We start from the raw sequence: 144,179 nt of genomic DNA on the forward strand, positions 1-144,179 counted from the left end.
CTTCACACATCTGGAGGTGAACTTCAAGGGTCATGCTCTTGAATTTTGTTATTCTATATCCATATGAATCATACACAAAATGCTGAAACACTTTTGTGTTTAAAAATATAAACTATTTCTACAATTAACAAAAGAAAACTGTGGAAAGTAAGAGAATCAAAACTGGATTTACTGACTTGTGATCAAGCAACCTAAATCCCAAAGTATATTACTTACAAAATCTCTATTTTGGGTTTTGCTCAGATCTTAGTCCATCCAGCAATGCTAACTGTCTATTGATTATTTATTTTGGATGAACAAAAAGGTTTCATTGATTTGTTCATGTGCTAGTGCTAAATCACTGAACGATTGTTTGGCTAACATCCAGACTTTGTATCTGGGTAGCCTTTATAAAATGCTTTGTAGATTATAAATGCTTAGGAGCCCTCATTACCAAGAGGTCAGGCTATATTTCACATTCTTTTCACATTTGATATCTTGACTTTTAATTCACATACGTTTTTTTTTTTTTTTTTTTTTTTTTTTTTGTCTCCCTCTTCTTGTATTCTTTACAGATTAATTCCTGTAGGAAGAAAACCACTAGAAAATAACACCTGCAGCACACAGTACTCTAATTTTACAAAAGTATCACCAGACTATATACTTTTAAGAGTAATGTCTTTCTCTAAAAGACTGCTTGCATGATCAGCAACAACATGATCTTCAGGCAATACTAACTATACGCTATACCACTCTGAGCCAGGGCAAGCTCTGCTCTTTCAAATTTTGCAGATTTTCCTGCACTGTTTTGTCTGACCTCCAGTTAAGGCTCAGAACCACTGCTCACTACAACTGTCTGTCATAGTCTTGAACTCTTCAGCAGAATCTCTTTTTTTCCAGTGTATTTGTTTATGTCTCCTTTTATATCTCTTGGGCCATCCATGTTTCAGGAATGGGAACTCCTTGCTATGCTCTGGTAGATCAACAGGCCCACTTAAAGAGTGAATAAATTATTTAGTACCAATTTGCAATAATAACACAGCTCTTCCACTCTGAGTTTGTATTTCTAAGGTCCCATGACCACACTGATAATTTGGCTGTTTTCTTGTACTGTTTTCTCTTAAGAAGAGATTGAAAGACTATTGAAGACCACCAGTAATGTTTTAAAGGAATTTGCTCTTTCTTGTTCTCTCACCAAATCAAGAAAGATTGTAGAATCTTTCCTTGCAAACAGTGATTGGAAATTACTCAGTAATCAATTACTGTAGGTAGGAATTATTTTAGATGTAATTGGTCATGCCTTGAAATATGGGGATGGAAGAAGAAGCTTCCTCCCTACTTTGTAAGATTTAATTGCATTTCTCTTGACATGGTATTCACAGTTTCAGGGAATGGTTTTAAGATACATGGATGGTTCCATGAGTCACTGCAGGGCACCAGTGACTCCTGTGCTACACACAGTCTATGTTCCGGCAGAGCTGCATTACTGCTAATTGTGATGACTTGACTGCATATTGGTACAGGCCTAAAGGTGGACTTGGTTAAGCCATTAAATGTGTGCTTTCTTCCCATTTGGCATAAAGAAACACAGGGAGCAGCTTGTGTTTCAACAGTGTGTTTCCTGGAATAGCAGTATTCATGCTGGTAGGAACAGCAGCTCTGTAACTGGTGTGGCTAATGCAGCACAAGTTAGGCACCTGCGTAAAGCCTATCAGTTGCAACTAAGCACTGTAGTAGCAGTCCAATGACATGATCATACTTAACATCACTTGCCAAAAATGATGTCTGCGTATGGTAACCATTCAAAGACTGGTAGATAAAACCTATCATTCAATTCATATGCCACTGGTTTGGTTGGAGGACCCTTTGTGAATAAATTCTAAAGATTTTTTTATTTGCTAGTCCCACTTGTGAATAAAACCCTATGCAAACCTTTGCAGGTACGCAGAAAAGCTTTCTAATCTAAACAGTTGTTTTACGGTGAAGAATATACTACAGGATCATTGTCTCCTCTAGGGGAAAAAAAATGATGCCTGTATCCTAGTGCTTTTTAAAATTATTATTATTTTTAATTTTAGGTTTATGTCTTTTTTTTTCTGACTTTTTTTGGCCTTCTTTTGCAGACTGATCTGGTCAACACCATTGGTGAAAGTGCAGCTTTGGGAGCAGCTGGAGTTGTTCTCTGGGGCAGTATGCAATATGCCAGCTCAAAGGTAGCTCCTATTGGTTTATTAGCATTTAGGAATCACATCAATACCTTTTCTCTGCCACCACACCCTTCATTGTACCTATCTATCATTATCATTGTCACCAGCTTACAGTTGAGGATGAAGGCTCAGGAATACTTTAAGGTTTTGTTCGTTCTGTGCTTTAGTTAGGTGGAGAGGTCCCATTGCTTCAGAGCACATTGATTCAAGCAGGCCATTTTTGCCAGCTTGCAATAATGAGTCCAGATTAGAAAATAGACATGTTTTGAAGCAATAGCATACAAATGTAAACACAGCTTGTTACGGCGTTCTTTTTCATAGCTATGGCAGTTTGTACAGACCCAGGGAAGGAATGGGGTCTAGAGGGGGAGTTTTCTCTGGTCACTAGTGGAATTTGTGTTGAAATGACAGATAGAAAAGAATGCTGCTAGAAAAGAAATGGCTTACTTAGTCCTCCCAGGTTCCTCGAGCATTCACAAATCCTTCCTGAAGTGATGGAGGGGGAAGGATGCTGCACTGGGGTTTTGTAGGGGGCATGGCAGGATAGACCCCTCCCCCCCCCCTTCCATCCTGAACCCAGGCTGGGCTTTGGTTCTCTTCCCTCTCTCTTTTCATGCAATCTGCTGTCCTGCTCCTGAAGTCTCTGTGAAAGCACCACTGACTTCAGCAGAGGTGTAGGGAAACCATCTAGAGCTTTCTAGCTGCAACTTCTGTGCTTATTTCTGAGAATGATGTAGCTCCCAGTAAGCTGAAGGAGTTGGAGAAAACAGGACCAAAGCAGTGACTCAATATGTTCTTTAAAACCTATTAATCACACACCCTGCTCCTTGTCAGCAGTTACCAGAAATCTCCACTTAAGGAACAAGTTAGTCTCCGATCAGAGAGATCAGTGTCATATCGATACATCTCCAGTCAAACACGGTACGTTGCTACCAAGCACCCTAACAGTGAAAATAGTAAAGGTTAATATTTTGCTAATCTTACCCATGGAAGCAATCTCACTTAAAACAATCATTTGCTCCAGTATGTAAATCCAACTTATTTATCTCAAGAAGTTACTGCAGCCAAGAACAGTTGTGTAGTAGTATCTAAAATGTACGAAATTTGGACGTAATGCTAGCTATTGATTAACGTGTCATGATCTTTTATTTCCTATAGGAGAGCTGTTCAACTGTGAAACGATATATTGATGGACCCTTGGGACATTATGTCATTAATGTGACCTCAGCAGCCAAACTCTGTAGCAAAGTTCTGTGCAAGAAGAATGGAAGATGCATCCGCAAAAACAGCGCCTCTTCTGCTTACCTCCACTTGCCACCCACTAACTTTAAGATTCAAGTCCGTCACTCAGGGAGGGGCCCAAGATTGCAGGCAACTGGTAAACCAAGCCTGGAGAACATAGAAACCATGAGGCAGAGGTTCATGTGCCAATGTTACCAAGGATGGACAGGAATATTTTGTGAGTTGCCTGACCAAAGGCTAAAGGATCACTGGGCTCACATTGTGTTGAGCAGATCAAGAAAACAAAAGCTTCATGTCTTCCTCCTAGGAGCCATGCAGCTTCTTCTGCTTTATACTGCATACTAAACTCTTCTGAGGCAGTGCAAGGAAATAAGAAATGGTGCCACTAGGAATTCCATTTTCTTTCAGCAAGTTTTTATTACAAAGGGGAGAGACATTGTTGATTAAATAGGTTTATGCTGTTTTGTTTGTGTCCCAGGCCCTCTGCAATATCTTCAGACATTAAACATTTTTCAGGTAGCTCCTTTTTGACCAGCTCCTTTACTCATGTTTTAAGCAGATAAGACTTTTGCTGCTACAGTGGAAAATTTATCTGTGTAAAATGGATGATTAAACCTGTATAAAGATTCATCCACGTAGAAGCTGAAAAAAGGACCCAGAGTCTCTATTCCAGGGTTGGATGATTTAACATATGTTGATGAGGAAAAGTATTCCTGTAGACCAGGGATCCCAAACCATTTGCTGCAGGTCTTGCTGAAGTCAAATGGCATTTTGCATGAGCAGCAGCACAGTCCCCAGATCCACATCCAATTATGTATCAGTGTTATGTGCATACATTTAAAAAATGTGTATTTCAGTACTTCAGGGCCTAATCTGTGTCTTGTTACTTATAGTGTTATCAGTATTTCCAGTGGTAGTTTTGTGCCATCAGTTTCAAAGGTAGTTTGACTGAAAATCTCAGCATTTACCAGTAATTGGGTCAAATATTCATTTTGCTACAAGCACCAGTCAACCAGCAGAATGTATACGTGTTTAGGTTGGGGGCTCCTGAGCTTGGAGATTTCTGCTGGCACTTTGCAGCATTCCTGTGAAGGCAAAATACTTCTCCAGTAGGTAGCAGGGAAAATACTTCTCCAGTAGATAGCAGGTAATTTCATGCTTTCTCTGCCTCGCTGCTTCGTGTCACTGGTCCCTTTGGGGCTGCTTTCTGCTCTGCTAGCAAAATGGGTCTGGTAGATCTGCTCTTGTACAGCTCTTGTTCATTCACCCAACAAAGCTGGTCAGTGGCTGGGAAACAAAGGTAGGCTGACAGATCCCACCATCAGCATGTGTCTCCCTTGTGCAAGAGAGGGAGAAATTGAAGGACTTTACTGACAACATTTTGGCTTGCAACTTTCATTCAGATTTAGATGGGGGCCCCTTCAGAGGTGCTGTAGCTTAAAGAGCCCCTGATTATGATGTTAATGTAGCATATATAAAATGTCATCCTGTCACAGTCAGGTTGTAGCATGTTAATTTTTTATTAGATATTCATTGGTCCATGCTCATGTGTGAACAAATATATTTCATCAAAAACATATCTACCTTCTACACAGACTTTCTGTGTAACAAACAATGAATGCCCTCATTGAATTGATGTCAAAACCAAGAAATTCCCTACATCTCTCTGTAACAGGCAAGATATTGAAATTTGTTTTGAGGCTGTCATATGGTGGGTTCAACTGAGTGCTGATAGGGTCTGATTTTGAGGTGACCCTGTGTGGAGCCAGGACTTGGACTCAGTGATCCTTGGGGGTTCCTTGCAACTCAAGATATTCTATGCTTCTGTGATGTCTCTATGGATTACAATTTGCCATGCTGTTTCATGTTCTTTGTAATCTCCTGTTGTCTCTAAATATTTCTTCATGGTAACCCCTCAAAAAAAAAAAAAAATCAAAAAACATAACAATAAAAAAAAAAAAACTTTATTTGGTTTGCCAAGACCAGTTTCACAGCTGGTGTGAACTGATAGTCTGATTCACTCCAGCCTCATAACAGATGCTCAGACTCACCCAGCTCATAACAGACCTGCAGTAGATATTTTAAGGCCACAATGATCCCTTTAAATCCAGACACTGAAATGGGACTGACTTCAGTTAAATAGAGACTTGTTAGCTATAGTGTTTGAGTAATGACTGTAATGACTTGTGCTGAGAAACTACAGGAGAGATTTGCCACTGATCTTTTACTTTGCAGCATGCCACAGCAGTAGATGACAGAAAAAATGAAGCTAAAAAACTTCCCTGTTTTGCTGTGAGAGAAGAGGGATTAAAATTAAAGTTTAGGAAAACTGAAAGTTGTTAACTGTGGCTTCAGACTGAAGCTAGGGTGTTTATACAAACAGTAAAAATGCTGTGGGTGAATTGGAAATAATCCCAGGTCAGTCTGAGATGTATATATGCTATCAGAGTTGACTGACTTACTGAGTCCATAGGGTTCTGTCAGTTTATGTCAGCTGTAAATTTGCCCAGTGGCTCTTCCTCAGTCTAGGTTATCATTTCACATGGAGGAGTGTATGAGGTCTGTGGTAATAGATACAAAGAATCCCAGATACAAAGATCTTTGGATTTGGCTCATATATTTCCATGTAGAACTGCAGGCCCAATTTTTCATCCTCATCACCATGGTGTCTTCAGCAGAGTTCCCTGAGTATAATCAAAACCAGAACTTGGCCCGGGCTCAATGGTATTTTTTAATGGAACCATGCATTTAAGTGAATGTAATTATACAGACTTTTTGTATTTCAACTAGTTAAAGCCCTCCCCCTCCCCCCCCTTTTTTTTTTATTTTCTCTCTCCTTTTTTTTTTTTTTTTTAAAACAAAACATTTACCATTACGTAGTGTCCTTGGAAGCTCTGTACAATGGCAGCTGTCAATGGTGGGGTAGGAGGCAGCTGAGCTGTGCTGCTGACTGGGGCAGGCAGAGGTTGTGCAACTGCAAGGGCTCCCAGAGCTTGTGTGCTCCTATGTGGGACCACCAGTTACACAAGCAGTATCAAAACTGGGATGCATTTCATCCCTTTAGCCCTGGTGAATATGCTGTAGGACACATATAAAAACACACAGTCCTGTGACTGTGCCCTATACTGGGGCAGGTGCAGGATGGGATTGTGCAAGGTTGGCTGGAGCCTGATGCCTGGCAGGACCACAGAGGATGTATCACCCTGCAGTGCCTTTGGCTGGCTGCTATAAAAGCAAGGGGGTCCATAGACCCCTCTGCTCCCATCCCTTCTTTCATGGGTACTTTGTGCTCATCAGAGGCCTCAGCACCCATCCAGTGAAGTGTTAACTGGTATGCTGTTTTTCTACTATTTCCTTTTACGTGAAGAAATGTGAAATATGGTAATAACCTTGGTAATGTGATTTTTTTATTTTCCATTACCACTAAATTAAAAATAGTCTTCAAAATAAGGGGTGGACTAATTGACAATATGGGTCAGAACACCGAAATCAAATCCAAATGAATAGACATTCTTGCAAATCCCAGCTACCTGGAGGGTATGGGAGCTGTATCTTTTTATTATTATTATTATTTATTTATTTATTTATTTTTAATTTCATTGATGTTCCCACACAGTATTATGTAGTTACAATCTTACCAATTTATTTCTTAATAAGGCTTTTCTCTCTTTGGTGGTACTTGTGATCAAATCAAACTCCAGATGCTACCGCAGAACAAATAACGAATTGCAAGTAGAGAAATACTTTCAAGTGCGTTTTTGATTACACCTATTTGCAATTGTGGTAGGTCTTGCCTGATCATTCTGGTACATATGGGTACATATGCTTTTACAAAGATTTATTTTCTGGCCCAATTGTATAGTCTAGTCTTTGGAAACACACAATCTGATGTCTCTGTGTTAGAATTATTTGGAGGAGGGAGAGTTTGAAGCAGGAGAGAATTGTGCTCTAAGCTACATGATGATCTCCTTAGTTAAAACCAGCTCATAAAGAATAATTGGGAGGTGGGATTTGATTCTCTGAGATCATAGAAACAATCATTTTCTGCATATGATCTAGAGCTTCAAGATTAATGTAGAGCTTCAAGGTGCTGTGTACTCAGACCCCATATGTTTCTGTAACTCTTCCCAAATGTACCTGTAGAGTTCTCTAATCTTCTGCCACTTGTCAGGGAATAAACAATACCGACAGAAGCACAACTGTCAGATCTCCAGCTTTTCTTAAATTTGCCAATTTAATATTCCAAAATGTTGAAAGTTGGGGAAATGTCTTCCTTTTTATCTCACACTACTGTGTAAATGCGCATGCAAAGCAATGGAAACATTTGTTTTCGAAGTCATTTCATTAATACTAGGTCACTGTTTGTTCTGGTGATAAAAACACTTGCTTTGTGCACCCAGAAGTCTTAATAATCAGCAAAAAAATAAAAAAAAATAAAAAAATTGAATACATAGACAAATTATTTTTCAGATGGGAGGGCAGTGATCTCCTATACTCAATTCATCCTGTGCTCACATTGAAGTTGAATGAATGCCATTGTGCATACATCTGTTCCATGCTGGGCTTTCTATTTCTGTATGCTATCTCTTTTCCATGTCTGGAAATGCAACTAACACCAACCTTTGAATTACAAAGCTTGAATGATCAGTAGCAAAGCCATGTGACAAGCAAGAAGTAGGTAGAGTTACTTCAGTAGGGTATTGTACTCCGTAAAATGTAGTTGTATGTTCTGGGCAACTAATGGAAAGTTAATTAAAATTGCACATCATGCATAATAGAAAGACGTATGAAAGATTTTGCCAAAGAAACTTTGATACGCTTAAGACACTGTGGCAGCACAACTGCTTTTGTGTTTACGTTTTGGGAAAAGTAATTTCCTGTCAATCTGTGCTGGGCTCAGAGAGGGGGAGTATTTGCAAACACAGGTTACTCTAAAAATAAGTTGGAAACGATATAGTTTTGTACACTTCAGTATACTTCGAAGAACAATACAGGTTGGGAACAGTACAGCTTCTCAAAGATGAAAATGCAGTCCTTCAAAAAAAAAAAAATCACAAAGAAAAACAATGTCACACACTGTTTAATGAGATTAAAGCCACTAGCTTGTTCTCACTCAGCAACGCACTGCACATTTTCCACATACCATTGCAGGCAACAATAAGGAGCATTTGGAGGTCAGATTAGAAAAGAGGGGGGAACTTTTTGGTAGCTTCAGAAAGTTTGGGATTTAATTCTGCTGCATTTAACAGCTGTAGCATACCAGTGTATTCCTTGTTTAATGTCACCAGAATAATTCCGATGTATTATTTTTTTTCTGATTCAGGAAATACCTCATTTAGCATGCAATAAGAAAGAGAACATGCATACATATGTACACATAACTGAACATACGCACATGCATATTGGGGTATATGTGTCTTTATGCGTCTATATGTCTGACTTTGCCCCAGAAGAAGCAGAACAGCGAAGACGGGTGCGAGGCTTTGTTGTCTGTCTTGTGGGAACAAGCTGGGAGGCGGTTGCATAACCTTATAGCTTGGCACGTATGGTCCCTGCTGAGGTGCAGATTATGTCCATTATGTAACTGAGTTTATACAGGAAGCTGACAGCATCTAACAAGCTAAAAATAAGCAGACTTCTGTAATTTCAAAGGACAATATTTTAGACCTCTCGTACGCTTCTTCTCTTTCAGCAATAAAAGTGGTCTTTCTAGACGTTTTATTTATTTTTTGTCTAGGATGATATTTTATCACACTGGCAGCCTGTTTTCTCAGAGAGAGGCAGAGCTCCTTTCTCATTTTTCCATTACAGCACAAACTCTTCTGTTTTTTATTTAAGATACCCTGTATCTGTGAGAAGCAAAGCAGCCCAGGGTATTGCTTCTGCTTTTTCTCTTCAGATAGCCATGCAGTCTGACATTTGTGGGCAGCTTTTGGAAAAATGATGTTTGTTTGCACACCAGTAATAAACTTCTCAGACAATTAGACTGTAGATTATTAAGAGTGTTTTTTTATATTGCTCTTTCAAATGCTGGGTTTTCAGGACAGAACAAAAAGTATTCATTTTATCCCTTACTGAATTTGCTCCTTATTTTGGGGACAGTTCTATTTCCCTCTGGTAGGAGGGTGTTAAACTATGGAAACCCTACAGGACCTACAAGTCAGCCCTTGACTGCAGTAAGGACAACGATGTGTGGGTTTTCCTAAGCTGACATTTGCCTTCAACTCAAATTATTACTGCTGTCCCACCCATGTGTGGCTGCTTATGCAGCTCACCATGTACATTGGAAGTGATCTTCAATACATGTATTAATGCTGGGGGAATCAGCCTGTCATTTCTGCCCAGGGTTCCTGATGGACATGCAGACACGCAGGCTCATGCCAGGCATCTCCATCACCACGCTGGGCTGCCTTGTCTCAGTGGCCACAGGGAGGACATTTGCCATTTCACGTGCTGGGAGAAGGCCCAAGGCCTGCTGACTGTTTGCTGTGGGACTCTCCTATGTGGGAATCCAGCAGCACCTCTGATCTTCCTCCTGCCCCTTCATCACCCTCACCGGGCTGCAGTCAGATGCACCGCACCCAGGCTAGGTACCAGCTGGCTGAGGTGGGGATGGGATGGAGGTAGTGATTGCATGGGGTTAATTTGCACAAGCATGATCTGAAGCCCTTTGGAAAATTTGGACTTCTCCATAGACAAGTGTTATTTTCTTAAATATTTGCATTGAACTTTGTTTTGTAGAATTTGGACTAGTAACATTTCTATTTATGCTAGAAGTAGGGAGGAACAAAATAAATTCTTCCTGGGCCTCTATAGCAGTTCAAGTACAGATGTATCTTGATTTTGAAGGAATAGCACTCTGTGAGTACCATTGCTGCATTTGTACCTCAGCAGCAATACTCAGCTTCAAGTACACTTGAATCAAATCCTGGTAATAAACTGACCTGATTGCAGTGAAAATGCTAACTTGAGTGGTCATTACCCTGCTTTTGATAGCAAGTACTTGATTTGTGATTTTCCAGCATGCAATCTCTTATTTTTGTTGTGATTTCCCCACTCTTACAGGGACAGAGCCCCATCTGATTTAAGACAGTATATGATTATTCATTTGCAGCAGGTGAAAACCAGACGTGAAATATTCACATTTGCCTTCCTCATCCTCAGATTTTTCCTTTTAGGCTGGCACTGGTCCATTAGTTCTTAGCAGTCGCCAGCTGCTGCAAGGATAGTCTGCAGCAATTCCTTAAAATCCCTTCTCTGTGCTCCCTTGGAAGCAGCGGGTCATACGGCTGCAGATGAGAGCTAGATCAAGAGGCTGCGCCAGCACTCCTCTGGTCAGGCTCATTAGATTTGTTCAAAGTCTCCTGTTCAAAACCAATCCATACACAAGGCTTACCAGGGGTTTACACAATTCCTGTCTTAAAATAATTGCAATAATCCCTTGGATTGACAACACTGAATTGTTGTATTCCCTCCAAAAATAACATTTAGTTCTAATGTAATACTCAGCGGCGCGGGGGGTTGGGGAAAGAATCGAATGCCTGTTTTATTTTTGCTGCTGCGTTACAGTTATTCTGTAGGAGTGGGAAGAAAGGAATGTCACCCGAATGTGCTGGTGCTGGGTGCAAGCTGTAATCACTGCTGCGAGCGTGTGGGTGTTTGTTCTGCACGGTCCAGGGGGCTGTTCTTATCCCGGTGCAAACGCAAAGCAACTCTGCTGGGCTTGCGGGAAAGTTGGTGGGAGGAAAGTCAACTCCCTGCTGTTGTGCTGGGCTACCCTTTTGTTTAATTTCTGTGAGAAAGATATGCTCAGAACAGCCAAAACGTTGTATTTTATTTATTTATTTATTTTATTTTCTATTTTTATTTTTGTGGTTAGGGTTTACCATACAACTGAATCAAGAAAATTGAAAGAACTAAATTCTTATAGAAATAAATCCTTAATTTTTTTTAAGGGAATCAGTTCAAAACAATTTAAAATACTATGAGTAATAATAGTAAATCAGCAATGAACTGTTGCTATTTGCTCTTTTCTCTCAGTAGCCTCAGAAATGCAGGAAAAAGGATGGCAATAACATGCCATAAAGACCATTTCTGGTCGAAAAATGTTTTCCATCCACACTGTGTGGATACAAGATATGCTCTGGCAAGTGAGGGAGCTCCCTGAAGAGGGAAAGCCCAAGCAGTTTTGATGTCTTAAAATGGTCTTCCACTGTGTTTTTACCGCATCCTTAAGTCAGGGGCTGCCCATGCTGTGCTGTGTCCTCCAAGCACATCTGCTAAACCGCAGTGTGGGTATTTTGAAGTACAGATACATGAGCAGCATGGCAGGAAAGATGGGCATCCTGGGAGTCAGAGATTGACCTAACTCCTGACCACAGGCTTCATGTCTTGTGGCTGATGTACCCTCAAAGAATGTAGACCTCCTTTGCTTTGCACATGGTGTAATCATTACAGTTTTCCAAGACACTCTCACATGAAGGCAGCATGATAGGACTGCAGATCAGTTGGGCTGTTTCAGGATTCAGGCCATTATGTTTATTCTGTAACATAAGTGTCCAAACTCTAGCTCCCAGTGCAAGGGCTACCCTCTTTGAAAAAGAGAGTTACTGGAAAACCTTTGGGCTTAAAATGGGGAAAAATGTGGTATGGAGCACTGGGAGCCTTGCCAGGCTGGACCTAGGCTAAAGAAGCTCTTTGATTATTTAAGTGTATATCAGAAATCAACCATCACTGGTATCCAGAACACAAAGCCAAGCATTAAGACTGATTTTATGGATGTTTCAGTGGGACATTAAATCAATCCATCAAACCAGCTGCCTCTTTGCTAGGGCTAAGCATGAGCCTAATCTCCCAGGCTGGACTACTCTCAGGTGTAATGTCTACAGGTGAGAGACATCTGTGCAGCATGAACCAGAGGAAAAGTAAATGACATAAGGGCACTTGATCAATTTTCTTCATTTTCCATATTCAGGACTCTAGCTACCTAGTAGACCACCAGACTACAAGTACTCTCACATAGATAATGACAAAACTCCACTATGGTGGCAAAAGGAGCTGAGATAACAGGCCAGGTGACTCCTGATGAGCCCCACACAGACTTGGGGCCTGTTTTGTTAAACTCTGCTCTCCTCTGTCCAGTAGTCTCAATATTTCCTCATAACAGGTTAAAATTTACTGCAAAATTGCTATCAGTATCTGTATACCAACATGCCATTAGCATGCTAAAATGCTGAATCACAGCTTTTGATGCATTAATTAGCTTATTCCTCACAGGTGCTATGGAAAATACCTTTTCTGCTACAGATTTATACTTTCATTTGTAGCATTGTCAGGGTGCCCTGCCCAGGGTTTGAAACACTGTAAAATGTCCCATGACAGTTCATGCTGCTCTGGATTCAGCACCTTTGTCAGGATCAGTGAAACATTATACTATAAGGGCTTGAGTCTCGGCTACAATCAGTCATGAGCATCACTGAGTTAGTCAGGCAGCAGTGAGGTGAGATCCTGCTCCATTTTTATTATTCATTATGCTGCATAGTCCCCTGCATTTACTAACATAACAGAGAGACTCTGCAAAATCTCATCCAGGCAAATGGTTAATGGATGCACTGGTCTAATGAGCTCTCATCCCTATGAGGGAACGTAGAGGATAACAGTAATGAATCCTCCCTTTCTGTCCTCCCTGAAGCTGTCGGAGTCTCTGGAGCTTTCAGTGTCATCTCTTCCGTCACCAGCCTCCGGGCATCTGTGCAGCCTCCAAGCATATTGCCTCCAAATGCAGATCTGGCACAGGAAGCAAGATTCACTTCTAGCAGCATGCCTTAAGCTGGACAAAACTTGTTCCAGTTCATCAGACTTCTGAGTGCATCAGCTTTAGCTTTGCTGTTAAAAAGTCAACAAAAGGATTATTCTGTAAAAATCCAAGGATTTTATTGGATCTCTGTGGGTGTGAAAATTCTTGTTTTATAAACCATGCACATCTTTGATAAGGGTATTTAGTGACTGGCTGGCCTGTTGAGACAGCGTGTTTTAAGACCATCAGGGTTGTGCTGAGTCAATGTCATCTTGTGTAACAATGTTAGCCAGAAAGGAGAAAAGACCATTGTCTTTATTTATCATCTGTGATTTTTCTAATCCCTCAATAAGAATAGTGTAACATCTCTGAAGTAGGATTTTTGTTACAAGATAAATACCAAAGCTTGAAAGTACATTCCTCAGCTCTAACTGGACTGGGGCAGAAGGATACGGGCTTTGCATAATCTGATGAATGCCTAGTTGTTTCTTTACCATTTAGTCAGTATGTTATTATTATTATTTTTTTTCAGCAGTATTCTGTGGTTTAAATATCTGGTTTAAGTAATACCCTGTATATCCGCTCAGATCTGAACCATCTGTTTTGAGCTGGTTTTGCTTGGTCCCAGCTAGAGCTGCATGCTGTCTAATAAAGACATATGGTTTCCACTTTCTTCTCTTCGCTGGGAATTGCTGCCCACTGTGCATTCTCAGGGTCAGCTGGACACCAGCACGGACTGCCTCTGCATTGACTTGGTTTACAGAAAATATAATTAGCAGAAGGGGTAGAACAGGATATGCTGCTCATCCTGTTTGTTTTTTTGTTTGTTTGTTTGTTTGTTTGTTTTTTTTGCCACTTCTGACAGATACATTTGAAAGACATACTTAGCAAAAACAGGAGTAGAACATTTTAGCGTGTGCTGTCATCCTGGGGTACTAAAAGCAGATTTGAAAAACCTGGCTAAAGGGAAAAATCCTGAGCAGAGCCTGGGCACAGGAATTCCTTTCGGCAAGCTGCAAACAAGTGACTTCAGAGTGCTCCCAGCTGGAGCATGTGTGTGCTTGTGTGATGGCTCAACGCATCGAGTGGAATGAAGTCAGAACTCAGCAATTTGCCCTTGCACAGGAATATAAAGTGGTAAATGTTTCCTCTTTAACAATAGAGCAGCTAGAAATATCTTTCCGTGAGAGTCCCCCATGGCGTTTTTTTCCTACTGCTTGCTGTGCCTTTGCATGTAAAAATCAAGGCAGACAGGCCCTGTGTGGGAAGCCCTCCCTGAATCCTGGGGCAAATCACTCCAGGAACAACCCTGCTGTTGGCACCTCCCTGATCCAGCCTGTGACAGATGCGGGAGCAGGGGGGCAGGACAGTGGCACAGATCTCAAAGGGGCAACTTAACACACTGCAATTTAAAAGTGTGTGCTGCAATTCAAGAAAAAAATAATTGTAGGGATGTGCTGCCCTCTGGCAGGATTTTTTACAGCTCTGATTCTCTGAGAGCTGCAGGAACGCTGCTCAGCGACGATGCTCTGGCACAGGGAGGTCTCTGCTGACAGAGGGGAGCACGCAGGGCACACTTTGAGTTCTTGGTATGGTGTAGGCTTTCAGAGAAGATACTCAGCAAATAAGGCTAATTTTCACTAAAGCTATATTCAAAAAGGCCCATTAATGTCACCATGCTACTTGTGGATATACGGATAGTGGTTTTGAAAACCTGGGCTTCCTCTGCACTAAATGCACTGCAAGCCTCCAGAGGTGAGACTTCTCTGATGAAATGTTGAGTTCTGCAATGCCTACACTGCACTTCTGTGTCCTGGGAACTGCCTGCATGGTCAGCAGGAGGAAAAGGAGCACCTAGGACATTTCTGATCTCTCTGATGTCACAGTGTCTATCTCCTAAAAGTATCTATTAAAATATCTAGGTTGGCCGTTTGGATGTTAATCTGCTTTATTTACTTTATTTATTTATTTATTTATTTATTTATTTATTTGCAGGTACCTGGGATAAGGTCTTTCTAGTCCTAGCAAATAGCAAATAAATAGGAGTGTGGGGAGGCCCATAAAGCTATCCCATGTGCATAGATATATCTGGTTGCTTTTGTGGTTTGAGATAAGGGAAGGATAATACAAATGACTGGTAGGAATACACTTGTAATTCCCCTTAGTATATGTAGCAGTCTGGCTGCCCACATAAAACCTGTGGTTCTAACCTCCAGTGAGTCATGGTCCCAGGAGAAATGAACAGGTAGGCAAGGACTGACAACAAGTAGGACTCACATACAAATCCATGATCATCCCCCAGAGTTGGTTATAAGGCTACATGGGATTTCTGCAGGGTTTTGAAGGCAAGGGAAGCCTGGGGTTGGAAGGTTCATAAGACCAAGTGGGTGATTTCTGTACTGGTGAGAGAGCAAAGCAGAGGAAGCTGTGGCAGTGCTATCCTCACAGAGAGACACACACCCTTGTTGTACACGGGAACGTCTTTATAAGAAGTCACTTGCTACGTGAGCAAAGGAGAACACAGCTGAAGACTCTATAACTGTTTACCAATCTGGTATTGTACAGATATAACAAATGCTTTAAGCTCTTAGTGGTTTCTATGCCCTTGTGTATAAAACTCAGGCTCACTGATTCAACCAAGTTCAGGTACGCCACTGGTCAGAAGCTGATTTTTTTTTGTGGTGGGCAGGTTGATGACCATCTTCATGGTCATCTCTCTCTCTCTCTCTCTCTTTCTCACTCTTTCCCTTCTTCCTTCTTACATATAAATATATATATATTTGATCTTTTTCTGGTTTCTTGTTCTGCTTAACACACACATAATCAGCAGGGACCTTGTGACTAATGATTCTGCTCATAGCAGTGGTCACAGGCTTTGGCATCAAAGTCCACATTGCACAATGAGTTGCTGTGCAGAGCTACCAGAGCTGGTCTGGAAGGCACTAGCTCAATGTGAGAGTGCAGCCAGGCTAATAAATAGCTCAGAGCAGGCTTTCATGGATCTGCTTTATTGTTGTCAGGGGTCTGAACTTGTATCCCTTTATGTTACTGTACTATGGGAGTGAAATATGTGTGCTTGTTTAGAGCTATTTGGACTATCTCTGGCTGACACTGTACTAGGCAGGTCAGGGATGTTCACAAAGTATGAAGACAGTGATAAAAGCTAAGGTTTTATTTTATAGTTGCTTTTATTATTACTAAGAGAGCTTGAAGAATAGGGAAACTGCTTCTTTATCAACCTTTTCATCTACAGCAGCCACAGCCATTAAGGCACCCTGGGGCCCACTGCAGTGATGGCAGCATCCTCCATGATTTCAGTAAGACCTGAACTGATGAGACAAGCTACTGTGGGCTGATACACAGATCTTACTCTGAAAATCTACCACTTTGTTTGGTATAGATTGTGCCCACTTTGTTTCTTCAGTGTTAGCATGGCAGATACCTTAGATATGGCTGATGCCAGTTCATATAGATGTATATGGAATAAGTATTAATGCCTCTTCTGTTATGTTTTACAGACAAACTGAAAGATCCGTGTCATGTTGTTTCAGAGGTTGGACTCGACGATCTTCAGATCTCTTCCAACCTAGAAATTCTGTGATTCTGTGATGTTGTCCTCTAAGTCTTGAAAACAGTCCCTGGAAATGGGGTACTATTATTCATCGTTCACATTTCAGCCCCTGGCCTGACTGTGCATCTCACTCCTCCAGGCTTCTGCTGCCGTGAAACCAGTCTGACCACCAGTTTTGGAGAGGAAATGTTTTATAGCTGCCTGGAATGCACCGAGAGACCTGTGTTCCCTTCAGCGTAGTGCTGAACCTGAAAATGTTCCGTGTAACTGGGAGCCCATTAGCTAAAGCAAGAGGGCAGAACGTGACCATATTTTATTTTAATAAGCTTGGCTATTATCCTCAGTACACATCACAGGAAATCCCTGTTAGTGGCGGCTGATCACAGAACTTCAGTTTGCAAACTCATCTGGAGAAAGGCAGCTGTGACATTAACTATTCCACCCCAGCTAAGGACTTCCGTGGATTAGCAGCCATAGACTGGGAGTACTGGAGCCCTCAGTGGGACTGCGACTGGGATGCAAAAGATGTTTACAGGAAAAAGGCCAGGAAACTCATTTCTCAAATGGAAGGGATTTTTTTCAGCAGCTGCTGTTGAACATTAAGTCAGATTTTCCTTTAAAAAAAGTGCAAAAGCTTTTATGAAGGAAACAATTGCATTAGGAATGAAAAGAAGAACAAGGGGCCTGCAGGGATGCTGTTTAACCCTGACTGCCACAATTACAATTTCTGTGTTCAGAAGTGCTCTGGTTCCTGCCTAAAGAGTGAAGTTTTGGGGAACAATGAACTTCCCTGGCTCTGGGATGGTGGTGCAGCCCTGTATCCTTCCATCAGCATTAAGAAATTGCTTGGAAGCAGTGAAAACATTTTGCACTTTTCTGAATTTATGGTGAATGAATCCATAAGGATTTTCTCCATGATATCCAAAGGTTGTGTTTTGCCTGTATTTGTGTATAGTTGACTAGGTTATGGAGATGAACCTTTATTTTTTTTCTCTCTGTCGTAAGCTCTTGCTGGAACAATGTGGGTTGCGTTTATGCTTTAACCATTCTTGCAGATGGTACATTGGGATGGAAAACCTCCAACCAGCTCCAGCTCTGCTGGTTCATGTTAATTGTCCACATGCTTGAAGAGCTCAATGTTCTGAAGAAAAAATGCAGTCTCAAATACCCTTTTTTTAAACAAACAAACAAACAAACAAACACACACACACAAACAAAAAAAAGCTTTATTTCAGCACTGTGCTATACTCAAACATGCATTTGAATGGATTAAAAGGATTTCAGCAATCTGATGTAGTATGTAGGATGCAGTTAATACATTAATCCCCCCGATGTACTTTCTTCTTCTCAGGTATGCAATCACTAACTAATCCCCAGATAGTTGCCCCTTTTATAGAAAGGAAACTGAGGCGGGGATGTTAGCAACTTGCTCAGTGTTACAACTAAGCAACTTACTCAGCTTAGGTATTGAAACCAGGAGTCATGGACACATGGCTCCATCTCAAAAACATGTAATTTATTTCCATGCCTACCTCAGAATAGACAAACAGTGCACCAGAAGCAAGGAGTACTTGTCACAGCAGCTGCAAACACACAAACACACAACTGTTTTTAAAACAAATGTCTTAACCTAGCCCTTCTTTACTTGGTTCTGGACATCCTCCTAGAAATTGGATGAAGACAGCAGGTTTCCTGTGATAAAGCAGCATAATCTCTCTCTTCTTGTTAGACACCGGCTGCTCTACCAGCAGGTCTCAAATTCTGTATTTCAGAGTTTAGCAAGTGAGCTGTATTCACTTCTTAAAGGCTGAGTTCGTTCTTTCAGCCCAGGTACAGAATCTGAAGCTGGTAGCTTGTCTGGGAGGGAGAATTAACTCACCCTCCTAGTAGGTCCCACTACTCCCCTAGCATTATCATCACCCACTTACTCCAGGTGGAAAGCATACGCCTGTTCTTGTCTGAAGACCTGGCTTTGGGCCTCTTTGTGTCTTGTGGGACAAAGTCCATATCATATGCTGGGGATGGGGGAAGTGGGAAAGGGTCCCACAGCATGGGCAGGCCATTGCATATCTGAGTGGGCTTGCGGAAGAGGAGTAAAACACGCTATTTATATAAATTCTGTGGTCATGCACAGTCCGTATTATCAATTTACCATGCGTGACAGCTTAATCAAGTGGCAGACTAGAAACAATGCAGTTCACATATGGACAAAATACAGTGATGACAGAAAATGCTATTTTGTACCTCTGGCTGTCCATGCTGTGTTTTGTTTGGGTTTTGCTTTTGAGCTAGGGAGCTTCCTTTCCTATACCTGACCACTGTTTTGACCTAACTCTGAAAGATGTGGATCGATGACGGTGAGGATAACTGAATCTTTCAGCAGGGAGCCTGCTGCAAAGCGGAAGAGTTATTTGCTCATCTCATTCCTAGACAGACTTGAAGGAAGCATAGGCATCTGCTTTGCTGGTTTTATCCAGCTTGCCCTTCCTTAGCTTTGCAAGAAGATAGATGGGCATCAAGAACTGCTGCAGACTGCTGTGTAACCCCCTTGCCATTTTATGCCCAGTTTCCACCTCTTTTCCCCCTTAGGAAGCCAATTCCAGTGAAGATTTTCTACTTTGATTCTTCATGTGATGTGGCCCTCAATCTCCCTTAAATCTACCATGGTATCTAGGGAGTCACTTGCATATCAATGGTCTTTCATCTTCAGTGCTTGTGGCATCGTAATTTACTTGTTGCTGATTCTTAATCACTGGTCAAATTAGGGATAAACATCCATGCAGCTAATACCCTTCTCTTAGAGCCTGCAATTTGAGGGAAAAGCGTAGTGAAAGACATCTTTCTGAAACAAACATAGAGCATGAAAACAAACTGAAATTCTTAAGAGTTATCAAGAGCCACATTTTCTCTTTCATTTAATGTTGCACAATACCAGCATTCACCCTCCTATAGTGTGTGTCTATTTATGGTAACCTTTTCTAGGGTTTTTATAAGAAACTGTGAGTTCCTAGGGAAAGCAGTATGAACAATGCACGCCTTTGGAATCACAGCTTTCAAATTGGAGTGGGACTGGAAAATAGCTGATTGACATGGGAGAATGTCTCTCTTCTTCTCTTATCAGCAAAACCAGAACCAATTAAATGCTTTTGGGAATTCTCATGTTAAAAATTCCACTTTAATTAAAAGATTTTAGTTGTTTTTAGTAATAATGAGATACCAAATAATTGCAATTGCTTTTTTCATCAAAGTGAATTAAAATGCACTCTTTTCCCAGTGTTTGCTCACTTGTTTATTCTCGGGTATCTCAGGTAATAGCTAAGTCTGCAAAGATTGGCTTATGTTTAATAATCTTTGTACTCTAGACAACAAGCCTTGAAACACAATAAAAACTGGTTTATAGGAACCAGTATGAAAAGAAAATGCACTCCAAAGGAGTGCCACATAAATAACCATTGGATTGCTTTAGAAAGGCTGTGAAATGCCGAATTACCCTGACAGTGATGTCTTTACTCTTTTCGCTGTAGCGAGATCTTATTAACACTATTGGAGAGAGTGCTGCTTTGGGAGCTGCAGGCATTGTTATTTGGAAAGAGATGAGTTTAACTTCGTCAGAAGTAAGCCTGTGCCTGATTTAAATGCAGTGTGCGAGATCTTCATTTTACCCTATTAATAGACCTTAACTGCACCAGTTCTGAGGAGTCAGCAGAGCAGAGCTGACTGCTTAATCACTCTGCTGTCCCCCAGCCAGGATGACCACACAACACGCCATTCTTCCTGGTTCAACCAGGCCTTGTGAGGCTTACGGGCAACCCCGCGGTAGGGAAGGAAGTCCATGGCTAATACCAGGCATTCTGGGAGACAGTTCCTCAGGATTTGTCACCCTCATCAGATTCCTTTCCAGTTGGATAAAACACCAGGAAATCTGCTAGGGCCTGACCTGCACATCAGTCAGCCCAGACTAGGTATAGCAGTGCTGCCCAGCAATTTGTCTGGTTACAAGACCTCTATCTGTGTCTGTGCATGGGCAAGTAAAGTGAAGCAGGCTGTTTAGATCAAGTACAGAGGCTTTGTATCATGTGATATCAGACTTAGCCACATTAAACTCAAAGATTTATGTCTGAAGCCCCAACGTGTCCTGAAGCCTTCAGACAACCACATTTTTTGTCAGGAGAAAAGACTTTGTCCTCAGAGCTGTGTGAAGTGGGTGTTCTGGGCCACTTTTCTCCTGGCAGATAGTAAAGAAAACCCAGCCATTTTGAGAATAAATGGCTGAAGGTAAGTGTTCAGTGTTCCTCAGCAAATTCAATTACTTCAGCCAATTTCTGTGAATATTCAGCCATGACTTCTGTCAGAGTCCATGTGAATAGGAGGGCTGAACTTCCTCCCAGCTGGGTCAAATGACAAAAGCAAGCCCCTGGAGCATCTCCATCAGCTCCAGACCCCCATGCTCTTGCCACACAGCCATGCTGTCAGCACCTGCATTTCTAGCATACATCGTAGATACTTTCTACATCTACAGGCTGCAATGTTTTCTGGGGAGTGCAGATTGATAAGGCCATTTGCAAAATTCTGCACTTCCACAAGGTTTGCATTTTCTGTATAAAATCTCCTGACAATCCTTTACATTAGTTACACGTAACTCATCCCGAATTCATTCATTAATGTGGGCTGCTTACATATTGCATATTTTTCAGACTGAAAAAAAAAACAAAACATAGAGTGGTTAGTTTCAAGGGGTTAAGTATTTCTGAAAGAGAATTTACTTGTGTGAAGCAATTACAAACTGGTTACTGGTATATGAATATATAAATATTCATATGCACACATAAAGTATATGTGACATAATTGTCTTTATATTAGAATCTCTATAGCTGAAAAAATAACAGACAAATAGCTGCAAAACCAATAAGGGACCTATGAGAACTAAGATGAGTTCCCTTCTTTTTCTTTTTTCTTTTCTTTTTCTTTTTTCTCTTTCTCTTTCTTTTTCTTTTTTCTCTTTCTTTTTCTTTTTCTTTTTCTTTTTCTTTTTCTTTTTCTTTTTCTTTTTCTTTTTCTTTTTCTTTTTCTTTTTCTTTTTCTTTTTCTTCTTTTTTTTTTTTTCTCTTTCTTTCTCTTTCTCTTTTTCTTTCTCTTTTTCTCTTTTTCTTTTTCCTTTTCTTTTTTTCTTTTTCTTTTTGACCCAGGCAAAGAAGCAGTAATTCCCACTGGCTTTCATTATCCATTTTGTTCCAGAACTTTAAGGATCGTCAGGCTTAGAGCTTTGTGGTTTTGCACCTCTTAGCAGCTTTTAATTCTTCAAACATATGCTATTATCCTCATATCTAACCTCGGTGAGTTATTGTCATAATAGCTGTGTTAAACAAATTATTGTAAAACAAACACTATCTTAAAAGAGCTCTTGAAGACATGTAAGAAAAACTTTTTTTTTTTTTGACAGAACTCCTTGAACTCCTTTGCAGAAATATTTTAAATTCCTTTTAAATTAAGGGAGACGGGGACTAGACCTCAGCCAATGAATAAGAAATAAATTGAGTTTAGAATGATCCTTCTTTAAAAGAAAAAAATATATAAATGAAATTCAGACTGTATCTTTCAAAAAAATTATTATTATTTTTTTTTTTTTAAGCACACTCTTGATAGGAAAAGTAGAAATCTTCTGATTGATTTTTTTTTTAGCATTCTGCTTCTGATGTAGGACTGAGAGACATGCTAACAGGATAAAAAATGGCATGGAGCTGGGACAGGGGAGGGTCAGGCTGGGTGTTAGGGAAAGGTTCTGCACCCAGAGGGTGGTCGGGCACTGGGACAGGCTCCTCAGGGCAGTGGTCACAGCACCAAGCCTGCCAGAACTCAAGAAGTGTTTGGACAGTGCTCTCAGACACAGGGTATGATTTTTGGGTGGTCCTGTGTGGAGCCAGGAGTTGGACTTGATGATCCCTATCAGTCCCTTCCAACTCAGGATATTCTATGATTCTATTATTCTATATGATAAAGTTGTACCTGCCTACACTACATTAATGCATCTTATGTAAATGTTATTATATTCTGTAGTATTCTGGCATGGATCCAGCTCTCCAGGCCCAGGTTTCTCTCACCCAATATATCAATTGAACTGGGACAACTAAATTAGAAGCAAACATATTTGGTGGGGATAGGGGCACTTCCTGAGGATGACTTTAGGGTTTATCAGTAGGGTTTAGCTGTTTTTGAAGTCACACTTGAGCAGTAGCTGTTAAAGATGGCAGTTTGGTCAGAGGTGCCTATATCCCACCTCAGTTTTAAGCCAGGCATGTAAGTCCTGGTTTGGATCTGGGCCGTGTTTCCTCTTTAGTCAGAGGTACGATACCTTTCTAAGGAAGTACAAAACAGCTCTGCTGTACTGCTTCCTTCCATTGAGAGATACAAGTTTTCTTTACTTGTTTGCCTGTTTTTCCCCTCAACAACATAAATAATTTTTCAAGTGCTCTCCTGTTATTATATATTCAGAGGAAGACCTCAAAATCCAAGTTTCATTGGGAATTATAATTCTTGATTATTACAGCCCAGGAAGGCAACCAGCAAAGCACAGACCAATGGAACAAAACCTGATTTTCAGCTATTTCAGAAGTATCTAACAAGTTTCAATTTCTCTTTTTAAATGGTATGGGCAGCCCAGATGATTTTGTGAGGACAAATTAGCACACATTTTTGGTGTGCTAGTGACCAACTGCTGAGTGATGTGGTACTTCCCAAACCACAGCAGGTTACCCCATGTACATGCTAACTGTTCTCAATGGAAAAGCTGAACCAGCTTATGGCTTTTCTGCTAGCGTCCCTCTCCTTTTCAGGCCAGAGATTCAGGCTGTGTGAGAGCTGGCATCAACTCCTATCAGCTGCACCACTGTGATCAGACCACCCTCTCTTCTATGCTCCTGTAAGGAGTGTTTCTGGTTTCAGTTTTATAACTTTTTGGATTTCTGTTTTCGTCTCTTTGTGTTTCCTATTGCCTATGTTTCCTATTGGCTATATTTCACAATTATCAGGTGATGTGCTGGTATTTGAAAACATCTTGGGATTTAACTGTCATAGAACAACCAAAAAAAAATGAAAATGCCTAGACTTCAGACTGTGGATTCTTTTTTGGTGTCAACACCCTTAAGATTTAGGCATGTCAGAACTGTTATGATGGCCAAATTATTTTATGGATTGCAGTAGGAGTTAGGCACCTAAATAGGCCTGAAAACCTGTGCCTTTGCTCTCAGCAGCTGCCTGGTTAAAACCATCACACATGGCATGTAGAACATAATGCAGCATCTCATAATAAGTGAATAGAGTGAAACTCAGAGTGAAACAAATTGTTCTAGCTGTAGGCTTTTTCGCTGCAGAGGATTAGAGACCAGTTTATGTTATTTTACTCACTAAATGATAGTGACAAAGTTTACTAATCTCTATACATAAATGAGAATGAATGTTTTTAAGTATAACTAATACTTTCTTTTATTATAGTACAGTTCATGATTATTTCATGTCTTTTGAGCTTAAACATTTCTTAGTAATTGCACATGAAAATAATAATATATGGAATTAAACATCAGAGGATAGCTGATAATCATGGAAATATTTTAGTCAATGGTCTTTTGATGGTCTAAGCCAAAGCCATATGGAGTCAATATTAAGCTTCCCTTGGTTTCCATAGACCTTGTATTGAACTGGGTGTCTCCTAGGGAATTATAAGACCCTGCAAGGGTCTTGAGACTTTGATGGGTGCCTCTTCTGTGCTAGAACATTCCTACAATAAATCAGATGGATGAAGGCATACATTGCAAGGAAAAAAAGTTTTGAAAATACCTGTATGGGTATCTAAATACAAAAAATACCTAAAAATATGTAAATATCTAAAAAGCATCTAAAACAAAATCTTAATTATCTAAGTTGTTAAAGGTTTTGATAGGTTACTAAGCATTTAGATAATTATAATAATAGTAATACTCTCTGTGATTTGGTATTTAACAATATTTGTTGGTATAAGATATGAGGATAACATTGTGTTCTTTCACATAAACAAAAGATTAACAACCATCAGCTAAATATCTGCATGTGTCTCACTAATACTGGAAACAGGGTACAGTTTTCAGTACATCTAGTCTTTTAGCAGAGGCAACCTTATTGAAAAGCTGCGAATGAGAACAGGACATACAGGAAAACTGCTTTGACATTACCGGCTGCTGATGACCCTCCTAGGCTGTTCCATGAATCACTCTGAAATGGGAAATCTCATACTGATTCTGAATTTCAGGTAATTCAGAAGTTCCATTTGTGGTAATGTCTAGTATTAAAACCCTGTACTGTATTTCTCACTGGCTTTATGTCGATAAAGATATCTTCTCTTTTTGCTCCCATTTACTGTCATCTTGGAAAAGGACAGATGTTTGAAGCTGGCACCTGATTACAGTCATACGGTGAAGAGGCTGTAAAATTCATGGTCTCATTCCTTCATCTAGATCCAATCAGGCAAACCCCATCTGCATGTGTAGCCAGTTACGAGGAACAGATCCAAGTAACAGCAAGGTTAAGTAGGCATTTCAAATTAAATCAGAAATTCTGATCTGAACGAACAGATCCAAACAACAGCAAGGTTAAGTTAGTGTTTCAAATTAAATCAGAAATTCTGATCTCATGTAGGCAGCCGTTGTCTCAACCATCCTAATTTATTCAGAACTAAACCATTTTCCTCACATTAGCCTGGAGGCAGCTGAAGGGTAATGCTGTACCTTCTTGCCCATTTCTGCTGCTTGATCTTGCAGACAAGGATTTTTCTTTATCACTCAGCCAGTTCCAGATGTCTGGATGTTGATCTTAATCCCAGGCTGGGGCCTTGCTGTGTATCAGATTGACAGTCAAGTGCAAAATAGGTTTGCCTTAGCATAATTCAGGTGCTTAACTTGCTGAAATGATGGTTAAACTTACAGAAAAAAAAAAAACTATTAGATACAGCATATAAACTCTGTACAGATGCATGACACACTCATTGTAATTGTATATTGTTTTGAAATCGAAGGGAATAGGACATCTAATCAGTTAGATGTTTGTTTCTGTTATTCTTATTTTCATGTAGAGGGGATTAAAGCTAAAGTACCTATCTGAGCCTTAGTACTCTGTTATGACAGATTATTTTATGCTGACCTTGAATAATTTAATCACCATAGTTATTGTCTTGACAATAACGCAGCAAATTACAGACTTGTATATTTTTGTGTATACTTCCACCTTGTTCTTCACTGCTGGAAGTTTGAGGAGTACCATTTCAAGAAAATTACAGAATTACATTTAAATCTTAATTTATCTTTTATCTTTTTCTACAAGACTCCTGCTTGGGGAGGATGCAGTATTTTCTGAAAACAGGCCCAGTTAAAATAAAAAAAAAAAAAAAGAAAAAGAAAAAAAGAAAAGGATTCAAACCTGTAGCAAATTCAGAAATATTGTGGCTTGTCTCTGCTATGTGAACTGGTGAAATTAATCAATGGGGATGATTACTCAGTACTCAGATGAGTTTTCACTGATGGACTTTCTATGGGAAACAAAGTGTCAACTACATGTGTATGTGACTTCCTCAGTGTTTTGAAGTGAGATGTTGACTGTTGTTATAGACTTTTGTTCTTCTGATTCTTCAGGATTTTTTGTAGCTGTTTTGAGAGGGTGGAAAAGGTGAAATGTGGCATGAACTGGAACATCTAATTATCACTTAGTAACACGCATTGCAGGAGGTTAAGATTCAAGTTCTTTCCTAAAGTAATATTGGACAGAAGTGTTGCAGCACCATCTTATCAAAACATCATGCTTGAGATCCTTATTCAGACAAGTTCTGACATTCAGTAAAGGCGAGCCTCCTGGAAAGAAAGTCAAGGTTCTGCTATTCCAAGGATATTATAACTGTATGTGCTAATAATGACATCAAATCTAGTTTCTGCTAGGATTTGGGGTAAATATCAGTTCTAGAAAACAGGAGCTTATTAGTTCTTCCTGAGATATGTGTTTTTGTAAGGATTTTCTCTCAGCAGATAAGAAAGATTATCTTGAAATCTGCCAGGACTGGCTGCAGTTGCACCTTAGGTGTGACTGTAGAAAATGTAGTTCTTTCTTTAACCCTCACTGGATGTGGCTGATGAAGGCTTGAGCACTGGTTCTCTTTAGATGTGTTTAGGGCTGGAGCAGTTCTGCATTTTCCTGCCACATGGGGAACATGGAATAAGTCTCATGGAGCTCTTCAGCAAAGAAATGCCTAACCTATTCCCAGACCTTCGGACACAGGTTGTTAAAATTATCCCATCTTTTCTGGTCATCTCTGCATCTATCAGAGCGATCTGTGTTAAGCAAATGGGACATATGCGTGTTTCTCCCAGAGAGTGGGAGCAGAAATGGCTGCTCAGCATTGAGGGAAATATCCTTAGTTTAAAAGACTGGATTTCTGAAGTAAAGACTACTACATGTCTCTGCTACCAAGGAAATCACTCTTTATTAGAAAACAACCTAGACTTAACTAGCATTCAGTTAAGGCAACAGGAATACTGAAGATTTAATTGTAACTCCTGGGTCTAAGAAGGAAGTGGTGTTTCTATAGGTAGTAAAATGCTTTTCTAGAGTTTCCTGAGTATATTGCTTTTATAAAAATAACACACTTTTTATATATATATTTTTTATATTCTGCGTCATGATCTCTTGTATTCTAAATATAAAAAAAAAGAATCTGAGTCTATTAAAATAAAAAAAAAATCTTTTGTTATATTTTCAATCCATGTAAAATAAAAGAAAACATGCAATTTCCAGCCTGGTCTTGTCTTTATCTACATGAGTTTCTGGCTGGTAGAATGAAATATTTCTTCTCTACATCACATATATCATGTTCTTCTCTTGTTACAATATAGACTTCAGTAGCAGTGACTCACTTCCACAACAAGGTGGAGCAGATGGAGGAAACTTAGCATGTCTGTACCGATGTCCAGAAATAGGATACGGACTCTGAAGTGCAGCCCCAGACCAGTTCTGCTTAGTTGGCAACTGAAGGAAGCACAGGAAAAACTGCAGTTGGAATTAGATGACTTACAACAGTTTCCTAAAACATGTAGATCTTAGAGGCAGGCCTGATACTAGATTTCCCAGAACTTATGAAATAAGTGCTGGCAATGTTTGTTTATCTCCTCAGACTATACCTTTGAAACAAGAGAAAACACAGAATATGGAGCTTCTCTTGCCTTCCTTTACCACCCAATTTCCCCCAAGGGCACTCAGCTCCTGGGCCTTTAGTTTCATTAGAACTTTCATCTGGGATGGCAACATGCTGCATATTTTGACAAGCAAAACTGAAAAGAGAAGTGGAACAGAAATGCAGGAACTGTGTCATGAGAATTGCACATAGACGATACCCACACCTGCTGGGGAACTGGGCTTCACAAGGGATGAAGTTCACTACCACTGAAAGCTGGCAAAATCCTTCCAGTCACCATGACAACAGTGTCAAACTTCCATTCAAGAAATGTGCAGGACTCCTAAAACTGAAATTTGATTCATTATGGTAATTGACACACATCTATAAAAGACAGAAAGGGCACAAAATGTAAAATTTGTATCCACATTTGACTCATCCTTAAAACATGTTAATAAAATCTTTCACTTTTTTTTTTTTTTTTTTGAAAAGACTTCACAATACTCTCTCTAGTACCTGTATTTATTCTATCTAGTCCATAAGGAATACTTAATGTCAAAGAGCATTATAGAAAATATGCTAAATTTGTGAGTTTTAGCCAGCTGTTTGATGTATAACATTGGCATTTTAAAGCTCCTGCTGAATTTTTAAACCATTTGGAAAATAAATCAGAGACGTCAGTGGGACTTCTCTGACTTACGCCAGCTGGGAATTTGACCCTGAGTGTTTTAGAACAGGCTAATTGCCAATCAATAGGAAAAAAAATCAGTTGGTATGTGAAAAATAGCATTCAGCTGCCAATTCAGTCCTCGGCTTTTCCGGTGGATTTTTTTCCAAGAAAATTGTCTCGATGATTTTAGTGGTGCCCAGGTAGAGGTTGCAGGTTCTGCTTGATGCTGCCATGGCCTCACAGGCATTTCAGGGCAGGGGAGAAGGAACCAGGAAGAACATGAAATGGGGATACAGCCATGTGGGACTTGTGTGCTGGGACCATTTCTCTCAGCAGATAGATAGAGAAAAACAAAGGATTGACTATCAACACAGAGCCAAAGGAAGGAGCCTGGGTGACTGTGTCAAACTGGTCATTATCCTGGGAGCTACTATGGGTTGAGATAGGTATTACATAGCAAAACAGAGTGTCTAAAACTAGCACAAACTCTCTAATCCTAACCAGATTCCTAAACACACAGAGGAAGAAGCATGGTGCCAGTGAAAGATGATCTGTGTAGGACGTAGGGACATTGATGCTCAGTGTGTGGACCAAGCACATAGCAAATAGAAAGAAGACAAATGCTGAACTTGAACCAAGTGCTCAGCACAAAACTGGCCAACATCTGCCCCAGATGGGAGTCCACAGCATCACTGGAGTATGGGTTCCTGTTAGAGGTGCTGAAGACCCTCTTTTGAGCAGCAGCCTTGTAGTTATAGCATTTGCCAGGAGCTGACCTCACCAGAAAGCTATAGAATTTGGTTTTGCTCTTCATTCTGATGTCGACAGTCCTAAAGTTTTATCTTGCCAACTTGATAGATAAGGCCTATGATTACATGATATTTTGGGTAAAACAGAAGATTCAAGGCCAAATAGAAGACCTAAAACAATATTTGGCCTAGTTTCTTACTTTTTCCCTGTACTTGAATATATGAGACTGCTAGCAAGCTGCTCATTAGACACTCCAGAACTGATATAGTGACCCAGTAATACCGGTCATTTCATCTGTTCTTGCTAATAACTTTTCCAGTCATATGCAGAATGGATAAAACAACACAATCTGAGAGATGGCACACTGGCATCTCCCCATCTTGGATTCCTACCTCTTGGCAGCTTGGCTTGTGCAGCAGGTCTGCTGTTCTTGGCTGAGTAGCCGGCACAGCAATAGCCCAAGTGGAATTATCTATTTTTAAGCTGCTTTCTGCATCAGCAGAATCTGGAAGCAGTTATGTAAGTCCAAAAGAGCATCAAATCTCTCTCCTACCCATCCCAAACTCACAGTTCTTTTCCCTGAGGTTAAAGCCCTACTCTGAGAAGTCAGCTCCAGGCAGATGATTTTCCTAGGATGTGCATTCATCAGTTACTGCTGGCATAGTACAGTGAAGATGGATGTTACAAAAGCAAATAATAATGCCACTAATATGTGCTATTATTAAGGCTATTAAAATACCAACTGGCATTGCAGAAAATTTGTTGTCATTAACTACATATTAGAGCTTTATAATGAACTATAAGTGTGACCACTCCTGGGCAATCTTGGCAGATACTAGAGCTTTGGAGGAACCCATTTACATCACAAGTTGGTAGAGGTGGCATTGTGTACTGTGGTGGGATTTGAAGGCAGAGCAGCAAGGGCAATGGTGGGCAGCACTGATGAGGCAAGCTTTGGGTGTAGTGCTGCAAATAGGGTGTGCTCCTCAGGACTGCCAGCACCCTGGTCTACCTGCACTCTGGTTCACCACGCTGCCACCCTTCACGTGCTGGTGAGCTCCAAGCAGAAAAAGGAATGACCACGACATGTACCCAAGCTACATCCAGGTGGTTTGTCTGAGCATTGCAAAGCTCTGGAGGAAAGGGGAGGGTGAGGGTGAGATGTGACTGCTGGAATCTGGGGCCCTGTCTACTCTTTGGAGGGGTGAAGCACTGACAGTTGAGCTGCAGGGCTACTTGGTGGTGGCCATCAGAAAATTCCTTGGCTGGTGTATTTGCTAACTCCTGCAAATCTACCATTGCTTTTCTCTATGTGGAACATTTCCTACAGTACTGGCTGGCAAAATAAAGAGTATAGAAGACGTGATAGCATTTATGAAGGTGAGCATTTGCTTGGTGCTAGCTTTCTTGGTATGCAGAAATCAGCATAAAGGAACCAGAGTCTATGAAAAGAAAGTTCTTTATAGTGCCACCAAACCTCCAAAAGAGAAATCCGCTTTTTCTGTAGCAGACAAGCTTTATTTACATGGTCTGCCTACTTGTTGAATATAATGCAGTACCTGAATTTTACATTAAAATCTTTACATTTTTATGTGCTGTCCTTTTCAGGATAGGTTAATGAATAATATACACAGTTTTATTAGGTTTTCTGTGTGACTTGATATATCTGACCAGATCAATCAAATTCTTTCAACCAAGCTCCAAGGCAACTGTTAATCGAAAAAGAAATATAAAATTTACTTTTAAGAGATTTTCTCTCCATTCAAATAAAATTTGCTGTTTCCTCAAGAGGATCTTCAAAGAAAATTTGCTCATTAAAATATTAATTGGAAATAGAGAGAAAAGGGTCATGGATGGAGTCACATATTTATTGAAACCTGCCTAGAGGAATTTGATCGCCTAGTTTCTCAAATAGGCTTTGTAGCATTGATCAATTCATTGCATTGAGAAACATGGCCAGATAACCTTTCTGATCTTTTCTTTGCTCAGCAGAAGCTTTGATAATGTAGAAATGATCAAAGATAGTGGGAGTTACGACTTTTTTTATAGTATCTCCCAGGAAAGGATCGCTTCCAAAATAAGGTAAACCTGTCTGGTGATTGAAAAGAGAAAGGCGACATCACCTTTCCTTATTCAAGACTTTTAAACATATTTTTAAACAATGCCATTCAACTCCTGACCCCAGAAAGGGCAACCTAATAGTTAAATCATCTAAGAGCATTGTCCAAATGTGCTTGAATTCCAGCAGGCTCGGTGTTGTGACCACTGCCCTGGGGAGCCTGTCCCCGTGCCCAACCACCTCTGGGTGCAGAACCTTTCCCCAGCCTGACCCTTCCCTGTCCCAGCTCCATGCCGTTCCCTCGGGTCCTGTCGCTGTCCCCAGAGAGCAGAGCTCAGTGCCTGCCCCTCCGCTCCCCTCGTGAGGGAGCTGCAGGCCGCCATGAGGCCTCCCTCAGCCTGCTCTGCTCTGGGCTGAACAAACCAAATGGCTTCAGCCAGTCCTAATAAGTCATCAGAAATAAAATATTTCTATACTAGGGCTGCCCAGATATCCCCATTGCCTTTATCTAATATTGCTTTTCAGTGAGTGATGTCTAACTTGAATATGGAGGCCTAGTGCACTGGTTCAAGAAGACTCCAGTAAAAAGTACAAACACACTCAAATCAAGCCTTAGACTGTCCCTTGGGCTGCATATTCATGCCTACACTTCAGAAGCTTCCAGAGTTTTTCAGTTTTCATTATCTTTACATCTCTGATTAGGGACTTGTGGTTCTACAAAGCACGGAGTGCTTCTGTCTGCATACCAAGAGCCCTCAGCTCCTCCTGATTTCAAACACTCGGGGGAGGTTAGGATTGCTTTGTTTGCCCTGCCAAAGAGTACATGCTGTAACAAGTGAATGTGGGCATAAGTGGTGTGCCACAAACTTCACTCCGTGCCACTTAAGGAAGGACGGGGAGAACTGGATATCCGCCAGCCAGTATAAAGGTAAGGTAACTTGGGAACAGGTAGTTCTGGTAGCTTTCTCCTGCAGAGCCCTGTAAGCAGCAGATCTCATCAGAACCAGGTAAAATCTCTGCATGAATTTGCTTATCTTAGTTTAAGCCTGCTACTGTTTGAACTGGGTCATTTCTAAGCTAAGGGTGGGATTCGGGTGTATCCCATCTAACTTCCAGTTGCTGCCCCAGAGTGACATAGGACTCTTGTACATCCTGTGTCATAGCTGCCAACCCCATGGAGATATCTGGGATAGAACAGGGCAGTTCCTAGATGCTTGTAAGTAGACACGTGGGTCATCACCAAGTGTTTTTACAACCGTTTGCACTGTTTTTGGGGGGAACTTAGCAGGCATAAATTTATGTTTAGTCAAGAAATTTCTGTGTCCTAATCCATTGGGACACTCAGAAAGATGGTTTGTAGTGTACTGGTAGCAATCATAATGAGATAACGATGCTTATGTCTAGTATGCAGACGTTACCGAACTCCTAAAATCCTCTGCTCAGATATTTCCTAGCTCTCTAGACCACTGTGTTCCTTCAGCACATCAAGCTTTCCTAGTAATGTCTCATCACCAGCTGACTCCTCTTGACATGTGGCTACTGGGACACTCATTTCACACTCACGCCTAGGTAGGATTCTCTAGGATTCTCAGCTATCTGACCTGCAGATGATGACTCGCTAAGTGTCTATAGAGCATATTTCCTGGACATTTGAGGGAGAGCCAGCTAATCTTGATAAACACCAACTGTATCCCATTTTATTCAACAGCCTAGTATTGTAGGCAATTCATCCAAAAGACTTGTTTGTTGATCTTGTTTGGGAGCAGAGACCTAAACCGAGGCCTACTGTACATTTAAGCTTGGTGAATCTTCACATAGACATGCAAAGAATAAGAGTTTATTTAGCTGAATCATTACAGTGATGGGAAAAATAGAGAGCTTTTGTTCTTTGTACTTATTATGTGATGCTATTTGTAGTTGCTCAGAGCAGAAAGCCAAAGATGAGAGTATCATGGGACTGTGAGAGCCAGCAACTCTATGACAGATGGACAGCTGAAAGCTGAGGTGACCCCAGCACAGGTTATGCCCTCACCAAAGAGTGCAGTCCCATGGAGGCTGGACATGGAAGGCAGGCCTAGATGCTGGTAACAGGGATCCATCAACAGCCCCATCAGAAGCCAAGTGATGTGCCAGGTTCAGGGGTTGTTCAGGGAGCCCAGTCAGAAGCAGCAGGAGATGGCGCCAGAGATGAGATGGTGGTGTGGGTCCAAGAGATCCACAAAAGAGACAGGGACAGGGATGGAGAAGTTGGCTCCTCTGTAAAATTGCTGGGGTAAGAAATGACAACCTTGACCTTAGCTGAAATGGGGTACAGGGCCATGGGCAGGAGTGGAAGGATGCCCCAGGGGAGGGTAGGCAGGGGCAGAAAGTCCATTAGTACCCTCAGGGCTATGACAGAGAATTGTTTCAGCTCCTTTTGTGGAACGCTCACCAAGATATGGAAAATAAGGGCTGCAGATATGAGATGAGCAATGCCATGAGAAACTTTGCAAGCAATAGCAATAAAGCTGTGGCATATGTATCTTTCCTAAAACCTTGGTGTAGTAGGAAGGAGGCTTAGGTTCTCTAAATTCCCACTAATGTTTGCTAGCTGGATGTTTATTTTGAGAAAGGCAGGTCAAGAGAGTTTTTTGAAACCTACAGATAACACATTTACAAACATGGATGAAGTGCTGTATTAAGATCTTTTCAAACTGCTCTTGCTTATATCCTTAGCATATTTTGTGGTCACAGAAAAGTCTGTGATTACTTTTTCACTTTCAAAGAATTGCTTAATTCATCATCTTCATGAGATTTGCTGTAGAAATACAATCACCAATTGCTCCTAACACAATTTCTTTGTCTGACTGGAATTTACATATTTACTAAAGCAATGTCTGTCTCATTTAATTTTGAATTGAATAGAGAAAGGTCAGTAATGTAGAGAAAGAAAAATACAAGGAAAATTAAAACAGATTTGAGGGAACCTCCTTTAGTAATGAGATAAATAAAGCAAATGAGTAGTTACCACACAGAATCTCCACTGACAGGCTTAGAAAACCCTCCAAGTCACTTAGCACTTAAAAGCCATTAAATTCTATTTGTTTATTCACAGTTCCCTCCGTTTTTGCACATTTTAGCACAAAGCTTCAAGTATGCTAAGTAGACAGAAAAAAAAATAAAATCAGGATCTTTATGCACAGAAATAGCAAGTAACTCAAAATATACATTGCTCCCTTTGGGAAAAAACAGCTGAACTCTGTGAATAGTGCTTACTAAAAATTGTTCTGGAGGATACTGAGCATCATTTCACAAATATAGCTCTATTTGTCAAATTTATTCAAATTTATTTACATGTACACAGACAGGCCTTCTATAAACATTGTAGCATTGGTTCCTGCTCTTAACAGTGTTAATGTTGATAACAAGACTAGGTGTCTGAATTTTATTGTGTACATTAATTCCCACTGGTTTGGCAGTGTACACAGTAAAATAACTACTTAACAGACATAAGTATGTGATACAATATAGAAAATAACTCTCAGAATTGACACATAGTCAAGATGATATCTTCCATCTAAATCAATGACTATAGTAATGGTAGGAATATTCCAAAAAGTCATGTTCTTCTCTCAGAAACAAAGTTAGGGAAAGAATGTGATGCTGGCAAGAAGACAAACTCAGTTAGTACAACATGGTAGAGCCTGTTAATCTTTGGCAGCTCACTGTTTTTGCACATGCAATAAAGACAGTGCTTTCACTTGAAAATATTCATATGAAGGTAATAAAATCATCTTTTATGCAGTTGAGCAATATATGAAATAGAATAGTTTTTCTGCTGTATTTACATCTTTTTCTAAAATAAGAAAACATAATGTCAGAACAAGGCCTGTCATACCCCTGTTTATCAGTATGCTGGGGAAGCATATTTTCTGGTAAACTTGTTACTATTAGTTCAACATGTAAGCAGTATAAAGAGCCCGTAAGCAGGCCCTTTTTATTAGTGCTTGTAGTAATAGGACAAGGGGTAATGATATTATCTAAAAGAGGGTAGATTTAGATTAGATACTAGGTAGAAATTCTTTGTTGTGAGTGTTATGATACACTGGAACAGGTTGCCCAGAGAAGCTGTGGATGCCCCATCCCTGGAAGTGTTCAAGGCTAGGTTGGATGGGGCTTTGAGCAACCTGGTCTGGTGCAAGTGTCCCTATCCATGGCAGGGGGGTTGGACTAGATGATGTTTAAGGTCCCTTCCAACCCAACCCAATCCAACCCAACCCCACCCAACCCAACCCAACCCATTCTATGATGCGTAGAATTATAGATTCTAGAATTACAACTCTGTAATTCTATGATAACTTCCAATCAACAAAGAAAGATTCTAGAAGTGAGAATGCAAGTTGTTTTTTTTTTTCTTGTATTAAATCATAAATAAATTTTCACTAATTGAAATGTAACTCCTCCTTTTCCTAACAAGATGAGGAGGAAGAAAAGTGCAACAGGCAGTGTAAGAACCTATGGGTTCAGAATTCAGTCACTTTTCCCCTAGATTAAGATCCTGAAGGGAGATGCTCTGGCCATGATGTGACAGCCACCAGTTGCAGAGGAGCACACCAGTGGAGGATCCAGATCTGTTCCTGCTCAGGATCATGTCAGTGCTGCTGGCCAGGTTTCACCCTCAGAGCCAGGGCAGACCCAGGGCTTCTGCCTGTGGGTTTCTCAGAGGCAATAGGCAAGGCCTGGGAGAAAAAAAGAAAAAAGGAAAAAAAAAAAGATTAGGAACAACGGTGTGAGAGCCTAATTTTCAACTGCGTTTTCCAGCAGTTATGCCCTCTTATTTCCAAGGGATTCAGATAATGTAACCCAGATGCTTCGCTGGCTATCACTTTAGAGATTCAAAAGTGGTTCATTATTTTCTTTCTTTCTTTTTTTTTTTTTTTTTTCTTTTTTCTTTTTTTCCTTCAGTCAGGAAATGAAAAAATCCTTTTATAGCTGTTTCATTTCAACAGATGATTTTGCCATCAGCTTTTTAACTACTAACTAAATACAAAATCAAAATGAAAATGAAAAGTCATTTCAACTGACAAACTTTGTTCCAGACTCTTTCAATATCGTTGCAACCTTCTCCCCTCTTGTTACTGAAATTTTATGATGGGCAAAAATTAAATCATTTTATACATCTTCAAAATATATTTTATTAAAAGTAGTAGCACTTTTTTAATGCAAAGCAACTTTTCTAGCAGCTCTACCTCCCACACTTAAATTCAACCTTCCACGGTAAATTCAAACTACTCTTTAAAACATTTATTAGACATGTTCTGCAGAATGCTACACATCCTCTGCTCATTTCCATGTGTGCAGAGGGTGTTTGACATCTTAAAGCCGGAGATGTTTAGAATGCAAATAAACGAGCAAGGGTGCTATTTTTTTCTAATACTTACACCGTGGACATGTTTAAGAATGTATTTTACCAACAAGCTCCAGCTGATTTAAATAGAATTCAGTGTTTGAAATGCTTTTCAGCCTAGATGCTTAAGTAGTTAATAGGACCTAAACCTTGCTCCCTCTACTCTAATGTATATTGATAATGATATTTCAGGGATTACAGCACTGAAAATAGGAATGGGAAATAAAATCCAAATTAAAGTAAGAACTATGGCTTGAGAAGTGGGTTCAGTAACTGACCTGCATCTTTCTGTGATCCTTGCCCAAACACTAAAAAATGCTAAGCTTGAATTCTTGGAAAAAGAGTAGAGAATTTTCTTTTTATTTTTCCTGTCACAGTCAATGCACCTTGCAACAATTTCGCTTTTTAAATTGGAAATAGAAATAGCAACAAATACCACAAGAAATCCTTCATTTGATAATCCTACTAAACTCAAGAACAGAGAAATTACTAGAAATTGAATCAGAAAACCTCACCTGGGAAAGCTGCCTGGTTCAGGAAACTTTGATGAGTTTCAGTTACTGTTGGATAGCTTTTTGCAAGCTGATCAAAGCTTCTGAACATTTAGGACTCTGAATATCCTTTTATTAATGAAAAGTTGTTTTTTTTTTTTTGCAATATTAGTAGTTATGTATATAGCTTCAGATTTTATACTTTAAGCAACAATTTAGGCAACATAGAAAGTTTGTCATGTTAAAAAGTCAGGGAAGCAGATAGCAAGTTTACTGGCTTTGGGCAGAATTGAAGGTTTTTCCTTTTGGGGCTTGAATGCTGTTTTCTGTACTGCAAAAGAGCAAATACCTCAAAGAACTTCTACTCGAAGGTTCACAAGCCAGCTGTTCCTTTCTACCACATATAAGCTGCAAGACTCAACAAAACATTGCTATCCCCCACTGCTTCAGCAAAACTCTTCTTCTCCCTCAATCATCTGCTTTAATTCTGCCAGAATTCTCCATATTCCCTAGCCAGAGGTTTTATCCAGCTGAGTTCAGTGATAGACATTCACCCATCGGCAAACACAGCTGCTTCTGAAATCGTGCTTGACTGGAATATATCCCTGAGAGGTGAGTGGTATAATAAGGTTTTCTTTCTCGTAGTGAAAACTTTGTGTGAGTCTGTTCTTCAGGACTAATCTAATTAAGAATACCAACAAGAGTCACAATAGCTAATGGGTTTGTAAGCTGATTAACATAATGAGAAATATATATTAATGTTAACTAATTAAATTGGGAAAATGATGATTGAAAGAAAATATATTCTTCCCTTTAGAAAATTTAAAAATACTTGGAAATTCATATAATTGCATTTTTGCCAAAAAAATAAAAATAAAAATGATTGCCAGGCTACAAGCTGGGGAAAACAATATGTATGTTTGTGTTATGGAATATGGTGATCCAAAATAAAAATTTAGGCCAAGTGTTAGGAACCTGTTTCAAAGGGTCCAGTAACACTGTGAATTCTTTGTGCAGCAATCTTTGCACGACAGATTTGCCTTCAGACCCATCATGGTTATCACAGCTGTGCAGAGAACTCGGCTTACCCAGGAGCTCAAGCTGGCAGGGCCTGTTTTCTGAAGATGGAAAAAGCACAGAGCGCTGGTGGTAGGCAGGACAGGACAACTCACAGAATCACAGAATCACAGAATTTCTAGGTTGGAAGAGACCTTAAGATCATCGAGTCCAACCTCTGACCTAACGCTAGCAGTCCCCACTAAACCATATCCCTAAGCTCTACATCTAAACGTCTTTTGAAGACTTCCAGGGATGGTGACTCTACCACTTCCCTGGGCAGCCTGTTCCAATGCCTCGCAACCCTTTCAGTAAAGAAGTTCTTTCTAACATCTAACCTAAAACTCCCCTGGCGCAACTTAAGCCCATTCCCCCTTGTCCTGTCACCAGGCATGTGGAAACTTGTTTAATGCTGTGTACCAGGACACCTGCCAGCCACTCAATACCACTGTTTTGAGGGCTTTTGCACACCAGTGTCCTACCACTTCCCTCCATAAACGTAAATCACACACTGTTGACCAGTGGAGTTCCTATTAGACTTGTCCATAAGGACAAAGATGTGATAATGACAATATTAGAGGAGTCAGAAAGGGCAGAACCAGAAAGAAGGAGTTCAAGCAGAATTGGACCCTTTCAAAATATCTTAATCTTTGGAAAGAACAGGGATTTTGTCTGTGACCCTTTTGTATGCGAACATGGTGAGGGTGTGTGTGTACCCCTTCTGATTGCAAGTTCCTCTGAAGGGACACAGATGTAATTGCAGGTTGGGTGTCACAAAATACCCTGGATACATGATCTGAGCACCTGGGACAAGACAGGGCAGCCAACAAAGAGAGCGAGGAGCTCGTTGCCTGCTGCCCACATTAGTTGTGCCTGGAAGTGGAGGTCATGGATCCTGGGTAACTACTTGTTGTGGCTGTGAAAGAAGCTTCAAAGAGCACCCCCACCCAGGGGCAGCGACCAATGCAGGCTGTGAGAGTTGTTTGAATGTTTGTGGCTTCAGGCATTTTGCTGCCTGACACGTCTCATCATCTATTGACCTAAATTCCATTTTTTCAGTTGCTGCAGGGCATTCACAGAAGGCTGACTCCACTTTGAAGATAGAAATGGTATAAATGTCAAACACCCCCGTGATTATTTACATGCAAATTTATATTGTATCAGTCATTTACATTATAGCAATCAAAATGCTATAGGTCAGCAAAAGGTCAAAAGTCAACATTTTCTGCCCGAAAATAATGTGCCACTGAAAACTCTCGGACCAACTCTTAAGTTGAGCTCAGGTAGAAGATCTGATAAATGCCACCCATCCTTTCCTCAGATGGCCTACATGAAGCTTTCAAAACCACAATCAAGTTGTTACACACTGCCTTCCTGTGGCTCCTGAAAATACTTTCACTCCAAGTCTCACCACAGAAATGCATCACTGCAGAGTGATTGCTCCTGTGATCCATTCACAAAGTGATCCTCTTGCTCAGCTCATGGCAACCTCAACAGCCCCATCCCACTACATTCTTTAGATCCTAAATCTTTGTTTAGATCTACAGCCTGGCCCTACTCATATTAAAGTCAGTGAAAAAGAGTGCATTTATTTTATTGGCACAGGATCAGTTCCTCAGGCAAGGCATTTTATCAGTTCTTTTTTTTGTTGTTGTTGTTTTTGTTTTAGAAACTAGTAAATGGACTAAATAAACATATTTACTTAAAGTTACTCTCTCTTCTTTGTTCCTTTCCATTAGCAACCTATAATTTTTACCATTTGTCTGCCTCTTTTTTCCCTCCCATCCTATTTCTGAACTGTTCATTGAATTTTCCCACATAAATCCAAGTTCTCTTCTTTCCACTTTATTAAGAAAAAACTGTGGCATCAGAGGATCAGAGGGTGCTGTGTTTTCTTTTTTTTCTTTCTTTCTTTTTTTTTTTTTTTTCAAACTTTGCTTCTATTCTGCAATATTTTAGTTTCCCTTGCATGAACAAATTCAGAGTTATTCACAAACTAAAGCAAGAAAAAACCTACCTCTGCTTGATTTTCCCTCAGAGACAGTAAGAGCCACTGAATATGTAAATCGTATTTGCTGGGCACTGGAGCACATTTTCTGAGTTGGTAACTGTTCTCAGGGGATTTGTTGTAGTAAATTCCTCAGGTTTCATAGGCCAGTGGGCATAATAGGGTAAACTTAGTGGTAACAATCAGAGAAGGAAAAATCTTTCTCCTTCAAGGAAAGAAAGATAGCTGGAGAAAAATAACATAAAGCACTGGCTCAGTGAAAGAGAAGTATTTAGGAAAAGAAATGCTAAGAGGGAATAACAAATATCAGTGGCTGGCAAGTCATCTACCTGAAAAAAAAAAAAATAATCTAAATTTTATGTAGCAGTGTGACCTCATGAAGCAATATCCCAGTATTTGCAATATTGCGCACTGGTCTAAACATGGCCCTTTCTCAAAAATATATTAAGCATTATAAGCAAGTTAGAGAAAAAAGAACATGAAAAGGAATTGAAGAAATCACCATATACATAAGAAAATAAGATAAATGACTGATTACACAATGACTCATGGTAAAAGGGGACAAAATCTTCGACTATTAAAAAATCTCTGTAGATATCAAAGGTTATATATAAAAAAAGATCAACCTAGGAAAGGAGGGAATGTCTGGTGAATAGCAGGGTAAAATGAAAGTTGTAAGATGTGTTTTGCTTTGAGAAATATTTGAAAAGAATATGTGAAGTAAGGGAAACATACATTGCTAAGGAAAAGACCAAGTGACCTATTAAACTTCATCTCACTGTAAGATTCTGACAGCTATATTCAGAGAGAGAAAAGTCATGAACCTCAATACCTTCGACAATTTCAGTAAAAGAAGTTGATCAGTTGCCTTGTTTCTGAATAAGAAAAATGCAAAATATTTTCTTTACTGTGTAAATTATCATTGCCTGAATTATTTTGGGTGCGAATGAAAAGAACTGATGCATTTTAGGCCATCACAACTCATTCTGCAATTTTCTAATCCCTGCAGTGTGACGCAGAGACATTCCCTTGCAACTGTAGTGCTATTAACTGCAAAAAGATGCCAGGTTGTTTCATATCATCCCCCTGAATCCTCTCCGCCTCCCTCTGCAGAACCGATGAGAATGATGCTCATTGTCAAACATGCTTCCGTGCACTGGGCCAAAGTTAATTACACACGACTTAGGCTGGCTGAGACGTACTTAACATCCAGCACGTGACAGCGCTCACCGTGTTGGGAAATGAATGACCGGCACCATCCTACTAACGCATGATGTAACCATTAACTCAAGGGCAGTCACAGAGAAAGCCATAAAGGAGGTAAAATCAGTAGAGCATACACACTATTTGCTAAGTGCCAGCTGTTAACCCAGGGTAGCAAGTTAATTTTTAAAGGCAGAATTTGCTGTCAGGGAGCCACGCATGCTCCCACGGTTCCCAGACGGATTGCACCTTGCTGGGATATGGCACCCAGTCTGGGGGCAGCGAGGATGGTGCAGACAATTTTTCTTCCTGGGCTTGTCTGTTGTCATTACCTCTTTTGCTACATTTTACGAGTCCGGCTTCCAGATGGCAATTTATAGCTTAGCTGAATAATAAAAAAGGGTAATTTTTCTTCCTGTTTTGTAGATGCATTCTTTCATTGCGATATACAATGTATATGACAGCAAATGTATGTCATGTTTTCAAACACGCTGAAAAGACATAGGCAGCAGACTAGGATGAATTTTCCCTTGAATGCTTTTACCTACGGTGGTGTGGAGAAGGGACAGAGGAATTGCTGGCTCCTCTCCCCTGCCTCCTGTGTGCTGAACAGCTGACATCATGTGCACTGACCCCACACCTCACGGTCAGCCATGTGGAAGGGCAGCCGCCCATATAGATAAGGACAATATCTGCTACTGGGTTTCCAACAGGAAGTTCCTTTACTTTGGTTTGCTTTGGTATTTGTTTTTGAAAATAAATTAATTTAAAAGGGTGGTTCCTTTGCTTGCAAAGTATTTTAGGTCTGTCTTTGGGTAATCAATCTCTGATGTAAACTAGTTCTGAGCTTTTCCATTATTCTGTGGTACTGGGCGATGAACAAGTGCTTGGGGATGGTGCTTGTGAGCTCTCAGGACCTGTTAGCATTCCTGAATTTCTGAAACTACATTTCCGGCCCCACTGCTGTAATTAATAAAGCTGAGGGGTTTGTATGTGTGTATGTTTGTATGCATGAACTCCTGAAGCGAGTGGTATCTGTGTTCATTTTCTCTGGGTCACTCATTGCTGAATTTGCCCTCGTTGCTGCTCCGAGCCTATTGATGAGCATGCTTACGTCCTATACCTGTTCTTTATAAAAATAACTTGTACAGTCTATTATTGCAGCAAGATGATAATAATTGTTTATATAGTGGGCATCTTTAGAGCTAACTTGCTACAGGTAGTGCTTTCATTAAGCTGTCTAATGCTGTATGTTTTTTGGAAAAGTCATTAATATCCATGTTATCATTTTACTCTTTTGTAACTTCTCCCCTTTCAAGTGTGTAATTATTAGAATTTATCTGTATACAATTTTATTGATATTTGGGCTACACATCAAGTATTCAGTTATGCAGCATCTTGGAGAAAATGTTGGTGAGCCTCTAAAATATACAGTTCTGCCACAGTGGGTCCCTAGCACACCTTCAGACCAGGCACTGATTCTCAAGCCGAGTAATTTGTTATGATGATAATCACGTTGTCCTTTATCACATCCTGAATAGTGCAATATAGTGCAGAAAGTGTTTCCATCTCCGAGGGAGAGAAATTACTTTTCATTTTCTGTGTGATAAGTGACTATTTAGGCCTGAATCCATCTACATACCTTACCTCTCCTGCACTAATTAGAGGCCTGCTCTCATTAGGTACCATCTGCAGCCAATGGAGAGAGACAGACACTTCTGCAGGGTGATTCCTCCCCCCTCACCTGCGTTCAGGATTGGAGATGAGGCTGAGAGGTTCCTGCAGGGCGAGTCTGGGATGACTGCATTCCTCAAGTAGGCACCTCAGCCAAAAATGCCTGAAGTTACCTGGGTGATCTGCATTGTAGCATTTAATTCTTACAATTTTAACCATTTATATGTTAGGTCTGTGGGCCCAGCTATGCATCCATGATTTACTCAGTCATCAGAGGGAGAAGGGATATCCTGGCAAAGATAAATCTACTAGATGGTAACAGATACATAGATACAACAAAACACTCTCTAAAAGTTTCTTAGTTTTTTATCAACCACAATTTGGAGTAACTGTCTTGGAGTAGGCACCTAACTTTAAGACAGATGAGAGAAATCCCTTCCTAAGTGATAAAGGAAAGTATCAATTTAGCAGCTCAATAGACTGTAGTGATCTTTTAGCTTATCCAGTAGGATAAAACATGCAGCAGGATGCAAGCTTCCCTGTAATGTTCAGTGAGCATCATTCAAAGTTACTAGGCTCTGACTTGCCAGAAGAGTGGGGAAATAGCTCAGTCTTCATTGACATTAACTCAATTACTTCCAACTGTACTGTAACTTTTATGTCAGAGAGCTAAACAGTCAGTATGCTAATATTATGTAATGTAGCAGGTAGTTAAGATTGAGCGGTTACGATATTAGCAGAGCAGAATGGAACTAAGCTTTCAACTTAATTGTGATGCTGCGATAGAGAAAAAAGTTGATTTCACTGTAGATATTTTGAATCCTTAAAGAGAAGGGATGGAGAAAGGACCAGTATTGCTTGAACATGGAATAAAGATTACAGGTTTCAGAAAGATTCCAAATTTCTTAAGGCTTGATCACGTATTTTTTATAACAATACTTGCAATTGATTTTTAGTGCTATTTTTTGTCATGTTTAAGCATTTAAAGTCTCTTAAAAGTCCTAGTAATCTGTAATCATAGTTCGTGCAAGTGTGGACAACTGGCTGCTACGCCAAGAAATTCCTCACGAAGCTACACAAACCAGCCTAGGAGAAGTGGCTTGGTGTTGGCTCGTGGGGTCTGAGATGTGGCAGAATGAAGATCAAGTATGTACTTACAGCTTATTCTAGTGTTACTGGTTGCCGTGTGCAGAAATTCAAAGTTTGGTTTTGCTCAAGGAGGAAATAAATGACCTTGAAGCAGATGTTTTCATCTGGGCAATTGAAAAAAAAAATAAAAAAATCATGGGCCTGTATTTTTAAAACTACTTATTAATTCTGGCTGGTGCAGTGTCTAAATAACTATCTTGAGACTACTGATTAAAATTTATGAATGAGTAAGGAAGGTGTGAGAAACACTCCGTAGCCAATAACTTAGGCTCAGGCGAGGATCTCAGTGAAGTAGTAATTTATTCGCGATTGCAATGGCGGGCGCCCCACAAGCAGGAGAGAGCGCATCTACTAGTTCCAAAACACAGTTTATATACCTTTTGATGGCAGGACCCTCCCCTGTTTCCCCACTGAGTGGGTAATCCAGATTCACAATCTATCTGATGCTTCACAAACAATGCATGGCCTTCAGTCGCCGGCCTGTTAAATTTCAAATTTCTTTTGACATTTTTACTGCTTGAAGTGGTAATGTTTCTTCACTTATCTGACTTGACTTGACACCGTGATTTTCACCTAATTGTCCTAAGGAGTCTGATTGTCTGCATTTTACAAGGTCGCCTGCTAAACTTTCTTATCACTGTAAGCATATCTCAGTACCACATTCCCTCCTTCTAAACAATGTAACTCTGCAAAAACAACATTTCTATTCCCACAATTCCCCCCTTTTCTTTTTTTTTATAAACTGTTGATTTTTGCAAAAACTCTTTTTATTTTTATTTATTTATTTATTGTAAGTGTAATTTGGTAAATATCTTCCTCTTCTTCACTTTCTTTGCTCTCCATTTCCTCTAATATCATTTTATCTGAGTAGGGTGGTGGATCTATGGTCATTTGTTTCAATAATGTGGTTTCAATTAACCGCTGGACAAGTCCCCTTACACAGGGGATAACGCAACAGCCAATAGCTGTCAAAACTCCTGCTACTATAATCAAGGATGTAAATATGGACATTACCATCCCTTTCCATTTACCAAACCAAGATTTCAACCATCCTGTGATGGAAGTGTCTGCTCCCGAATTTTCTGCTAATTCATTGGCAAGGGTGGTAAGCCCTTGCAATGCTCTTGTTACTGTGCCATCCGGGGCAGTATTGTTACGGATAAAAGTACAATGGTTGCCCAGCATCACGCATACACCACCCTTCTCCACAAGCATCATATCTAATGCTATCCTGTTTTCCCAAGCCATTTTGCTGATGGCATCTAGTTGTTCAGCGATTCCTCTCATCGCATCCTTGGTATAATTGATGAATCTCTGCTGATTATAATAGAAATAATTAATCCAATCCACATTTTTATTGATTGTTACCCACCAGAACAGTAACTCAAACCCTGCAGCAATTTAATTTCTGGCTTTATATTCATCCCGAACTCCTCTAGGTACCCCAACAGAATCTATGTATACTCTATCATCAAATGATATTCCTAAGTCTCCTTTACTTCTTCTGGGTATTTGTGATGTTTCTCTTTCAAATGCCAGGGTGAAGGGTATAGCTGATTGAACAAGTGCACAAGTGCCTTCCCAATTAGATGGTAGGGTGGACCGTAAGATCTTCCCTCCACCGTACCACCAGAGATCTGCCCTGGGGATCTCTAGTCTTGAGCAGTTTCCCATCAAGTCCTTGGTAGCACAAGGCAAATTCTCCCAGATGCCAGGTAGCACTCACACCCTGCCGTGAGAGGCAAGCTGTATGGTTACCTATAGCTGTAGAGAATGCAGGGGGAACTGTGATATTGTTATCATGCAAGAAACAGCAAAGAGAGACTTACAGGCCTCATTTCCCCAGGCAGTCTTTTCTTGGTACAATGCAATCATACATCGCATCCCTTGGGAGTCTTTGGTCCACCCCCATGGGAAGGGCACTATCTGGGCAATCGGTCATCCCGAGGCACAAGCATAGCAGTAGCTACAGTTGAGACTCTGGACAGTATATTTGACCCATTCTATCCAGGCATTCACATCCCCATACCCTGTTTGAATCTCAAATGTTTGAACTGCCACATTTCAGAGGGCCTCCTGTTTACTCTCCTGTTTTCTCCTTGAGTTTCTCCCTTTCTCTGATGGCAATAGAGGATTGTTTCCATACAGCTATTCTCAATCTGGCTGTTGTGTCTCTCCCAGTTATTTGTTCTTTCTGCTCAATTGTCATTGGGCATTTAAATCTCCACAAGCTAACACCTCACAAGCATCAAATGTGACGGCTTGTGGTACATAACCCTCTGTCACAGTCACCCATATTTTGATGGGGTATCCCGTTTTTGCTATTATCTGGTCATGCCTTTTCCAAGTTGCCAATGGAACGAGGCCTTCTCTGAGGCCTAGGATCACTAAAAACAAAATTAGTAATCGATTTTTCCCTGTCATTATTTTTAAACCTTAGGTTTCCAAATAATTATCGATACAAAAAAAAAAATAAGATGTACACTACTACTATAACAACCCCCCCCCTTGGGAGCACTGCAGTTCGCTATAGGTCTGTCCTTTCTCTCAATCACAAGTCACACTTGTTAGTTACCTGTGAAAATAAAAGGTTAGTTTACAATTGTAAGCTCTTATCCTGCTCAGAGTCCACTACGAGATTTTTCTCTTCAATTTCAACTTCCAACAAGTCTTTTGTAGGAACAGCTTCCCAGGTACTAGCGTCGACAGATGCCTTCACTCGAGTATAGTGAGTCCAACCTTTTTCCGCAGTTCTTATGGCTGTTTCAGTGGTCAGTAATTGTCCTTCCCATTCAGGCCGGAGTTGACTCTTTCCAGGTCCGAATCAGGACCCAGTTTCCTGGATGATGGTGGTGAATGGGGAATTCCAAAGGTGGGGTTTGAGCCAACAACCCACAGGTCCTGAGAGATGACAAAGAAGAGGACAACCCCAGAATGCAGTTCTTAAGGAAACTCTCTTATTTTGAATTGTGGTATCTCATCCCTTCTGCCCAGATAGGGCAATCTGAACAGCATCTCATATGGTGAAATTCCTATATCCTTTCTTGGTGCTGTTTAAACCTGTAGGAGTAAGCATTTTACCAAAGGAAGTTGGGTTTCTAACACTAGTTTAGTTAATTGCTTCTTTAATGTCTGATTCATTCGCTCCACCTTCCCAGAAGAGGAGGGGTGCCAGGGGCTGTGAAAATCCCACTCAATCTCTAAGGCCTGCTTTAACCCTTGCAGTAAAGCTTACACCCATCTAGTCACGTGGTCAATTAGGACAAACAAATAACTCAGTAAAGTTTACCTGTATACTTTGGAAAGGTCAAACCCCTGGCTCCCGTCCCCCTCTAGATGGGTTATAGAACACCTTTTTATTTACCTTTTGACATATGGTACATCCTCTACATATGTGCTTCCCTAAAGTGTATATTCCTACACAGACATACTTTCTTAGCACAACATCACACATTGCTTGCACCTCCTAATGACTCTTCTGATGTAAAACAGTTAATATTTGCCTCATTATCACTTTATTCAGCATTTCTCTCCCATCAGGGAGTATCGATTTTCCTTCAGACTTCATGGCTCCTGATTCCTTAAAAAAATCTTTCTTTTAAAACTTTTTAGTTCTTTCTTAATTTTCAACAATTCCCTGAATCCTCTCTGCATTTATTCTGTTTTCCTTCAGACATTAGATGCCTTAAATACCTGACTTCTCCTTCTCCATATTGTAATTTATTTATTTATTTATTTATTAATACTCCCAAGCCCTGCTTTCCCAGAAAGTTGAATAGCTTGTTAGTAGCTTTCTTCACAACTCTTTTCTCCTGTCCTGACAATAGAAAACGATCCACATATTTGTTAACATTAATACCTCCTTGGGAGGTTGTAATTGCTCCAAAATCTTTTGTTATTTAAACTGACCCAAATAGATAGGTGGCCCTGTAAACCCCTGAGGTAAAATTGTCCACCTATATTGTTGCTTCCGCCCCCATTTAAGGGTCTTTCCAGTCAGAGGTGAATATACATGTATGTTTGCTCTCAGGGCCAGAGAGCACTCCATTAATAACACTGTTATTCCAGTCTAACAATTTACTATTTGAATGCCCAATTTAATCATCAAATCCCTTCCCAACAAGTTAGTCTCTGCCTTGGATACATACAATAATTGCCCAGTGATCATTTTATCCCCTAGTCTCAGCTTGGTATCCCCCCCAAAGTGGCACTGTTATCCCAGCCCCACTTTTTAGGGTTTCATTAGTTAATTTAATCCCTGATACTTTACAGGTCAGTAATGACCTAGCTGTTCCCCAGTGTATTGGGTTTGATGGCAAGGTTCGGGGGCTGTGAGTAGGGGGGTGGGAAACTGCAGTGGCAGCCCCCGTGAGAAAAAAACCCGGAAGCCTCCCCGTGGCAGATAAGGGACAATTTCATCTGGCCCTAAGGGGCCCACTGCTGCCCAGAGCCAAGCCATGAGGAATACAGTCCGTGCCTCTGTGAGAGCACATCCACGAAAACAAACAAACAAAGAAACAAACAAAAACCTGCTTCTCAACAGCAGTTGAGAGAGCGAGAAACCCCCCCGCAGACACCAAAGTCAGTGCAGAAGGAGGGGGAGGAGGCGCTCCAGGCGCTGGAGCCGAAGCCCCCCTGCGGCCGCTGGAGAGGCCCCTGGTGGAGCAGGCTGTTCCCCCCCACCGTCCCCCTCCCCGATGCTTGGGAAACTGACCAAACACCACAGCAAATATGCAAATATACCAAAACTTCTAGACTGTTACTTAGATAATGCCTACATCCTCTTTCCCTGCTCATTCAACTTCAGACAGCTCTGTTAAATATTACATGCCACACCTTTAACACCTTCAGCAACCCTTTTAACACTTCCTTCATCTTTCTCCAGACTGTACTTTTCTAATACCAGCACCAAAGGCTCAGTCAGGGTCCAACTTAATTCCATACCTTTTCCCTCCAAGATACTGAAACAACATATCAATATAGCATATTTCATCCCATTTTCCTTCTTTCCTCCTTCTTCCACTCCAGATATTCCTATTCGAAGTGGCCAGCCTGGCCACACTTAAAACATCTTATCAAAGCCTGTCTCTGCTAGGACTCGGGCCACAACACAGGCAGCCTTCTTTGCCTGCCATTCCTTCATCTCTCTTCCTCTCCTTTCCATCCTGGCCCTGACTCCCCCTGAAGATTTTCTTCATCTTTCTCCAACCCTCTGCCTCACTACCCGCTGCACTGTCAATACCATTAGTTTCGCTCTCTGCTTTTCCTTCTCATCTCCCCTCCGGACACACACCTCCAGGGCCTCCCGCAGGAGGGTCCCCCAGTGACTGTTCACTACATCCCCCCACCTTCTGAAGCATTTTCTGCATATTTTTCCAGGCTTTAATCACACAATGAACTTTCAAGAGCCCTTGGGATACTGGGTCATCAGGTCTCATCCCCAAGTACTTTCTCATTCTGACCCCAAGTCTCTCATATGATTTCTGTGTTGCACACTATTATTATTCCAGCCAGGATTGGCAAGTGGGTATTTCTGCCCTGCCGGTATTACCCCTGGTCCTGGAGGATGAGCTCTTTCCCATTCTTGTATAGCAGCTCTCCTCCTGATCATTCCCATTTCTTTCCCTGTAAACAACATACTTATAGACATAATTCCCTCCCCCAAGAGTATAAATCAGGTCGTAGGAACTGGTCTAATTGTTCAGCTAGGCTGTTGGGGTCCTTGAATAAAGACTTCCTCTCCTTCTTAAAAAGTCCTAACCTCTCTGCTGGTAAGGAGGAGGGGGTAGTTCACCTAAGAGGATACACAGTTAGTGTTAGTACTGTTAGTATCAGGGAAGGCAAAATTCTCAACATATCTTCTACCTTGTTCTAATTCTTGCCAGAGCCTAGAGTACAATCCTTCTTTAGGGACAGTGTTAATTACAGTCCCTGTCTCCCTTCCCGGAGTGACTGCTGCTGCCACCAGTTCAATATTAAGATTATAGGGAGCATAACTTGGCTCCTTCTCTGAAAAAGGAATCTTATTGTTTACACATAAATTTAAAGCCTGAATTTTCATCAGACCCGTATTTTGGCCAAAATACTGCTGTTTCCTTAATTGATTCTTTTGTCCAGACTGATACACAATGTTTAACCTGTGTTTTTTTTTTTTTTTTTTTTTTTTTTAATTACTTTTCTTTTACAATCCCTCTAATTTTGGGATTATGTTTCCAATTTCTTATCATTTTTCAGGAAGAACTATTAGTAGGCACTCCCCCAGGGATATATCCCTGTCCCCTGGAACTCATATTTTCCCATTTTTCCTAACCCTCGCCAGTATGTGCTACAGAAATTTCCCTTCTGCAGTGTACCACACACCAACGTACTGAAAAATGGGGGTGTACCGCCAAGCACTTCCCCGTGCCAGCGTTACCGCACACCTATGAGTTTACCAGATTCCCTGGAACTCGTACTTCCCATCTTTCCTAACCCTCGCCAGTATGTGCTACAGAATTTTCCCTTCTGCAGTGTACCACACACCAACGTACTGAAAGATGGGGGTGTACCGCCAAGCACTTCCCCGTGCCAGCGTTACCGCACACCTGAGTTTACCAGATTCCCTGGTGTACTTCCAAGCACTTCCCCGTGCAAGGATTACCGTACACCAGATTCCCCTGGTGTAGTGCCAGCACTTCCCCGTGCAAGGGCTTACCATACACCAGATCACCCGACCCCCAAGGCAATACTTAATATTTCTTACCTTGGTCTGTGCACAGAGTTACCGGATCGATTCTTAAAAACCCGGAGTGCCTACCTTCTTCCTTTCCCCACTACTTCACGGATCCTGCCTCTTTAACCAGTCTTGGGCCCTCTGTCAGCTTTCCGCAGAACCGCCACCGTCGATGCACAGGACCGCTGAAATCAGCGGGGCATGCCTTCCTGCTGCTGCGGCGGTGGGGCTCCCCAGTAGGTGACTGGATCCCGGACGAGCCCCCAAATTGTGAGAAACACTCCGTAGCCAATAACTTAGGCTCAGGCGAGGATCTCAGTGAAGTAGTAATTTATTCGCGATTGCAATGGCGGGCGCCCCACAAGCAGGAGAGAGCGCATCTACTAGTTCCAAAACACAGTTTATATACCTTTTGATGGCAGGACCCTCCCCTGTTTCCCCACTGAGTGGGTAATCCAGATTCACAATCTATCTGATGCTTCACAAACAATGCATGGCCTTCAGTCGCCGGCCTGTTAAATTTCAAATTTCTTTTGACATTTTTACTGCTTGAAGTGGTAATGTTTCTTCACTTATCTGACTTGACTTGACACCGTGATTTTCACCTAATTGTCCTAAGGAGTCTGATTGTCTGCATTTTACAAGGTCGCCTGCTAAACTTTCTTATCACTGTAAGCATATCTCAGTACCACATTCCCTCCTTCTAAACAATGTAACTCTGCAAAAACAACATTTCTATTCCCACAAAGGGTAAAGAGATTTCAATTATTATGAAAAAAATATGTGTCACCAGAAACTGGTAGACAGCTTGCGAAATGGGGACTTTGGTCCCCATATCTCTACACTGCCATTCAGTGAGAAAGTGCACAGCCTTTAAAGGCTTTGTCTAGCAGCCAGTCCTGTGGTATATCTCATCTCTTGAATTATTATGTTGTCTGACATACCTGTAGCTAAAAGGCATAATGTATCAGTCAATCTAAAGAAAATAATTTGAAGTCAGACATGTTTAAATACTGCAGAATTCAAAGAATACGCTCCTTAGAAGGTTCTTTGGAGATCATCTGATTATCCCCTGCTTTCCAAAGTTATGATTTCTTAAAACTATAGCTTCTTTGAAAGATTTCCAAACTCTCCATTCCTTCCTCTGTTTTTAGTCTTTCCCCCCTTTCACACCTATTAAAACTGCCACATTTTCCTTTTCTCATTTAAAGACTAAATAAGTGTCCTTTGATGTCCTTTGTTACCCCAGTTTGGGGGCTTTTTTATTTTATTTTTTTTTTTTTTTTCTTTTTACATCTTTCTGATACTATTGTGTTTTCCTGATCATTTTCCTTTTTTTCTTTTCTTTTCTTTTTTTTTTTTTTGTCAACAAATTACTTCAGCATAATCTTTCTGCTCATATCTAACCAGTATTGAAATATTTGCAAGCAAAAAGAAGCTGTTCTAGGCCAAAAGAAAGCTGTAAATTAATAATCTCATACTCCAAATGAGTGCCATGTTTTGGTTTCATGACAGTTACTCTGGCCCAAAGAAGTTGATGCAGACAGCCTACAGAAAATGGATCTGGACAAGTTCTTACAGAGTGACTATGAGGCAAGACTCACCTTTCTCTCCCACCTGGTACTGCATATAAAGTGCTGCATGCTTTAACATCCGTCATGTAAACACCTCCTACTATGCAAAGCTGCAGCAGGTATTTAAGGCAGTGAAGCAGGACCAGAGCAAGATGTATATTAATTAACTGTAAACCTATTCCTGAGATATCCAGCACTGGGTCATAGATCATTAAATGCTGTAGTGAAATGGTTGTGTATCCTATGGAACTATGAAGTGATTGACTTTGTGGTGCTTCTAGTGGAGGGTCCAGTGGAACAATGCAGATCAGGGAGGCAAGTATTCCACTTACACAGAACGTGTACTATAGCAGCCTTCATTGTATGAAGGGGCTCAGATGTGTTTGTGAAATATCTTGAAAATGAATGATTTCCCTAATCTTTCCTTAATAAAGTCCTACTACTATAATAAAGTCCTACAGTAAGGGTTTAAGAAACAGGGGACTCTAATGACCTTCTAATCCATTACCAATTCCTTCTTTTCTCTGGGAGTGCATGAATTTAAGAGTAATGTGACAGGAAAGAGATGCCACTTTCACATGCATGTACTGCTGATATATTTCACTCGTGGTGAAATTCCTGCAGAATTTCCCCAGCTTGCAAAATCTTCCCTCTTTCTCAGTAAACTGATCGTTTCCTTTATGTTCAGAGAAGCATCTGTCACAGATGATTTACTCCATGGATTTTTGGGGATTTTTGGATTTTTCTTCCTTCTCTGTTGACGAAACATGATCTACAACAATCCTCCATAAAGCTTTTGTACTTCTAAGTCTCTGTCCTGCTCTCATGTTCTGTGTGTTTCATAATGATCAAATTACAGATGGTTTTGCTGGCAAGTTCAAATCCACATGTAGGGGTCTGAAAGACAGAACTGGAAATAAATGTTTCACTCTGTTTTATACAAGTATTCCAGACATTCATATATCATCTTTACATAGACGATTGTAGAGCAGAGTCAAGCATAGAAGAAACTGTAATGGTTCTCAAATGCCTAGTTGAAGAGTATCAAAAATACCCTCCAGTAATTCTATTTTATATTGTAAAGAATTAAACCATTGGAAATCAAATACAGTCTAGATATGAAAGTCTCACAGAAATAACTATTTCTTAAAGCTATTCCTTCAGGGCCTTAAAATATCGGGCAATGCCACGTTGAAGTGTAGAGTGATTTTTATAACATACAACAGTGTTTTGGGACTCTGTATGATAAATAACCTCTGAACGCTGACATTGCTGCCCAGAACCACCATTTCACTTGCCATGGGTCTCCCTGAATTTGTTTTGGCACTGGTCTTTATGACTCCAAGTAGTTCTTTTTATACCTTTAATATGTAGATGGGTAGCCTGGGAAGACACTTACCGCTCCTATACTGCTTTGCAATCCAAATGAACTGCTACCTCTGCAGCTTTCAGAAGTCATTTAAATTCGTTTCACAAGCAGGTGAAACACTTCTGAGGCAGTTTATAATGCAGATTTTCTTTAAGGCCACATTCCAACTGTGTTAGAAGGTGTGGAAACTCGCTGGTGGTGGAGCTGGGTGGTAAGCAACCTTCTGTCCCAGCCTCCCTGAAAAGCCTTGTGTTGGTTTATTTATTTACTTATTTTTAAAATCCAAATTTAGGTAGTCATTCTGACAAAGAACATTTATGACCTGCTTTAATTAGCACTTTTCTCAGCAGGCATAGTAAATTGGACTTTTTTTTTTTCCTTTTATTTTTGAAGGTAACAGACAGGTGGATCTGTTTCTTCAAGACTTCTAGTGAACAGAGGTTCCTATTAATTTAAATAATTCCTTTTTTTTAATTTTATTTTATGAAAGTTATTTTACAAGTGCATAAAGACCTTGTCAGACTGGGTTTATAATTGCTTGTGATGTTGTTCTTGATACAGAAATCACAAGGAAAAATCCCTGGGTCTGATTCCTCTCCTCTTCTTGTAGAAACAAATCGGGAATATCCTCTGGTGAAGTCTAAGCCAGACAGAATTATTCTGTACAGATGTTATAACTGGATAGTAATCTATTTCTGATTTCTGCAGAAGTGATGTGTTAGACAGCAGCAGGAAAATAAACTCAAAATGTTAATAGAGAGAAGCCTCTGGAGCCCCTGAACTTCTCTTAAAACAGGGCAAAGATTAATTAGGATCTCTTAGTACCTACATCTCAAAACACCCTTCCAGTGCATGAATAGTTATGGCAAAGCTTTAATGAGTTTTTACTCTCCTCGACTTCACAGGCAGGGTGGGAAAAAAAAAGCAGACTCAGCAGGGAAGTTTTGAATGCTCAGGAAAAAGAGCTAATTTAACTGCAGGAAGGTCTCAGAAGAAAATCCTTGAGATCAAACTCCAAATCAAGTTCAATATATGATTACGTGAAGAGAACAAAAACCTATCAATCAAACACACTGTACAGTACTGCTGAATGGGAATTTTTTGATGTTTTTTTTTTTTTTTTAAAGAATATTCCAGTCTGTTTTTTTTAAAAAAAAAAAAAGCAGAAGACCAAACTGCAACTGTAGGCTTCTCTATTAAATTTATGCATGTACACATTGACTAGTTAAATACTGTTTCTCACAGATTGAAATGTGTAGTGGCAGTGCTGGTATGCCTTGTTCTGGCTACCACAGTCCAGGACCTGCTGTGTTAAGGTGAGATAGAGCTAGAGATGATTTTGGCTAAGCAACTCTGTCCACATCTGTACTGCCCATCTCTGCTGCACATGTAGAGAGCTTCCAGATGAGAGATGGAAGGGCGGTGGGCAACTGTAACACCTGTGGTCACCCCAGCCAGAGCTGTTTGAGAATATTTCCAGGTATGCTCCTTCCTCGTCTCCTGCTGTCGTTCTGCCTGTCTATACACACAGACACAACCTGTTGCAAAACAGTCAGGAAAACAGGTCTTGCCTCTCATGAGCCTTGCATGTATCTTTGCTTGGGGCAGTGATACGTCTCTGTGTTTGTGGTGGAGGTCAGTATTATTCAATACAGATGGTTTATTGGTGGTCAGTATCTTAAGTGAAATGTTGTACCCCACATTGTTCTCAGTGACTATGAGGATTGAGAATATTAGCTTGGATTTTGTATGTCTTCCACACAAATAATTTCAAGGCAGCTTATATTTCCAGAATACGAGAAATGTTTTGGCCTGCAAGATGCATTTTGGTACCAAAAAGTAAAGCCTGGCAAGTGAGAGTGAGAAGCAGGATATACTGCTGTCCAGTATCCTAAACAGCAAGGATTTGTGAGTTTAGGGAAGACTATGATGTGCTCTTTAAACTCCCTAGTTACAATTGAAAGGATCCATGGTGGTTTATCTCCTTTTCTACACCAGGTTGATTGAGGACATCTGCTTTTCCCTCTTTGCAGACATGCCAGTCCATGGGGAAGGGATCACTTTCTAGATATTCATGTCAGTGGGCACGAATAGGGCAGTGGGCTTATTCTTGCTAAAGACACAATCCCAAGCACCCATTGTATTAATGAACGTGGGGTCACTGGTCTAAGTCCACATAGATGTACCAGAGCTACACACAGTGCAGTGACTTTCAGCAGTGAGAACGTGGGACTGGGTGAGCTTCAGAAGCATCTTGTGCTATTGCTGTTGGTTTAAGCCAGAGCTCCCAAACCTTTTTGCAGTTGAGCGGGGTGAGAGGAGGGTGTCTCTTTGTCTACTACTCCTTATTAAAGCTGCCGCTTTCAATATGTACACAGGAATATATCTTTCTCGACATAAATCCATTTCACTCGGATTGCTTTTAGCTTCCACATCTGAAGTTATAACTTGAAAGTGCCTTGGCATAGATTGACATGAAAGACAATGAGACATGAAAGGCAATCAGGTAAATAAGAAAATTCTTATTTACAAATTTATATAGTGCCTATTGTCATGGAAGCTTGGCAATGGCTTAGAAAGATTGAAATGTAAATTAACTATGTCATTCTCAAAACTAAAATTAGTTAGTTATGCAAAAATGAAAAAAGAAGAAAAAGAGCCTTCTATAATTTCTTTAAAAGCTTAGATCTGAGTCCTGGAAGGCACAGAGTGCAAACCACATTATGGGAAGCCTGCCAGAGGAGAGCTGTGCTGCCCATCAAAGGACTTCTTCAGCTTGTACAGAGAAGCACGAATGTCAGAGGTAGCCTTGCATATGCAAACATGTCAGCCCCAGAGCAGGGAAAATGGTAACTGCAGAAGTGTGGTGCTGTGCCCAAATGAAAAGCTCCACAGAGGCAGCAACAGCATAGCTGCTCTGCAGAACTGTGTGTGGGACAGAATCCTGCCCGTTTGATCCAGGGGGGCTTTTAGTCTCAGAAGATGCAGTGCTGACCTGTCCCATAAAGAGACTGGCTCAGGTCCTAAAAGTAGCCAACATGTTAAAAATGAGCTGTGCCAAATTAGAACAATGGTACGCATGGAAAGGTTAAATTATTAGTCTGTTCTAGTGCTTTCAGGACCCAGGCTGCTGCCTCTGCATTGTGTTGTGCTACACACGTAAACTGGCTCATTTGGAAATCACAAAGGAAAACCTTCAGGCTCCATTACATGACACAGATATAGTCAAATGCCACACTACACAGTGGAAGTTTTCAAAATGACTTGAACTGCTGCAATACAATAGAGGGCTCTGATGTTTAGACAACCTGACTTGCCGTCATTTAGGAGATACTTCCACCCAGAAAGTTTATGCACATGTAGGAAGGGTCTCAACTTAAAACATGATATGCTCCCAAACTCCCTGATTTTGTTGTATGTGTCACCTCCATCCTGGTGCAAGATAGGGAAGTGCTCTGCTTTCTGTGGCTCTTCCCCAGTGCCCTGGTTTCTCATACAGCCTCAGATCAGTAGGTCCTAGAAAATGGAAGATCTACAGCTTCACCAGCACCTAACGTGGCTCTGTCAAGCAGAACAGAATGCAGGTGACAGTTGCTGTGATGGCCCACCTCTGTGAGTAGCTAAACCCTGTGGGGTGCCTGGGTGGAGATTTGGCACAGATCTCCAAAAAGCAGTCTGAATTCTTTAGGCAGGAACTAACAAGGTACTGTATAATGTACAAAGGAGAATATCTAGAAAATCATGACCAAAGGAAAGGTATGGTAAATAATGACAAAGGCATGTGACAAAGATCTATCTGCAATAAGCTGGGAAAGCAAAATTCATGACAAGCCAAACATATGTGCTGCCAAGCCAAACTGCTGGAGTGATCAGAGCTCCCGTATCTTATCTGCAAGGGCTACAACACTGCCCAGGTCTGGCTTCAGGTGAGGGCAGTGCACAGGAACACGTAGAGTACTGCCACAGTGGTGGCCTTGCTGCTGGTAGCTGTGTCCTGCTTGTGTGGTGTCTACTGCAGCTCCTGCCAGTGCTGAGGTCATGGGCAACCCATTAGAGAAAAGAGAGAAAGGAGACCTTAGCCTGTTTGAAGCATTTCTTCTGCTCCACTTCTGGGTTGAAGAAACAGGGTCCATAATATTTCAGTTTGGACATGGTGGCCTCCACAAAGGGAGTAAGTTATGGGATTGAGCCCTATATTGTGAAGTGCTGATGGAAAAAGCATCCTGATGTAAACTGGAGCACGGGCTCTATGGCAGAGCTGGCAGGTAAAGATATTATGGAGCCAGTCCTTCTCCCTAGGGGAGTTGAGGGTTATGGTGGGCACTTTGGAGAAAGTAAGGTTGGAGGTGGTGGTTTTGAACTGTGCTGGAACAGAGAGAGAGAAAGACACCTCAGTGAAGGGTGAGCTTAGGAAAAGGTGACATGGTATGTGAAAGGGAGGATGTGACCTGTGACTAGGTGTAATGGGACAGCTACTGAGAAATGTGTACATGTGCCTTCATGCCTTCCTCTGCTGAGAGATTGTACTGGGTATGTGTGGCAAGGGTTTGGTAACAGGGAGGGTGCAGGAGTGGCCTCTGAGCAGAGCCCAGCAGCTGCCCCATGTCAGATAAGAGTCAGTTCCAGCCAGCTCCAAAAGGGACCCGCTGCTGGCCAGTGCCAAGCCAATAAGCAACATTGTTTGCACCTCTGTAAGAGCAGATTTAAGAACGGGGAAAAAAGCTGCTGCACCACAGCAGCTGGGAGAGCAAGGAGGAGAACCAGCCCTGTAGACCCCAAGGTCAGTGCAGAAGGAGGGCAGGAGGTTCTCCAGGCATGCAGCAGCAGTTCTGCTGTGGCCTGTGGAGAGGCCCCTGGTGGAGCAGGCTGTCCCCCTGCAGCCCATGGGTCCCACATGGAGCAGATCTCCATGCTGCAGCCCATGGAGGAGCCCCTGGTGGAGCAGGTGGCTGTGGCCTGGAGGAGGCTGCGGCCCATGGAGAGCCCCGGCAGGAGCAGGCCCCGGGCAGGAGCTGCAGCCCATGGAGAGGAGCCCACACAGGAGCAGGGGGTCTGGGGGGAGCTGCTGCCCGTGGGGGACCCGTGCTGGAGCAGTTTGTTCCTGGGGAATGGAGCCTGTGGTACGGAGCCATGTGGGAGCAGTTCTTGAAGAGCTTCTGCCTGTGGGCAGCCCCTGCAGGCTCAGTTCGGGAAGGACGGCATCCCGTGGGAGGGACCCCATGGGGAGCAGGGGCAGGGAGAAGGAATGGCAGAGATGAAGCATCAGGGACTGACTGCAGCCCCCATTCCCTGTTCCCCTGTGCCACTAGTGGGGAGGAGGTAGTAGAGGGTAGATTGGGTGAAGGTGGTTTTAGTTTATTATTTTGTTTTGTTTTCTCAGTGTTCTAGTCCTCTAGTTATAGGCAATAACTTTCTCTAATCTCTCTATGCTGAGTCTGTTTTGCCCATGACAATAATTGTTGAGTGATATCTCTGTCCTTATCTCAACCCTTGAGCCCTTTTCATTCTATTTTCTCCCCCTTTCCCTGTCAGGAGTGGGGGGGGGGGGAGAGAGTGGTTGTGGTGGAGCTTGGCTGCCCAGCTGGGTAAAACCACCACAGAGATGAAGTACCAGGGAAGAAGGATACATCTCAGTGGGATCACACTGGCTGGAGAGCAGGGGATGTGTGGAAAGAAAGGGGGAAGGAAAGGGAGATAGCACATCCCCTGCCTCCCATCAGTCCACAAAGTGTAGTTAACATTGCAAACCACTCTGCCAAAGTCACGATGTGGAATTTTGCCACTGATTAATAATGGGAGAAAACTCAATTCCTCTGTTCTTTGTTCTTGAGGCAGCAGAGGTCAGTTTTGCCTACATTGCTGAAAAGCTTTGGGCCACTTCTGCCTTTGCACATTACATACCTGACTTTTTATCTGTCGCATTCAGTGACTAATATAAACTGTGCAGTATTTGCATATCTTTACCAGCTTCTCTTCCCATCTGGCTTCAGACATCTCCTCTTTTATTAGCTGCCAGCTGTGGCTTTCCTATTTCTTTTTATTATTATTATTATTGTTATTTTTATTTCTTTTTTATCTTCTCCTGATGCCCCACAACCAGCAGGAACACCTTCCAGTTTGTGCCTTATCAGAGTGAAATCAAGAGCCACCTAACAGCCACACTCTTACAATTTGGAGGAGCACAGAGACATTTAGCATCAGGTTATTGGGTTGAATCCAGCTCATTCAGTAGCAACTGGAAATTGTTAGTGTCTGCTGATGAGCCGGCAGCTGTGGGGCGTGACACTGGGGACTCTTCTCCAGTCGCTAATGGACAGATGTCCACATCATAAACACACAAACAAAACTAACACTTTTGCTGGCAGCTTCAGCAGGGGACTGACACATTCAGCGGGCAGTGAGGCTGTTTGTAATGCTGGGCAGTGACCACAGAGAAGTCCCAGACTACCGGAGTGAATAATTTGCTGACCCCTGTTGGGCTTGCTGTGGGGATGGGAACCTTATGTACCAGCAACTACAAGTCTTGCTTTGAAAGAAATAGTTTAATGAGAGAAGCCAGAGGGGATGTTGCTGAATGTCTGAGACAAACTAGTAGGTTAATGAGGTGTGAAGAATGGTTTGGTCATAGTTCCTCTTCCCTTCCTTTTGTTTCCCATACCCCTGCAGAGCCATTTCCACATCTCCTCAGGCTTCTCAACTTTCATTCTGTTCTACAACATCATTTCCACCAAGCACAGCAATGTTTCCTTCCTGTTTTGAGAATTATTTCACTCATTTACTTAATACTGAAGCCACCAAAAGTCTTATTCTGGGAGGAAATTCTTATTTGACAATGATAATGGATGCTAGACCACAAGATAGGTGGTAAAGTTGCAAGGTAGGATTCTGTCCAGTACCAAAAAGATGCGATGTTACAGGAGAGAAAAACGGTGCTACAGGTGAAGTGGCAGAGCCTTGAAGTCTATAGCTTGGGCTGAAACAACAAAGGCTTTTTGAAAACAGCTACCATGCATCTCAACAGCAATTTGACCTAAAAGGTCTCATTATTGTGTATAATGCAATTTCACAGAGAAAACTGGCTTAACAGTTTCCATGAAGGAAAATATTGTCTTTTACAAGCACATCAAGTGAAAAAAATCAATCCAGACAAGAACAAATTTTAGAATTTCAAGACTTCTACCAATTAATATTGTGTTAAAATGTTTGTGTAATGTGCAGTAGCATGTTACTGTGGAACAATGACATTATATTATATATATAATATTATATATATGATATATATATCATGAATATATGCTAATATTAAAAAAATCTTCATCCTTCATCGTAGGAAACTCTTTGCTTTAGAGTATTTTTTATCATAATTTTAGAATGATTTTATAAACTATTATTTTCTAAACCATTATTTCTAAATTATTATTCTAAATAATTACTTAAAGTCAACGTAAAACATGAATTCTAAATGGCAGCTGACTTTAATGATTGTAAAATAACTGTATTTTGGCTATTTTGTCATCTGTGAATTTATCATTGGATCCATTATATACATTTATGAAGGATATGTCATGTAGTACTGAAAACAGTAAAAATACAAAACAAAAAAAATACAAAGAATACTACATGTGACATTTGAAATGACAAAATTGTTTCCACAGTGAAACAAAAGTCTTGAGACCGACATCAACTCCAAAGCTGATGAGCTCCAAAGCTGCCGAGGGAGAAATGGATCAGGTTCTAAGCTGCCTTATTACAAGCAAAATGGAAGGCCTACAGCTGAAAAAGGCACCTCCTGCCATCCCATCGTTGTGGGAAGCCCTCATCCCACAGGGATGTGTGAGTGTGATTAGAACGAGGAGTTTGATGACAGAGAGCAGAAGGTTGTTCCGTCACCTTTACATGGATGGTAACATGCCCTACGTCAGCGTCCACTAGGGATGCTCCAGTGTTCCTGCCTGGATCTCTCTGAGAGCAATCAGAGGGCACTGTGGTGCTCAGTTCAGTGATCCCCATCCTTAGCAACCTCAGGATCCGCTCCCCAGTGGGTAATTTTCCCTGCTACCTTGTTTGCTGCACAGCATGCATGCATTTCCAATTGATACCTGTGCTTGGGCACCATGGAAGGCAGTCTTGCTCCCCCCACCCCATTTCTGCATAGCAAAACCATGAAAATACTTTTGCCTCCATTGGTCAAAACACTGGTGCATCAAAAAGCAACAGTAAGTTGAAATGTAAGGTATTTCTTACTTTAGACAAAAAAAAACCAAAAACAACAACAACAACAACAAAACACAACACACAGAAAAGCACCCTCTTTTAAAACTTTTGGCATTTATTAGGTGTACTATAAAACTAGTTGTAAGATCTTCGACAGGTAATGTTTTGTCACAGTGCTCACTGCAATCAGCTATGACAGGAGACACCCTTAATCAACTTCCCTATAATTATGCTAAGGTTTTCACTAAATGACAAATCCCAATTGGCTGGGCCAGAGCCCTGCCTTTCCAGACAAGGCTAATTATATTGTCCACTCACCCGTTCATTCATTCCAGCAAGTCCTGACCTGTGGTATCATGTAGGTGAGTATTTACTATTTATTTTTATTTTGCTTGGATTTTTACTATTTTGACATTTAAAGTGAAGGTTAATCTTAGTCGGACTTTTCGGGAGGATTGTCAGGAATCATGACGTGTAACAACCTAACCACCTTGATGAATCATGTATTGAACTTCTGCCGAGTGTGATACTATCAGCTATTTTTCTCTCAGCAAGTTTTAATATTTTTTTTCATTCCAAGTGATTCATTGAACTATTACACATACAAAAGATTACTTGTAAGCAGTAAATATGCAGCTAACATAGCTATTGAGTAAAATCTGTGTGTACGTATCAACAAAATCGCGAAAACCATCGTAGTCAAAATGACACTTTTCAAACTTAGGTTTGACAGGAATCAGTTTCATTTACAGGCAGGAGTACGCTACCGTGGGATTTTGTTTCTTTAGGAGTCTATTGGAATAAACTTTTGGGGAAGCTGAGTAAGAACCTATTTGTCCCTAGTGAATGTTTGTAGTGGGGGTGAAAAAGGATGAGACCTTAATGTTTTCAACATTTCAACTCAGGTAAATGATACGTTGCAGGTTAATAGTTATTTTTTATAAGAAGCCACAAATGGGCGAGGCAATCCACAAAATATCAAAGGCAACAGGTTTGAGTCAGAGTTACTTGTAAACAATAGAGCGAATGCCGGGCAGATCCTGCCTAGGTACAGGTTGGTGTGGGTTTCTGCTGAAGCCACCGGAGAGGAGAAACCTCAGAGAAGGTGTGGAGGTGGGTGACATCTCCAGGTTGAGAGAGCAAAACCCAAACAGTATGCGCTGTCCAGGTCACAGCTCCTGGCAAGTGGTCCAAATTCAAGACATTAGGCCTTTTATCCTTAAAAACAGTGGAGTTCATTAGGTATCTTGGCTTTGCTGTTTAGCCAGGATTTTTAAGGCTTTGCAGGTTATTTCAATTAGAAGAAAAACTGATGATGAGGTCATGTATCCTCGTTTGGCACTAAGAACCATACAAGCTATCGCCTCTGTAGCAGTGGCAGATCCAAAGAAACAGAAATTGTTGCTTCCTGAGAGCTGCAAGCCTCTGCTTTCCAGCTCCCTTACTGTAAATCCTTTTCTTTAGGCTTTCTCTAAGGGTTATGCTAATGTGCTTGCTCAGGCAGGTCCAACTGCGCTCCTTTTTCTTTTCATCTGAAACTGTTAATTCTTTGCATAACCATTTCCCCAAACAGTGCTCGATAATGCTAATGTCTCCTTTATAAATCACCAGTCTTCTGCATAGCTTTGTACTCACCTTTGTTTTGAGACTTTGACATCTGCTTACCCATCTCTCTCACTTATCTCCAGGGATGGGTGGCAATTACACTGGCTCCTTGGTATTAGGAGGTTTATCAAAATAACAAAAGACTAGGGAGATTGTGAAGAAACAGAGGGTGAAGGGGGATGCAGTAGGAAACAGTAGGAAAGAGAAATTATTTTTTGGAAAGGTTCATTTTTTACTCTGGTTTCATACTTTCCTCTGATTATTTATATACAATCATATGGGAGAAAGGAATATAGAATGAATTACAGTCCCAGGGCAGGAAGTTTAAAAAGAGAGAGCATTCAGGTATAATACAAGAGAACTTGAAATCACACACTGTGAAGGCAGACGTTAATATATAAACTGGTACTGAGGTTAATAATACGTATTTTTTCAAAGGCTAATTCTAATTTGAGGGCCTCCTGTACCTCTCTCTCCTCTTGTTATAGTTATAAAGCCTTTTTTTTTTTTTTTTTTTTTTTCAGAAAAAAAGGCATAATTTTGTGACTGAAACTGTTTCACATTCTGAATTGTCTGCCGTGTTAATTGTAATACTGCATTACTAAAATAGGATTAAACAAAGGTCTATTCTGTCTCTTCCAGAGATGTCTAGAACAGTCCCACCTCTTTCAAAGACACAGCTACCTTTATACAGTGTAGATCATTTTTTCATATTAATTACCAGAACAAGGTCATGATTTGCTGGGGGGGAAATATTCTTAACCCAGCTATGAATTGCCATCTTTGACCAAAAATGTAGTGTAGATATTTCTGTGCTGCATGGAAAGCTTACAAGGAAAGAATATCATATGTTTATCTGTTCAGTTCAGATGTCTGGCTTTCAAAATAACACTCCTATGAGAGGTGATGAACATACTCATTTCTTAATGGAGTATTGTAATCCTCCAGGTTATTGACTCCCCTTGAGACCATCCACACACCTGTAGGCATAACACTGCCTTGTTTGGAAGAGCTCACTTGCAAGATCTAGTAAGCTGCCTAGGAAGCCTGTTTTTGTACTGCAGCTCCAAGCACATGGCCATCTGCACTACAGCAGATGCAAAAACTCTCTTGCAAAAACTGCTGTCCAAAAGAGTTTTAAATGGTATCAGAACACAAGGTCTGGCAGCAAAGCAAAAGACATTGAGCATTTTAGGAACGGAATTACAAAGCATTATTTTGATGAAACTATTCAAAGCTTATTTAATTTACTGAGTTGTGTCCCCCTGGGATAGGGGAACTGATGAAAATTACACCTACAACCTTGTCAGGCAGTTAGAGGGAAAGTCAGGTTGAAAGCACGGGCTAAAACAGAAAGCAGGTGTTGAGGTTTTTTTGTTTTTTGTTTTTTGTTTTTTTTCCTGAAAGCTTCTGATTAGAATTATTCAATACGGTTTGGTGTGATACGGTAAAGAATATTTAACTAAAAACAGGCCAAAGGAAAACACTGGTTGCCTTTAAAAATGCGGCTGTGATTTTCCCAATATTCTACATTAGGGCAGTAGTAATGTAGTACAGAAATGTGATTCAAATCTACCCCCAACGTGATGTGTGCTTTAATTAGCTGTTTACTAATTGATATTAATGGTAGATATATGTTTTCACATGACATTGACTAGTAGTGCATATTTTTAATAATTTCAAAGCCTGCTACGGAGTTCTTCACAAAGTGACAAGTGATGGACTCTTATCTTGTCCTTGATTCCTCTGCAATGGAAACTGTCATTACAGAAATTGAGTTCTGCCAAGCCTAATTATACACAATACAGCAACAGAAATTTTCCAAATACTTTTGGAAATGTGTTCAGACAGTTTATTTGGCTAACTCACAACAAAATCAAATCAGAACATCAATAAACAGGCTGCTAGGATATTACAGAACTTTACAGAATTCAGAATTAGGACTTGCAAGAGAAAAAAATGAGAAATTAAGAGGAGTACAGAAAAATAATTGTAAATATTAACAAAAACATATAGCTAAATCACATGTAAATAATCAAACAGTAGTTTGACGAAATCTTTCATATATACATTTTTATAGGAAGGCTATTTACAACCTGGATGCTCAGCTGCTGACCTTTACAACATCCACATATTTTGATTTCTTCCACGGGCAACTTAAAATCCTCTCAAGCTGGGAATACCAGCACAGAAATTTGTTTGGAGGTTTTCTCAGGCTTCAGGTCCTCACACAGCCATTGCCTTGTACTCAAAAGCAGAACTAAAGAATGGGAGTAAGCAATCATGAAAGCACTGTTTTGGCAGTCATTGATGATAAGGACAGCTACAGCACTGGGGTGTAGTTTGGCAAGCATTTCTTAAATCATCTGTGCTGGCTAAACTAGCCAGTTTTGCTGGTTTGTGTAGTTAGTCAGAAAAAAAACCTTCCTCTCTTCCCTTTTGGCTGAGGTGCTTTTAACTTGAGCGACTCATCGTGTGACCCCACAGACAGCTGTAGTAGTTCAAGTGAGAAGATTATGCTGAAGTGAGGATGGAGTTTTAGAAACCTGTCAAAATAAATGCATACCAAATTCTGACTTTACAGACAAGTGCATCTCAGTCCATTTCTAACAATGAGGTTAAATCCCACTATGTGAAGGCCATCCTTCATGTTTAATGTTTGATAAGGTTAAATTTGCCATCAGCTGTGCAGCACATATGGTTCATGCTTAGAGAGCTGCACCTTCTTCCCAAGGAGCTTCTTACCCCTCACAAGCGTTAATGTTATTATCACAATGTCTGAGTGTGTTTGTGTTAATTGAATATCATTCAATTGCCTTCTATTTTAGAAATTCCCAAATGACCCCAGTGGGGAGTGCATTGCAGTTGCAGGATTATTCTTCCATTCCTTCTATGGCTCTGCTGATGACTATTTATGACTCTAATACCTGCCTGTAATGAAAAAACAGCCTCTCGCCCAGGATATGCACCTCTAAAAGGAGCACAATGGTTTAAATCCTCTCTAGGTTGTAGTTCCAGCAGCACTAGTGGTTTCACACACAGTTTTTTCTACTGATCCCTTAAAAATACAGATACTGACAGCATGAACTGCTAACAGTGTGAACTGCTTTGATCCTCTTTGAGGGAACCATGAGCCTATGAACTGTATTGGTATTGATGGTACCTTTTGGTTTAAAAAACAAACAAACTTCGGATTCTACTTCAGGTTCCAAAGTTAAATACACTTGACTTGACTAAGTTATGTCTATTTATTTCAAGGCTAAACTTGGAGTCTCCCATTTATTTTTCATTAAAAAAAAAAAAAAAGCTAAGAAAAAAATAAAAAAGCTAAATTCTTCTAACACATCAGGAATATAAGCCAAAGAGCATATCCAATAATTTTTGATAGGACATATAATCAGGTTATGGTGCATAATATTTGTGTGAAGTTCAAGTGTACATAAAGTACTCTTCTCCCTTTTATTTTCTAACTTTTTTTTTGGCCAAGTGGGTCATTTTTTTTTTCAGGGTCACATAATGTGGCCCAGTTCTATGACAGCATAGCTTCCAAAATATGGGAGCACACTTGTATTTTCAATCATGTGTGTTTCTGCAGTCAGTTTATGCTGTGAAAAATGATAAAATAATTAAACCAAGAAAATTCCTGTGATTTCTTCTAATACAACCTTTACAAATGCCAAATTCAGGAAAATCTAAAGCAGTAGCTGCTTCTTTAGATGAAGGGCATTTAGATCCATCAGTATGTACTTCTAGTTAGATAGCCCCAGAGCAATTAGTGTTAATATATTGTAAAGATATTGACTTTTTGACAAAGACAAGAGCAGCTTTATTACTCAGCTTGCTTAGATTGGCATTCAAGGAGACTGAAAAGAGTAGCATTTATTAGAGCTGTCATCGTTAGGTTGGGCTAAAGGCAAACCTTTTAAGTGGAAGCTATCACATAAAGTAATCTATTAGCTTATACCCAGCAGAGTATATTACAGCAAGATTTGGAGAACTATTTCCCAACAATGTTAAACTAAACTTTGCAAGATTAACCAATAATAAATAACTGAGTTCTAGCTAAATCAGTAAATACAGTATTCAAAGCAATGCTTTCCTCTTAATCTCTGTAACAATGTCCCGTTAATGAAATCCACTTATGAAAAAGATTATAGGAACAAAGAAAAAAAAATTTCCTGTAGTTTTCTGACCTCAGTGGAGGCAAGAAATCATTCATAGCCAGAGCCAGAGGCACAATAAGGGCTGAACTACTCCTACAACTCCTTTTTTGAAGTGATTCCACTTCAATATGACAAAAATTACATGAAGGATCACTATCTTGGCAAATGCCAGTGTATATCAGCTCTTTATGTGTGATAATTTAATTTCATTTTATTAAGTTGCATTTGCATAAGTGCAAAATATTTTTGTCCAAAATTTCTCTATGGAATGTTTTTATTTTGTCCTGGAAGTCTGTCCGTATCATGTCAGTATGAAGTCCGTATCACTTCGTTTGGTTATTGTAGGATCCAGCAAGGAGAGACACTGTCGGACCTCAGAGTTACAAATACAGAAGGTGAAGGTTGGGGTCAGTCTTAGCTGCAGTGCCTATGAGATGGTAGAGTTTAGGATCCTGAAAAGTAGGAACAAGGCAAAACAAGACAAGACCACAACCTTGAGAGCAGACTTAGGCCTTCTCAGAGATTGACTTGGAAACATCCTCTGAGATAGCCCTGGTGAGAAGAGGGGTCCAGGACAGTTGTTTAATCTTCTCTGGGCTCAAGAATGGTCCTTCCTCGTGCAGAAGAGCTATCTAAGAGGAGGCCTGTATGAATGAAGAAGGAGCTCTGACAAAGCTCAAACATAAAGGGAAGCACACATGAGATGGGAGCAGGGATACTGTCTGAGTGTGTAAGGATGGTGTTAACAAAGGCAAAACCCACCTGGAGTTGAATCTGGCAAGACATGTGAAAGGCAACATGAAGAGCTTCTACAGGTCTATCAGAAGCTGAAGGAAGACAAGGAAAAATGTGTGTTCACAGCTGAATGAGGCAGGAGATCTGGTAGTAATGGACATGGAGAAGGCCAAGATACCCAGTGCTGCCTTCACCTCAGTCCTTACTGGAAAGACTGGCCTTCTGGGACCCCAGGCTCCTTAGACCCATATAGACTGAAGCAAGGAAGACTCACCCTCAGTGGAGGAAAATCAGGTTAGGGAACATTTAAACAAACTGGCCATATACAAGCCTATGGGATGTAATGGTACATGCACATGAGTGCTGAAGGAGATGGTTGATGTCATTGCAAGTACTATTAACTCTTAATAATCTTTAAAAGGTCATGGTGACTGGGGGAGGGTTCTGAGACCTGAGAAAGAAAATGTCACCCCTATCTTCAAGAAGGGCAAAACCAAAGATCCAGAGAACTACAAGCTGGTCAACCCAACCTCACCTTGATCCCTGAGAAGTTAATGAAGCAAATAATCCTGGAAAATTCTTCCAAACACTAAGGACAAGAAGGTGATTGGAAGTAGTCACCATAGATTTACAAAGAGGAAATCATTCCTCATCAACCTGATCGCCTTTCATAATGAGATGACTGCCTTGGTGGACAAGGGGAGAGCAGTGGATATTGTTGATCTTGATTATAGTGAGACTTTCAACACTCTCTCCCATAGCATTCTCACTGATGAAGTACAGGCTAGGTATATGGATGGTGAACCTGAAAACGGCCTGAACTGGCAGGCTCTAAGGGCTGTGATCAGTGCCAGGAAGTCCACCAGAGGCCTGTTTCTGGTAATATACACTACGGGTTCAATGTGGGCCCAACACTCTTTAACATCTTCATTAATTATCTGGGTGATGGGCATTCCCAGACACACTATGGCCCATTTCATGGTGTCTCCCATATTTTCCTCCATGCTCTCACCTGCCTTTGATACTCTGTGGCCTAACCATGAGGCTGCCAGGGGAAGTGACAGATCCAGATATGAACTGTCTCAAAATCAGGAGGGAAGTGGATTCAGGTAAGCTTCTGCACAGAGGAATGCTTTAGCTGTCTGTCTGCTATGTAAAAGTTGACCACACCATGACTACCACCACTGCTATTATGTTCTTGAATAAAAGTAAGCGTGACTGCTCATTGTGTATGTATGGACAACCTCAGCTTTCTTAATGAATTACATTCCTAGGTAGACTTGGCCTTCTTGTCACTAAATCTGTAAATCTCAAATGGTCTCAAGCTACAGATAGATGGCCATATGCCAAGATTATATGCAGTTTTTGAACCTGTTTTAAAACTTCTGGACAGAAGACAGAGTGTCTATCATATCATGGATACTTCACTTAAATGAGTTTATATAGATTGTTTTCTTGGATGTAAGCCATAGTTTGGGTTCCAATTTTGTGTTATCTTGGATCTTCCCCTAAGTGCTCTGTACAATTAATCAATTAAGACCTCAAACTTTTATATTTTAAGATAAGTGAGAATTATTACTGATAGATTACTGTTGACTAACAGAAGACATTGTGAGACTGCTCATGTTTACAGGCATCATTCACAGCCACAATCAAGACTACCAAACATGCTCATTCTGATTCACAACTCACTGTATACTATTTCACTGACAATTTTCACTGTTCTTACATACTTATGTCCTCTAAGATTGTACATTGTGCTTTTCCTTCAAGAGTTCAAGAGGGAATTTTACTCAAAGATGACAATATATTCAAAACCATAAATGGTATTTGTTTCACAGTTAGAAAAGAAGGTTTTATCCCCACTTACTTTATCTTTTTTTTTTTTTTTTTTTTTTTCTGCATTAGGTTTTAAAAATTGTTCAGACTTTTGCTCCAGTCTGAAATTGTAGAGAGCCTTGCATAAAGGACATGCCGATTTTACACCTCAAGAACATTGCTTAATAGCTTTAATCTGAAGAAATATATTATATGGTAAAGCTTCCAACAGACTACCAAACTTGTCAACACCCAGAGAGCATTTAATTTTTGTTGGATCAGAAGCACTTAATACCATTGCAATTGTTACAATGGAAACTCTAAGACAAATACAAAGTTTTGGAATTTGTGTTACCTGTATGTATCCTATAGCATCCGGTATGGTGTTCGCCACTGTTCTAGTTTCTTGCTGCTCATCTCTGAACATAAGAGCTCGTCCACTTATTTCTAATTCGCCATTCCTTTCTATCTGGAATGCTCCTACTGAACTTTGTTCTGAAAGGACTGGAGTGCATCTGGATATGACATTTTTTTCTCTCATTGGAAGTACATTGAAGACATCCATTGGGCAAAACATTACTCTATTCTACCCAGACAGACTTGGTTACTATCCTTACATAAACGAAATCACAGGAGAGGCATTCAATGGAGGACTCCCCCAACTCTTGCAGCTGGAGAATCATTTAAAAAAAGCCAAAGAGGACATCCAGTTCTATATTCCTTCAGATGAACAATCTGGATTGGCTGTCATTGACTGGGAAAACTGGAGACCTCTGTGGATAAGGAATTGGGGATCAAAAGACATTTATAGACAGGAATCCATTGATCTCGTTCAGCAGAGAGACATAAGTCTATCAGAAGCTGAAGCCAGGACTATAGCTAAAATGAAATTTGAAGCTGCAGCAAAATCTATTATGTTGGAGTCTTTGAAGCTGGGCATAGCAATGAAACCAAAACGTCTATGGGGATACTACCTTTACCCAGACTGTTATAACTATGATTACAAACAAAACCCACATAATTATACGGGAACCTGTTTGGATATTGAAATAGCAAGAAATAATGAGCTTAATTGGTTGTGGGAGAAAAGCACAGCACTTTATCCATCTGTCTATCTAGAGACAGCCTTAAGATCTTCCAGAAATGCCCAACTCTTTGTTCGCAACAGAGTTCAAGAAGCCATTAGAGTTTCGTATGTCTCCAATTCTACTTACCCCCTTCCAGTTTTTGTGTATACACGACCAGTATTCACCGATGTCTATGAGGAATATCTCTCTCAGGTGAGTGGAGCTACACTTTAAATATTTCAAAATGAAGTGGAAAGAAATTACTAGGTGACACTTGTTTAGCAAAGATACTAATTTGTTTCAGGAAAAAAAGTATGTAGATTTTGCATAAAAATAAATTAATCTATCAACTAAGTATGTGCAAACCGAACAGTAAGAGGTTTATTTTCAAGCCTTCCTAATGAAATTACTAATTATTTACTAAATAATAATTTGCACTCTGAACAGTCCTCACATGTTGCAAAATGTTAGAAAGCTAAAAAGCATAATTTAGTATGTTTACTCAGAGGAAAGAATAACCTTTCCAAGAGAATTAGTAAAACTGGGCTGGCCAAATGTCTGCTTTTAAAAGTTATAAGGAAAAACAATAAAAGTGATTTAAAAAAATTATTTTTATTTTTTATTATAGAAGTGCTTCTTACTCTTTGCTCTTCACTTTGATAAGTAGGAGATATATCTCTCCTGCTTTTGTAAGAGGACTGTAGAAGGACATTAAAGATGATTGGTGTAAGATCTTCTCATACTTTCATGCCTCTCCCACTCCTCGGTGTACATTTGGAGAATGAGAGGTCACTCAGCAATCACTTCCGTGTCCAGAAAGTTAACCTTTTTCTTCTTTTGAAATTATGAGGTGCATATTAAGACAACTTTTATTGCAGGAGTTCTTAAACAGTAAATTACCCTTCTTCCACCCCAATTCATCTGATTTTTCTGATGATAATTTAATTAGTTCTCTAAAGTCAAAGAACTTCCTTGCCTGTCTAGGACTTGAAGTACTGATGCAAAATTCAATTTTTAAAAATCAAAGCAAGGACATTAAGTTTGCTGATTCTTTGGTAAATGGGTTTTAAAGCTGGTGAGGAAATTCTGTCCTTAGGTGTACTGGGGTAGCCTCCTAAATGGCATATCAGTATCTCACGGGTTTGTCAAGGTTAGCCTCTGTTTAAGGTCTAACCAACTTATTACACTCCTGGCTACACCTTTTAATATTTTTTTATATATAAGCTATCATTGATACCACCACTTTGGAAAACCTTTTCCTGGTCATCCAGGTCACAAAGAAGGGGAAGTCAGGGGAAGTGGTCCTGGTGACTGCCTTGTGTCCTCCAGCATCCTAGTTGGAGCATCACTGAGCATTTCCCCCTGCTCTGTGCATATCTTTGAGGAAGAGGGTGTGCTGTTACAGTCCCTGATGGGTTTCTTGTTACTCACTGAAACCCTCCCTTCCTTCCTTTTCATGTTGTTCTCCACAGAAAGTTTTTTCCTTGTTCTTTTTCTATCCATAGTTCTCTCCCATCCCACATGGGTTTTCATGTTTTGTTAGTGCTGGGCTAATAGCTGACTCTAGAAAGAGAGCTGAACAGAAACAAATTTCCCAGATCAATCTCTGTAAAAGGCCAGAGGCATCCTCCTGAGAAAATAGATTGCTGTTGGTGAAAGCTATTTTCTTGCTACTTTTCAGCTTCAGCACTTTCTGGTAACTGAAATTAAGTACAAACCAAACCAACCAACCAAAAATAATAAGAAGAAGAACCAGACGCCTCCCTCCTCCCACCCACCCACCTGTGCTTTCCAGCCTCTGTTTCAGGCAGCATTAGTGAAATTGGTTACTACCAGTTGAGCAGTCAGGAAGCAATGCAGCAAAATAAATCTTAAAATGGTTGGTGGAGTGTATGGGCCAAACCACTGGCTCAGTTTTACAGTCATGTTTTCCTAACCAGATGACATATATACACTGGAGATAGTTGGCAGTATTTTCTAGTATCACCTGCTCAACTCCATCCCATAATAACGTAGTGTAATTGTGAGCAGAATGTTTGCATTGTGCATAATTGCTTGCTGTTTTCAGAGTGGTAATTTTGGCTATGTAATTTACTATATGTATTATACCTTTTGCCCATATGTTATAGCTTACTTACATCAGTAGGATTCTTTCCACATTCACTCTCAGGATGACCTGGTAAATACCATTGGAGAGTCTGCTGCACTGGGTGCTTCTGGAGTCGTGATCTGGGGCGATATGAATTTAACACAAAGTAAGGTATGCCAGATTAATGATTAATATGACATTTTTAAAGAAAAAATAAAGTGAAAAAGATATAAAACATTATAATTATTTACATCATATTTTCTACTTTAAAAATGAATCCATATTGTCAGCAGACTTACTGTCTTCACTAATTATAAAAACAAACAAACAAACAAACAAAAAGGCAAAAAAAATATAATCAGGATTTGAAGATTGCCATTGACTACACAGAATAAGAGTTCAATTTTTTGAAATTTCATTGTTGGTGATGAGTAACTGGACAAGCTACTATGATAACTGTAAGTGAGTCACCACCTGTTCACTTAACTTAAGGAAAGAATTCCCATATCTTCATACATTCCACTCACGAGGTACAGAAAAAAAAAAACTTGAACTTGCACAGAACAATTCTTAAAAAAAAAAACAACTTCCACTTTTTATTTATAAAATGGTGCACTTGGCAATAATATTTAACACTAGGAAACACTAGGAGTCAGTATGTGAAATATCAGCTCTAGCCTGTTCTGAGTGCTATAAGTACTACTTTGACTAATTCCAGAGTAAGAAAGGTCTGAGTCAGAAGAGGAAGAAAAATCAGATTGTCTTAGGAAGGTCAAAAACACATTTTGAGAAACATTGTTGTAAGGACATTCAAATATTTGAACTAGCTCATTCATACCCAGGCAAACTGAATAAAATAAACTACTGTATGGGAAGACACTTCTGAAGCCTTTTAGGAGCAAAGAACCAAAAATCTTCAGCACTGCTGAAGCACTACTGTCACAGACAGCATGGCCAAATAAACCTCCACAGCTCTGTAAGGGTCAAATTCTCAGAAGTGTCCCACTGACCATTCTTTGTATGAGAAAGCATATCAACTCTGATTTTTCAAATTTTGAAACTTAAGTGAGCAAACAGGATTTTCTACAACTCAGCCAGACTATGCATTTGTGCACTAATGGCACGTTTTTTCAAGGGTATCACAGTCTGTGGTGTCTCAGCAATGAAATATTACTGCGAGCCTCACTTCTGCATGAACTGGATAAACCAAAATTTTCTAGGCAGGGATTTTAGATATACCTAAAAGAAAAACAATTATGTATACCTCAGATTCATTGAGATGATCTCCTTGGGTCTAACTAGATTTTTCTATGTATTCATGTATGACATTGGGTAAATGGCCCTAAGAAAACATAGATTCAGAAACAAAGAGTTCAACAAACCTCTAGTTATACTGTGCCAAGCATACACAGAATATATGCCAGTTTCATCAAGTAGATGTTGCCCTAACATGGTTTTTGACCATCCTCCCAAAATGCGTTCCATTCAAAAATGCTGTGAAAGGTCCCTATTCCTGCAGCCAGCTGCTTGTGTCAGGGAAAACTGAAGAGTATCACAGGATGACGTAATAGAAAAATTATTTGTTCAGGTTGAAGAAATATTTTGTGCATTTTTTTTCCCTTCAAAATATTTGGGACACATAAAACGGAACTTTTAAAAATGCATCTGATTCAAAGTACTACAGGAAGTGTCATACAGATAAAGTGAAAGCTTAAAGTTATCTACTTTCTAATGCAAGTGCTTTTAGTAACATACTCAACAACCACCTGAGATTATCTTGCTGTGGTCCTTGAATTATATAGCAACTTCTCCTATAAACCTGCTTCCAACAATCAGTTACAACTATTATCAAAACCTCAGGATAAACATTTATAGATATCCACTACAGTACTGTTATTATAATAACAACATTTTATTAGTTTCTGCACTAAACTTTTCAGATATGATGCTCTTTTTACAGAACACCTGTAAGACTCTGGACAACTACCTTAGGAGGACTTTGACTCCTTACCTCATCAATGTCACAATGGCAGCCAGAATCTGTAGCCAAGTATTATGCCAAGATTCTGGTGCCTGTGCACGGAAAAAATGGAATTCCAGTGACTATCTTCACTTGAACCCCAAGAATATTGTCATTCAAATGACAAAGGATGGAAAATACACTTTACAGGGGCAACCAGCATTTCAGGATCTACAAACATTCATAGAAAAATTTGACTGCCACTGTTATGCAGGGCACACTTGTGAACCTAGAGTTAATATCAATGACATCCAATACCTCCATGCTTGCATTTCAGAAGATATTTGTATTCAGATGTCCTCAAATTCACTTTCTAATATAGAAGCTTCTGATGAAAAGATCTTGTCTAACAGGACTGTATTTTCACTTACCTCTCAGAGTAAGGTGACACATCCTGAAATAGAAGACTTCCAACCTGACATTGGAAATAATATACTCCATATAACTGCTGCAGAATATAACACTGTCATGGCTGCCACTATATATGATGTAGAAGCAAATGACACTCGTACTTTCAGTAGTTCTTCGCCCTATAAAATAAGGATGTTTAATCTGCTCTGTTTAATTCTGATTTTTAGAACCTTAATATAAATGACTCATGAAAGTGAGAATATTCTTTTCCCCTAGCTGTGTTTGAAATTCTAAAGGTTTTACTTGCACAGAGAAATCACTTTTGAAAGGTGTAAAATAGGTGCAGCTTTGTAGTCTTATCTGTAACAGGTAGCCTTTTCTATTCCTTAGGTGACATTTCAATTTGAATGTTATTGCTCCAGTTTAGTTCTATAAACTACTATTTGTGCCAAAAATATACTAGTCTGTATATAGTGATTATACCTACGAAAGGATAATCCAGAATGAGAAAGTTGTTTTTACAGTTAATATTTTTAATGGTTACGTTTGAAAAATAAATTTGTTGATGATGCCATTTTATATACAACAAGTTAAACCAGTTAAATCCATCACAATCCATACTTCATTCTGAGCAGTCAACAGGTTTGATGCTCTATGCAGGAATTAATTTCATTCCATATGAATACTAGCTATTAAAAACATGTGGCTTAACTGTAAATCTGTGGGACTTGGCAGCATAAAATTTATTTGATTAATGTGACCCTTTTTCACTTTTCACAATATCTACAAGGACAGTGTGTTTTTTCTTTTAATTATGTATATTCCTAACTCTTGTTCAAAAGTTTTTAGCTTTAACGTAAATGTTGTCTTCAAATATTACAGCTTCATTATTTAAAATTTGAGCTGTAGCCATTAATTCTTCCTTCTTTCTTCTCCTTTTCTTCTCCCAAGTCCACATCTTGTTTCAGATTTCCCCTTCTTGGCTTTCAGTTCTTTTGTCTGCCCAGCACATAACTCACCTTCTTGCTGACACTGGTCTCCAGTCCTGGTTTCTCCATTCAGCCAGCCCTATCCAGTGCATGTGACTGTCTCTGTGCCATTGCGACAAGAGGCTGTGTGCCTTCTCTATGCCTGCCTATTTCCTAACCAAGCTATTTGATGGAAGCCAGTTTGTTCCGTAGGAAAACTCAACAGTGGAAGATGCAGTGATGCTGGGGACCTGGGACTCTCCTTCTTAACCTTCAGTGTCTGTGATCTGTAATCTCAGGACCGACTTTTTGATCTGTCCTGCTCACAAAACCCCAAACCACCTGCCCTGGTGCACAGAAAGCTGCGTGCCACCAAGCGCCCTCTCAGTGGGTGCACTACTGCCACGTGCCATTAGCCAGGGAAGGAAGGCAGACAGCAGTTGATGGGTAAGATGGTGGAAGAGGTAATACCTATATCTGGAGAAGAGTCTGGTGGAAGACAGACATGGAAAGCATGCCACTGGGGACACTGCAGGCCAGGCCACAGGGTCAAACCACTTTCTTTCAGCTCCGAAGAGAAATGGCAAGCACACAAGACCCATGCCTTCACTGAAGATGTTCAGCTGTCTTGCAGAGACAATGTGGCTTGTATGTTCCTTGCAAAGGAGAGACATGAAAGAACCTTGTGTATTCTGCACCGGATTCAGAGAAAATCAGTTACTCAAGTCAAAGACATGTCAATACCCACTCATAAACACAGTGTCATCATAACTACAGTAAGGCTCTTTGCGTAGTATTATTTTATTGACAAAAGCAACATTGAAGTAGCATATATACCTCAGAAGGAAAACATTCCAGTTTCACATTGAGGCCAGTTATGATTTATGTACAGTTTAAGCATTTAGAAGCAATTAACTGCAGTTCATTTGATAAAATAATATTTCCAAATTGTTATGTCAGATGCTTAATAGAAGGCTTGACTTCTAATGGGTAAAGAGTGGTTGCTGGCAGGGATAGATTAAAAAAATCTCCCTAGAGCTAGGCATGATCTGCATAAATAAATCATCACCTCACACAGATACAACGTGCCTCACTAATGGAACTACCTGGAATTTCAATATAGTAGCCCTTTACTTACAAAAAGTTAATGCCTAAATCCAGCAGAAAACCCATATGACAGCCAACGCCTTCAAATTTTCAGATTGTCAGTCATAACAGATGTGCAGAAAAATAGATGAAGGCTTTAGATTTAACATGGAGAAATAACATTTTATGGCTTTTGGACAGCAAGTTATAAAAAGAAAGTGACGATTTTCTCATTGCATTTATGCTGTTGAGTCCAAAAGTCAAAGCTATTCCTACTATTCAATGTTACAAGTAGACTAATGAGTAAGACTATATTTGTAGCAAACTTTCTGGTACCAAAGAAGCCAGCTGGCTTTGATCACCTCTGTAGAAATGCAGATTCTTCACTGCAACTTTGACAATGTTTGTTTGACCTTGGGTAACCAAAAGCCATCGTATACCTTCTGCATTACTGCTGCATCTGAGGTCCCTCTGTTTCATGTTGAACCTGTGATAACTATCAAAGGATTTCTAAAAGCTGGAAACTTCACTTGTAATGTCTTAGCATATTTTGTATGACTTATATGAAGTTTTATTTTTTCAGCAGAACCCTTTAACACAGCTAAAATTTTATGTTGGCATATAGAGTTTTAGTTCAAAGGCTGCATCACTTTGTTAAATCACAAGTTTCCTGAGGTTAAGCTTCTCTGTAAACAGCTGGCTCTCAGGAAGACACTGGATTTGTATTACTTTGTGATAAGAGAGCTTGCAGGATAACAAAATCCTACGAGTCTTGCCATAAATATCATTGACTATCAGCCAAGTAATAGCAAGCAGAGTGTTGGGGCGGGGATGAAATCATGAGGAAAGAAGTAGGAATGAGTAGAAGAGTTAGGATAGAGCATCTAGGACCTCCCAATAGATGCAAAAGAAGTGAACTGCAGAAGTGAAAGAGTGAAGCAGTAGTGAACATGGACAGTCTTTGTGTACCACAGTTTTTATCTACCTGGTATTTAATGGAGACAATCTTTTCCCAATTCCCACTATAAAGATAAAAGAACACAGTAACTGATATGCTAGATTAGATCCATCCATCTGATCTTTTTCCTGAGAGCAGTTCGGATAGAAAAATGAGAGTAAAGCAGGCCATCACAATAAACTGTCCACAGAAATGCATCTTCCTAAGTTCCATCCATAGTTATCTCGTGCTCTCATGTACCAACCACCTTTTGAATATTCATTTTGGATACTTATGTCACCTACATGTATCTGGAATTCATGCTTTCAATCCTGCAAACTTCATGTCATAGTGAGATTCAGGTCACTTAGCTGCTGTGTATAATTACAGTATTTTCCAAACACAATATTTTGCTCTGCATTATATTTGTCTTGCCTCTTTCTATGTCAGAGTCACCATGGAGTCAGCAAGAGTTTTCATGGAGTAAGGAAGGAGAAAAGAAGGAAAAGGAAAACTGCTCCTTCCATTGCTGGTGACTTATCTTACGTTCAAAGCCAAACTTGTATTCTCCTAAAGCAGACAAAAACAAAAATCACTTACCATTAATTGCACATCCTGTAATCATTAAGTTGTCTCTGTAGCCTTATAGTTTCAGTTTCTGATGTTCTTATATTTTTCATAAGATGAAATACTAGATGAACAATCATTTCACTTTGATTGCTATCCATTATTTTGTACTTCACACTTCCATGTAGAATGGAGGCTGGCAATAGTCCGGGGCTGGGGAATGCTAAACTGGGTTTAATGAAGAGGTATAAATGAAAGATGTTCAAATACCATCAGTGCTCTTCTTAGTGAAAATTTTGCTAAAATTTTCATTAAAATTCTGCTTCTCTGTGTGAAGAATCTGGATCTGGTTTATTGTGTTGCTTATTCTGGGACACCCAAAAATATTAGCACTTTCAAGAGAGATGGTTGTTGGCTTTTACATAATTTGAGCAGAAGTGAAATCATAGTCTAGTCCATGCCTTACAGTTTCTTTCTTGCTTCTCTGTTCAAAAAATAACTGATGCACAAAGAGATTTTGAGATACAGGCCAATAAGACCACTTTGCAGACAGCGTAGGTTGTGACTAGCATCCCAAAGAGTCCAGGAAAATTTGCGTTAATGCTTGCACCATACTGGGACACCCTGCTGTGTATATATAAGCAAAGAGTTGTGTGGAAGAGTTCAGGCCTGTATAAGATGGACTAGGCAACTCCCAGACACAGATTAGATTTGTAGATGTATATATCCATCACATAACATTACAAACAACAGCACAGCAGTCAGTTACATAATTTTGAAATATATTCAATTACAAAGCACAAGTGACCTTTCTAAGGAGACAACTAAATTCTGTCTTTCAAGCATACACAATAAAAAATATTTGGAAGGTTTTTCACAGCCTGTTTGGGCAAGCCTATTCACACTAGCACATACCCACTCTGCCAAGGCAAAGCAGTCTGCAAGATTACGACCTGAGATTTCAACACAGTCATGAGTTTCATTCCAAAGAATAATATCAATACAAAGTAATATTGTATGGTTTCAAAAATATTTACTGCTTTACTGAACTAAGACTTCATCTTTCTTAAATAAATATTTTTTTTACAGTTCTTTTCTTGCAGGTTTTTTTCTTGTCTAACTAAAAAAAAACAGTGTATAAGTGGCTAGAAACAGATTCAAAAAGTTAACTGATCTAACTTCACCCCTTAACAGTTTTAAGTATTTCCTGCAATGTAGCTATCCCAAACCCTTCTGCCAATTTTGCTGGAAAGACTCCACTGAAATTTTAACCGACCGTCATGATATTTTTCTTTATGAAAGATTATGGAAACATAAAGTATTTTAGGTCAATCCTCAGTTCTTGTGTCTGCCAGTCAAGGAGCTGGGTCTTTAGAGAACAGTTCTCTTCTGTAGGTGTTCTAAACCTTCAGCAGATACTTTTCTCCTTGCTGTCAGTAGCACTCAGGACTGCAAAATCCTCCTGCATTTGTTGTCCCTTCATTACATATGAGAAAGTAAAGGGCAGGGAGGTAAAGGGCAACTATCAGTATTAGCATCCTTAAGGGAATTAACTTGGGATTTCATTATGTTCACTAATGTGTTATCACCATCACTGTATATTGATTCTATTTCTCCTTGGCAGTCGTAATTAAATGACATTTTTCAGTGTATCCTTGTATATCCCTTAGTTTATAACTAATTAGGTGTTTATTGATTAGTAATCAGACACAAACAGACAGTATGAAAATTAATGTGAATCACTACTTTGTATGTTGAGCAAACATTTTGTTTCTATGCACACGACTGTGGAGAAGGGTGTTCAGCTGCATACGTGGACCTCAAACAAGGTTCAGTGTCCTTTATCTGCCTTTGTTTTCATCTCAGGAAGCATATCTATTCAACAGAACTTCAAGATTGTGCAGAAGAAATACACCATATGTTGGCAATCTCCTTCTGGAGCATACTGCTCCCCCAGGCTACTACCAGGTTGAGACAAGATGATAGCTTGCCAGTGTCAAGTGATGGTTTCCTGAGGCAGAGACCTAATAACCCCTCATTTAAAAGGGAGGTTAAGGGAACCCTGTGGTTCCGTAATAACAGTATTGTTCATGCCACAACAAAGTAGGAAGTACCTCACTGCTGGGCCCAACTAGTAATTAATGGCACTGGACTAATTATATACAAACAGGCTGTCTGTAAATCCAATGCGTAGTTTAAGTTTTCATTCTGCATATACCAAACTTAGGTAACCAAACTAAAGAGTTCTTGAGTTAAAAACCTTAATCTGCCCTACTCTGTCAGTGTGACAATCCATGCTTAAGTGCTTCTTCACTCCTTTCTTCACTGGAGTATGAGAAAAATTATTAAGATGTCTCTTAATAATTTACTCTCTTAACTACAGAGGCTCTGAGGTTCCAGCCAGTAGAGGGCACGGCTGATGCACATAAACACCAACGGGTGCAGTACAATGCTTTCACTGAGAGCTTCAGTACAGCCTTTCCATTATCCTTAGCAAAGCAGCTGCTTGACTCTTGCCTACTAAGGGAAGACCAGTGCCTAACCCATGCAGTGCCTCGTTAGCAGAAAAGATGTATAGTTTATTCTACTTTTTTTTTTCTTTTTTTTTTTTTTTTTCCCAAACATCTGGTATATCAGGCCAAACTTGAAAATACCAGAGTGAGACATCACTTCTCACGTTCTCCTCTCTAGAGACTTCATTCATCTGAAGACTTCTCATTAAGATCTACAGCTGTCACTAATACCCATGCTTACGCTACAGACAATCAGATGTGATCTCTTTGGAAGTAGTCAGAACTAAAGATGTGAGACACAAACATCTTATATTGATCAAATGTTTGGATCTGTAGTGTTGGTTCAGGTCAAATTTTTCTGACCACATATTTATAGCATCATCATCATTTGAAACATAAGATCTATTGCTAATTTTTTTTATAGCACAAGTGAGTCTCTGCAATGGAGTTATCTACTTTATTACTGTTTCAGAGACAGAGCACTTCCAAGTCTCAATACCCTATGTGCTACATGTCACCATAACACAGCTACACTGTTCCCAAAGTGTGTAAATCTCAATAGACAAGACAGAAAAATGAAATATTTTATCAGTGGTTAAATGTTTCCCAGAGAGATTAAGTGGCTTGCCTAGAGTCACATGGGATAATAAATGGTGGCCTTCTGTGCCCCTGCTCAGGCTTTTAACTACAAGAACAAATGCCCTTTGAGATGCTCATTGTAGCAAGGTAGCAATATTTTTACAATATTCTATTATCAAACAGTCTGTAAACTAAAGAATTGCCTTTCACTGTCATATAGTTTATCACAAAAGTAGGAACATTATAAAAGATTTTAAAACAATATTACAGATCTTTGAACTTGGACAAATACTCCAAGATTTTTTAATATATTGCAATCCTCTAAATGCTGTAACAGATTTCAGTTGGTGTGTAAGCTGAATTAGTGTCTTAAAATTTACCTGCCTATACTCTGCTGGCCTATTACTAGGATATGATAGTTTTTTTTTTTATTATTATTTATTTTTTATTTCCAGAATATGCTACTGTATCTGTAATATAGTTTCTTTAAGCTTGACTATGGGCCTTAAGGACTCCTTCATCATCGAAAAATTCTTGAAAAAATAGACTGCTCTATTTTATGTGAATATTCCCTCATGCAGTAATCAGAACCCCTTCATTCACAGAAACTACCCTTACAAATGGCCCGTCTTTAGTCCATACATTGCCAGCTGGGTGATGTGGATGAGGGAGAAATTCTTATATTTTCAGTTCGAATGCAGCCAGGAACATTTCATCTAGTCATTCAAAAATCAATAACTGCCTTGGCTGAAACAAGATTTTAAAAATAACAAGATTCATAACAGAAAAGAAAAGAACAGTGGTTTGCCTATGAATTATTTCCCCAAATCTGTTTACCCATCCAACAAGAATAGCCTATTTCCCACCTCAACTTTCCCACTCATGTCTCCAGTGATCCCCCTGCTTACATTTAGAGTAAATGGCAATCAGCTAGTTAATTTGTGACTCCTGGTCATGTATATATGTATATATTGAATGACCATTTTGCTGCTCCCAAGAAGCAAGTAAAATAGCTGATTTTGGTTACCTGCTCCTTCAGTGCTGGACCTGATCAAGTTCCTTCCTTCCATCGTGTCACCAATTTTCAAAAAACTTTGAGAGCTGTACCATGCTCTGAAATTGCCTGAAGACACCACTACTGCCCCAGTTTTAAGAGCAGCATCTAAAATTCTAGCTTTAACCAAAAACACCAAAGCTTTTCATCTTGTAAATTAACTACACCATTTTCTATCTTAATTTCTTACCTAAGAAAAAGAGACTTATGAAGTTGTTTTGTCTACAACTTTACCAGCTACCTGACCATCCATTTTCATAGTGCTTTTTAAACCCTAAGAACAACTTCAGTTACCATGGGCAGAAGCTTTAATCTGTCATGTTTCTACAAACTTCAAAAGAGGTAGTGGTTGATATGGGAGAAGAACATGAACAAGTTTCTCCACTGAATGAACTACAAGTATTCTATCTGGCAAACAACTTGGCCATTTTGTATTCTGTTTGCTGAAGGCAGTTAGTCTTGGGTGTATGCATAGCTGTGGATCAAGAAGGTAGCAGTGGAGACATGAAGACAGAGGAAAAGTGGAGTTATTGTAGAAAAGAAGGAGTTTATGGTTCTTAGCTCCTTAGGAAACTAAATTCACTAGTTGTTCTGCTTAGGACACAACTCTATTTAAGAAAAGTCATTGAAGTTATATATTTGTTGGCAGCCTGTAAGCTCCTCCCATGACTTCCCATATTGTTCATTTAGATTTATGAATCATTGAGGTTAATGCTTTCCCATTTTAACTTCACCCTATACTTAGCACTAAGGATTGAGACCAGTGAACTACCACAGTAAGAAGAAACACAAATAATTAGGGCAACTCCCATCTCTTGAGTGCAAACTCCAAAACTCAGAAAAACATAAGATTACACAACTCTTAACTGGAGTCGGTCTTAGGTATGAGCAAACAATTGTTTCAGTTGCTGAGCCACACAACCTCCAGTTTACTATGTTTATTCATAAGTATAAAAAGCTGTGAAAATAATGTTAGCATTAAAAATACGAATTCCCAATGACATAAGAATGGTCATATCAGATCCAATGATCCGTCTTTCTAGCCCAGAACCTTGCCCCCAAAACTGGGGAATCAAGAGTAATTAGGAAATAGCTTTAAGACAAAGGGACCATATCAGTATCAAGGGCAACACCTTATGCTAATGAAAAAAAAAAAAAATAAAAAAGCCTCCTCTTATTTGTTTGGGACTTGCCACTTAGTTAATATCTGCTTTCCTTCAGACTTTAATAAGAGAAGCAATGAAAAACAATTTTCTAGAACTAACGTTGGGTGGCAAGGCCAGTTCCAGCACCCTATTTTCTTCTGAAAATGTTCAATTGAATTTACAAGGATAAATAAATATCTACCAAAAAAAATCAAAAAATCACAGAATTACATTATGAGTCATTTTGACTGTATATATGACCAGGGCATGAAGAAGCATAACAATCTTTCACCTTTACAGCTAGCCCAGAATCAATTGCTCTTGACAGTAATGTCACAACAGCTTCCAGTTATTGGATGGACATAACCAGGGAGCTTTACTGCATTTTGGAAAATGACGAATTCTGTTTTTAAATAGGCATGAAAAATGAATTTCTAAATGGTTTGATGAATTTGCTATGTCTCAAAGGTAGAAATATCCATATTACATTTTTGAAGTGCTTTGCTTATATCTGTAAAAAAGTTCATCAACCAATACCCAGCACTGTAACGTCCTAGAGTATCATGTATAATTTAAATGACAACTTCTGAGCTTGGCAGATGGATCCGGGTTAAGTGTTACCTCTGTAATTTTAGGGAAAACAAGCCTTTATTTAATGCTGTGTGGCAAGACAGTATGCTAAATGTCACTTACCTAGTACAGGCAAAAGACAACTCCTTGTGATGCTGCATATCTTGTCACTGCCAGCTACGCAAAACAGCCATAACAGGCATCTCCTGTTGAGGCAGGGAAGCATGTTAAGGGAGACTCTCCAAACGTTGTCAGAGAAGAACCCAAATAAAAACATGCTAAGCCTGGAACTGCCAGTCTGTCCCCATGCAGAGAACAATTTAGGAAAAGACTTTTATGCGGGAAGTGGAAGCACGAGGGCTATGAGAACTGTCATCGTGGGAGGTGGAACTACAAAACAGATCCCACAAAGGAGACTGAGTCCTCCAAATCTTATAAACAAGTGCTGCATGGCTGCAATTTGTGGGATGGTGGGTCCCGGTCCCAGCTCCATGCCCACACTGGGGGTCTCTGGGACACCCTGTCCTGCCCCCTCACAGCACTCTCCAGCCACAGACCGGTTGTTTCACCTCGCAGGGCCCTCGCTGTGCCCAGCCTGCCCACCACCAGCTAAGCGACCCCAGGGCCACCCCGCTGCTTCCCGAGGCCTGCGGTGCCCCACGCCACAGCGCCAGGCAGACACAGCCCGTGAGGTCCCACGGGGCACCCACATTGGAGCCGACTGATGCCCTGGGGTGACAGACGATGTGTCAGACTATATGACAGGCGATGTGACAGGAGATGTGACGACCCCGGGGCCATCCCCGCCCGGGCCCCTCCTTCACCCCTCGGGGTCCGCCCGCGCCCCGCCGCCATCTCACGGCGGAGCCGCCCCGCTGCGGGCGGTCCCCGCCACCCCACCCGGCCGCCGCCTCCTCCCCGCCGGGTCCCTCGCGGGGCTCCCCCGCCCCTGGCCGGGCCAAACCCCTCCCCTGGCTGCAGCAAGTGGCCGCGGGAGAAGGGCGGCGGCGGCGCCGCCATCACGGGGAAGGCTCCGGCTTGCCTCCCCGGTCCCCTTTCCTCGCCGTCCCGAGCCCGCCGCCCCCATGCCCAGCAGCGAGGCGGTGCCGCTGGGGCTGGGCGCCTGCCGCAGGTCGGGGGCGCTGGCCGGGATGCTGGCGCTGGTGGCGCGGCTGCTGGAGTGGCTGCGCTCGCTGTTCTGGAAGGAGGAGATGGAGCTCACCCTGGTGGGGCTGCAGTACTCGGGCAAGACCACGCTGCTCACCGTGCTGGCGGTACGCGGCCGCGGCCCGGCGGGGGCTGGGGGTGGGTTGGGGGGCGGCTGGAAGGCGGCAGCGCCCCGGGGCCGGGGGTGGCTGCGGGGCGGAGGAGGGGAACGGGGTCTGGCGGCGTGCCCGGGGCTCGGCCACAGCTTCTTGCCCCCCGCAACAAGTTGGGGGGCTTTGCCCGAGCCGCCCCTCATGGCGTGGGGTGCCCAGGAGCCGGGGTTGTGGGTGGGGGCCGGCAGGAGCCCCGTGGGCCTTTGGTAGCCTGCAGGGTTTTGCCCCGGTTTCATATGTGTGAAATCCTGCAAGGGACAGAAGGCAGATGCCTGCCGTGTCGTGACTGCAAAGTGCCGCCATCGCAAACAGAGCCCCGGCCAAGGCCTGTTGCCCGTCGTTGAAAGTTCGTGTCGGTGTATCGCCAAATAATTAGCGATACATTGTGCTTCCTCCAAGGCCTTAACTTCCCTTTCACTGAATTCTCCCCATCCATCAGCTGCATCAAATATCGTCTCCCGCAATCCCTCGATAGCTCCTTCCAGCATTCAGGTCCGATTCTGCCATTCCCCTCCTCTGGTGACAATGGCCTTGCTGTCTTGTTCGTTTCTGGCACTGACGTCTCCTGTGGTGCTTTCCATTTTGTCACCACACTGAAATAGCCTCCTCCTACCTGTTTGCTGTGCTGCCCACCCATCTGCATTTGGGTACATCCCAAAGCTTTCCTTTCCACCCAAAGCTTTCCTTTCCAACACAGACAAATATACATTAACTGTGATTAGCAGTAATTGGGAAGCTCATCAGTGATACCCTTTTCTCTGAGATGATCCACTGCTGTTAGGTGTATGGCAGCTTCACCTGCTATGATTTAGGAGCTCCCACATGCTCATCAGTCCTCATCCTGAATAGCTCTTAGGTCAAGAATCAGAAGCAGACTGGGAGGGGTAGGGCCTGCAGTGACGGAAACTGAGACAATGTATTGTCTCAATGTAATTTCAAATACACTCGCAAAGGGTATTTGTTTCTTTTCAGATGTGATTGTGGATTAAAGGAAAGAAAGGACACTGTGAATTACTGTGAATGAAGAAGTTTAGGCAGAGAATGATAAAAAGGAATGGGGTAGGGAGAGTGCAGCTAGCAATGAAGATATGCTTTAAGGGATATCAATCAATAAACAGAAAATTTTCTGAAACTTGTCGCTAATTTTTAGGCACTCATGTAGGTCTCCATGCTCTAGTCCACAGGGAGCATTCATGTCCCAACAGCGGGCTTTGCTGGGGAAGGCAGAAAAGGCTTAATAAATGATATTTCCTCGTGGATTGATTTCATAAAGGGAGCAGAGGAGAACACAGCAGTCCAGAGACCTTAGTGCTCTAACAGTAGTGTGCAGTGTTAGATTTAATGTTTGCACACTCATTTGTGCTACACCACCTGTGCAATGATGTCATGCCTCTCTCATGCTAACGTGAATTCGATAGCACTCCTGTTGCTGCAGGCCTGGTTTTGTCAGCATACATCGCTCTTAAGAGTATTCTGCAAGGCATCCCTGTTTTCTGACTCAAGGAGTGAAACAGATGACTGTTTTTGTAGCTTTTGGATCTTTCGATTTGGAGATCACGTGCACTGATAATTGCCAAAGAAGGCTAGTTGGAGAATCTGGGAGTACACAATTTTGCATGAGGCAATGGGTAGTAGTGTACTCTTGATTCCAGTTGATAAGAGGATGGAAAATAGACAGGGAACTCTGTGCGCATTTGCATTTATGTGGCTAGTGTGAGACAAGATGAAAATAGCCATTACAAAACTGGATTCTTAAAATGCAAACTGCAATGGGTTGTATAAACAAATGATAGGAAATAATTATTTTTCTCACTTTAGAATAGTATTCAGTGATCCTCTCATGCAAACACTGAATAAACATGATTTGAGACAGTCTCCTCCCTGTTTGAGCCGTATTTAGTCCTCCATTACCAGTGGAAATCTTGGATAACTTCACTGCATTTTACTATGGATATGCACCATGTGATGAAGTAGAATCTGTCCCATTGTTTTTGATACAGTAAGGAGTAATGACGGTATTCATTGTCAGTTCACTATTCATCAACATTTAAAAAGGACATTACAAACTTCGTAGCACTGGTTATTTTCATTTTTGTCAGGATGTAATCTCTTTTTTACATGAGGTATAACAATAAAATTGTTTGCACATCTTGTATATTGACAAAAATAGGCCATTTGTCATGTAAAACTTCCTTAGCAAGCAAAATTGAAGTTGCTTTTTACTTTATGGTGCTTACAGCACTTGAAACAAAATGCAGTAATTGGAGTTTGAGTTTGTGGACTAATATGAGCAAAAAATTCAGCGTACAAATTTTCTACATTTTGTGGAGAAAATAAAGTATTGTAAACATAACACTTTGTCGCTTGTTCTGTTTAACCATAACTGAAAATTTTTAGGATAATAAAGACCATTAAAGGAGCCATTAATATGTTTCATTCTATCCCCCAAACTATTGGGGGATTATGCTTGCTTTTTGTTTTGATTTTTGTCTTCTAGTTTAGCATATTACTCATGGTGTATAATTCGCTAACAAAATGGGATGCTGACTTTCTATGAGTTTGCCTAAATGATAGCCTCCTGAGCTGGCTGTCTGGTTTTCCAAGCTTTCCTGTGCCTGAATAACAATACTACATTCCCAGCGTACTAGCAAATCAGGCCAGTACCCGCTACAGCAGATTGTTACTGATTGGCTTTGTCTTATGCTATCCAATTAAAAACTTCTGACACTGCTGGGTGTGTGCATCAGTAGGAAACTGCAGGTACATTTGTCTTCCCTGTTTTCCTTGCTGCTGCTGTTGACAAGTCACTGAACCAAGGAAAGAGAAGAAAAAAGAGTCTTCCAGAAACAAAAGATGGGGAAGATGTATAGTACAGAATTTAGCAGTGAGGTTTCCCTAGGTGAAAGTGAACAAGAAATTGATGGATCTTGTTTCTTGCCCAAAGGATCTAATTCCAAGCCCCAAAATCATGCAAGAGGAGCAAATAGCTGTCAAAGGTTATACAGCTTTTTAAGTCTCAAATTTAAAAAAAAATCTTAGTTTGTAAACACAAACAGAGTTGTGGTACAAACTGTATTCTCACGCCGCCACAAACAGTGAAGAAGAGAGTTGCAGAATGCATTTATGTCCTAACTGAAACCAGGACAATACAGAGGCCAGCAACAGCACTAGGGATAGCTGGTGGTGGTGTGCGACTGGAGGCATGTTGCTGCTGTTGTGCACTTGAAGCTCTGATCATCTGCTTCTGGAATGGGAGGGCCCTGCTGGAGTGAGGTCCATATACTCATATTTTCTTTGGGGAGAAACAAACAAATGAAAAAAAAAAAAATCAAGCAGGTCACGTGGCTTGATGAGGGGCATATGGGGCAGATAGAAGATACAGATACCACACTCTTCCTTTCTGGGTGACTGGAAATCCAGGACTACTGCGTGCGTTGCAGAGAGTGCCTGGACCTCTGCATAGAAAGAACTGTTAAGTAACCTGCTTCATATCTTAATGTACCATTCCTGGTGAGGCACAACACTTCACTAATGATGCATTTTGAACAGGAAGAATGAATAATGAATTATCTTCTTAGAAATGAGTTTCGCCTTTTTCCTCAAAAGCTACCTTCTGTAGTTGGGTAGATTTTGTAATGTTCCCATTGTCGTATTGACAAATGCCTGTCTCGTAGAAATACTTCTCTTAACTAAGGAGGTAGAGACAGGCATTCAACACTTTGTTAAGTTTGATGGTGTGCCGAGTTAGTACTTTGAATTTTTCCATCTCAGTGGCATTCGTTTAGTTTCCACAGTGGGTCTTTTCTGCTGTCACCTACTCAGAAGGAAAGGGACTGCATGGAGTTTTCTCCACGTGAGTACTCCTTCACCATTTGTTTTATCTCATGTTAAATTGTTGGTAATAGTGGTGAGAAACTATAGGGAATGACCCAAGTATAGTCAGTTTCATCATATTTTGACAATGCTGCTTTCTGGTTTGCTCAAAGATCAAATGAGGAATTATCTGAAGTCTCGTGGTTTCTGGGATGATCCCTGTCACTGAGGAGAATAAAAGATCATTTAAAGGGACTGAAATGAACGGTTTTCCTTGGCGTGACAATGCATTAATTGAAGTGCTGGCCGATGTTCTTGTAGAAAATTAATGTGGTGTTTTACAGTGTTGTAAAATTAAAATTTTAGATTGCAAATGAGAGATGTATCTGCTGTGTGTGGATTGTTTTATAATGTATGTAACCATTTTTTTTGTATTCTAGTCAGGGCAGTTCACAGAAGATATGATTCCTACAGTAGGATTCAATATGAGGAAAATAACAAAAGGAAACGTTACCATAAAGGTAGGTGTGCATGTTTGCATTAATACAGAATGGATAATTATAAGAGAGTGATTACAATTTGCAATGAAAAGGTTTAGAAATTTTCTTTTAAGGTGATAGAGGACCATTTACCTGTTTTCCTAGTTCAAAAATATTTTTAAAGCATATAACCATATATTTCTGTGTTGCATTGACCTATCTGATTTCATGATATCCATGCCAGGCAGAAAATGGCACTCCGATGGGTTAGAAGAGTCATGAAATTTGGAGATAGTGAGGGAGCCAAGTTGTCTCCTGGAGGTGCCTCTTCCTTCTGTAATCTCTCCCCCTTTCCACAACTCTTAAGTGTAATGTGAAGCAACTTTCCTCCTAAGCTATGCATTTAATCGGAGAGTATAGTTGAGTTCACATCGTGTTAGCTATCCAGAAACAGAACATCTAATCTGAGTCAGTTGTCAGGGCACCATCTCTTAGGCCTATAGAGAGGTATAGATGCCACCAGTTTGGTTGTGATTCATGCCATAAGTGTCAAACTAGAGAGAAATCACTAGCATTAACACCCTCTCTTGTTGCTTGATTATGAAGGAAGCCTGGTTGATTAGTTTAGATCAAATTCATAACTTTCATCTAAAATTAGGTGAAGAGAATGTAGGATTTTTTTCTTTGCCTCGACTTTTCCATTCTTTTCCTTCATTCTCTTTCCTTTCTTGCTTAGTTCTAAATATGTCCTTTTCCCTCTGGATTGGTATGACTCTACCTAGCAAGGATTTTATGAAAACACCCATAATGTGAAAATAAGCAGTTGTTAACTGGCTACCCACTCACTTTAAACAATAAGCAGGTAAAGGGTGGTACAAGGGATAAATGATTTCTGTTGCTTGGGATATGTTCAAGCTGAAGGAAAATAATCATCCAAAATCTAAAATTACTGTAGGGATATAGATACTGTGACTTTCTGTTACTGGTCTTAGTATCTTGGTATGCTTTTTCAAAACCTCATGACTGTAAGGCTTTCAGATGAACATTTTAACTGAGTATCTAATTCTATGATATAAGATTGTAGAATAATTACTAGGTGTCTCTACAACCACATGTATAAGTGCCTAATAAGCCCATCTTCTGAAATCTGTTGAAATGGAAAGTCTAATGTCACCTAATATTTCCTCTCAGCACTCCAAGCCTCTTTCCCATATAACCTCTTGAAATTCACATCAGGTTTGGCTGAATTAAGAACTCTTAACGTTACCAATGATTTGGTCTGATTTTAATTTCCCAGGAAATTTTGGCAGAATACCAAAAATAAATAATAGTAAGTATGTTAAAACTGGGTCTACAGTAAAGACTGGAAAAGCTTAAAGGTAACGTGGAGTAAAATATAAAATGGAATGAAAGTAAATCGAAGGAGAATCATTATTGCCTTGTAAGCTCAGTTTTGCGACTTTGTGGATGATCATTACGGTAAGTATGTGATCAGAGTCTCCTTTGGCAGAGAATCTGATCTTACTTCTATCATAAAACAGGTAAGCAAGAAGACGAAGTAGAATCACAGAAGCAATTTTAATTCAAGCATTTCCTGCAAGATAAACGATTGAAAGAAACCTAAACTTTTTTTTTTCTTCAGTATAGATGGTGTGTTTGTGAGTTAAAAAAAAAACTCGTGATGAGCACTGCAAAGTCAATGCAGAGCAGCCAAACTCATTGAAGTAAAAACCGTGTCATCACAGAACACAAAAACTTCAGTGGAGAATTTTTTTTCCGTAGGGAATCCTTTTCTGTAACTTTGTACAACCAATTTATGTGTGATGGCAGAGATGATGTCCAATTTAATGTTTTAAAATAAATACTGTTGATTATTCCTTTACCATATTTTTACTAAAATATATTGTAGCACAAAAAGCATACACAGCAGGAATTGAAAGAAGGAAACTTCTGAAATTTTGAGAGAAAACCTTCAAAAGATTTTTCATTTTGGTTTCTCCTGTAAGTTGTAAATGGAAGATGTTATTTCATTGTGCTTTTTGTTTTAATTCTTATGAATGCTGTGTTTGAAACTAGTGAAAAAACATATACAGAATTTCATCCATGAAGAAGTTTAACTTCTGGTCTTGGCCCTTTTTCACCTATGTTCACAGTATACACAAGATCATCCAAGCTGTCCGTCATCTCTTGTGGTTCATATCTGTGGCCATCTCTGCTTGTAGTAGTGCTTACACTACAAGTAAGGGAAGGCTGGTAAGGGGGAATCTCAATTTACGGGAACATCTACTTTATTGCAGTAAGAAGGTATACTGACTGATGGACAGCTGTTTCCTCTTTTTCCTTGCTATGGAGTTTCATAGAGTCATAGAATGTTCTGAGTTGGAAGGGACCCATAAGAATTGTCGAGCCCAACTCCTGGCTCCACACAGGATCACTCAAAAATTAAACCATATGTTTTTTCTCCAAACGCTTCTTGAGCTCTGGCAGGCTTGGTGCTGTGACCACTGCCCTGGGGTGCCTGTTCCAGTGCCCGACCACCTCTGGGTGCAGAACCTTTCCCTAACCCCCAGCCTGACCCTCCCCTGTCCCAGCTCCATGCTGTTCCCTCGGGTCCTGTCGCTGTCCCCAGAGAGCAGAGCTCAGCGCCTGCCCCTCCACTCCCCTCGTGAGGGAGCTGCAGGCCGCCATGAGGCCTCCCCTCAGCCTGCTCTGCTCTGGGCTGAGCAAACCCAGGGACCTCAGCCGCTCCTCATATGTTGTCCCCTCTAAACCCATCACTATCTTTGAAGCATTCCTTTGGACACTGTCTAGTGGCCTGTTTATATTTTGACACCCAGAACTGCATGCAGTACTTGAGGTGAGGCTGCACCAGCGCAAAGCAGAGTGGGACAGTCATTTCCCTCAACCAGCTAGCAATGTTGTGCTTGATGCACCCCAGGATATGGGTGGCCCTTTTGGCTTGCCAGGACACACTGTTGACCAATATTCCACTTAGTGTCAACCAGAACCGCAGGTCCCTTTCTGTGGGGCTGCTTTCCAGCCACTTATCCCCCCTGTCTGTATGTATAGTCAGGGTGGAGTCGTCCCACGTGCAACTTCATATTGTTGGTGGCTGCCCAGCACTCTTAATTTGTCAAGATCTCCCTATTAAGATCTCTTAATTTGTCAATAGTTTGCAAGGCCTCCCTACGTTAGAGGGAGTCAGCAGTTCCTTCTAATTTACTATAATCTGCAAAATTAATTAGTATGCATTCTAGTCCTGCATCCAGGTAATTTATGAAAGCATTAAAGAGAACTGGCCCTAAAATGGAGCCCTGTGGAACCCCACCAATGACTGGCCACTAGCCTGATGTAACCCCATTTTTTAATACCCTTTAAGCCCAACATGTCAGCCACTTGTTCACCCATCACATTATGTATTTATCTAGTTGTGTGCTGGACATTTTGTTTAGAAGGATACTGTGAGAAACGGTATGGAAAGCTTTGCTAAATTCCAGAAAGATTATGTCAGATGGCTTCCCTTGGTCAACTAGGTATGTGACCTTATCATAAAAGGAAATTATGTTTGTTAAACATGGCTTTCTCTTTGTGAACTCGTGTTGGCTGTGACCAATGACTATACTGTTTTTCCACTGTCTTTACAGTCATTGTTTTCTCATCAAACATGATCTCCTCTTCCACTGGTGTGCTTCTTTGTGCCTCATCCCATTGCATATACAAAGGCCAAACCATGAACATCTAATTCCTCAAAGTACCTTCTCATACCAATTCAAGAGGAAACAGCAAATGTCTAGGAGTGGATGTCAGTGAATGAAAAAAAGAATAAAATTCTAGTCTTGAATTCTTCTGTTAAATGTCTTAACAGCCATCTCTACTGCTGAGCAAGTGTTGAATTCTGCTCTAGAAGGAACATACCTGAACATAACAGTAGTGTGGCACATTCCTGTTTATCTTCTCTACAAGAGAATGTCTTTTAAATCAAAATCAGAACTGCATATTTTAAAAATTGGCTCCAAATTCTGCTTTCCAAACAGAATTCTTAATGTAGAGTGAGGTGAAATCAACCCCTTTTTCCAAAAAGTCACAAAATAACCTTTTATCACACCTGCTTTTCTGCCTGTGGTAGCACTTCTAAACCTCCCAATGATGTTCCTCACACGGGGGACAAATGAGATTTCCCTTCTGGGAAACCTAAGAGGGAATCAGGTGAGGATGGTGGAGACTAAAGGTCAGATTTTACAGTCAATTTAAGTAGATCATGACAAGAGGCTTTACATTCCACTTTAAGCCTGGCCATGTACCCTAGCACCCCTTTCCTACCACACTAATTATTACATGGGAAAGCAGTAAACAGAACAGCCAATTGATCTAGCTGGATGCAGCCTCTTTAAAAGAAAAGAAAAGAAAAGAAAAAACAACCATACTAGTTTATACGTGGTCAAATTACTGAAGTAATGTGGTTCCCCAAACAATTGAATGATTGGTGGTGCCACCCCAATGTAGGAAAGCAGGGTACAGGCACATGCATTTTGAGGGCAGCTTAGACAGATCGACTTAGTTGCAAGATTGCATATTTACAGCTTTGAATGTGGACAGGAAGAAAGCAGTCCTTCCACTTCTAAGAAAAAATGTGTTTTCCTTAAGTTAAAATTAAGCTTTTCATCCTTCTACCCTGATAGCTACAAACTTTTAAGTACAGCTAACGCAGCATGTGGCTCTGGGGCTACCAGAATTATGTGCTCAGTATGCACACATAGGCTGACTGTGGGTTTGGAAAAATGTGGCAATATTTTTTTAAATAAAAGTTTAATGCTATGTTGTTAGGATTTACAAACTGTGAATAGTTTTAAGCTTTTCTAATCCTCATGATTAATTCATTTTTCATATTAGTTATGAAAGAGAATTTATGAAGTCAATAGCCACCAGTACCAGAGCAGTTGGATTGATGCAGTAATGGTATAGATTTTCTCCTCAAAGATTCTACATATTATGCAAAAATGAACATGTGCACTAGCTGGGATAGTAACTCAAGATAGTGCATTTAGAACATCAACGGTACTGCCTTGCAGGTGTATATGAATCCTAAGGCCATCCCATGCATTCTTGGCTTCTTAAAAGTCAGTGGTAGATGTGTAGGAGAACTAAACCAGTGACATAATTCTGATTAGTACTGTGTTACGAAGCAGCAGGCTCACAAGCCAAAGCTGTTTGCATCTGTTCAAGTAGTCAAACTGTCTTTTCACTTATTAGGAGTGAATAAGTCTAATAAGTCTAAGTAGCCAAACCCCTGTCTGTGGCAACAGTCCTGCAACCATCTGTTAATTTGCCAGATTGGCTGTGCTGCCCAATTTATCCGGGAGAGGATACTCTCTATTTTATTTATTCCTAAATATCCAGTTTATATAATTCTCATTGCATCTGCCTTGCCACAAGACTGATGAAAGAAGTCTGTGGATGCCACAGTCAATAAAAAAGTTACCTCATTCCACGATAAATAATCATAAGAGATTATGGATAGGATAAATAATCTATAAGAGTGTGAATTGCCTTTCAGTTCTCCTGTTTTATGTCTTTTGACTAGAAACAATAAGCCATGATTTAATATTTATGTATAGAAAACAGGACAGTTGGAGTGCTGTACTGGTACTGCTACCGAATTGTCAGACATGGAAGAAAAGGAGAAAGCGGTTGATGGTTCATTCAACTAGACAAACAAAAGTATTTTACAAGTAAACAGAGTCCTCAAAATAAAAAGTGTGTTTTGAATTAGGATGGTTCAAATAGGCAAGGAAAGTTTGTAGTGGAACTGTTTACAAAGATGATATCAACGTCAGCTTCATGCAGGGACGAGGTGTGTGGGTTTCTGTGTAAAAATGCCTTGTTCTGCACTTTGTTCTCAAAAACCATGTTATATGAAAAGTTTTACAGTCTATTTGGTAAGAATAAGCGGATAATACTAACATTATTAGTAAGTTTACTAGATTTGAAAACAGCACTAAGTTTGGAAACCAATATGCATGGAAAATAACGTATCCCAACAAATTCTAGTGGTCTCTCTGCTACAGCAGTGTATAGTGAAAATAAGCATTTGGGGGGAATATGGCTGATACATAGATGCTTATTTCCTTGAAAGCCTGTCAAGAAATATTTAAAAGTCAATATCCCCGCATTTAAATAAACTGTTAAAATCTTACCATCTATTTGCTAGATAAAGTTTCCAAAATTACTTTACTGTGAGAAGAGATGACATTGTTTGATGATAAGCTGATTGGAGAATGCTGAGAGGGATGCCTCTTGCTCATCCTTCAATGAACTATTTGCAGCATAGTTAGCGAGGAATTTGAGTGGAATTTTATTTAACCTTTCACAACAAAGCAGGTTATTTTTCTCAAGCATAGAAATAGTATGATAGCCAGCTATCAGCTGCTATTAGAATTCTTGGATAAAGCATTATTTTACTAAACCTGTAAAGTCCTTCAAGCATGTCAGGAGCAATTTTCATATTAAGCAGAAAGGTCCTGCATCTAACCTTTTTCGAAGGTCTAAGGGGACACTGTGTGACAGAATAAATTAAACTTAATATAAGAATGAGGCTGAGGAGCTATCTGGGTCAAAAAGTCATTGAGGGAAAAAATGCTATTCTAGAAGGCTAAGATTGATCACTTGAGGGAAAGAAAGCTACAAAGCCAACAAGTAGGTGATACTAATCCTTCATCTGTTTTTTGCCATATTTTCAGTCAGGCCACTAAGAAGGAAATACTATGCTAGCGCAACATCATCGTCTGGTTTCCTGGGTACAGTTCTATCTCTAGATTCCATACAATTCCAGAAGACAGCAAAAACTAAGGACCCTGCAGTCTACTTTCTTAGTATTTTGGCAGTCTTTTCCAGAAGTCAGCGGATTTATTCTCATATTTAGTAATTCTGTAATCCTAGAGTGTAAAAGTATGGCCACTGACATACCTGTGTATAATAGTATTTATCTGAACCATGCTGAAAGAAAAACACTGATTTAAGCAGGTCTAAAGAGTAGAAGAGTGCCAGTTTCATTTGGTCTTTAATGTGGCTTGTGTGGTTGAGCGTGATCGGAATTGTAAAGCTGTTAGCTGTAACCGTGTATTATCAAACTTCAGCTTATCAATTTCATAAATTCAGTGTATCAGTGTATTTCATAAAACCTGTCACCTACAATTACCAAAAAGCAGGTGAGGAAAAGAGAAAAGATTTTACCACACCATTTGGAATCCAAGCAAGAGGCTTTATAGATTTTGTGGCTGCGATTGAGGTATTAAATTACAGGATGATTTCCAGCATCAAAATACCTGATGTACTGCAATTTAGGGATCTCTTAAAAGTATTTTGATGAAGTTCATAATGAAATTAATAGCTATCACTTTTTTTTTTTTTTTTTTCCTAACAAAATTTCCATGACAGAAGTAATTTGCGGGTTTAATTCCAAAGAAGTTTTGTCATTTGCTAAGTAATTTGATTTTGTGGGATTGCTCTATTTCTGGATTAGCTCAGTATCAGTTGTACTTCTGGTTTTGTGAGATTTATTGTTCAATAAGCTAGAGAGTAGCTAAAACATTTCTTTTGACATACCAAATTTTGAGAGCCTCGGAAGGTGTGCATCATTAGTTGTTGCTTTAGAGGATTGTGAAGCTCCAACTCATAAACCTTTGATTCTCATAGTGGTTGTCTTAGAATAATCTCAGATATGAAAAAGAGGTAAAGCAACACAAGAAATGTGTACACACAGGCAAAAGAGCAACTTCTTTTCCTTGCTGTTTCACTTTGTTTTAAGCTTACCGTCTTAAAATCCCGCCACCAGCCAATTTCTGCAACCCCACTGACTATTTGCAGGCTGGAGAGAACTGGAGCTGCAGAGGTTGGGCTGCAGCCACTCCAGCTGTCACCACTAGAGGCCAGCGTCCTTCCATGGGAGCTGCAGCCTGGGCAAGTGCAGGCAAATGAGCTGGAGGGCAAAGCCAAGCTTCTCGCTTCTTGCTGTTTGCTTGAATACAACTGAGAAGGAGGAGGAGAATCCCAGCTCTGTGTGTTCCTCTCCAGCTTCTTTCATTGCTGCATTCCTTCCTCCTCTAAACAGCACTGTTTCCATGTTTCCAAACATCCACAGAGAAACATACTCTTCTTGCTTTTTAATGCTTCATCCTACTATTCAGCAACAATAAAAAATATCTTACCTGCTAAGTCACCCCATCAGGAAGTCCAGTTGCTGGTGATGTATCCTGGAGTCTGTTTAATGTCTTCATTAGGGATCTGGATGATGGGACAGAGTTTGCAGATGCTGCCAAACTGAGCAGAGTGGTAGATTCACCAGGTGGTGGGTTCGTCATTCAGAGAGATCTCAACAGACAGGAACTTCATGTGGTTCAACAAGGGGAAACACCAAGTCTGTACCTGGAGAGGAACAGCCCCAGGCACCAGTATGTGTGGGGGGCCACCAAGCTGGTCTTGATTTTTTAAATTTGACATATTTTCTATAGACTGGTGGTTAAAACCAGTACAGGAGCCTCACTGGCTCTGAGGATAGGGCAGTAAATATTCCCAAAGTTGTACATAAATTGCTTCTGCTACAACATGCTGGTTTAAGATCTGCAGCACTGAAGACAGTTCATACTAAGTGAACTGCTCAAGAGCTTTTCTTCCTCTGTCTCCCCCTGGTTATCTATTTTGTATCAGTGCATTTGGTTCCCTCTGTCCGAATATGGCATTTTGAACTTGTGCTTGTTAAATTTCAGCACTTTTATTTCAGACAGTCCCTCTAATCGGTCCAGATAATTTAGGATTCTGATCTTCTCTTCGTATCCCTTCCCAGCTTGAAGTTATCTGCAACTTATTTAAACGTATGTCCTATTCGAACATCCTGCTGGGACACCAGGGGACCATAAATGTTGCCTCTGATTAGCTCTCTCCTCAGCAGCTTTGTCTCATTGATAAATGCCAAGAATCTGTCAGGATTGCTCAGACCTGAGAAGTAGAGGGCAAGAGGGGACACGTGAGGAGAGTGCCAGGCAGCTGCTCTGGGGGTTAAATCTGACATGGGAGAATGTCCTTTGGTTGTCTGTCTAACAATATTGGAGTATGTTTTCCCAGCATACAGACTGTTGTGCATCCCACTAGCTTCTGCTGTTGAGCAAATACTCATTTTGCTTTCATGGTTACATGTTCTTCAAGGACAAGCAAAATTACTAATCACTACAGGAGCTATTGATCAGCCCTTCTGAGCTAGCAATGTCCTTGCCTCTGGTCTCCTTGCTGTCAGTCTTCCAAATGCAAGTTCTCCTTACAGCTTACAACTGCTATGTGCCAACCTTCACCAGAATCTCTTGGATTTTGATGTCTGGATACATGATCATGTGAAAAGTGTATGCAAAGGATTGCACATGATCACCCAACTTCGGGGCTTTCTTCTTGAGAGAAGACACAATATTGAGGCTAGGAGGGATTGGCTCCTTGGATTTAGGGGTATGTTACATCCTGGTTAAGGATCTTATCTCTAAATCTGGGCTCCCTGGTGCTATCCTGCCCTCAGACACAGCGCAGATGTAAGCAGTACTAGAATCAGAAAATGGTTGCTGGGAACAGACTTTGCTTTTGTGTCTTGCTTATAATCCTTTTCAGGAGTTGAAGTTGCTCAGCCATTTTGTGTTGCAAATATAAGTTTGTTTCCAGTTCTTCAGTGAAAGTATTATGATTAATTTAAATAATTATAAACTGTGTGAAATGTTCACATAGTATTTTTTTTCTGCCCAACGTGACTAAAATAAAATATTAATTGTAAAAATGTTTCAGATCTTCAGGGCTTTTTTCTGGGGGGGGCTTTATCACCAGTCAGGGGTGTCAACAGGGTTCTTTGACAGAGCAAGACTGATTTCAAGGAATACAGTGTTTGGGGAAGTATTGCTTGCAGAAAATGTAGCCACATGGCTTTTTTATTTAAAAGTTTAAGGTTGTTTGTGTAACTCTTTGTATTCTTCCCACTTATTAGATGAGAAAGGTTAACGTTACTGGAGGAAGAATACAGTGTAGAGGAGGTGACTATTCAGGGTTTGTCTCCCTTAGCCCTAGCCAGGTAATAAGGTGGAAGCCAGCCTGAGCCAGTTGTTTAAACTCAGAGGAAAGCAGTGGGTGCTTTGCAAGAATGGCTCAACTGACAGGGGAGATAGGTAAGACAGATGCCATCATTTTCTGCTTTAGGTGCCCTCAGGGCTCCCTCTGTAATCCCAGGAAGATGCTATTAACTTGGGTTAGATGCCTACATTTTAGGTGGCTGAAGTTGCAGGAAATAAATCCAGTGCTTTCCGGTTGCTCCTTGTCCTTTCACATTGCGTTGTCTTTGAATGCTGTGTGCTTGCTGTGTATGTGTGAGCTCTTAAGTCACGTGTCAATATACATGGATGTGTCTGTGTACAACATGTTGTCAGGTGTTGCTGGTGCTACCTTATTCTGCCCAAATATTTTTCTGTGTTTAGAATCCTGTAACCTATTTGTTCGGGTTAGGTTTTTTGGCTGATGCTGTCTGAGTACGTCCAACTAGAAAGATACATTTCTGCATTCAGGTGCTTGTAGAGTCAGTTTCAGCTTGCAAATTAAGATGCTTGAATGTAAACAGCTTTCTGCCTGCCTGAGGGTTAAGCTCCTTTAATAGTGAGAGGAGCTCTAGTCGGTACCGACAACCCCAGGGCATAGTGCTGTCATCCTAAAGAAGACATTGCTTTGGGTCAGCTGAACAGCTGTCAGACCAGAGTGAGATCTTGGGTACTGAGCCCATGCATCGACATACAAACACAAATGTGTCATGGTACACATCTCTATCAGAAGATAAATCCCATCCAACATGTCTGAAAAACAAAAGCCCTGAAAAACTGTCATCTAGAAAATACTACTTCTCCCTTCCTACAACTTTCTCATTAACTGTCAAACCCTCCCACAATAAAAGCTAATTAAAAGAAGCACAACTAGAGTGTTAATGAGGCTTGCTGTCCCTGAAAGCTTTTGCAAACCTTTGAACGTATGCCACAACTGCATTTTTGCTCAGCTGGCATGATACACCTCTGCAAAAGGAAAAGGTTTGTTCCTTAAACATAGCTGGTGGCTGCAGTCTTAGGAGGGAGCCTTATAGCCATATGAAGTATGGAAGCTGAACGAGACATACCCAGAGAGATTCTTGTTTGAGAAGAATTTGACTGAACAGGTAAGCATAAGCACTATGGTAAATGATGATTCCAACGTGCAGGGATTAATCTCGTTTACAAAATAAAACATTGCATTACGGTATGGGAGCACAGATCTGCAAGCATGGTAAGAATTACTATTCCACAGGAGTAGACAGAAACAGATAAAATAGCGATTTATAAAATGCGGTAGGACTAAGGTGTGTGTGCCTCTGAGATTTAGCCTAAACAGCAACTCCTTGAGATTTTGATCTTCTCTGAGGCAATAGCACTGGATATCAAATAAACTCTTTCTCTGCTTTGTTCGGTCATTCTGTAGGTATTGTCTGATTCTTAACATCAGCTGGTCTAAGGATAAAGCTACCTATTAAATATTGTGAAAATTAGATTCCTGAGGGCCCAACAAAAGCCACAGGAGCAATTTGAAATCCGGTCTCTTAAAAATCATGTAGACAAAATTAACTTTTTTTTTTACAGCTTACTTGATATTCTGTTAAGATCTAGTCTCCCACCTCTCCAAGTTCACACACAGAATATTTTACGTGTGTATTAAATGCTGGGGTACAAAATAAGTGATGTACAAAACACGCAGGGCTCATGCATGAAAACATCTGTGATGCTAACACATCTCCCCTTTCCTTCTTGGGTGCCCCTTATTGTTATACAATTCTCTATTTGGTCATTTACAATGAAAATGGTTTGAGGCAGAGATTTGTGTTTGGAATAAAGTAGCTAACACTGTTAGTGGCTATTCAGTATAGTAAAGACTATTAGGAAGTTAGTACTTGGACTATTTTAATTTCATAAGCAAGGAGGAGAGGGATTTTTTATCAGTTTATTTTCTTTCCTTACTTAACATAATTATAACTTAATATATTGATATAAAATGGATTCCAAAGTGCTATTAGAAACACCTAATCTCTCATGTGTCCTTCGTGTTGTACTTTAATGAATAGCTGTAAGCCTTATTAGGGAAACTGACTGGAAATGACTTATCTTCCCATTGCTTCAAGGTGACTCTTTCTCCTAATGAGAAAGTGCAATTTAATACAGTATAGATGCAATATATTATCAAACAAGGACAAACCCAGGATTTTGCTATCTAGAGCTTATTTTGTGATTAGTCCAGGCCACATCATCTTGTAGATTTTTCTGGCTACCAGGAATAATGGCTATCAGCCTTCAAAAATCTCATCCTACTACTGGCCTGCCCTGTCCTCTTTCCCCCTTCTTTCCTCTCTGATCTACAAAGAAAATAATACGGTTTCCTTCTCCAGACACACAGATGTGCACCAGATGGCTACTGATAGTTTCAAGGTCCTGATGAGTTATTGGAATAATTAGTGTTGGTGTGAGATTTGTCATCTAACTATAATATTGAACTGTGTAGTCGTCTTTTTCATGCTTTAAAATAAAAGGTGTATTTTATTAAGACTTCTGAAACAGCACCTCAAATGTCAGTGAAGATAATAATTGATACCCAGTTCATGTTCAGAATTTCACTCAACTCTCTTTAATGTGTAAAATTCTTAATCTTATAAAGGGGATCAAAGGCAATCTACATTTAAGTAGTATACTAATTTTATGCTAGGAGAAATGGTAAGATATCGATCATGGAATTATTTTAATGGTGATTTGGGGAATATTTCTTTCCAAAATATGAACCTAAGGTGCTGAAAATGATGGAGAAATGCATACATATTTATGTATGATTTATGGACTGTGGAATAAAAAAATACAGCCCATGTTAGTTGAAAAAGTCCTTATCCCAAGGGTATATTAAGTCTGTTTTGTGCAAGTCTTTACACCCAACAGCAGCTTTAATATGTTGGTATTCAGGAAATATAAATATGAAAACAACTCTTAAGAAAACTGAGAAGGCGTAATTTTTTGCTTCTGTGCATGCTACTTCCAAATTCAGTTTGTGCTGTAATGGATATGCCTCCTAGTTTAGGTGTATTGAGTATACTGCTCTGATAGTTAAATAGGATTAAATAAGGAATTTTTGCCCTTGACATAGAAACAAATCCAATCCTTTTATTTTTTGGTAGCCATCAATGTTTTAAAGAGTGTGTCACTTGTACACAACTGTCTTTGGATGTAGCTGCAACAGCTGCATCATCATACAGCCCTTGTCTGTGTGATTTAGATCCTTTTCCTGTTTTTTTTTTTTGGATCTTGGAAATAGTTCTGAAGCTGTTTATTCTCATCCACCAAAAATACTGATTTTTTTTTTTTTTTTTTGCAAGCACAGCAGAATAAGTTCTTCCTTTACAGAAAAATGATGGGGTAGCCCTTTGATGATAAGGAATTCAGTGGGATTGTCCAGCACTAATAGCATGTGTATGCATTTGCAGAATTGGAGTTTATAAAATCCCAAGAAGAATTTAAGCTTCCCTTCCTTAGGGATGAATCACTTCAGCCCTACCTTATACTACTGTTTCCTTTTTGGTTCTAATCAGCAAAACCATGTATTTTAAAGCACATGTAATAAACAAATGGGAAAGCTGTGGAGGTAGTGGAGTTCCCTAGCATATATAGACCTTTACATGGATTCATTCTACTCTCTGACCAAGTGTTTTATCAGTATCCTTTGTTACACAGAAGGCTTGATGTATTCTTGTCTCTGGTCTCCCTAGCCCCATAAAAAATGCTACTCCATAACTGTTTGCATTCAAATAAGCTATTCTCTGTGGGTTTTAGACTGTGCATTTGCAGAATTCACTTGCCTATATGAGTTACATTTCTCTTGCAGTTAGAGGGAAAGGGTAGAGGTGTCCAAGTGAGCATTTGGAGCTGTTGCGGTCACAGGACTGACTTGCCTGTTGACCAAAATGGGCTGAGAAGACCAGTCTCTGAGGACAGTTACTTTAAGAACTGCCTAAATGTAGGCAGTATAAATACAACCTGCATGCTGCTATAAGAGTTCTTTTGTTAAGTTGTCTGCTGTTAGAGCTGTGTAGTTAAAGTTTGGGGTTGGTGTGTGTTTACCTTTTCCAGGTATGGGACATTGGAGGGCAACCAAGGTTTCGAAGCATGTGGGAACGCTATTGCAGAGGAGTCAATGCAGTTGTGTAAGTTTTCTTGTGTATGCCTATATAAAACATAACTTAAAATACATATTATTAATATAGATATGCTTTTCCTCTTTTCCATCTCACTTACCCCTTTCTTAATGATGCTACTTTTCTTTTATGGCCAAATGCTTAGCTGAACTTGGTGATAATACAAAAACAAAGAGTAAGCATAAGATATGCAGCAGTGTTCTTTTCAGAACCTGATTGCTGTAGCAGCAGAAAGCAGAATTCAAGAAAAAACTACTTGGATTGTAACAGTGAGGTACTTAACTTACCATATTAAAATGTCTTGTTTTGACTTCACTGGCATCTGGATGTAAGGTATTACATTATGCAGCTGGCAGAAAATTGTTTCCTATGCTTGCAATATTCTTGTTGTTTCCTAGCACTATATATAGATACAATTATATTTAATAGTGTCCATTCTTTCCATCCATTTGCCTATTACTCTTCAATATCTTGATGACGTTGGATTTTCCTACTGCAAAAAATCCTTCCACTAGAAACAGTTGCTTCTAGAAGAGTCTTTAATAGGATGCTTAGATCTGTCAAACCATTCAGTAAGAGGAACCAGCACAATATAAGGAATGTTTTTTTTACGTCCCACATTCCAGTTATATCAGCAATTGCATTTTCCAGGCCATTTTTCCCCACAGCCCATATTTAATTCTGTGTCTTCCTGTGTTAGTAAATGTAAGGTTTATACAGTTTAGGAGAGGTTCAATGCTGTTGTCAATGTGAACACATTTGTCACATTTCAGAAGTTTTAATGCAACTTTATGTAGTGGACAATATCATAACTATTTTCCTATTGCAGTTACATGGTGGATGCAGCAGACTTAGAAAAAGTAGAAGCTTCAAAGAATGAGCTACACAGTTTGATAGATAAGCCACAATTGCATGGAATTCCAGTAAGTATTTTGATTTTGCTGGTTCTTACCTGAATGTAGACTGTGTAGTCTTAAATCCTCGTGAATGGATTCTCTTGGACTCTTGAAAATACTAGTGTAAGTGTAATGCAGCTTTAATGCACCAAACTATCTTAAAAAAAAGTAACATTTTTCACACGACTCAGCATCTTATCAGTGCTGCAGTGTGTTTGTACATTTTCTAGTCTAAAGGTCAGAACAGATTTGGAACAAATTCATTTTCACATGTGGCATTATCAGATAATAATTATTTCCAGCCAGTCCCCTTGTTGGCTGGGTATAAACCACTGACCTAGATATGTTTGTGGCAGTATCTTAAGACTTCTGAGATTTGTCTTACTGAAGGTTAGCAGATGCTAATAGTAAGTAGGCACCTCTGCTTCCAGAGGTTGTGGAGGAACTTGACTTTTTCTCTTGACTTCTTTTTCTTTGTAGCTTTTTCAAATTTAAAATCATACAAAAATACTTTGGTTCTCAAGGTGTCAAAGAATAGTATGTCCTGCTGAAATTCTAGTCAGGAATTACAAAGTTGGGGACTAATGTTAAGTTAAATGTAATCTGCCATTTGAGACCTGGTATGAGTCAATCTGATAAGTGTTGATCTTTGATGCTGGCATCACCAAATGAGTTTTTATCTTTGATCATAAGAACAAGTAATGCTACATAAAAATCAGGGAGAAGTTATGGATGACTTTATGGATCATGTTTGGCCCATTTATGTGAGCAAGTATTTGGATACTCAGCCAGTGAAAATGCTTGAAGTCAGCTGCAGATGAGTAGACAGAAAGTCAACAGAGTCCCCATCAAATCACTGTGAAAATAAAATGAGGCAAATGCAATCACTGATTCTCCATCCTTATTATAAGTTTTGCTATTATTATTGCATTTTTATATGTTAATTACATATTGAACAAATCCTATGGAAATGTACTGTCAGACCAGTCATGGGCAGTGACATTGTCTTTCTATTTTACTATCTGCACATTCTGATTTACTTCTCACTGCCCCTTCCTTGACAGGGTAGGTCTCTAATATCTTCAGAAGTATTTAATTAAGCTTCTTTGCTTTTATATGGTATTATACCATATTTCATTTGCCCAGCCTGACCATCACAGTAATTTTCAAGGTGCAGTAATGAATTTTTACTTATTTTTATTTGATAGGTAGTAGCTAGTTTGAACTTCCTTCAATTTATTTTATTTAGACTTTGGCGCTATAGATTTTAAGGTACCTTTTTTAATCTGAGAGTGCAAGTAATGAGTTTTTTTGTGTTCCAATTGCATGGAAAATAATGGAACAATCCTGACTTTGACTTGGAGTTGGAACGCATCTGGAAAACAATAATGCAACCATGATTAGAAAAGCCTTTGTTGCTTACTTTATCTTAGAATGTGATCAAACCATTCATCTGACCTTAATTTATACTTGAGGTCTTAAGTATTGTGTATTGTATAGGAAATTTATGTCCCAGCAACTCTTGAGTAGATTTACTGCATTTCTCAGACTTAATTCTTAATGGCTGCCCTCTGATTTTTTAACCATGGTTGCTCAAAGTGGGGAGGGAAAGGAATCAGTCATTTAGCTGCTGTTTGTGTGGGTTGTAGTTTGGGTGCCTTGGTTCACCTACATTAAGCAGGGAAGCAGAACTGTGGAGAGAATCGTGGTCTTGAAGACCCAGCTTGTTCTCCTGGGGCCTTACTTCTGATGAACAACAGCCTGGCCCTGTGGATTGAATTACCATTGGTGGCTTGAGTGCACTGGTGCATGCTCCCTTACAAGTTTAGTTTCATGCTAATGGGATGCACATAGGGAACTTCTGATACTGATATACTCAGAGACAATTAGACAGGTTCAGTTTTCAAAGGGTGTGTACCCAGCACCAGACCCTGACTGGAAGGGGCATTACCAGGCTGCTCACACAAACATTGGTCGTTTTGAATATGTCAGTTACTGCATTCTGAATACTTGTTTGTGAGATCCAAAATAATGCCAGCAGGTGGCTAAAGACAAAAATAAACTTCTACTGCCCCTGGATTAACATAAATATGAATTATTTCTTTCAGGTGTTAGTCCTTGGAAATAAAAGAGACCTCCCAGGTGCACTGGATGAAAAGCAGTTAATTGAGAAATTGTAAGTATCTGGGCTGTGTAGAAAGCTGAAATGCTGCGAAATGCGGTATGTAAGAGAAAGTCATTGGTAGTCTATGGCAATAGCTGTCTATAACAGATTCTATTTTACATTCTCAGATGCTCCACTTTGAGTTCTGCTGGAAGTTGAAGTAGCAATCTAGGCTGATAACTGACTGCAGGAGATTTGAACTTCTCTTGATTATTATTTCGGTTGTGTAAAGTTGTTCCAGATAATCCTGTTTTCCCATCACTGAAGATAAAACTGGTAGATAGTAATAGGCTCACTTACACTTCTCTGAGTACTTTGTAGTGGCAGTTTAGTGCTTGAATGGCGTTACAACAGAACCTTTTAAACTATTGTCTGTAAATCTAAGCAATTTGGATATTTTTGGCATGTATCCAAAAGCATATATTTATGTATAACTGAAACTAACTTAAACTGTTGCATTATAAGGGTAATTTTAAATGAAATACACAATTTTGTAAAAATGGGTGGTATAGCAATAACTTTGCAGAACAGGTTTCTGTATCTCAGATCACATCATTTTAATCAGTAGGAAGTGAAGTGAAGCTTGTAGTGTAGAAGGATGGTCCAAAGGCCAAGCAACTAAACTGAGGTTTAGGAATCACAGAATCACATAAAGGTTGGAAGGGACCTCTGGAAATCATCTGATCCAAGCCCTCTGCTTAAGCAAGCAGGGCCACCTAGTGCCTGTTATCCAGGATCACGTCCAGATGGCTTTTGAGTTATCTCCAAGGAGGGAGACTATGCAGCCTCTCTGGGCAACCTGCTCCAGTGCTCAGTTACTCTTACAGCAAAACCGTGTTTCCTGATGTTCACACAGAACCTCTTGTGCTTCAGTTTGTGCCCATTGACTTGTACTGTCACTAGGCACCACTTCATATTATTTATAGCTTCCCTTCAGATATTTGTACACATTGGTAAGATACCCCCTTGAGCCTTGTCTTCAGGGTGAATGGCCAATGCTCTCTCAGCCTTTCCTCACAGGAGAGATGCTCCAGTCCCTAAATCATCTTCATGGCCATTTGTTGGACCTTCTCCTATATGTCTGTGTCTCTCTTGTACCGGGGAGCCTGGAACTGGACACAGTACTCCAGGTTTGGCCTCACCAGGGCTGAGTAGAGGAAAGGGATCACCTTCCCTGACCTGCTGGCAACACTCCTAATACAGCGTATGATACCATTGGCCTTCTTTGTGGCAAGGGCGCACTGCTGGCTCTTGTCCAACTTGGTGTCCATCAGGTCTCCCAAGTCTTTTCTGCAAAGCTTGACTTCCCTTCTCAGTGCTTCTACTTCCCATCTGTTCTAGGAGCATCATCTGTTTCTTGCATGTTTCTATGACTTGTGTGAGGATAAACAAATGAAAAATAGCAAAGTGTTCAAAAATGCTGAGGCGGAATAAGGAAATTCTTGCAACGAAACAAGTAAATTAAGAAGCCGCGTCTTCCTAACTGTAGAAGTATCCTTTCAAGTAGGAATTGTATCTGGTATCTTTGTGTATGATATAATAAGCTTGTTGAATATTAATGCTGAATACTGTTGTTTGACTGCAAGATTTAATAGATCTAAAAACACTGAATTCTAATTTAAGAGAGTAAAAGGTGAATGCTAAGACAAAGTCCTGTTATTCAGTTGCCAGTACAGAATTTTATTGTCAGCTTATGGATTTCTGCTTTTTTGTTATTCACTATTATATTGACTTAGTGAGAAATTCGAATGTTTGAAATGACTTTATAACCTTAAAATCTTTAATTTAAAAAGCCTTTTTCATGTCATAGCGTATTTTAAAAATGAGTATCTGAGGATAGAATTTAACTCACTGAATAAAAAGCAGGAAATATGTAATTTAATGGCAATTTCTTCTGTCAGTTTTTGTGAAGTTATAACACCATGTAATGTTTTTTTTTGTTGTTGCTCTGTAGAAACCTTTCAGCTATTCAAGACAGAGAAATCTGTTGCTATTCTATTTCCTGTAAAGAGAAGGATAACATCGGTAAGCTTCCTTTTCTTATGGGATCATCAGTGTATACTTTGGATCAGATGTTTTAAAACATTAATGAGATTTGAATATCTAGCTCCATCATATAACTGAAAATCTCAAATTACTTTGAAAGATTTTGCTTCAAATAGTATTCCTTCAATAGAATTGCTTTTAATACAGAATTATGTATAATTTAAAAATCACTTCTAGAGTGACTTCAGTTCCACAAGAAGTTATAAAATTAGTTTGGCAGGGGCCTTGGAAAAGTGTGTCTAAAAATGAGACTACCCGAATCCTTCACAAAAAAACATGTTACTTTTGCAAAAAAAATAGTAACTGGGTATGAAGGCCTTCCAGTTATTAGGTGACGTTTAATAAATTTTGATAAGCGTTCCTATTCGTGATTTTACTTTGTAATCAGGTCTTACATGCATGTCACTAGTGCTTTTGTCCTACTGGAGACACCCTGAATATATCCAAAATCTGTGAGGACTTGTAAACAATGCCTCATGAAGTTGTCTCCCATTTAGCCTTTTCTTTTTGCCCATCTCTCTCTTTCTTTTTTTTTTTTTTTTCCCTCCATTTCCCTGTCTCTTTCCTCTCTCATGCTCTCCCCTTCCCTTCCCTGGGTACCCCATTGAGAAAGCTGAGCTCCTCAGAGCCCTTGAGGTGAGCAGGAGGGAAGGTGGGCCAAGCCAGTGCTGCCAGCAGGGTGAAGCAGTGGTGCCAGCAGCAGCACGTGGCTGGGGACATGCTGCCTCTGTGCCACCCTTCTTCCTCGCACACTGCTAAGACAGGTGGTGCTGGTTGGGAGGGATGCAGCCTGGGTAGATATTTATAGCTGCTTCTTGAGGAAACCAGGCTTGTCAGTAGAGTTATGCAGCTCCGTAGGGCTCAGCTGAGTGAGAGACAGTGGGAGTGGAAATGGGAGGAAAGCCAGTTTCTCCCAGGAGCAGGGAAAATTTTCATCACAGGCAGGGAGAAACAGGTAGTGGAGGTAGTGAGGAGACTGCTATGACACCTGGGCTTCAGAGAGTTGGGAAGATTTCAACTGTGTGCTTGTTAGAAACTTGTTTGGCGGTGTCAGGCAGGACACTCATATATTCTCTTGGAAATGGTGTACAGGGTTTGGGTAAGTTTGTTTGAAGGGGACCAGATCTAGTTTTGCTGCAGCTTGGCATGCAGCCATTGTTTCTGAGTAAAGGAAGGACACGGAATGCACTGATAGACTTAGGGATATAAAGACTGAGGAAGACTGCATAGCCAGACTATCTGTATAAGTGAGGGGCAGATTGAGGTGGACACAGGCCTGACCTAGCACTGAAATGGAGAAAGTAGAATACATGGAAAGAAGTTTGAAGACTGCTGGTGAAGGACTCCGGAAGCTGGTTGGCTTCAGAAATTGCATGGCTCTGTAAGTAAGAACTGGTTTGTTCAAAACTCAGATATATTCCCCAACAACATAAGTACCATCTTAGCTGTCAGGTTTTCTAAATGTGGTGTTTGATCCTCATCAGACCAGCAAGGCTGCAGTGGAGGATGTCAAAGTGGTATTGTAATTAGACAGTGTAACAATCAGCATCATTTCTGGAAGGATCCTGGAGAAAGTAGGTTTTAATCCTAGCTCATCTCTATGAATGTCCGGGAGTAAAAAAGCATGCAGTAAAACGTGTGCTAGAATTTGCAAATTAGAAAATAATGAAAAGCAGCACTGATATAGAGCAGTGTAGATCACCTACTTGTGGTAGTATTGAGAGTAGACATGAAAAGTACTCAAGTCCTGGTTGAGAATCAGTCAAGTATCTTCCAGAGTAACACTGTGCTTAGAAAGGCTGACCTGGTTCCTGAATATGTGCACGAAGGAATAACAAATGGGTCTAGATAGTGTGTGTTGTGTGTTTAGAACTGTGTGAGCATTATGGGAGCACCGTGTTCGTTCCTGTGCCATATTCTGAAGAACACCTGGAGAAACTGAAAGCAAGAGCAAGAACCTGGGGAGATCAAAGGACTGGCAAATATCGATGATGAAAAAACTGTAATGAAAATATATTTAGCTTATTAAAGTGATGAAACTACTAGGCTGTTAAGGAGAAGAGTGGGAGCTGTCCTCTTTGTCTGCATTTTTGATTGATGTCAATGCAGTTGAACGAGAGAGTCATTTTTCAGTGCAAACTGCAACCTAACTAACGGGTATCATCAAGGGGCGTAGGTGTAAGGCTGCCAGCTTCTGGGTCCTGAGAGACTGTGGAAGATAAGGATATAGTTACTAGCTTTGGATACTGTGGGATGCTGTTGTCTGCAATCTCCGTGCCTAAGCTGGTCTGCCAGGATATTCCTGGAGTGATGTCTTGAACTTTGCACAGATGCGACAACAAATTTAAATTTGAGGGCTACAGTTGTTGCTGCCCCCTGACACTCTTCCTTCTTCCCTGACAGATGTTACTGCCTTGAGGCAAAAGCATCTAATCTGCTCATGAATCAGGTTGTAAACTGCTGCAGTTTTCAGCCCAGTGCATGAGGTTGTGTCAGGAGGGGGACCAATTTCAGCTATCAAATTCTGATCCACTGTTCCGTGTCTTTCAGAGACCTTGGACTCCTACAATCTACCTAAATGGCTTCTTAATGTCTTGTCAGATGCTTGCCCTTCTCTTTTCTTCTGGTCGTGTATTTCTGCCTTTGTTCTCACAATGCATTTCATTCCAGTCTGGATTTTACAGTACATTTTATGGTCATCTTAAATCTTTGCTTTTCCAATAGTTCTTCATCTGTGGTTTAGAGAACTTGATGTCAGTCATCATATTTCAGGAGTGTAAAATGCACATAACTTAGAAACAAACAAAAAGCAACAGAAAACAGAACCCTGGAGTCTTAAGTGCTGAATTTTTAATTAGGTGTGAGTGAAGATCTGTGGTTTCTGGATGTTGTTTGTTTGTTTTTATTTCTATTAACCTGCTGGTGCTCTGTTGTCCCTTTACACTCTGCAAACAGGCTGTTGAGTTTTTCATTTTGTTTTATCTGTCCTGGCAGACATAACATTGCAATGGCTTATTCAGCACTCCAAATCAAGACACTGTTGAAGAAAACTTGCTGAAGATAACTCTTCTTTCCCAATCACTCTGACTCCTATCAGCTACATACAACTGAAGAGATGAAGAATGCAACTGCATACTACCAGGACTCACTTTGATCATATTTGTTAACAGAAATAAAACTGAATTTAGCTTGTCTCTCCATTTTGGTTCTTTTTTTTTTTTTTTTTTTTTTTTTAAATCCAGATATTTGTCTGCCTAGATGAAATTCCTGAACGCCTTAATACAAGACTGAAAGAAATCAGTACTTTTTTGGGCTGTAATGTTTGAGTTTATGCATGTGAATTGTCAAATACTTAGTATTTTTTTCTAATTTGAAACTGAATAAACTGCACAGTGGAAACATATGACTGTTGTTTTTTTTAATCAAGATATCAATTATTCATACAGACTTTTTTTACAATTAATACCTGTAGTTAAGTATCAATAATAAATTAAGGCCATACTGAAAAGATTCTTACTTGCCAGAATGCTGTTAATCAGAGCGCTTTCAAATACTCCAGTTGGTGAGAAACTATTTATGAAGTTACATATCTGCAGTTATCTAGTTTTTCTAGTCACAAAGGTAAATGGTTCATGTGAATATTCTTTGGGAATTGAAAAAAAACATTAATTCTAGACAATCTTGTCCTCTGTTGGGCAAGGAAAGTCTGGGGCTGCAGTGGAAGTTTATCTCTCTCTGACAGAGCAGGTAAGAGCACGTGCATCTTTTTTTTATGGACCATCTGATATTGTTGCCCCCAAAACTCATGTATTTCCTAGCATTTTTATTGTGCTTGAAGTAATTTTCAGTTTGCTTCTGGACTACTAATTTCATTCCTGAACCTTGCAGAATTTTCTAGTATATCTAGGCTTTGAAGTAGAATCAGTTCTCTTAAACAGATTAAAGGAGTAATTCACTTTTACATTTTGATGCATTACTAACATCTTACAGATACCTGTGTCTGAGTGCTTCACTTAGAAGCACTCTGTTGGGAATTCTGTGGGTTTGGAAATTCTATTAAATCTGAACAGTTCTTGTCAACTAATAGTAGATAGGCTTAAAAATTATTCAGGATAGTTGCTCAGTGGCCAAGTGTTTCAAGGACACTTGCAGATGAAGGAGGGCAAAGTTCTGAGATACTGGTCTAACAATGTGGTAGATGAACTGACTGCTGTAAGCATTAACAGTTCTAAGTAGCTTATGCAGTCTTCTAATTAAATACATGAACTATAAAAATAGTAACTTTTTTGTTGAGTCTGAGGATGCTTTTTGGGCAGTGGCTCTGATAAGCTGCTTAAAACAAATGCTGAGCAGCCGTGATAAAATCTTTCTCAAGTGTCACAGGAATGTTGCTGTAAGCACGATAGGCAAGGTATAGTCTTGTTTGTAAACATTTGCAGTACCACCTGTGGAACTGTGGCCAGAGGGGCTAATTTTTCTAGTAGTTACATGAAAATAATTTGTGTTAAGGGCTCAGTGCTCTATAAATTAGTGGATGTTACTGAAATAGGATGTTGGAGAAGGCTTTCAAAAAGGTGGTGAGTAATCCATCCGGTGACATATCATATGCTGAAGAAAACAACATTAGATGAGTAAGTTGATAAATTTTAAACACTTGTTGCTCATGGTCTTCTGAAGTAGTAGAGCCATTCCAATAGGCAGTGACTGGAATTGCAATCATTTTGCATAAAACACAAAAGAGGAGCCACTTTTTTATCATCGATCTCAATATCCTTCCTTAGTCTCAATATCCTTCAATAGCCTTTTGACTGTAGTGCCTCATCCTTCTGACCTACTAACATTGCATACAAGGTTTTGCTTCTGGCATAGGAGCTCATGTCAGGTCTTACTGTGTTGCTCCTTGCTGTGGCCCTGCCTTGCTCTGTTGCTGCAGAAAGTTTCTGGGGTAGAAGCAAGAACTATTGGTGCTGGCTGGCTGGAACCAGCACTGGTGATAAAAGCAGTGATGGCTCCTATCCTTCCTATGTGTTCCTCTGGGCAAGGACCAAAGAAGTTAACTTCCCGTATGTGGTATGCACATTACCAAGTACCAATATAAAGACAGTCTGTGGAGGGAGAAGGTTAGCTTCCAGGCTGGCTGAATGAATCTCTGTGAATAAGAGGGGGGAATGAGTGATTTTGTTATTAAAATCATTCCATTATACAACATGTGCTGTTTTTCTTTTTTTTTTCTTTTTTTTTTTTTTTGTTTGTTTGTTTGTTTGTTTTGTTTTGTTTTTCTTCTTTACTCCTTTTTTCTTTTCTCCCACTGTGACCTTGTATCTGAAGCTAAGGCAAATCAGTGCAGGCACCGGTCTCACTGTTCCCATCTGAAACAGCCTGTGTGTTTTTCTGCAACTTGCCTTCAAGTGATCTTTCAAAACAGCCTTAGCTCAGGGTGAGTGTTTACTGTCACACTCACTCGCCTTGCGGGAAGGATGGATTGTGGCTGACTGTCAGCTCTGACATCCTATTTCTGAGACCACACATGGCCATTACGTGTTACAGAGGTCTAGACCACTGTGGACAGCATGGCAGAAAAGCTACTTGAAGGGGTCACAGAGTTTCTCCTCCCACATCAGGTGTGTTTTGGAAGAAGGGAGGGACCTCCATGCAGAACATCCTCCAGGCATTGGGAAGAGAGCAGTGCATGTGGGCAGCTATGGAAGCTGGACTAACTTTCTGTTCAGGCACAGCTAATAACACCAGAGCCACAACGCCAAGAGCCCTAAAACAGTATGACTGCAACAACCATACAGACGTGTTTCGCTTATTTCCTGCCCAAGCATAGGAATAGTGTAACTGCCACCCAGGGCTATACAGAACCACCAGGTACAACCAACCTTGTTTACACCCAGCACATTTTATTTATTCTTCTTCTTATTATTTTTTTTTCTGCTTAGAGATGTCATTTTTCCCACATTTATTTTTCATTTGCATAGTGTATTGCAGAGAGCAATCCCGAACATAAAATTTTAGTTAAATGATATGAAAAAAAAAAAAAGTAAAGGATTTATCAAATGCACTATAAAACTTTCTACATTCATTGCAGAGAGCAGTGACACATACATAATTTGTTCCTGAATAAGCCACTTTGTAAAACACTGGTACTTCAGTCACCTGAGCAGCATACCAAATTGAGTGTCTTTGTTCTGTGCGTGAGGACAGGGCGTACATACCGGCTGTCACGCGACTTTTGAGCATGCCAATGGAACAAATGCTAGAATTGTGTATAGCCACCCCAAAATATTTAGAAGCTCATGGAGCTGAACAGGCTGTACCTTTGGCTGCCACCTCCGGCCAGGCTCTTCTGCCTCTGGCTATGATGCAGCCTGGTCTGCAGGATGCACACGGTGATCCTGCAAGGTGCTGCATGACAAACTCCAGCTAGCTCTGGCCATAACCTCGCAGCTTGAAAGCACACGAGGGAGGTGAGATACGAGTGAGGGCTGGCTTCTGGCTGTTAGTTTTCTGCCCTGTGGTTTCAAGGCCATACCTCAAGTCTGTACATGTCAGTCTATACAGTGCCTGTGCAGAACTTCTCCCTGGCTTACTCAAATGCATTCAGAGAGCAGGACACATTTATAGTTTTCCCTGCAAAGATTCTGGGGTATGCTGGCTGAAGCCTACTGGCTCTGGTAAATTCTGAGCAAATTTCTGCTTACAGGCACAAGTTGCTGGCATGGGAGCGTGCCCAGGCTGCTGAAGGAAGAGGCTGGGACCACTGCCTACATCCTCAAGATTTTGCAGGACAGCTTTTAAGAGGCTGGACACGCAGTCCTGTGCCATTCAGTGGTACTGGCTCTGCCCTGCTGCATTTGGGAGTGGGCTGGTGGACTTACCCCTCGGGAGGAGGCTGCGTCAGCGTGTGCTTTTGTATTTGCACTGAAAAGACCGCTCAGAATGGTGAGCCGCCTCTGCATACATTTTCCTAATGGCTCTCCAGGGCCATGGTAGTGTGGGCGAGGTGTAAGACCTAGTAGCCATTCAAATTTCTCTTTCGGCACCCAAGCCTTCATTCGAGAACTGCTGCTCTGGGTGATTCTGCTCTTTATGGGTTGTATCTCAGTGTCCAGCACCTGCTGTGGTGGAGTTGAAGGTCTGTACTCATGACAGTCATGAGTTGAAGAAAGAGGGAGGTGATTTTTTTGTCATCTCTGAATACTTAATCTTTGCTTCCAGACAAAACTCATCCCTAGGGCTCACAGACATGCCTTTAGAAAATGACTTTTTTTTTTTTTTTTTTTTTTTTTTTTTTGACAGTGAGTGGACTAGATTGCACCTAGTACGCATAATTTTACAAAATGGTCCCCAAGGAGGTAGCTCATCTGCCTTCCAGTTTCAAAAATTGAAGCATTATGATACATCTATGTAGGCAGTATACTTTTTCAGGAATAAGGTATTTACAGTTAAGTGCACTTAAAGTAAGTGGGTTTGTTAAGCAGCATTGCCTGGCTCTTTGCTCATTGTTATCTAAAGATGGCATGGAAAGTGTTTTCACTGAAGTGGAAAACAAGTCAATACACTTCCCTAATCCATCCTTCAATGCAAAAGCAGGCACATGCACTGCTGGTATTTTAAGCTGTTTATAAATTAAAGGACAAGGAATGCAAGTTTGCAGCATGCTGCTTGTTTCGAAGGCTGCATGGTATAGCCATATTGGACCAAGAACCTCATTAAACACAAGAATCATTTTTGCTTGAGAGGAAGTAAGGTATTCCAGTATTTAACCTTTTTATTACTTCAGATCCTACACCTTTGACTCTAGCACACTTCCCTGCACTCAGATTTTCTCAGTGTTTATGACCCAGCCTGTACTGAACGTCTGAGACCTTGTGAATTGTGAGTTTCAACATTAGGGTTCACTGGCTGCTTCTCTTGTAAATGCACTAAATGAAAAAGAAATGTATGCAACATAAAATCTCTGTGCTTGGGGATACTGTCCAGTTACTGTAACGATGCTTAAATATGTGCCTAACACCCAGAAGTGCTTTGTGTTCTGCCCACAGCCATTAACAAATGGACATGGCCTGTTGTAGGTGTCATCCATCAGCTGCTAATATACGAGGTCTACCTGTGTCCTCCAGGAGGTGAAGGTATCTTACCTGCCAAAAGGAGTGGTTAGCATAACCATTCAGCCTTGGAGGTACACGAGGCAGGTATTTTGTGTGTTGGAAGAATTAAATCAACTAACATGTTCTTAACCTTTTTTAACTTCTCAGATTCTCTTAATTCTCCTCTCTCCTATAACTAGAATGTCCTAAAGCCATTTTTCATGCAGTTGACAAAACACTATTACATGCTTCATTTGCATCAATTACACAAAAATCAGAGCTGAATAGCCTGTAAGTGCAGGTAGATTTGTACCTTCAGCTCTTCAGGAAAGCAATATTTAACAAAGTCTCCATGGAAAGATCTATAGGTCCGGAACCAACCATTCTTTCTGTAAATATTTTATAATATAGCAACAAAGAAAGAAAATTGAATACATTTACAGCTTACATTTTAAAAATACTGCTAACGAGATCTAGCAATTTATTCCATATGCATCTGCAATTTCTTCACTTAAAAAGTGCCTTTCGAGTGTTTGTTTGTAGTCTAATTATATAAAGGTCATTAAAGTCCTCTTTGCCTTTATATGATCATCACAAAATACAAGTGGGTTTATATGTCTCTATGAAAAAAGGAGAATTACAGCATTTGTGGAGCAAGGAACGTTTTATTGAAGGGAAAGATTATCATTCAAAAGGACTTTGCTTTTCTAAGAATTTTCTTACTAAGGTGCATTAATTGATTTTCATTGACCATAAAGTCAAAGTTGTTACATGGACTTACGTGTACCAGAACAATGTTCAAAGCTGTAGTTCAGACTTATGTTGAACTAAGCACAATAGAGGGAAACACTAACAAAATAATAACACAGTATTTGAACTTTGTAAAACCAATTTCTAATTAAATCTGGCGTAATTGTCAAAATAACTACAGAGTACATTTGAGAAATGAGGCTCAAAAGTCAGACATAAGAAGTCTGAGCATCAGGCTTTCTCAATTTACCGAAGCTGTAAACTAATAAATCAATGTCTAAAACAAGAGATGAAAGATTAGGGAACATCAGGAGTATTTCTACACTGCACAGAACAAAATGCACTGATATTTGTATCAGAGAGTTTTAACTACATTTAACTGTTGTACCTTAAGTCTTTAAAAAAGTAAAATCTTTGTTTTTTATGGTTATAAAATTCAATGCCTGAGATGAGATGTTATAAATTAGTGAAACTTTGCTGAAGGTAGTGGAGTCACATCTACACTTTCTGGGGCTTGAGCCCTTTACTTGGCATCAAGTGTAACCAGTCAGGTCTACCAGATAATGTAAGAAGAGAAACATGCTGTGTACAAACTGAAGTGCAGGGTTCACACCTTTCAGGGAAGGGAGTTAGAGGTCAGCAGTGCCATCTGAGGCTCACTGGTCCAGGGGCTAATGGTAACTGACAGATTACTCTTCAGGAAAAGAAAAAAGCTCTCAAAAGTAACAATCATGCAAATTCATATAATACGCAAAGGGAGTGAAGATTTATGTGACTGTTTCCCTCATCCCTTTCATCTGGTTTCACTTTTTTTTTCTTTATTTTCTGTGCTGTTCACTAATGATGCTCATTTGTCTGCTTCACTTACTGCTACCCACCCTTCCCCTGCACCCCTCCTGTGTGCAGGGTTCCCCTAATGTGACAGGGGGCTCCATCTTCCTGGCCTCTCATTCATGATCTTCTCTGCTGTTTTTGGGTTGCTGTTGCAGCAGAGGAAGCTCTTTGGCTGAGCTCTTCACTCCACCTCTCCACCAAAGTCGATGTCCTCAGAAGACAGTAGCCCTGCATCACACCCTGGGTATTACACCCAAAGGAATGGGTGGCAATTTAAATTAATATACCAGACTGGGAAGTGACTGAGCCACAGGTTGTCTCCTTGGCTCAGACCTCTGTCTGCCAGACTTAAATCCGACAGGTCCGGGCAACAGATCTCTAGGGCTTCAGCCCAAGTGTGTGGAGATCAGTGGGAAGATTCCTCCTGTTTTTAATGAAAATAGGGCAATGGCTTTAAACTATCCATAGGATCCAGTTCTACTGTGACATTTACAAAGAATAAAGAGGTGCATCTGAGCAAAACATGAATCAAGTCCTTCCTTTGTCCCACAATGTTTTACACAAAAATCTGCTGGGAAACTGCAATTATCCTTCTCTAATTCCACCTGCCTTCTTTCAGCCCCTCCCTATCACCCCACTCTACTGTGTCTGAAAGGACATACAAGCTTCTTAGCATAGTCCCCGGCTTTTCATCCAGAGCGCAAGATGTTAGCCTTTTGGAATGCTGTGAGATGATAAATATATCACAGCAAATGTGTTTTCTGCACTTAACTGGAGAGTAATTAATCCTAGAGCTTTTTCCTTCCTTCTGGGAATGGTACTATCAGCTGCTTCCCAAGGATGATAGGCAATTGGCAAAAGGCGGCTGAACTTGATGAAGTGAGATGGATGGTGGGTTTCTCTGAGGATAATGATATTGAGCAGGGTCTTTCTGAGAAAAAGAATTAACTGAAGGGAGGGAAGGGGAGAAGAACTGGGGAAAAACAGGCTTTTGCCCCCTGGTACCCTGTCCTCAAAGACTGGGTTCAGGGGCAGCCCACCACAAACGTTTTTGTTCCAAAGTGACTGGTTACTCTCCTATCTGTTGTTAATTTAAGTAGCAGGCTTAGGTCCATATTTGCATATGTAAAAATACATCTGTACACACATACATAGAGAGTATGGTGGTAGATGCACTTGTTGTTTAAATGCAAGATATATTAATGAGCTTCAGCATCAAGTTGGAGTGTTTCACAGCAGGGTGTGAAGGGCTGTTGTGGTGAAAAATATCAGAACTAGGTAATTTGCTAAACTGCTTACTCAAGGACAGGATAACTTATAAATACATGCTCATTTCATTTCTGCACATTCATGGATTTTGTATTTTGCAAATGGTGTTGTCTGTTTTGTGCTTAGCAAGTAAACACTTTTATTTGCTTTCACCTTAGCCTGCCATGTGATAAAAATCTTTTTAAGGTCACTTTGAAATGTCAAGCCAGTCCTTCCCTGCATATGTTACCACCTTTGAAGCAGGAGACTGGGAAATTCAACAACTGCTTGAAGCCCTTGCAGATTGCTCTAGGGTGGGGGGTATCGGAGTGATGGACATGTTTTCATATTGGCTGCACAGGCTGATTTGATAACTACTGGAGTGGGAGTCTGAGAGATGGATGTGTCTTCCTGTGACCAACAGCCTGCTGGGAAGCTCAGTGACCTACAGCAGGGTGTGTGGTAGGCACGTAAGGTGTGAGAGTTTTCAAGGTGTTCTGGCAATCACAGCTCTGGATGATCAGGAAGACTTGTGAAATCCATTATTGAATAAACTTAATAGTTTGTTCACAAAAGATTTGGGGATGTGAAAAATATTGTAAGCATCTGTTGTCACAGTCTACATTAAGACCTCCACCCCCCTCCATGGAGCTTTGCAAAGACCTCTGTTAAAAACTGAGTGTGTGAGAAACAAAATCAACTTCCCAGTCTACAGAAAAAGGTTTTAGTTACGAATCTCCTCAAAACATTTGTCCTAAAAATGGGAATATTAACAATCTACACATGTGGAATGATGCTGATCATGATCCTTGGCAGGCATACCTTGAGGAAAAAGGCAGCAGAATCTTCAGAATACAAAACCAAAATGTGCATGAATTGCACATGCTTTTTATAATCAGATAATCTTTTTTTTTTTTTTTTTTTTTTTGAAAGTCCCAGCAACCCAGCATAAGCCATTATTTATAACTTAGGTGTTGTTACTTGACAGTCCCATGGATATTATCTGCTTGATTCAGTCTCTTTTTCAACAAGTAGCGATCCTTTTAATGTGCATATAACATGGAGTTGATATAATCAAGCAGAACTCTTTCTGTCCGTTGGAGAAACTTGTTTTCATTGGCACCTGAAGACATTTGTGTGCTGCTGTGTTTATTAAACTGCTGGCTTGGATATTACTGAAATAGATAGCTTTGGGGTAACAAGGGGATATGTACCAAAGACATCTTTTACCATTCATTTGCTCTAGCTGGGGTTGCACTTACAAAGGATCAAAGAAAACTTAACAGATTATTTTGTAGTCACAGTGAAATGAAATTTCACTGTGAGTCAATGCTTTGTGAGTCAATGAACTGCTACTTTTACTGCCTGATAAAATAATTTCTTTTCAACTCTCTATTAGAAGATGAGTATTTCAAAAATATGCAGCAAACTTGGTCTGAAGAAGTTCTCCTGATAAATGCACTATATCCTAGCTGGTAAGCACTACTACTTGTGTCCCGTTCTCCTTTCAGGAGGAGACAAATAAACTAAGATGTTTAGATATATTCTTACCTGCCAAGATTCAGTCGTTATGTAAAACAGACTTCTTCCTGCTCTTGATAATGCAATCAGCTTTGAGGATAGATACTACAGCTATATATTTGCAAGCTAGGAGTGCTGAGTGACAGCAAGATGAATTGGTTTTCCAGAATCATTCACTTGTTCTGTTTGCCACCAGCTGATGTACTTTCATCACTCTCCCCTGAGATTAATCGTGAGATTTTCCACTGCCTTTGTGCTTATGAAAGACCCTGAGCTGCATTTCAGGTATTGCAACAAGATAAATCTATTTAAAACACCATAAATCTCTGGTAAGGCTTTAGGCTACCTTCTCCCATAGGCTTTAGAGGCTCTGCTTGGCAGTTTGTTAGAGCACATGCTACGTCTGATGTAACCCTGTGGTTATTGGATAGAGCAAGAAGTTTGCAGAAATTCTGCTTCTTCAGTGAAAAAAGCAGAAACCAGCACTCCATAGCTCTGTATGTAAAAACTGGGAGAAACATAGAAATGATTGAACTTGTACTCTATGGAAAGTCTCTTCCTACCTGAACTGAATTGGATAAGAGACATGAAAAATGGGACTTTTAGTTAGTTCTTCATAGTTCCTTGAAAATATTATATTATTTTTATACATAATCTTAGAATGTTGGCTTTTAGCAAATACCTTTATAAAATGCAAGCTATTCTTTCTTTCAATATTGGGAAATACCCAAAGAGAGGGAAAAGGAATAGCTTTAAATACATCCGACATCTTTTGCAGCGTGATGGTGGCACACAAAATTTGGCATAGGATGTGATTGATTGTGAGACACACCTTATGGAGCAGTTATCAGACAGAACCTGTGGCTCTTCAGTCTTAATGGAATAAAAGATCCCACAGGTTTGGGATGAATCAATACTGTCTCAGCCTGTGCAGTTTCAGAAAAAGCTGTTAATTTTTTATTTATCATAGAAACATAGAATGGCTTAGGTTGGAAGGGACCTTAAAGATCATCTAGTTCCAACCCCCATGCTATAGGCCACCAGACTAGATTGGCCAAGACACCAACCAGCCTGGCCTTGAACACTTCCAGGGATGGGGCATCCACAGTTTCTCTGGGCAACCTGTTCCAGTGCCTCACTATCCTTACAGTAAAGATTTTCTTCCTAGTGTGTAATCTAAATCTACCCTCTCTTAATTTAAGACTATTCCCCCTTGTCCTATCATTATCTTTCTGAGTAAAGAGTCCCTCTCCATCCTTTTTATAAGACCCCTTTAAGCACTGAAAGGCTACAATGAGGTCTCTCCAGAGCCTTCTCTTCTCCAGGCTGAACATCACCTTTGTAGTCTTCCTCTGAACCTGCTCTAACAGGTCCACATTTTTCTTGTGCTGGGAGCCCCAGACCTGGATGCAGCATTCCAGGTGAGGTCTCACAAGAGCAGAGCAGAGGAGGACACAATCACCTCCCTCTACCTTCTGGCTCCGCTCCTCTGTTGATGCAGCCCAGGACGCAGTTGGCCTTCTGGACTGCAAGCACGCACTGCTGGCTCATGTTGAGCCTTTTGTCCTTCTCCACAGGGCTGCTGAATAAAATTCCTCTATCCTGTTTTGGATAAACACACACATAAGTTGCTGGGTATCTTTATTGCCATTCTGTGGACTAAAATCATCAGTGTATTCAAGCTAACAATATTTCCTCCTTCTGTTATATCATGCTAAAATTGACATACTTAATTGGAAACAAGTTGCACAGATTCATTTTCTGTTAAATTCCATAACTTTTTTTTTTTTTTTTTTTATATTTTTTCAAATTTCTAAATCAGCATCTCACCTATTTATTTTTTTTTATTTTTTTTAATTTTTTATTTTTTTCTTGACCATGCACAGACTACTATAAATTCTCCAAACAGCTGTCAGGACTGCATTCGGGATTTTGGAAGCCATGGGCACAATACTTCTGGAGGGGTCTCCATCATCCAAGACAGGTACCTAGATGTGCACAGGATGGTTATATTACATGTACAGCAAAGTCTAGTCAGAGTATTTGGACATATGGTATAGCAACAACTGTCTGCCTGCACAGATGGAGTGAATAGGGTGATTTATCCATGCATGTGCAGTAGTTGCTTCTGTATATGGCCATGGAAATATGTGAGAGATGCTAGCTGGGATGAACAGCCATTCTGTACTGAATAATGTGTCCTGGTGACCATTCCAAGCAGTCAGAAAGCCATATATGTTAGATAATTTTAGCATTCTGCTTTCTGCATATATGGTGGCTAGCATAATAGGACCCTGAGCTAGGTTCACAGATATTAACACGATGGAGCGTTGCCTCAGCATGGCAATCCCTCCTACAGGCCAAGAGTTTTTGCATCTCCCCCCCCCCCCCTTTTTTTTTTTTTTTTTTTAATCAGAACAGTAGTAAAAATATGTATTATTAGGAATAATAATAACAACTATGCCATTAAATTTTGGGAGACTGGTACGTATTTCAAATATGTGTTTCCAATACATTGTTTCAAGAAACCAGTGAAAGATATTAAACCTAAAAGTGGTATATAGGAACAATAGGGATATAGGTGAACAATTTTTGTAGATTTGAATTCTAATACATTTTCAGTTGCTTATTATCTTCCCAGTTGCTCAGATTCTCAGGAAGATGCAATGAAACCTAACATTATATTGTGATCGAGTAACTATATAACTGCTTGATGATTTCCCTAAATTCAGTGAAACTTTGTAAGGTAAACTCCACAAACTAGTGGTGTGTTGTGGGAGGGCCCTTAAATACCTGTACATCTCTCTCTTTCTTTTACAGGGAACTTTATCTCAAAAACTAAGCCACTGCAATGTCTAAAGACAACTGTTGAGTTGGGGAACAGATTTATCTCTGATGGGAGAAATGAACATGTTTAATTTTACTATAAAGCTTCAGGCATTGTAGGCAGCCAGGTAATATCCTGACTCTGCTCGAATCACTGGCAATATGCCTGCTGACTTCAATAAGGCCAAGATTTCATCCACAATATCTTTCATAATCTGTGTCAAAATGAGATCAATTCTTTGCTGTGGTTGGGAAGATGTGAAATTGTTCTAAAATGGAAAACGGACAAGCTGCCAATAACTAAGAGACATCAGAGAATTTGAGAAGCTTCCATCTGGGAAACATCTTTGGTTATTCTTTCATATATATTAAAAATATGTTTCCTGTTTTCTGCAGCTAATTAACCGGTGAAAAAAAATCTTCTGGTGGGTATACTGAGTGATCAGGCTATGAGATAAAATCAGCTAGTCTATCAGTGCCAGAAATATTACTGAAATTTTGACTTATACTGAAGTAGACTCTAGCCCCCTTTTTTGTGAGTCTGTACATCAGACTGTGTGTGGAAATAGAACCTAGTGTTTAACTCTTATTTAGAAGTCATTCATAAAATATAACATTATGTAAGGATATTTATAGACTAATTAAGATTAGTAGATAGGACTTGATTCTTCCTGGGTTTCCAGGTTACCTGAAATCCAATCTAGCAAATACATTATATACCACTGCTTTTGTTTGTTTTTTTTTGTTATGTTTTTCTAAATCTAAGTCAGTTCTGTTATGCTTCACTTCGGAACCAAGGAAGGAATAGCCACGTAAATACTGACTGCACACATAAATAAGTATAAACTGACCCTTTCTGAACTGCAAAATATGAACTTGCCACATATTATATTTCTAAATAAAAAATGATTGCAAAACACAGACTGCTTTTATTGTTGCCAACCAGTCCAGTGTCAGTGGTGACTGAGGACAGTAACCGGTCTGCTCAGGCCCACGTGTTGGTGTCCGTTGGTGTTGCTCCAACCACTGCTGATGGCTGAAAGGTGGATGTTCATCCCTCCCTCTGCAAGCTGGTGGAGGAACAAGCAAGGACACCCCTTAGTCAAACCGAGGTTAGGCTATAACGAAAATCATCAGCCTAAGTGCACCTATAGTGTTGTACCAACAGAATTTGGTATTTTTAAGTCTTGTGAGTGATAAATTCACTTTTTTTCTCTTCTATGAGAAGTCTGTGACACTACGTTAACATTGCAAGGGTAAACAAATTTCATTTCAAAAAGGTATGTACAAAATTTCACAGTTGTGCCATTAATTCCATAAACTATTCTAGGATCATCAAAGATCTATGAGGATAAATGAAATTCTCCAGTGTTATTATATTAATCAGTAACTAGTAAGTCATCACTACATTTTTATATCAACAAAGTAATCAGGCAGGCTCTCTGGTAAGTTTTTGCCATTCTGTAGACTTCTCTCTATATATTTACCCCGAAGATTAAATATACTTACTTTGCTGTGAAAGGCAACCAAATTCCTTTTCAACTTGGAGTTCAAAATTTGCCACAAGTTGTTCAATATCAAAGTGGCTTTTTTTCTCAATTCCCTCTGCAGTGTAGTTTCTAACAAGCCAAGTCAAACACTGTTGGATAAATGATGTGTTTCCAGAAAGGCATTATAGCTATAGCAGAGAGCATCCTCTGCTAAAACTGGAGTCCTTCTGCTGCAATACAGAGTGTGAAAAAGAAACCAAAACCAATATATTCTTGGAGAGAGATGAATTCCTCTCTAATGTGTGGAAAACAGAAGACTGGAATAAAGGAACGAAGGCTTTCCTTTATGTGCCCATTTATGAGAGTAATCCCTTCATTAGGAGAACTACAACCTTTGGAAGAGGAATAGGAGAGTTTCCATACATTACATTTAGAATAGCTGCTAATATAGTAAAATTCAAAGTCATGCAACATAAGGTCTTTACCTCATTGATTGTTGCTTGCAGACCCAATGTTTTTCTGGTGCAATTGTATCATTATATTGCTACTGACTGTGCTCCACTACCAGAGAGGCCTATCATTTACCAGCTAGGTTCAGTCTTTTTAGGGGTCACATTTTTTTCTGCTGATTCTAGACAGAACTTGCAGTCAGTAGAGCGGAATATGATCACTGGGATGGAGAAATGCAACAGTAGCTGGGAGAAAGAGGAGTGAGAAAATATGAGAGAAACAACCAGGCAGATGCCCAGGTCAGTGCAGCAGGAGGGCAGGAGGTGCTCCAGGCAAGCAGCAGAAGCTCCCCTGTGGCCTGTGGAGAGGCCCCTGGTGGAGCAGGCTGTCCCCCTGCAGCCCATGGGTCCCACATGGAGCAGATCTCCACGCTGCAGCCCCCCCATGGGTGAAGGAGCCCCCAGTGGAGCAGGTGGCTGTGGCCTGGAGGAGGCTGTGGCCCATGGAGAGCCCCCGCAGAAGCAGGCCCCAGGCTGGAGCTGCAGCCCGTGGAGAGGAGCCCACGCAGGAGCAGGGGGTCTGGGGGGAGCTTCCGCCTGTGGGGGACCCGTGCTGGAGCAGTTTGCTTCTGGGGGATGGACCCTGTGGTACCAAGCCATGTGGGAGCAGTGCTTGAAGAGCTGCTGCCTGTGGGCAGCCCCCGCAGGCTCAGTTCGGGAAGCATGGCATCCTGTGGGAGGGACCCCATGTGGAGCAGGCACAAGGAGTGAACGTGAGGAAGCAGCAGAGATGAAGCATCAGGGACTGACCGCAGCCCCCATTCCTGTTCCCCTGTGCCACTCAGGGGAAGGAGGTGGAAGAGGGTGCATGGGGGCAAGGTGTTTTTAGTTTGCTTTTAGTTTCTCACTGTTCTAGTCCACTAGGTATAAGCAGTAAATTACATTAATCTCCCTATATTGAGTCTGTTTTGCCCATGACAGTAATTGTTGAGTGATCTCCTTGTCCTTATCTCACCCCTTGAGCCCTTTCCATAATATTTTCTCCTCCTTTCCCTTTGAGGATAGGGAGAGAGCAGCTGTGGTGGAGTTCAGCTGTATAGCAGGGTAAAACCACCACAGAGGTAAAAGTCAGAGTGTCTCAAGCTGCCATTCTCCCAGCTCAAGCCCAATGTTACCAGTTTTCTGATGGTCCAGAGCAGGACGATGTGTTCCCAACATTAGTGGAAACCATCTTCTGATACTTGGGTAACCTCCACAGATTGGGGAGCTCAGGCAGAAATTCTTCCTGGCTGCGGGCAGCCCAGATTCAGGGCACTCATTTGCTCAGCAATGGTGCCTGGACAGTAGGCAGCCATGCAGGATTATGGGCAGCGGCACTGCCGCAGTTTGTGTGGCAAGCAAATGGCTGAGTGTCTGCGCTTGGTTCTTGCTGTTGATCATCTTTAGATGGCTGCCTGCTCAGCTGCATTGGGGGCACTTTGATTCTTTGTATACACGAAGAAGTCAGGAGGTATAGACTCCTAGTTTATGCTCTCTAAATTGCTCTCAGGAAGTGTTCAGAGCTGTCTTGTTCTCTGTATTGCACATTTAAGGAAGTTGGGCACATTTTCTGCACAGCTTGACTTACAGTTAAAAAGACAGTTATTTGATTGTAGGAAGAACTTAGTTTGGACAGAAACTCAGGGTGGGGTGTAATCCAATTAGTGGTCACTGGGCCTACGTCCTCCACCTGTGAAGTGGAAATGACAGCACCTTGCATGGAGGCTGTGTAGTTCTGTATACATTTAGACACTGAGGTGTGTCCCATCACAGTGATGTCTCCAGCTGAGACTGAGCCTCCTCACACCCCCAGCTTCTCTGGGCTGCATCTTCATATTAATCCCAATGCCCAAAGCACTTTTGTCTAATTGTGTCTTTCCTGTGCCTTAGTGAAACCTAACATGAATATGATTTTGGATCTATGGCTACTGGTGAAATACAAAATTTGTGGGAAGAAAGCTCTTTATTCAAGCTGTATTTGCTGAAATCTTTTTCATGAGAAACATTCCACATGCCATTTAGCAATTCTTAATAGGAATCAGAAACCTAATTGGCAGCTCATCAGATGAACAAAGAATATAAAAGGATACCAATTCCCCAGGGATATTCCTAGATAACTGGAAACAAGTATTCACATTCTGCAACTCAGTTTTTATAAATATTGAATTTATAGTTGAGTCCGGTAGTTTCATGTGGTTAGTATCTCTGCAATGCAGGGCCCAAGCAGTAATGTATATTAAAGTTGCAGCACATACTTCTGTATTTTACTCAAGCACTAAGTTGCACAGTGCTGCATTGCAAGGACGGACACAACATAACTACACACACTCAGGTAATAATGCTCAAGGTTTCTGCTTTTTTTCTGCTTCTTTTTGTTTAAGAATATGATCTTTCTGAGACAGAGAGAAATCAGTTGAAAGTATTTAAGACTCAAGGTAATGTTACAGGTACTTAGCCATGCTACTGATGGATAATAGAGTAGTAAAGGGCTAAGGGTCAAATACTACAAATGTTAAGAAATACTCTTCATTAAAAGAGATTACAGTCTGTGGGATTATGTTTTATTTCTCTCCTGAGACTGATGACAGAATGGGATCTCCCATCCCTTCCCTATGTATTTGTCTTTGGTCTTTATTAATCTGTGCATGCTTTCAATAACACACAGCAATCTTTTCAAGGCTTGGATGTATGGTATATTCAAATTTACTTTTGTTTTGAAAGACATTCAAAGAAGTTGGGAAGTTGAGGAAAGCCTCAAAGGGTTCAGGAAAGAGTGACTATTATTAAGAGGTGAAAACACTGCTTATAGGTAAGCACACTGTCTTTTAGGAAGAAAGGAACTTCTGAAAGGTAGTAAGAGAGGCTTCAGGAAGGACCTTGCTTGGTCTAAATGAACTGAGGAATACAATGCTGAGTCTAGACAACTTCCCCTCAGACTTAGTGTAACATATAAGAGCTGGTGTACTTGGTAAACTGCTCTAATCTGCAAAACATGTACCTACTGTCTGTGTCACTTTGTGTTAATTAAATAAACCCCCCAAAAGGTGCAGTTATTTTATTGCCAAAGTAATCTTCAAAACCCTTGAACCCTTGTGTCACTCACTAGCTTTTACACACCACACTTAGCTTTTTACACACCACACTGACAGATTCCTGCTTGGGCTTGGCAGGGTTTATGCTTTTTTTTTTTTTTCTTTTTTTTTCTTTTCTTTTTTTTTCTTTTTTTTTCTTTTTTTTTCTTTTTTTCTTTTCTTTCTTTCTTTCTTTCTTTCTTTCTTTCTTTCTTTCTTTCTTTCTTTCTTTCTTTCTTTCTTTCTTTCTTTCTTTCTTTCTTTCTTTCTTTCTTTCTTTCTTTCTTTCTTTCTTTCTTCCTTTTTCCTGTATCCATGCAGACATGGTGAATGTTATTACTGCAGGACAGTGGGCTCAGAGATCTTGGTCTGCGAGCCCTGCTGGGATAACGTGCACTGTAGATCAAACCAAGTACTGAGGTGAACAGCTACAGCTATTTGTGCTTAACAGTGAATGACCTGCAGTGTTTTGGCATTACATATTTGAGATGATTTAAAGCAGTCAGCCAGAAAAAATATTATTGCATGAAAGAATGAAAAAATAAATTGAAAATAGGTTGCTTTTGGCACAGCTTAAAACACCCCCACCATGCATGGCAGGTGGCTGTGTGCGCACAGTGTGGCAGTCAGTGATGGTACTGGCAAGCAGCCAGTCCTTCTTTGGTGCCATCTCTTCATTTGTTCAAATTTATTATTCAGAACAATCCTATTCTTTAACAGGTGTCCATGATGCTAAAACGCAAGTAGGCCCACAACAGATGTCCACGTTATTTTATTGTTGACATCTATCTGCATCTTCTTTTATTCATTGTGAAGAAATATCTAGCAAATGATGAAGGGAAGACAGGCTTCCCACCTCAGCTGCTGATGCTGGTAGATGGTTTCTCAGAGTAGTTATTAACATGGGGTATCAGAAATTTGTTACTGGAATCCAGTGCAGTCAGCCTGGCTCTAAGATCAGAGATTTGGTCCTTCAGTGTAACTTGGGAAATGAGGGATTACACAGATCGCTTTCAGTTAGCAAAGGTAGCTTCTTGTCTTCACATGGGAATGAGCTGAGGCTGCCTATGTCTGCTTTAGCTGACAGAGCACCATCTCTTCCAGATGCTGTTTGCTGACAGATTGTATTTGCAACAAGATGTGTCATCTCAGTATTCTATTTATGAATACATTTAATTAAAATCCATTCATGCAGATGTAAAAGCATTTACCATTTAAGTAGGCTATGACAAGGACAGAGAGAGGACTTCTATTCCTGTAGCTCCTTTGCTCTTTACTTTGGTCTTTTCAGTCCCTGAGTTTTCCGGAGTATTCTTGGATTACCTGCTTGACTAAAGTGGCTTTCAAATATAGAAGCTACCAATAAAAATGCTCACAGAGAAGCCATTCAGTAATCAAAGCCTTTCATTTCCCATTTCTCAGCTACCTGCTTTTTGAAATGCAGTCTCATGAGTCTGACAAAGGCTATATGCTTAAATGCCAAGATTGAAATTGATGCTAAAAAAATAAAACACTAATTCACTAAAGATATAAAAAATCCCTCAGAAGTCTAATCCAAATTACATCCAATTATGTAAAACAAAGTGATACTCTAACAGTGTTAAGCCACAAAGCTAAGCACTCCCAAGTGGATAGTGTCAAGGATACTTCTGCACCCTCAGCCGTTCAGATACATCATGGTTCAATCTTTATTTACACAAGCACATAATATTTATAGAGAGCCTTTATCTACACTGTGCTGGGAATGGCCTGTGATGGCTCTGTCTGGTCATCTTTCTCATGCCAGGTAGCAGTACCTTGTGTTGTTAGCATTAATGGCACAGATGGCCGGAAGGACGGAAAGTGATGTCTATACATCTGCAGAAAGCTACAGATAATCCTCCAGTGCTACCAAAGCTGTTTGAGTGTCCTGCCCCGCCTGAGTCTGGATAGGGCCAAACATAAACACAGGTTATTAGATTTGAATAGAGGAGCATCAGTACCTTTTTTAAGTCCTTGGTTAGGAGCAGAAGGCATGATACAAGGTACCTGTTGACTAGCACCAGGGTGTGAAGGGGAGTTTCTTGGAATTCAGGGACAATACTGATCATTTGAAGAAGGAAGGTAAGCTTCCCTGCTTGAATGAGATCTAGTGTTGGGTGTACTAGGTGAGCAAAGCATTTCAGAACATTTTTCTAGATAAAATAAATACAAAATACATTTAAACCCAAATGTTTCATGTTACATTTAAAATTTTTCTCAGAAATGCATTTAAAAAGTGATTTAAAAATCTCAGATACTCTGCACTTGGTGATTTGGGTATTAGGGGAAGAGATGTGAGACATTTTAATTTCCTAGCCTCCTTGGTTGAAAATGACCTGGGAAGTAAAAGAACAAACTATTTGAGTGTGTATTATGGCTATATTACTATGTCTGGCAGATTTTGAAGTTTTGTTCTTGTTGATATTGGCATTATTGTTTTTTCCCCATCTCAAGGGATAGTATAATGCAACCATTTTTATTAAAATATTCAAAAGATTTTCTTCTATATAAACACTTTCCACATCTTGGAAGCTTGTAAACTGGTTTATCATCCTCCAGGGACCTCTGCTGAGGTCCACATCTAACACCAGAGTACGGCTGTGAAGCTGTTTTTCCTCTGGCTGAGACAAATACTTCTTGAAGAATGTGTGCCATGAATCTGTATAGTCCAGACTGCATGTGGCCTTCTTGATGGGCTGTAGAGTAGATTCATAACATTTAGGAAGTCTTCAGAAATGTGCACAAGCTTTTCAGCAAATTGGGAGAGCTGTAGAACAGGAAAACATTTTAACGACTCAGATTTAATGGACTAGTTTATCATGCCAACTACCTTTGCTGTTTGGTGTGGGATGGCTTCAAAGGGAGGTGATGAAGAGAACATTTTTTAATGCATGTAATACAGATTAAGACTAAACTGTGATCTTGTAGTAAACACAGATTCCAAAACAGAAGCCTGACAGTCTGATTCACTGAAAAATGTACAAAAGTGCGGAGTAAGTCATTGTTTTGTAAAAATTGAACATACCTGTCTCAGAATACCTAGGCAGTGAGAGAACATATGCAGGTATAGAGGAAAAAGCAGCATTATTTATTTATTTATTTATTTACTTAAACAAAAGAAAACAAAACTGCTGCCACAGTTGCAAAAACACAGAAAAAAAGTCAAAGAAGGTCAAAGAAACTGTTGGAACCAAGACGAAAAACATTTGGGATTCTGGTAGCAAAGCAGATAATGACATTAAAGAAATGTAAAACTGTCCAGAATAACAACAATTTGCTGCTGCTGCTGTTGAGTAAATACAACAGATTCTTTTGCCTGCGACAGTTCTGCCATTAGCACAAGAGAATCATTCATACCACAGCATCAAAGAAAACAAACAGAGATCTGTACTTAATTTGCAGCAAAACCTTGAGACAGCAGCCTCCAGCAGATTAGGACAAAGAATCTTGACAATACCCTCCACAAGTTGCACCTACAATATGAGTGGAAAGAACGTGTGTGTGATCAGAAAATCAATGAAACAGCATGTGTATCTGCACGAAAAGTCCAGGCTGGAGACAAACCAATAAAACAACCACCAGAAGCAGAAAAGGTGAGCATGTATGCTCTGGGTGAGCTCATAGAACATTCAAGGTAGAGGGGATAAGATGCTCTTAGGATGGAGGATGAATTGCAAGAAATGGTTTCCTAAGGGTTTGAGAGGTCACTAAATCCACCCACATACCAGCCAAGGTTTCTTCCCATCATCTTCCAGTACAAGCACTAAAGTCCATACTTCAGTGAGTGCAAGGATGCTGAAATCCAAATGAAGTCCAGGCTCCTTCACTGAACCAAGTACGATCATTTTGCATTACTACAGAGGGCTACTTGGTATTTTAAAATGTCAGATAACTACCACAGTCCTTCTCTTTATTAAGACCTTTCTCTTTGTGAATTATCAGTTCAGCTCCAGCCCCAAGGTCAGACAAAATAAGTATTCATCAGACAGATGTCCATTTCTAGCTCAGGCATGTCCATGTGCGCAACCACTCCATGACTGACATGAGCTGATTCCTTCTGTCAGAGGACCTTGTGAGTGGTCAGAGGACAAACCCTTGTGTAGGCTGAGCTCTCCTCTGGTCCATGAAGTGGGCTGAAAGGGCAATGCAGGGAAAACTGCTTGTGTCATATCACTTTCTGGTCAAATAGGACTTTGGACACCAAAGCTGTCAAGCTGTCACTTCTGACAACCACTTGAATTCATCTGTGAAGATGCAAGGTATCAGTGACACAACTGATGTCATTACTGTTGGGGGAGTCTTTTCTAATGCATTAGCTAGTCCCTAATGAGCAGTGGATATTTTGCATCTTGTCTGGGATTAATTGCTGAACCTACAGCTACCCTGGCAGTTCCATCAATAACAAAAACCTGTCAAAAACAGTGAATATAAAAGCTGCCTACTGGAAATCACTACAAAGTGCTGAGGGAAGCTAGGTTTTGAGAAGAAGATGATGAAAACTCAATCAATGACTCTCACACCTTTCAAAAAAATGTCCTTTTACTACTGGAAATGAGTGATGGTAATGATTTTTACCTGAATAGTTCTGGGTGGAGATTAATTTTATTTTTAAAAAAAGTATTTCTAATCACTTTACTGCCAACTAGAAGTGCGTAATAAAAGGCAATAAATTAACCATTTCACTCTAAACAAAATCTAGGAGTTACAATGAAAATTCAATTGCAAGAAAAGTCCTCTGACAGTAAATAAAATTTTATAGTACATGTAAATAACAATTCAAGTGACTCAATTTAGCAGTGACAAAAGCTGTTTTCAATGCAGAGTAATTGTTCAAATTGCCCTCTTTCACAAAAAAAAGCAGTTAAAATGAGCCAATTTATGTAGCATTGACAAGGATTGTTTTCAACTGTAGGCATTCTGTTAAAGCTGTTTAAAATTAAGTAGAGGGTTGCCAAATTGATGCAATTACTTAGACATCATAAAAAGGGTTTTAAAACTATAAATGCATCTGCTAACAGTATTAAATTGAGGCAATTAGCCAACAGGAGTTTTAACCTTCATGTAGCCACCAGCAATCTATTTGGACATGAGAAGTACTTTCATATATGTCTTATTGTACTTTATGTTGGTAATTAAGGAGGAGGGTTACCTGGACAAAAATCACCAATATGAGCTTCCAGAGGTGTGCCTATCTGTAGCCAACATGAAGCCGTGTGTTGTGGATTCTGTGTTCACATTAACTGATGCTGTATGAGCTGCGCTGATATTATTCACCATTACGTTCCATGTATGTCCATTTTGCTATTCAGTCAATATGTCTTGTAGTGGAAAGCATCTGGAAGCCAACCAACCCCATCAGAGGAGACCAATTGCGCACAACGAGACCTGTGAGATTCTTTGGGTTGTTTCCATTGCTGGAGGAACACCTGGTGCCGTATGGGCTGGGATGCTGTCTGGCTGCAGGCAGTCCCTTGCAGCTACACTCCTGACTTTGGAGGAGCTGCCTATGGGATGTCTCTTATGGTGTTCCCAGAAAGAACTATGTGGTATAAACAGACATCAGATGGGAAGGGGCACTGTTTCTGGACTTAAAACACATAAGTCAAATCAATTCTAGATTGTGCTGTGTGGTCATGGACTAGTCACACAGACCTGGAAACACCAAATTACATCAGTGCCACTGGCACTATTGTAAGTTTCTTGAAACCTCAATGTTAATCTAAAAGTGTAAGCCTCAAAACATTTAGGTAAACCTTTGGAAGTGCAGCTTTTAATTACTAAGTTTCCCAGGCTGTACAGTCCTGGGGGGTCTGTATGGCAAGTGGTCATCCCAAACCACTGTGGTCTCTTGGTTGAGGAGGGCATCAAATCTGCGTCTCCACATTCCTATCTGCAGGACAAGATGACCCCTTGAAGGAGAGCTCTAGATTCAAAGTACTGTTATGACATAGATACTTTGTTTTGAAAAGACTTTAAACTTTTGCCTTGAGCCTAGAATTAGGTATCAAAACTCCTGGAGTTGGAGTTTATGTAAACATTTCTCTTTAGCATTTCCTAATGACTGTTTTAGGCAGCTCTCCTATTCAGCATAACAGCTCTTGTCAACCCTATTTGGAGATGCTTGATGTTCCCTGCAGACTGTTTAGGCACTTCAGCAAATTCCTGTCCTGGATCCAGACACCTTGTGAGTGCCTTGCAGATTTCAGCACTGCAACACCTAAGCCCATTTGCAGATGGTTATCTCGGTTCACATCTGTTACTGGGAACAGCAGTACTGTCTTATTTTAGAGGAGTAGGGTCAGATGGGCAAAAAAAGGATATCTGGTTGTCAGATGTTGTAGCAAAGGAAACCATATGAAGGAAAAGGAGGAACAGCTGAGTGGGACTTGTAATTTCATTAGTCTGAATCCTGATCAGTCTGGTTCAGCCATACTCTCTCCTAGGGGGAAAAGAACCTCACAGAGGAAAATATGCTCAAAAAATTCAGTTGTCTGAGTTGCATTTCCCTCTGGGCCTTTTCTGTGCATCTTGATAAAAGTTTTGAAGTTCAGATTTCTGCCATTCTGAGTGGATTGTTAGATTGGGTAGGACAGGGGTACCTAGCAGCAACGAACTTTGGGATTTAAGTGAATTATTGCCTCCTGGGGCTGTGTCCCCAATGACTTTCAGTCAGGCTTTTTTGTCTCCATCCAACATTCTCCAGTTTGTCAAAACATAACAATGCAGAGAGAGTCCCTTATAAGTTAGGGAGTCAGGTAAAGACTGGCTATGCAGACATCATTCTCTCTCTCTCTCTCAAAAAAAAAAAAAAAAAAAAAAAAAAAAAAAGCAGTTCCTGGTGCATAGCCTTATTGACATCTTCTTTGAGACCTGTGAGAATTGCACCCTGTGGTGCAGGAGATAGGTCTGTTAGAACAATAACAGGAGAGCTGGTGGCTAAAAGGGAATTGTTCTCAGCAGAGCTGCACCTACCAAAGAAAGAGTCATTAATCAAAAAATTCTGGCTATAATTTGTATGCCCTATATAGTGTGCAAATGCATAAAAAATGAGCTGGTTCAATGGCATCTCATTTTTAACTGTAATGCCATTAAGATACCTTAGTGATGTAAAAGAATAATTACAGAAGATGGTTATAAATAAAAAACAGGTGTTCCTTGTTAAAACTTTCATCACATCTCTCTAATTTTTTTAGGCCGATATCCTCCACACAGTATCTGCTCAATAATTCTTCCTCCACTGGTCAGACTCTGATAATTTATCTAAAATAAGATGATTTAGGCCATATAAAGTAAGATGATTAGGTCATCAGAGAGCAGCTATCAATAGCTAACTGTCAGATTGGAAAGTTTTCATATTGAGTAGAGTTCCATGGAGCTTTGTCCTGAGTTCATTCAATATTTTCATTAAAATCTTGTATGGAGAAATTGTGAGTTTACTTATGAAATCTGCAGACAACTTCAGGCTCAGAGGGACTGCCAGCACTCTGGAAGGGTGGTCTAGAATTCAAAATGATCTCAACAAATTGGAAAAATGTTCTTAAAATTAGGAGTCTATTCAATAGGGAAAAGTGGAAAATATTAGATGAGTATAGGAATAATCAATGGCAAAAAATCAAGGTAGGGAAAGACTCACAGTCCTCCAGGAAAAAGAAGGATTTTAGCAGGTTATAAAAATATGAAGTGTAATGTACAGCCTGTTTAATATTTCTTTCATTCTAATCAGCAGTAAATAACACCTCAACTTGAAGTATTGTGTCCATTTGGGGTATTGCAGGCCAAGATAAACTTGGATCATATTTCAGAGGAAATCACTAGAAAGATCAGAAAAACACAACTTGTAGGGAAGGAATGAAGAAGATATAGTTGTTTAAGATAGAGAAGGGACCAACTTGAGAGACATAAGTGCAGTATGAAAAGATTTATTTATTTATTTATTTATTGCAAAGGGGAAGCAAATCAACTCATACACACTAGAGACAGAGTGATGTCTGAGAAGTTTAAACTGGAGCAAAGAAAATTTAGCATAGATACAGAGTAAAATTTCTAATTGGCAGGAGAGTTAAGAATTGAATAGATTGTAAAAGGAGAGTTTGAAATCATGTGTTTTTTTTGAGGGTTTTAAGAAAGTATTATACCAGTCTCTCTGAGGGACGAGATGTTGTAAACCCTGTTAGAGTGGATATGACAGAGAAGGAAAATCAAGTGACTGCCCAATGGCCCCTTACAGCATTGCTTTCTGTAATTCTTCACCCAGTAACATCCTCAGCAAAACTATCATGCAGGAAGTCTTTCAGCCTCACGTGGTACCACTCAAACTGCACATATTGTCTCTCTTCCTCCATTTGCAAAAGAAACTTGGCTGTGCTAAACACATAATTATTTTATTTGCTGCAAACATGCTATTGACCAGTTATTGCCATCTTTATATTTTAATTGGAATAATCAAAGGCCAAGAGCATAAGATGAGGAAAACTGATCCAGCATCAGATATATACAAATATACAGAAAAAATACATCTGTGGTTCATAGATATTCAGCTCACAAGGGCATGTTCTCATGTTCTCATCAATGGACAGTGTACAAGAAAAATTATTTTCTCTTAACCTTTGCCTTTTTTTTTTTTTCAGTTTCAACATTTGTAGTATCACAGTTCAATGCATTTTTTATGAAGGTTTATTCTGGCTTGTTATCTCCAGAGCCTGTTTCTGCATTCCTTAGGCAGACAAGCTAAGCCACTAGGATTTCACAACATAATGTTCTGCTTATTTCTTCTTTTCTTCAAAGAAAGAGCTTCCTGCCTTCCTTGCTTCTGTGCATTTATTTTGTTGTTGCACTTGATCAGTTTGTGGAGGTCGCTATGCAATGCAATGGTGTGTTAGCCAGTATGTAATTCACAAAGGAGTTTCCGATGTCATGACAGTACAAATGATCATCAATGTCAATTTAAACAATCAGCTTTTACCAAAACCATTTTCTAGATATGTCTTCACTCAGACCACTCTTCACTGGACACATTGTAAGTGATCCATGGCTTTCCATGCCCAGAAATTGTGCACCCCACATTGGACAGAGTGCTAGAGCTGAGGGCTTAGATGATATAGCTTTCAATTTCTATTTTTTTTTAGAGTACCACATTATGTAGTGTGGTTTATTATTATTTTTTATTTTTTCTCAGAAGTGGTCTGTAGGTTTTCAATTTTTAAATTTCTTAATGAGGCCCTTTCTGACTATTAATTTTTTTTTCTAAACTTGTGAATCAAAATCAAAACAATTGCTCTTCAACAGGTCACAGAAGACTTCAGAAGTTGAATTTTCCTTGAGTTTATGCTGCCTAAGCTCCTAAGGGTCTTTGTTACTTTGGAGAGGTATTTTCTTTTCTCTCTTTTTTCTCTCTCTCACTCTCTCGCTAACTTTGTTTGGCCAAGCTGATATAACTATTCTTTGGAGTACTGTTCTTCCCTCCCTCCCTCCCTCCCTCCCTCCCTCCCTCCCTCCCTCCCTCCCTCCCTCCCTCCCTCCCTCCCTCCCTCCCTCCCTCCCTCCCTCCCTCCCTCCCTCCCTCCCTCCCTCCCTCCCTCCCTCCCTCCCTCCCTCCCTCCCTCCCTCCCTCCCTCCCTCCCTCCCTCCCTCCCTCCCTCCCTCCCTTCCTTCCTTCCTTCCTTCCTTCCTTCCTTCCTTCCTTCCTTCCTTCCTTCCTTCCTTCCTTTCTTCCTTCCTTCCTTCCTTCCTTCCTTCTTTCCTTCCTTCCTTCCTTCTTCTCTCTTTCTTTCTCTCCTTTCTTTCTTTTTCTTTTTCCTCTCCCTCACTCTCTGTCTTTCACTTTCTTTTGTTGACAATTATCTACATTTCTCTTTATACTCTGAACTAAAACAAATGTCTTCTGTGACTGTGCTGTTCCTAGTACAATGGGATTAAGCTCTATTTCAAGCTTTGAGAACTTGTACTACAGATAATGCATGAGAACATATCACACTAGTTGCATGACCCAGATATAACATAAAAAATATCAATTAGAAATCACAACTCTTTCTTGAGGTCTCAGTTTTCTGCTGCTGTTCAAGAAAACCTCTTATTACTGAGACTTCTGAAGGAAGAAGAATGATATTCTACTGCTGATATTTTCATTCATAGTATTCACTGATCTGAAAAGACCACAAGGATGGGAGAACTGGCCAGAGTAACACTTCCTAGAAATGTCAGAAAGCACATTTACCCTGAAGAGCAGCAGAGACTGAAGTCTTTCCATATTACCTGGGGCTGCCCTAAGTTGGTGGCATTTTGTGAGGTCATGTGGTCCATTGTGCATAAATGTCACTGTGACTAGGGTCTATTGTATGCAAATGTCTGAATCCCTAGAACATTTCAGTGGTACTTTCTGCTAGTGATTAAAATCTTGGACTGGTGCCTGTCATTCATTATTCATTATTCATCATGCAAAAAGTTTGGTCACAGGCAGAAAGCAAGCACAATACCAAGAGGCTTGGGTAGCATAATGTATAATTAAAATGAATAATTTCAGTCAACAAATTCAGCATCTAGTCCCTTAGTAATGTTTTCAAATAAGCGGTAGGTGCTGAGAAGAGATGGCATTGCAAATTTTTAGCAAAAAGGTGAAATAAAACTCAACATTCTTTATTAAGTAATTTAAGCATTTGGTTCTCATTGGCCTCAGCTCTTATACATGCATCACTGAAGCTAGTGCGTGCTTACAGAACAGATTCAACTACTGAGAACATTATATTTCCTTTTCCAACACCTATACTTCATTAATGAATACTACATTAATGAATATTATCTTATTGATACCACATCAACTTAATAATACTACATTAATGAATATGAACTTATTGCCTGACAGTTTTGCTTCTGACAGTTTTTACAGAGATAAACTTGTCATTCTCAACTCTTTGCTGTTGTAGAGATAGTATCATTCAGTACAGAGCAAATGTGAAGAACTTGTCTTAAGAAGAAATAAGGAATAAAGTCACTCCAGTGATCCCATCAACTCTGAACTTTTAGAAAGGATATTACCTAGAAAAGAAATTTCCATTCCGAGTTTGAATGTGGAGAACATACTGCTATCAAGTCCTGGAGGACTGTATATTAATTTCATATATTTGCTTCATATATTCAATATTAGAATTCATAACACAAGTAGCCTGGGATGTTCTATTGCTTTAAGTCATAAGACTGTCACTGAGAGGATCTTTTTATATATTGACCTATTTATGTACTCTGTAACCCAGAAGCATCCCTTACTCATGTTTTAAGCAAAATGTAGCTGCAGACATGATCTGAACAAGTTTGATAAAAACAGACTGACATCTAGCTTCTTTGAAGTCCTCCTGAATGCAAACAAACAAACAAAAAATGAACTAGTCTGAACTGCATCAATCGTTTTGCGGTTTTCATGTGCCGAGGTTCAAAAATTATAAATTCAGAGTACATCACATAGAGCTAAGGTAGTTGCAGTGAAGGCCAAAGCTTTTGTGGTTAACTGGAAAAGATCTGCAATGAATCTGAATAACTGTTTGAACAGGGAAATGTTTTCTATTCCTCAGTCTGGATGAACAGGAAAGAAAATCTGTATTACAAGCTTTCCAACTCACAACACAAGCATAGTGTTGTGGAAAGACCTTTGGTATCTTTGTTTCTATTCAAACATTTTTTAAACCTCTAAAAATGATAGTTTTGTCCCTATCCTCAAAACACATAGGTAAAAACTAAGAGATTATTTATTTATTTATTTTATTTTTCCTCCAGAAGTTAGCTCTAGCCATCAGAAAACAGTGTTAGTTGAAGTGGTGTTAATTTGTTTTGGATTTATGAGGTCTGTTGTGATTCAGCTCCCCAGTTAGAAGGACCAGTGTAGCACAAACTCATTGGTGCACCGTAAGAAAGAGATATCACCTTTCAGAGTAGCCTTTCAGCAGGCTAGACCAACCACTGTCATTGGTGGGCTAATCAGAGGATTAATCTGCCTCAGATTAGTCATCTAAAAGTTAAACCTGTGTGTCTGAGCTTGTTATCCTTGGGTCCTTTTACAGTCAGTGGAGAGAAATATTCACCTCCAGAAGGTCATTTTATTTCATCCTCATAAGGACATGAATCATCTGCTGATGGCTCTTTCTATTGACTACACAGGCACAAGGGTTACTAGCAAGAGTGGGATATGTAACTGCTCTTAGAGGACTTTTGTTAGGAGATGTGAATCCCACCAAAAGTTTTCTGCTTAACTACTAAACAAATCAGAGGTGTCAACTCTTCAGGAGAATTACCAACAGCAGACTTTTCCTTCCAGTCTGGTAATGTGTATACACAGTGTGTCACAAAGTTTTACCTTGGGACATATTGCTGAGTGCTTTCCTCTAAGTAATGTTGCTCTGAAGGGAATTATTGAGTAAAATGCTACACAATTTGTGTTAAAGAGAGAAAACCATAAAATTATAGTAACATTCTTAGGCAGAATTCATAAAGGTGGCTGAGAAGTGAACATCTCCATTTTCTTCCAGCTGATACCACCATATCCCTTAGTCAACTAGTTCCTTTCCACTGTTGTGTATAAATATAAATATAAAACTATATACATGTATATATCATGAGTCTCTCTATCTCTGCCTTATTTCTCTAAACAGCTTTCTATATTTGTTATCAGTCCAAGAAATATGGCCCAGACTTTCTTCAGAAGATTCAGATGATATCATTAGCTATTTCAGCTTTTCAGATGAGGTAAATCATCTGAACTTAGGACCTGATCCTGCATGTTTCTTTGCCTAGTCTGAACTGTGAAATAAGTGGTACGCATGTGACTTCCCAAAGTCTTAAAGCTGCAACCAGCACATCCATACAGAGAGAACTGTGGATATATAATCTTATCAATTAAATGTATCCCAGAAGACTTTCTCTGTGATTGCATTTCTGAACACATATATTCAGTTTCCTGAATGCAGTTCAGTTGTGTGAATAGCTAAGGTAAGTCTCTTGTGCCTGTGTTCTTTGGACATTTACAGCCATATGAGGTGGATGGAGCAGGCAGTAGTTAATCAGAATAGTAAGGGTTTGCATTCATTTGCACCAGCATGTTTGTCTGCAGGGATGCAAGATGATGGGAAATCCAAATGTGACCTGAAGCAATGAATAAGAAAGAGCAGGAGAACACTGGAAAATTTACATTGACCTTACTGTGGGGAACAGCAGAAGCCTTCATATTGCTTAGAATGGACACTTTTTTAAGGGTTTAACAAGACTTTATTTTTTTTTTATTTTTTTTTTTATTTTTATTGATATATAAAAAGATA

General features: G+C 40.1%; 3 protein-coding genes, 2 long non-coding RNA genes and 1 pseudogene across 10 annotated transcripts in view; 4 read left to right on the top strand and 2 right to left on the bottom strand.

Moving 5' to 3' along the window:
• The window catches only part of LOC311439939 (hyaluronidase-1-like), a gene marked incomplete at its 5' end in the record, with an annotated part of 10,051 nt that extends 5,044 nt beyond the window's left edge, over window positions 1–5,007 (top strand). Inside the window, 2 exons of the mRNA XM_084526261.1 lie at window positions 2,103–2,192; window positions 3,345–5,007. Coding sequence (XP_084382387.1) covers window positions 2,103–2,192; window positions 3,345–3,773 — 519 coding nt within the window. The 3' untranslated portion in view covers window positions 3,774–5,007. The remainder of the gene's footprint in view (window positions 1–2,102; window positions 2,193–3,344) is intronic.
• An 11,954-nt stretch (window positions 5,008–16,961) lies between these two features.
• LOC311430452 (hyaluronidase-4-like) lies at window positions 16,962–22,054 on the top strand (annotated as a pseudogene). Its single transcript has 3 exons — window positions 16,962–17,795; window positions 20,320–20,409; window positions 22,031–22,054. The product of its transcript is annotated as a hyaluronidase-4-like (transcript).
• Window positions 22,055–32,397: 10,343 nt separating this feature from the next.
• On the top strand, window positions 32,398–80,789 carry LOC311444632 (hyaluronidase PH-20-like). Of its 5 annotated transcripts, none has more exons than XM_084535904.1 (4): window positions 32,398–32,463; window positions 70,704–71,893; window positions 73,851–73,940; window positions 75,730–80,789. In XM_084535904.1, the coding sequence occupies exons 2-4, from the start codon at window positions 70,925–70,927 to the stop codon at window positions 76,378–76,380; spliced, it is 1,710 nt and encodes a 569-aa protein (XP_084392030.1). In that variant the 5' UTR covers window positions 32,398–32,463; window positions 70,704–70,924; the 3' UTR covers window positions 76,381–80,789. The 5 variants fall into 5 exon arrangements, with proteins under 5 accessions (XP_084392030.1, XP_084392034.1, XP_084392031.1 ...); XM_084535905.1 differs by lacking the exon at window positions 32,398–32,463 and adding an exon at window positions 37,797–37,945; XM_084535907.1 differs by lacking the exon at window positions 32,398–32,463 and adding an exon at window positions 58,813–58,858.
• Window positions 65,736–76,257, bottom strand: LOC311444667. The gene is made up of 4 exons (XR_014697998.1): window positions 76,161–76,257; window positions 73,819–73,909; window positions 68,823–68,887; window positions 65,736–66,443 (listed from the first exon to the last, which is right to left on the bottom strand). It is a non-coding gene; the product is annotated as an uncharacterized lncRNA (long non-coding RNA).
• Window positions 79,793–86,376, bottom strand: LOC311444666. The gene is made up of 3 exons (XR_014697997.1): window positions 86,270–86,376; window positions 85,683–85,765; window positions 79,793–79,926 (listed from the first exon to the last, which is right to left on the bottom strand). It is a non-coding gene; the product is annotated as an uncharacterized lncRNA (long non-coding RNA).
• A 106-nt stretch (window positions 86,377–86,482) lies between these two features.
• Window positions 86,483–113,942, top strand: LOC311444658 (ADP-ribosylation factor-like protein 8B). The gene is made up of 7 exons (XM_084535945.1): window positions 86,483–86,833; window positions 91,132–91,212; window positions 105,369–105,442; window positions 106,263–106,356; window positions 108,438–108,505; window positions 110,448–110,518; window positions 113,534–113,942. The coding sequence occupies exons 1-7, from the start codon at window positions 86,645–86,647 to the stop codon at window positions 113,581–113,583; spliced, it is 627 nt and encodes a 208-aa protein (XP_084392071.1). The 5' UTR covers window positions 86,483–86,644; the 3' UTR covers window positions 113,584–113,942.
• Window positions 113,943–144,179: the final 30,237 nt, after the last annotated feature.

Source organism: Aythya ferina (genome assembly GCF_964211825.1).
Source record: "Aythya ferina genome assembly, chromosome: 1".
Taxonomy (NCBI): domain Eukaryota; kingdom Metazoa; phylum Chordata; class Aves; order Anseriformes; family Anatidae; genus Aythya; species Aythya ferina.

Excerpts from the sequence above, each read along its gene's own strand:
- LOC311444632 (XM_084535904.1), top strand. The coding sequence starts at position 70,925 with ATGGAAACTCTAAGACAAATACAAAGTTTTGGAATTTGTGTTACCTGT. Across the intron at positions 71,894-73,850 it reads ATGAGGAATATCTCTCTCAG|GATGACCTGGTAAATACCAT; the intron begins GTGAGTGGAGCT and ends ATTCACTCTCAG. Across the intron at positions 73,941-75,729 it reads TGAATTTAACACAAAGTAAG|AACACCTGTAAGACTCTGGA; the intron begins GTATGCCAGATT and ends CTCTTTTTACAG.
- LOC311444658 (XM_084535945.1), top strand. The coding sequence starts at position 86,645 with ATGCCCAGCAGCGAGGCGGTGCCGCTGGGGCTGGGCGCCTGCCGCAGG. Across the intron at positions 105,443-106,262 it reads AGAGGAGTCAATGCAGTTGT|TTACATGGTGGATGCAGCAG; the intron begins GTAAGTTTTCTT and ends TTCCTATTGCAG. Across the intron at positions 108,506-110,447 it reads AAGCAGTTAATTGAGAAATT|AAACCTTTCAGCTATTCAAG; the intron begins GTAAGTATCTGG and ends GTTGCTCTGTAG.